Here is a 130,068-nt window from a genome sequence, read left to right as displayed (position 1 = left end):
GCCAGTCAAGTTCATCCACACCAGACTCTGTCTTCCATGTCTTTATGGACCTTGCTTTGTGCACTGGTGCACAGTCATGTTGGAAGAGGAAGGGGCCCGCTCCAAACTGTTCCCACAAGATTGGGAGCATGGAATTGTCCAAAATATTTTGGTATCCTGGAGCATTCAAAGTTCATTTCACTGGAACTAAGGGGCCAAGCCCAACTCCTGAAAAACAACCCCACACCATAATTCCTCCTCCACCAAATTTCAAACACTCGGCACGGTGATTCATCACTCCAGAGAAGGCGTCTCCACTGCTCTAGAGTCCAGTGGCGACGTGCTTTACACCACTGCATCTGACGCTTTGCATTGGACTTGGTGATGTATGGCTTAGATGCAGCTGCTCGGCCATGGAAACCCATTCCATGAAGCTCTCTGCATACTGTATGTGGGCTAATTAGAAGGTCACATGCAGTTTGGAGCTCTGTAGTAACTGACTGTGCAGAAAGTACGCGACCTCTTTGCACTATGCGCTTCAGCATCCGCTGACCCCTCTCTGTCAGTTTACGTGGCCTACCACTTTGTGGCTGAGTTGCTGTTGTTCCCAAACTCTTCCATTTTCTTATAATAAAGCCGACAGCTGACTTTGGAATATTTAGGAGCGAGGAAATTTCACGACTGGATTTGTTGCACAGGTGGCATCCTATGACAGTTCCACGCTGGAAATCAGCGGCCCATTCTTTCACAAATGTTTGTAGAAACAGTCTCCATGCCTAAGTGCTTGATTGTATACACCTGTGGCCAGGCCAAGTGATTAGGACGCCTGATTCTGATCATTTGGATGGCTGGCCAAATACGTTTGGCAATATAGTGTATGTGTTGTCACAAGTGCCCTGAATCGAGCAATCATGACAGAAATATCACAGCGCATATAAGACGGACGAAGGATCATAAAAGCATTTCTTTGCACAGTTTGATGTTGGTGTTTGTTCTAAAGAACATATGACGAACCAGGACGCGCCCCCCTTATAAGCTTCCTTTAACAGTGGTGTTTTGAAACCAAAAAGAATGCAGGGTTCCAGTCTGTCGGGAAAAGTATGTCAAGGTATTTTCTACTGTTGTGTACGAGCCAACATTGACAGGGTCTACCTCCAAGTCCTGCAGCTTCACGCTGCAACGATGCAAAGGAGGGACAGTGTATCATCGTACTAATGTTTACACATGAATGTAACCTGAACACATTTTAACCAAACAAATTTACTAAAGCATACTAACTGCATTTTGTGATTACTGTGGTAGATGATTTGCAAGGGTTTTATTTGGATGGTTTGTATTTTTGTTTTGTTTATTAGTGTTTTTGTTATACTTGTTGACCCTTACAATACATGTGTATTGTTTGCCTTGTTACCAATAAAACGCATGATAATCATTTAAGTGTATCTGTAATACGCAGCACAGGCCTAACATACTGAACTTTATGGACCATAGGGCGCACCGGATTATAAGGCGCACTGCCGATGAGCGGGTCTATATCATTTTCAGGACTTACGCAGATCTCAAATACACATCAGCAGGTACCAGAAGGTAAGAAAAGTTGGGTTTTGCATAATATTGCGAAACAAAACGCCAGATAATATGTCTGCTAATGGGTGCCATTTTGCGGTCCTTATACACACACCATAGTAATACTTGTATGTCTGACTACAGTAGCCGTAATGGGCTGACAATCAATCAAGCGGTGCGGCTTTAAAGTCGTACTAAAACATTTTGACAGATTTTTGAGTGCCGTGTGTAATGTTCTTTATTTTCAATGGAACATTTAAAGTTTTGGTGTTTACTGGCATTATATTGCAGTCTACACGTATCTCTTATGTGTGACTACATCTACTGGTCACACTTGTCATTTCACCATGTACAAAATAAAATTGCTTCGAGGTCGGTAAGCACAACCAGAATTATTCTGTACATTAGGCATACCAGGTTATAAGACGCATTGTCGATTTTTGACAAAATGAAAGGATTTTAAGTGTGCCTTATAGTCCAAATGTGACGTGGGAGCTCGAGCAGACATATTTATGAGAATGTCCATTTTGTTTTTAAAAGACCCGTAGTGTCCAGATTAACGTAACAGTTCTCTTGATGTATTTTTTGCTCCTGAAAATGAATCCGGCTGTACTTGGAATGTCCCTTTTCTATTGCCAGACTCGACGTGACTTGGTGCGACGTCATCTACAGAAGTGGAACCTATTTCCCCACAGAGACAGTGTGGATAAAATGCATGTAAAACTATTTTTGATCCCTTAATTCAGGGGTGTCCAAACTTTTTCCACTGAGGGCCGCACACTGAAAAATCAAAGCATGCGGGGGCCATTTTGATATTTTTTATTTTAAAAACCAATACAAGATATGTATAAAAAAAGATACATTTAGGCCTCCACTCAAAAGGTTTTGGTCAAAAAAAATATTACAAATGTGTCATTATTTAGTATTATTATTATTATTATTATTCAAGGTTTAAATCTCTAGATCAACATTAGGTCTATCTGTCAATATAACGCTTTTAAAGATTTAAGTTGTATGCCATTTTTGTCAAGGAAAACCGTGTTTTTTTATGGAAAAAAACACAAAATATGCAATATTTTCCCCCGATAAAATTTTAAAGTGGAATATTTGAGATTATATAATAATTGGAGTCTTAAAAAGGTCAATAACTCATAACAACATTGATTTTAATTCATTATTTTTTGAGCAATGACACTTAAAAAAAAAAAAAGTCCCACTAAAATTATTGGGGATCCAAAAGGGTACTGCTCAGTAAAGTTTAAAAAAATTAATCCAACATTTTTTTTAACTTTTACCACAATAGTCTCAAGATCAACTTCAGATCTATCCGTCAATTATAAGTTGTATTGTTGTTTATGTTTTTTGTTTGTTCGTTTTAGGCCCTTCTTTAAAAAAAACTTTGTTTTTTAAATGGCAACCAAAAAATATGCAACATTTTCGCCCCAAAATATCTCAAAGTGGAATATTTAATATGAAGTAAATGGAGCCTTGAATAGGTCAATAATTCATAATGACGTTGATTTTGATTCATTATTATTTTTTAAAGAAAGAAACAGCCTGCATGGCAGCTTTGTGTTATTAATGTAAATAATGCAACATTTTCTTGTTACATTTCACCTGTTTGCTCTTTTATACCACTTTTTATGTTTTTTGTTTTTTTTTCATCGTTTTTTTAGAATGTGCCGTGGGGCCGTTGAAAAATTACCTGCGGGCCGCAAATGGTCCCCGGGCCGCACTTTGGACACCACTGCCTTAATTGCATGTTTTTTTGTCGCCCTGGTCTATGATTACTTCAAATGGTCAAAAAAGAATCGCTAGTTTCATACTTCCCTGTTCTTCCATCTCCTCTTCGATAGTAACCATGGCCTGTGTTTCCTCAAGCATCTCAATAAAAACATCAGTAGAAGAGGATGCAAAATACAATACTAGCGGTATACCTTATTTTTGTTTTGTTTTTGTGCACCGGATCTGATTTTCTTTCTAAGTTTTTCCGCATATTCTGACACACTGCTTGGCACTCAGCATCAAGGGTTGGAATTGGGGGTTGAATCACCAAAAATTATTCCTGGGCGTGGCCACCACTGCTGCCCACTGCTCCCCTCACCTCCCAAGGGGTGATCAAGGGTGATGGGTCAAATGCAGAGAATAATTTCGCCACACCTAGTGTGTGTGTGACAATCATTGGTACTTTAACTTTAACTTAACAATGGTTGAGTCTTTAAGATTTTTCCCATGCAAACTGACCAAAACTTTTTTTATTTAAAGTCTGAGTAATAACAAGGAATTCAATTACACTCCTCCCACCTGGTCCGTCCCATTTTGCACCAGTCAGTTTGACTGGAGAGGTCTATACATTCCTCGTATGCCCATCATTTGGAAATGTATGCGGGCTGACCTTCTTTAGTTGTATTGCTTCAATCTGCAACGATGCATCTATAGACATATTTGATCATTCCTTCAAATTCTGTGCTTAAAGACCTACTGAAACCCACTACTACCGACCACGCAGTCTGATAGTTTATATATCAATGATGAAATCTTAACATTGCAACACATGCCAATACGGCCGTGTTAGATTAGTAAAGTGCAATTTTAAATTGCCCGCGAAATATCCTGCTGAAAACGTCTCGGTATGATGACGTTTGCGCGTGACGTCACGGATTGTAGCGGACATTTTGGGACACCATTGTGGCCAGCTATTAAGTCGTCTGTTTTCATCGCAAAATTCCACAGTATTCTGGACATCTGTGTTGGTGAATCTTTTGCAATTTGTTTAAAGAACAATGAAGACAGCATATTTTCGCCTCGGTTTTATACAGAAGTCGAGGCAGAAATAAGTGTAACCTTTGAGGGGGGAAATCTGCGAAACAAAACTGGACACACAATCTGCCGCCTTCTCTATGAAAACGATGCCAAAAAGACAGGCATGGTAGGATGGTGTTCAGTATAGGGTCTGAAGAGGCTTGGGGGAGGGCGAGGGCTAGACGGATCCCAGGTCAGTGAGGTCACACAACACTAACTGCTTCCAAATAAATTGTATTTCCTTCCAAAATGTAAAAAAGACCCATATGCCTACAGTACATGCAATCAATTGGGTTATGTGAAAAATTAAAATTAAAACAAAAGTCTGGGCAGGCATCTACGTGACTCGCATATGTGACGCCAGAAGGCGCCAAGGGATGGTTCACCCAGGGCATTAATCTAGCCAAGACCTCTAGTCATCATTTATAGGTACAGAACTGTGAAATAACTGCCAATGTTGTCAGAATTAGAGGGGCCCTTTTAAATTAGTGGTATTGAATGTATTTTATTGCAAAGACCTTGCAATTCTAGTCCTTACACTGCATTTGGCTTCTGTTTGAGGGTTAGCTGTAGTTGCTGAGCAAAATAGCTCCAAAGTGTCCCACAGTTAAAGGGGTCCTATCATGCGAAACCAACTTTTTTGGTACTTGTTTTTGTATAATTGGGGTCCCCATAACTCCTGAAAATGTGAAATCAAACCATGGAGGCATGGCGGATTGATTATAAAACAATTTTGCCTTCTTCCAAACAAGCCGTTTGGAATTTGAGACTTAAGTGACACATTTTGTTACGTCAGCAGATATCTCCATACAAGGTAGAGGTTTACCTGAGGGAGCCTTGCGTGAGCCCGCCATTTTATCCAGTTCTAATCTTGTATGTTTGATGGTCGTGTGATGGGTGATGAGCCAAGGAGACGCCAACGAGCAATCGTCGAACAAAAAGCTTTATTTGTTTCAGCGAGCCTCGGACTGGAGCTGCAGTCTCCAGGAGAAGGAGTGGGCCGAATCTCTTCTGCCGTCTTCTCGGACCACTGTGCTTAAATACCTTTTACACGAAGACCCCCACTCTTTCTAACTCTAGCCTTGGAGGCGGCCAGTTTGTTTGTACAAATGCAGACAACAATTGGGCGTTGTCACTTTGCTCAATAGAGTCGGTTGACCTCCAACCCCTGATCTCTACTCCTATTGGGGGGGCTCTTACCAGATGTCGTTATTGTATTTGCACTTCCTCCTAAAATCCAACTGCTGCTGTCCTTTAAATTCCTCAACGTCCTGGGAGAAACGGCCCCCACTCTCTGGAGCGCCTGTGATGGACATGTGCACTTTTGACCTTAATAGAATAATCCTCTAAAGGATTCTGTGACCAAATACAAACATATGCTAGTTAACAATCATATAGGAAAATTGTATAGGGTATTATTTACCTCACTAGTCAATAAGTTCCTTGTTTTTCCTCTATCCTCTTGTGGGGCAAACTGGCTCGTAAATACACATGCATGCTTAAATCCTCTCCTGTTGCCATTTCTAATAAAATTAGCGTATAGTCCTAACCAGTGACGTGCTGTCAGGGGAGGCAAGTGAGGCAGTGCCTCACCTTGCCACCAGGGGGGTAAAAGGCTTAACCATGCGATGTTCAAAAACGAAGTAATAAAAATAAAATAAGTTTGAATATTTCTCTTTTGGTCTATGCTTTCTATGTGATTTTGGTGTGGTTCCTGTATATTTTGATAATTTTCATGGTCAAATTTGCGGAAATTCCGTGTTTCCTGATGAAAATAACGCGGCAGAGGAGAAGTGAGGCAGACACAGGTGGTGCCTCCACGGCTACACACAAAGTGTATTGAGCGTGTGCGTGAGAGGGCGCTTGCTTGTTGCCGCGGGGGAAAAGGCAGGCCATGAGGCAGCAAGTACCTCTGCCTCAAGGTAGGGGGCGATATATTGTCAACTTGCACGTCAATGCCTCAGCAGTACTCTGACTCGCCACACTGGGAGAAGTGGGGGCGCTCAAGCTAGCAGACACATGTCTCTCCAGCGGAAGCCAGCCTTTTTTTTTCTTTTTTCTTTTAAACTGTATTTATATCAAACATGGCATTTTTATTAGAGTAAGCTATCGTTTGTGGGTGTTTTTTATCAGATGCAAAAATATTGTTTTATTGCTTAGAATGAAATTTAATTAAATGAATATGTCTGCCAATATGGAGGACTATATACTGTATCCAAGAATAAATACTCCTCTAAACTGGACTTTAAGATAAAATGAATGTGATCATACAAAGTACGTTTTCATGGAGGATAGCTATTGCTGCTTCAGGTACAAATACAGAAAGGTAAGATACACTCACAATACTTGATTTATTTTGTTAAAAGCGAATGGGACCAAAAAGTATTTAATAACAACTTTATCAAATACTTTTTGGACCCATTTATCATATCAAAATGTCATTATGATAACGTTTTTATGAAAGCGAATAACTCCCTTCTTTTTCCTGTTACTCTAATGTGCAACCTAAATCAACAATGATTGGAGCTGCACATATGAATTTAAGTTAAAAAAAGAAGAAAAAAAAGTCCAAAAGTATCTATGCCTCACCTGGTGTTTAGTTCACCGCTCGTCACTGGTCCTAACTTATAAATGTCAGTAGACTCAATATGGAAGTGCTAAACTCTCCAACATGGCTGACGGGGAAAAGACACAGTCTAAGGGGGGCTTGGTTTGGAGGAGGGCTTTGGCACGTTCTGTAAATAAGACCGCCCACTAGGGTTGTACGGTATACCGGTATTAGTATAGTACCGCGATACTAATGACTCATTTTTGGTACTATACGTCTCTGAAACGTACCGGTCCCGCATGAGAAAGTCAGCAGATACTAACAGTAAATGAACAAGTAGATTAATAATTCATTTTCTACCACTTGTCCTTAATAATGTTGACAAAATAATAGAATGGAAAATGACTCAATATGTTACTGCATACGTCAGCAGACTAAATTAGGAGCCTTTTTTTGTTTACTCACTAATAAAAGACAAGTTGTCTCATATGTTCACTATTTTATTTAAGGACTTAACTGCAATAAGAAACATGTTTAATGTACCGTAAGTTTTTTTGTTAAAATAAAGCCAAACAATTTCTTTGTGGTCCCCTTTATTTAGAAAAGTACCGAAAAGTATCGAAATAATTTTAGTACCGGTATCGGTACCAAAATATTGGTATCGTTTCAACATTACCGCCCACAAAACGGCGCATTCTGAAGAGACCGTCAGAAAGCGGCTTGAATATGGTCTGTAAAACACAATCTATAGACCAAAGCACTACTATTACATGTTATGAAAACCACAAAAAAGTGTTTTAAATGTAGGAAACAAATCATAATATGACCCCTTTGAGTGTTATGTTCACGTTACCGTGTAAAAAAGGTACACCAGAAAGTCTAAAATGTTTTCTTTTAATTGATCATGGAATAAATAATAATTAAAGCATTTATCACACAGAAATATTAGCCATGTTAACATGTGTGCATTTTTCTTTCTCAACATGCATTTTGACCCTTTAATACGGTTTGCTCTTATCCAGATACGCATTTTGTCGTCGTTCGCTGCAAACCTTGACATGCACCTTCAAAATAATCTCACCTCACATAGTTTGAACAGCATAGACAAAGTCTCTTGCACCAGAGGTTGCTGCAAAGGTCGGACACAATAAAACAGATTAGTTTACTTATTTTCTTAAAGATCTTGAGGATTATGAAACAACAGCAGAAAGCGAGTTCAAAGCTAGAGGATCTGAAGGGCTTGTCTGTGAAAACATGGGCAGATCCATACTGATGGCTGACCACAGCCCCTTAGCCATAAGACAACATCTGCCAGACAAGAGCTTACACAAGGAGCTTCGGGATAAGTCACGGGCGGCTGGCTATGTGGCAGTGGTGTGCCGTCAAGGCCAGCAAGGCCTTCTCTGCTGGCCTAACATAAATCCCGATCGTAAATTAATAAAAGTTAATTTTATTTTTTATTTAATTTTCATAAATATATAAAAGTACCGTAATTTCCGGACTATAAGCCGCTACTTTTTCTCCTCGTTCTGGTCCCTGCGGCTTATACAAGGGTGCGGCTTATTTACGGCCTGTTCTTCTCCGACACCGACGAAGAGGATTTCGGTGGTTTTAGTACGCAGGAGGAAGACGATGACACAATGATTAAAGACTGACTTTTCATATACCGGTAGGCTGGTTATTTTGATAACGTACAGGCGAGCACTTTGTATTACTTTGCACCGTTGTATTATTTGTACTCTGCACAAATGCTGTTCGCCATGTCAAAGATGTGAAAGTTTGATTGAATTATTGAAAGATTTATTATTAATAAATGGGACGCTTTCGGTTCCCAAACAGTCATCTCTGTCCCGACAATCCCCTCCGTGGTAGCAGGAACCCCTATTTACTACGGTAATTACACATCAAAACCCTGCGGCTTATAGTCGGGTGCGGCTTATATATGGAGCAATCTGTATTTCCCCTAAATTTAGCTGTTGCGGCTTATAGTCAGGTGCGGCTTATAGTCCGGAAATTACGGTATTCATCATATTCTCTTCATGTCATATTAGGCTCCAGTGTTGCTTTTTTTAAATTAGTACTTTTATCCAATCAAAATTCAGCGAGCTAGTTGCCAGGGCTGTGTGAATTCTGCCGGATGCCTTCTAAACCAACATTAGCGGCGGCTGTGCAGTTTAACGAACGGAGGACATTCAGTTAACAGACAGTTGCGATAGCTGTTGTAGACAGTAGCCTTACGTTGAACGTGACTGTGATAGGATACTCACCTGTCACACCCAAGTATCTAATCACAAGTTAGGATTTACGAAAGCAGAAAGTGGCACTGGAGCCATACCCGGCCAGCGGAGAAATCAGCGGTACTCACAACGCAAAACGTTGATTAGGTGGCAGATATGTATTTGCAAGGGCATTTCCAAGAAGGATATTTAGAGAGAAACTACATCTTGTGAGACGATGTCGGCCAACCCCGGAAACGAGTTAAGCTGTCCTGGCGGTGAAATGGTTTGCCCGCCACTTCCACTCGAATAAACCAACTACGAGCGGTACCAATGGCGTTACGAATTGTGAGTTCAAATATATTCATTCACATTCAATATGTTTTTTACAATTATTTTAGTTTTTATGGTACCACGTCCGATGCGGGTTTATTGATTTTTAAATGCGCCAAAAAATAGCCACTTTTGTACACTAGTGACAAATTGAGGTGCGCATGTGTGTTTCTGTATAGTATTTTTCAAGTAGTGGTCATTTGGCAACATAAGTAATGGAATTTTGAGAGGTATTTATTGAAGTCGGACTAAGTAGGATATCACTGAAGGCCTAGGTCAGTGGTTCTTAACCTTGTTGGAGGTACCGAACCCCACCAGTTTCATATGCACATTCACCGAACCCTTCTTTAGTGAATAATAAAATGTTTTATTTTGTTTTGTTCAAATTCAAGACAAAGTTATGTTTTTTTTACTAGTGCACAAAATGAACCGTGCATGAACATCACCTTGTTCAAAGAACAAAACCAACACAGTGCATGAACTCACAACAAATTACACACTTGCAAATCAGATGGAAAATTAGAGGGAACATTGTTTGGGGGTATCCATAATACTTAGACTTGGACTTCCTTTTTATTGTCATTCAAATGTTAACTTTACAGTACAGATACGCCGATAGGGAGAAGTTTTTATTTACACGATTGATTAATTGAATGAAACTTGTATTAGTAGATTGCACAGTACAGTACATATTCCGTACAATTGACCACTAAATGGTAACACCCGAATACGTTTTTCAACTTGTTTAAGTCGGGGTCCACGTTAATCAATTCATGAGTCTGGTGTGTCTTGACCGCTGGGGCGGAGGCTCTGCCGAACCCCTGAGGCCGACTCACCGAACCCCTAGGGTTCGATCGAACCCAGGTTAAGAACCACTGGCCTAGGTGGAAAACGCATGGCCCGCCACTGCTATGTGGGAATATTCTATTACGACGTGCATCTCTTTGACTGAGGGCCCCACTTTTCCGAGATTGCTGTGTCTGGCACAGCCTCTGTCAGTCTCTGCCGTGGCAAGAAGGCCTCCAATAATAGGCCTTCATACCAGTTACCTCCAAGCCAGGCTGAAAAACCAATAGGTTTTTAGAGAAAATATTGTCAGAGCTACATTACTACTAACTCCAAACTGTATGACAACACTTCCTTCCACATCAAAACAATATATTGTATTGTATGTATTTATTTTACTGACAAATTCACCGGAATGCGTACATAGTTTGTAAAAGAAACCCCACCAAAGGTGGCAAAAGGCTGGATTTTACAACAGTTGTAAACAGAATGTTAGAAATAAATATTTATTTGTTACGTTCTCTGGTTTGGACCCCAGAATGCAGAGCTAGGAAGGTGATGTGAAGGCAAGAAGTCTATTCCTCATAAAACTTTATTTTATTTTAAAAAATTGCACTTTTGTATCACTACCCACTCTTATTTAACTGTTTTAATGACATTCAGACTTTACTTAAACCAACAACGGAGCAACATCTCCTCATCCGTGGCTCACTAGTGCAACAACAATGCCGGAAATGTGTCCCGTGAAAAACCGTCCGACCGGAACTCTCTAATAACTAAAGTTCCGTGGGTGAATAATGTAAACCCACTACACTGGTAGTTTTTAGCGCTTCCATAGCGAGCTATAAGTTAGACATTTACGCTACTTTATATTAGAAATGGCAACAGCAGAGGGTGAATGCCCCATAACAAGAAGATAGTCAAAAAGAAGAAGTTTATCAACTACGGTGTCGCCACGGACTACAGTGGCGGATGTGTGCAAATTTTCAGGACCTATGCAGATCTCAAATACACATCAGCAGGTACCAGAAGGTAAGAAAAGTTGGTTTTGCATAATATTGAGAAACAAAACGCCCGATAATATGTCTGCTAATGGGTGCCATTTTGCAGTCCTTATACACACACCATAGTAATACTTATATCTTTGACTATGGTAGTCGTAATGGGCCGACAATCCATCAAGCGGTGCGGCTTCAAAGTCACACTAAAACATTTTGACAGATTTTTGAGCGCCGTGTGTAATGTTCTATAGTTTCAATGGAACATTTAAAGTGTTGGTGTTGTTTACTGGCGTCATATTGCAGTCTACTTGATCTCTTATGTGTGACTGCCATCTACTGGCGCACTGTCGAGTTTTGAGAAAATGAAAGGAATTTAAGTGCGCCTTGCAGTCCGAAATATACGGTAGGTAGGTAACACAGTATTGTATTAGTTAACAGAAGCTAACAGTATTGTTAGCTAAAATACGCATGCACACATACAAACTCGCACTTTGTACCTGACCTAGCTAACTCAAAAGTAGGCTACTGTTATATTGGCTTTTTTTTATGACTTATAGTTTTCTATGCATTTCAAACATTTTCCTTTTCTAAGCTTTGTTTTATTTATCTGAAGTAACATGGCTGCTAGCATTCCTGTGGATCTTGCCCGACAAATGATCTAGAACGGATAGGATGAGGAGCCCATTGGAGGCATTGACTCAGAATCTGCAGTCTCAGTTGTAGAGGACCCAGACTAGTGCCCCCCCCCCCCCCCCATTGAACAAGGCCAGTCAGACACAGAGGAGTCCTCTGATGAGTCTGAGAGGATATTCTATCCAACAGAATGAGCCGCAAGGGCTCTTACTGGGCAGACTTACCTCCAAGCCAGGCTGAATTACCAAGCCACAATATTCTAATTAGTTGGCCAGGGCCTTCACCTGGGTTTAGTACTGTCTCCCCAATAGATGCATGAAAGCTGTGTATGTCTGTTCATGTCTGATAATATAATAGAAGAAGTGCTGACATGCACAAACACCTACTTACATGTATGTTGCTGAGTAAAAACGACCTCCAAGGTGGTGAGACTGCGCACATCAGTTTAAGTGGGACAGTATTGACAGTCAAAGTTGCATCAGATGTGAGAGATGACATCAGCTGTGTAAGTGGAGACAGTCCGAGTTGCTTTGAATTAAAGGTTCATAGAAGATTCTATAGAAACTGCTTCGGGTCATTTTTGACCCCACTTGTGGAAGAGTGTAGGTTGTGCATCCAAGGGTTAATTAAAACACATGTATTGCAAAACAAATCTAGTGCAGCTTGAAAGTGCACCGTAGACAAAACACTCGTTAAGGTACAAAGCACAATGATCGAGCACCAGTGAGGAGCAGCGGACGAAAGTAAATAGGCTCGATTAACTAATGGAAAACAGGTGTGCAGGCAGGAAACAGAACAGAAAGTGAAGGTGACATAAAAACCAGGAATCCGACAGAAAGTAAAACCAACATAAGTGCACCAGGACAGGAAATAATACAAAACAGGAAAATAGAGAACAAAGTAAAAATTGTCCATTCTTCATTTGTGGTTGAAAAGTGCATATCAATTGTCGACTTTCAACGCAGTGCAGATAGTAGACTTTCTGAAAGTGCTGTATATTGGAGAACTGTTGATTTCTGTTGCTAAATGAGCAACTTTATCACATATGTCGGAATCTTTGTCAATGTAAACAAGGAAATGAGGACGGGTGGACACGTTTGATTGGTTAAACCGTTCAATACTCACATACACACCGTTATTCATGCATACATACATACATGCATACATACAGTACATACATAGGTACTTACGCTCCCACATACATACACAAGTACAGTACATACCTACATACTCAAAGTTTGTACATCCACACGCACATTCACGGTACAAACATACATATACACATACTGTACACATACATTCACTGTACAAACATACATATACACATACTGTACACATACATTCACTGTACAACCATGAAGGAGCGTGCCAGGCGCGTATCAGTCTGGCAGCAAGCGGCTGCAAACAATCACCAGCAATTAGCGCACCTTTGGCTGATCAGAGGACCTGCCTTCATAAGCCTGCACAACCTGCTATCCCGCGCCAGAATGTAGTCATCTGTTCCAGTACAGTAAGCCGACTAAACAAGCTCCATGCATTCTCTCTCTGTGTTTCTCCACCGTCGTGTTGAATTGTCTCGTGTCCTTCCTTGTCGTCCTCCCTGCAGCCTGCCTTTGTTCCCACGTTACCAGCTGCGTGTCTCGTCGTCCCGCGTTCCCTCTGCTTCCCTGGCTTGGATCTCGACCACCCGCCTGGACACGGACCTTCTGCGCCTCGCTATAGCCCCCCGACTTCCTGCCTGCTCACGGTTCTACGAGCCTGCTCTGCCCCTATTGGACTTCCGCCTCTCTCGCTCAACACTCACGGTAACACTCAGCAGTTCATTCTCACACATAGTCGCACGCACACACACCCTTTTGGCTTAGTCACACTCCATACCCTTATTTTTTATTTATTTATTTATATATATATATATATATATATATATATATATATATATATATATATATATATATATATATATATATATATATATATATATATATATATATGTGTGTGTAAATAAATAGAGCTTATACGCCATCCCTCCTGTCTGTGCCGTCTCTTCCTCCTGTACACTCATAACAAAAACTGCATTTAACATGTCTACTTTTATGTCCGCTGTGCATACAGTGCACTAAAGACTTTTTGCACGAGCACCTTTTTGTAGCCATGAATTATGCAAGCTGCAACAATCTCCAATCTTCCTCGGCAGGCGTCTCTCCCGACAGGGTTTCTTGGGGTGACGACGACTCGGTCTAATGTTGCTGCAGCACACTACTCTGTTTGAGTAAATTAGATTTCATATTGTGTGCAATTCATTGAGTCTCTAATATTCCTATCTCACCTTGTTATTATGCAGTTTCTGCAAGTACAGCATCTCCTGTTGCTTTTTCATCTTGTCCAGGGAGTGTTTGGCAGAGACCAACTGCATACCCCTCCCATCCCGCCTTGTAGACCAACTAGATATATATATACACACACACACACACACACAGGCAGACACAGACAGGCCCTCCCTCACAAGTCCGAGGGAGTGAAAAGAGGCGTTGGTGCTCTGGCCACAAACAGAGCACGGGGAATGGAGCAGCCTGCAAGTCAGACGTCTGAGAGAAAGGATGACTTGTGGCTGATTCAGCACTGAATGACAGCTAGAAAAAAAGCCAAGGAGGACAGGAGTGACAGTATTCCCGCCTGTGTCAGACAGCCTGTGGCCCTGCAGGGCCCAGACGCAGACACACAGGGCCATCCATGGAAGTGTCACATGATCCAAGGGCGAGGGGGCATCAGGAGGTTCCCCCAGGTCTCCTGCCTGATTTGTCCCACGTGAAAAACAGCGGCTTTAGTGCTGCTCAGCAACAGGGTTACTCTGCCACCATCTTTCTGCGCCGCAAAGACAAACTAGAAAAGGTAAGGATAACACTTTAATGTACTTTTTTTTTTTTTTGCCAGGGACATTTAATGGTTTGATCGTTAGCACTTTCATACAAGCCTGTAAGATGAGAGGAAAGCGTCTATTCAGTGTAGAAGTGTGACATGGAGGCAGGTTTTCGTGCAGTGCACGGGGTTCGCACGGGTGCTTAAAAACCTTGAGAATGCTTGGATTTTAATGTTGTGTTTTCGAGGTTTGAAAAATGCTTGAATTTTGGATGAATTGCTTGTAAATGCTTGGAAATGTTCACCATATTTCTCGGTAGTCTGACTCAATAGGCTCCTCAAATAGGTTTCCTTAAAGGCCTACTGAAACCCACTACTACTGACCACGCAGTCTGATAGTTTATATATCAATGATGAAATCTTAACATTGCAACACATGCCAATACGGCCGGGTTAACTTATAAAGTGCAATTTTAAATTTCCCGCTAAACTTCCGGTTGAAAACGTCTATGTATGATGACGTATGCACGTGACGTCAGTCGTTGAAACGGAAGTATTGGTACCCCATTGAATCCAATACAAGAAAGCTCTGTTTTCATCTCAAAATTCCACAGTATTCTGGACATCTGTGTTGGTGAATCTTTTGCAATTTGTTTAATGAACAATGGAGACTGCAAAGAAGAAAGTTGTAGGTGGGATCGGTGTATTAGCGGCTGGCTGCAGCAACACAACCAGGAGGACTTTGACTTGGATAGCAGACGCGCTAGCCGACGCTAGCCGATGCTAGCCGCCGACCGCACGGACGATCGGGTGAAGTCCTTCGTCCTTCCGTCGATCGCTGGAACGCAGGTGAGCACGGGTGTTGATGAGCAGATGAGGGCTGGCTGGCGTGGGTGGAGCGCTAATGTTTTTATCATAGCTCTGTGAGGTCCTGTTGCTAAGTTAGCTTCAATGGCGTCGTTAGCAACAGCATTTTTAAGCTTCGCCAAGCTGGGAATTATTAACCGTGTATTTACATGTCCATGGTTTAATAGTATTGTTGATCTTCTGTCTATCCTTCCAGTCGGGGATTTATTTATTTTGTTTCCATCTGCATTTGAGCCCGATGCTATCACGTTAGCTCAGTAGCTAAAGAGCTTCGCCGATGTATTGTCGTGGGGATAAAAGTCACTGTGAATGTTCATTTCGCGTTCTCGACTCTCATTTTCAAGAGGATATAGTATCTGAGGTGGTTTAAAATACAAATCCGTGATCCACAATAGAAAAAGGAGAAAGTGTGGAATCCAATGAACCCTTGTACCTAAGTTACGGTCAGAGCGAAAAAAGATACGTCCTGCACTGCACTGTAGTCCTTCACTCTCACTTTCCTCATCCACGAATCTTTCATCCTCGCTCAAATTAATGGGGTAATCGTCGCTTTCTCGGTCCGAATCTCTCTCGCTGCATTGTAAACAATGGGAAAATGTGAGGAGTCCTTCCTCCGGTGACGTCACGCTACTTCCTGTATAGGCAAGGCTTTTTTTAATCAGCGACCAAAAGTTGCGACCTTTATCGTCGTTGTTCTCTACTAAATCCTTTCAGCAAAAATATGGCAATATCGCGAAATGATCAACTATGACACAGAATGGATCTGATATCCCCGTTTAAATAAAAAAATTTCATTTCAGTAGGCCTTTAAAAATGAAAGCTACATGCTTGATCTGTTGGCTTTGCACGAGCCCTTACATTAGGTTGTTGTCATGTGTGTCGCCACCAAGAGGACAGTGGTGCATCGGTCCATCATGCCGGGAGGTTGTCATTTTAATGAGCATGATGTATGCATGAATTATGATACAAACAAACAAGTAAACAATAATAATGTTATTTCTTGTAAGGAATGATGTATACATGAATGATGATGATACAAACAAACAAGTAAACAACGTTTGCAAACACCAATGACATTGAATAGTCTATAGAAACACTGCTTCATTTTCTATGCCCCATTCAGTTAATGATAACTGCTGGTTCAATGTTAGGCTTAGGCTTTAGCAGATTCCCCGTATTTTTCCTACAGACAGCATTTGGTGACCTTAAACAACAAGGCTATGGATTGAGTCACACTGGTTTTCGCCTTTTGAAGGGTACTGGAAAAACTGGGAAATTGATCTTGAAAGTCCTTAAAAAGTGCTTGAATTTGGCCATGGAAAAGGTGTACGAAGCCTGAGTGCATCAGGTGCAGCACAATACATGTGGCTGAGCTCTGTTGTCTCAGAGCAATATTGATCACCACTTCCCTCTTTGCTACCGCACACAATTCGACCACCTATTTTTTGTCATTTACTGGGTATTTAAAAATACATTTTAATATTACAATCAGCACATAATCAGGACTTTATTAATGTACCGTATTTTCCGGACTATAAGGCGCACTTAAAATAATTTGTTTCCCCCTCAAAACTCGACAGTGCGCCTTATAACCCTAATGTACGGTATAATTTGGGTTTTGCTTACCAACCTCGAAGCTATTTTATTTGGTACATGGTGGAATGATAAGTGTGACCAGTAGATGGCAGTAAAACATAAGAGATTCCATATAGACTGCAATATGACTCAAGTACTCCGCACTCCATCCAGCTGTATAATCACTCAGCATACAGCAATAGATGATATCTGTCTATTACCTGACTGCTTCTATGTTAGCTACCTCTCTTTGTTTACAATGTATATTTTCTGCTGGATCTACTCTCTATTTTATGCTGTAGCTGTTACATATACTGTAGTATTGTACATGGTAATTGTTATATATTGTATAAAATATACAAAAATATAATATATCAGTATATATTATATAATGTACATATAATATATAAATATTACATATGTTATATTTTATATTGCTACTACGGTACATTTTTAGTATACTTTATACCGGCATTATCCTTTCCATCCTTACACTTTCCATCCTTTGTAACTGAGCTACTGGGGCGGCGTGGCGAAGTTGGTAGAGTGGCAGTGCCAGCAATCGGAGGGTTGCTGGTTACTGGGGTTCAATCCCCACCTTCTACCATCCTAGTCATGTCCGTTGTGTCCTTGGGCAAGACACTTCACCCTTGCTCCTGATGGGTGCTGGTTAGCACCTTGCATGGCAGCTCCTGCCATCAGTGTGTGAATGTGTGTGTGAATGGGTGAATGTGGGAATACTGCCAAAGCGCTTTGAGTACCTTGAAGGTAGAAAAGCGCTATACAAGTATAACCCATTTATTTATCATACTAATATTATTATGGTGTGTGTATAAGGTAAGACATAATATCTGGCGTTTTGTTTCGCAATACTATGCAAAAGCAACTTTTCTTACCTTCTGGTACCTGCTGATCTGCATTTGGGATCTGCATAAGTCTTGAAAAATTGTGCGCTTCTGCCTTTGTAGTCCTTGGCGACACCTTAGTTGATAAGCTTCTTCTTTTTCTCTATCTTCTTGTTATGTGACATTCATCCTCCACTGTTGCCATTTCTAATATAAAGTTGTGTAAATTTATTACTTATATCTGTCAGTAAACTCGCCATTAAAGTGCTAAAACATACCGGTATAGTGAGTTTACATTAATCACCCGAGGAACTTTAAGTTATTAGAGAACTCCGGTCGGACGGTTTTTCACGGGACACATTTTCGGCAGATGAGGAGATCCTGCTACGTTATTGATTTAAATGACATTCAGACTTTAGTCTGAATGTCATTAAAACAGTTAGCTCCATCTTTTAACACTTCTTCCACTCCCGTCCTTGCACGCTACACCGCTACAACAAAGATGACGGGGAGAAGACGCTGTCGAAGGTGAGCCACGTAAATAAGACCGCCCACAAAACGGCGCATCCTGAAGCGACTGTCAGAAAGCGGCTTGAAGATGATCTGTAAAACATAATCTATGCAACATTTTGACCAAAGAACTACCATTACATGTTATGTAGACCACAAGGAAGTGTTTCACATTTAGAAAAAAAAAATAATAATATGACCCTTTTAATGGGCCCTATAATCCGGTGCGCTTTATATATGAAAAAAGATCGAAAATAGACCATTCATCGGCAGTGCGCCTTATAATCCGGTGCGTCCTATGGTCCGGAAAATACGGTATTTATTGATTTACCTTTTTAGTTGTATTTTTCATTTTAATACAGTAATGTTCACACAACAAACATTTCAGTAGGTGTAAAAATTGTGTTGGTGATATATTTTTGGAATAATATAAAATCAAACAAATATTACCAAGCTTATGTGCCACTGTGACTGTTGTTGTTATTGTTTTATTAACGGCTGTTACGGTGATGGAAATGATAAATGATTGCAATATAAATTATGCATATTGTTTCTTTTCTTATAATGAATTGTCTTTGTTGGTGTTTAATGTTTTTTAATCAGTATTATTGATATTTTTATCGGTGTTTGTCATCTTACTTGAAAAAAGTAATTAGTAATAGTTAGTAACTCGGTTACCTCATTGTAAGAGTAATTAGTTAGTCAGCAAAGTAACTGGGACATTATTTTTTATAACAGATACATCGCAGTGTGCCATATTAGATGCATAGAAATAAAAATGTATAAAAATACTGATATTCCATAAAGTAACAAGATTAAATATTGAAAGTACAAAACACAATACGGTACCAAAATGTAAACTTAGGTAAAAAGACACAAAGGACCATTTGGCCTTCAAATAGTGCAATTCTCTCCACCTGTATACCAAAATAAACCCTGAAAGAACTTTGGATAAAATTGTTCACAAGTTTCAGGCAAATCTAGTTAATAGTGTGAGAGTCCAGTCCATAGTGGGGCCAGCAGGGGATCATCTTGAGTGGAGACAAGTCAGCAGCGCAGAGACGTCCCCAACTGATGCACAGATGAGTGGTCCACCCCGGGTCCCGACTTTGAACAGCTAACGCCTCATCTGTGGTCACATGATAACCTTTCCACGCAGGAGAGGGGGGCAGAGCAGAAAAGAGATGGCAGATCAACTGGTCTAAAAGGGGGGTCTATTTAAAGGCTAGAGTATACAAATGACTTTTAAGATGGGACTTAAATGCTTCTACTGAGGTAGCATCTCTAACTGTTACCGGGAGGGCATTCCAGAGTACTGGAGCCCGAATAATAACAATAACAATATCTCAATAACAAGATCTGATAGCTCAGTTACAGCTCATGTTATTCTATTTTGTGTTATATGTGTTTTATGTTAGTAAAATTCCTATTTTGTGAACACGTTCTCAAACAATGGCAATAAAAAAACTATTCTGAATAGACAACGCTCTATAGCCCGCAGACTTTTTTGGGGCTCTGGGAATCACTAATAAGCCGGAGTTCTTAGAACGCAGATTTCGTATTGGATTGTGCTAGACCGTGTAGTATTTTATACTTGAGTAGTAAAACTTTAAAGTCACATCTTAAGTGCACAGGAAGCCAGTACTGGTGAGCCAGTATAGGCGTAATATGATCAAACTTTCTTGTTCTTGTCAAAAGTCTAGCAGCCGCATTTTGTACCAACTGTAATATTTTAATGCTAGACCCCGAAAGGGACAAGTGGTAGAAAATGGATGGATGGATAGGGTGGCTCGAAAATAATACGTTACAGTAATCGAGACGAGACGTAGCGAACGCATGAATAATGATCTCAGCGTCGCTAGTGGACAAAATACAACGAATTTTAGCGATATTACGGAGATGAAAGAAGGCCGTTTTAGTAACACTCTTGATGTGTGACTCAAACGAGAGAGTTGGGTCGAAGATAATACCCAAATTCTTTACCGAGTCGCCTTGTGTAAATGTTTGGTTGTCAAACGTTAAGGTGGTATTATTAAATAGGTGTCGGAGTCTAGCAGGACCGATAATCAGCATTTCCGTTTTCTTGTAGATTGAAATGTAGATTAAAATCATCATAGGTCCTCTTGAATGGATTCTTATGACTGATGAATGGTTACTTTTATATTATCAGTATACTTAAAAAGCCAAGCGAAAATAAATAATGTATGTTCAATGCAGTGTGTGACAGTGTGTGCAAAACCCTTCAAGCCTATGAGGTTGCTAACAGAATGTATTGCTGCTCCCGGTGGGTTTAATGTGAGGCAGTATTGTGAAGCTCTATGGAGGCTTAATGCATCCTTTTAAGCCTCCCACCTCCAGTACTAATATTAATCATTCAGCATGACTGAATACAGTCTCGTTATTCTAATTCATTTCCCGCCCCCCAGAGGGGAGTTGTTGTCCAAATATGACACATTGCCCTTTGGTTCATTGTCATCATATTGCTACCTTGGTGTTTGTTAGTAATATGTTTCTAAAGTTCAGACCAAAACTGAATTGTGCCAAAACCAAAACAGTTTTTTAATAAGAGATACTGCAAATCCAATTAATCTGTCCCATACACATTAAACACGTTTTAAAAGAGAATGGTTATTGCCTTACATGCACAAAACAATGTCAAATACACTATGTTGCCAAAAGTATTTGGCCACCCAAATGATGAGAATCAGATGTCCTAATCACTTGGCCCGGCCACAGGTGTATAAAATCAAGCACTTAGGCATGGAGACTGTTTCTACAAACATTTGTGAAAGAATGGGCCGCTCTCAGGAGCTCAGTGATTTCCAGCGTGGAACTGTCATAGGATGCCACCCACCTGTGCAACAAATCCAGTCGTGAAATGTCCTCGCTCCTAAATATTCCAAAGTCAACTGTCGGCGTTATTATAAGAAAATAGAAGAGTTTGGGAACAACAGCAACTCGGGCACGAAGTGGTAGGCCACGTAAACTGACAGAGAGGGGTCAGCGGAGGAATTATGGTGTGGGGTTGTTTTTCAGGAGTTGGGCTTGGCCCCTTAGTTCATGTGAAAGGAACTTTGAATGCTCCAGGATACCAAAACATTTTGGACAATTCCATGCTCCCAACCTTGTGGAAAAAGTTTGGAATGGGCTCCTTCCTCTTCCAACATGACTGTGCACCAGTGCACAAAGCAAGGTCCATAAAGACATGGATGACAGAGTCTGGTGTAGATGAACTTGACTGGCCTGCACAGAGTCCTGACCTGAACCCGATAGAACACCTTTAGGATGAATTTGAACGGAGACTGAGAGACAGTCTGCAACCTTGTGGACAGCCTTCCCAGAAGAGTTGAAGCTGTAATAGCTGCAAAAGGTGGACCAACATCATATTGAACCCTATGGGTTAGGAATGGGATGGCACTTCAAGTTCATATGTGAGTCAAGGCAAGTGGCCAAATACTTTTGGCAATATAGTGTACATTCAGCATCAAGGTAGGAGGGGGCCCTCTACAAGTTTGCGATCAGTTCTTTCTTGAATTCAATAGTGTTTCTCAACTTCTCTATCAAAGTGCTGTCACTCAAAACTTTCTTTAGCCCCATGGTGGCTGATTTTGCAATCATACGCAATTAAAGAAATCACAGAGAGGGATTCGACAATGCGCGAGATAGTTTTCTGAACAATGGATTGGATACATGCATATACAATAACCAATGCGTTAGACCAGGGGTCCCCAAACTTTTGGACTCGGTTACTAAGAAGCAGTAATTCTGAGGTTATTAAGGGAAGACTCTTAGTTAATGGCTTACTGGTTGTATAATAAGACCATGCAGAATAAGGCATTAATAAGTACTTAATAATGACTAATCAAGAGCCAATATGTTACTAATTTGCATGTTAATAAGCAACTAATTAATGGTGAATATGTTCCCCATACTAAAGTGTTGCCATATATATATATATATATATATATATATATATATATATATATATATATATATATATATATATATATATATATATATATATATATATATATATATATATATACATAACGTTAGGTCAGGAAAAAACATAGAAACTATTTCATCCCTACAAGCGTGTTTCGCAGGTTTCCCTGCTCTTCAGGGGATTAAAAAAAACCTGATAGGGAAACCTGTAAAACAGGCTTGTAGGGATGAAATAGCCTTTGTGTTTTTTCCTGACCTATACATACATCCGTATATTCCGCTCTACCCCGGTATTGAGCACTGTATAACGGATAAACCATAGTACCCTCGACTATATATACATATATATATATATATATATATATATATATATATATATATATATATATATATATATATATATATATATATATATATATATATATATATACTTGCTGATGATGTCGCGTTATTGATGGGAAAATGCATTTTTAGACAATAAGATTTGCCTGAGCGGCTAAGAGACACCGAGAGTAACAAGCGGTAGAATATGGATTAGAAAGGACAGATTAACATTTTTTTATAATAATTTAAAAAAAAATATGTATATATATATTTTTTTTTTTTTAATTTTTTAATTTTTTAATTTTGAACTTCCCACGGGCCGGATTTTGGACTCTGGCGTGCCCTAACAGGCCCGCAGGCTGTAGTTTGGGGACCACTGCGTTGGACAAAATCGGGGGGAAATATTGGGGAAAATGTTCGTTAAAAAACCAAATCATATAAAAAGTAGGACTTTACTTCCTTGGCTCCCTACTCATTTTTCAATTATAATGCCTCAAATGTAAATTCCTATCCTCCTTGAGTGGACGTCGATGCCTTCCATCAGTAAATTAACTCATCATAATCAGCTAAAAATGTATTAATGAAATGAAAAAGTAGTACTCTGCAACTGTCCAGACACTGTTGTGGCTTTTTCACGTAAACAGACTGGATCCCAGTCTGCAGCGTTTGGCATGTGGCCCGGCTGTAGTCCATCAGAGCATCCTGCCCAGTCAGCCTTCACTTAGCAAATATCCCCTTGACTTTGAAGCCAAAGTAATAAAGAAAACAATAACAAAAACTAAAAAAAAAAAAAGCATGCTCTGCAGCCTACCGCTGAGCCTCTGGTGTGAAGGTGAGAAACCAGCGAGAGGCGTCCTTCACTAAGGTGTTTTTGGATGAGAGGAACAGAATTAGGTGTAAGGGTCATCTTGAATCACTACATCGCCCGGTGATGTAAGTGTTCATGGCCGGTGAGGCACTCACTTTAAGATAACAAGAAAAAAGAGAGAATAATTCACTTTGGGAAAAATAAAAAATACCTCTTAATTAACTTTTTGTTATTTCTATGAAAAAGAAACCCATTTGTGGACTCACCTTAATTCATATAAGTATGGCATTTCATGATTTTGGTTGAAATCAACTTTTGAAAACACAAGTAAAAACCTTGATTATGTTTTAGACTTTTTAAAGATGGGATTAATATATCTAGAATATACCTAGATAAACCCCTTAAATAAAAAGGGATAAACGGTATAAAATGGACAAATGGACAAAAAATCGATGGGATGTGGCCGGAAAATGAATTTAAATAATGATTATAACCCAGGGGTGTCAAACGTATGGCCCGCGGGGCGGATTGGGCCCCCGAAGAGGTTTTATCTGGCCCGCGGGATGAGTTTGTTAAGTATAAAAATGAGCCGAAATTTTTGAATGGAAGAAACTGCTGTTCTAAATTTGTCCACTAGATGTCTCAATAGCAATTATTTGTATCTTTGCAGATGATGCTACATATGTAAAAAAAAATAAACCACATGATGTTAGTGCACCAGTCGAGGAAAATGAGCAAATTACATGAATAACATCCTGTAATTTGATTTTGATATTGTTTTTATCTTAATAGATTGAAAAATAACACCAATGAGTTGACTGATGAACATTATCACATAATGTTATTCAGAAAGTATAAATAACGGCAAATAAAGATAGAATACTATTAACCGCAACATGTAAGTGTAAAAAAAAAAAAAAACATTATGATTTGTACATTTTCAGAATGTGCTTGTTCTATTTTTAAACAAAGTAAACAATCTGAAGTTGTCATTACTTTTAAGTTATCGTGCCGTGATTTTACCAGTTCGGCCCGCTTGTGAGTAGATTTTTCTCCATGTGGCCCCCGATCTAAAATGAGTTTGACACCCGTGATATAACTTGTCATTATTCACTGAAATGGTATTATAAATCTGTTGAGTTTTCCTTTGCTTCAGAGTGCAAAGCAGAGATGAGCTGATACACATATACTTTTCATCAGTGAATAGTATAAATCAAAATAAAACATTGTATTATTATGATTAGATTTATGTTATTACTGCATATCCTGGGGGTTAAACCATGCCCTGTCTTTAAAAACTAGTGACGCTTGTGTTACTAACTTTAATCAAGAGTCCTTGAATGCACCACAGTTATACGCCATGAGATGCAAAAGTGAAACTTTAAACATAGCGTGTTCCTGTGCTGCCACCGACAGATTTATTATATTTTTATATTTCTTCTATCACCCTAGGTCGGGGGTCAGCAAACCGCGGCTCTAGAGCCACATGCGGCTCTTGGTACCATACTATATATATCTATATCTATCCCTATCTATTTATCTATATATATATATATATATATATATATATATATATATATATATATATATATATATATATATATATATATACAGTATATATATAATCTATGATATTAATGTAACATTACAAAATAAAAGTAAGGGAACTTGTCACACTTAAGAACAAATAGGCCACCCTAAGAGTGCTCTGGAGCACTCGTAGATTTTGTTCTTACCTACGAACAAATCCCAGCTAAGAAAACATTGGTGGATTGGTGGATGTCGTTGTGGCTTGTGCAGCCCTTTGAGACACTCGTGATTTAGGGCTTTATAAGTAAACATTGATTGATCGATTGATTGATTGAATACAAAAATCTCCTTAAAAACTTCATAAGTGGGCCTAAGAACAAAATTTGTTCTTAAGAACGGTTGCTGAATGTGGCCCATTGAGATGAACATGAAATGTTTTACAACCTCAGCGTCTTCACTCCTAAAAAGGCTTTTACGCATGTCAAGGTTATAAATGACGTCCCATCATGTTTTTACTGAAATAAAGGAGAGGGCCAGCATGCGTGCCGGGGCTGCCAACAAGATTTATAAAGTGACTTAGAAAGCCACAAACTTCTCTCAAAGGTGATCCCTCACATCCACCCTATGACTCTGCAGCATCTATTTACTGCAGACCTTGGCAAATTAAGGCCCTGGGGCCACATGCGGCTGGTTAAGCTTTTCAATCTGGCCCACCGGACAGTCCCAAATAATTATTTTAGATCTTTAAGATGGAAACTGTAGCTGCCATTATGATGTGCAGTGATGTTTTCAAATGACTGTAAGTCTTGAACTATACAAAGTATTTCAATGGTTGGAATCTGTGCTTTTGCATGCTATACTAGTTACTAGGGTAATCTAATTAGTTACTATGGTCATCTAATTAGTTACTATGGTCATCTAAGTCACAGCAGCTCAGACGAGGCACCAAGCAGTGTGGGCGGGGAGCGTTTCCACAGAGTGTTTCTAGAGCCAGCCTGAAATGCGGGTGTCAGGGACAAACGTGGAAGGACATTTTTCGAATAAGTTTTTCAACTTGTTTAAGTCGTGGTCCACGTAAATCAATTCATGGTAAAGTTACATTGTTTAATGCATCCAGCGGGGCATCACGACAAAATTAGGCATAATAATGTGTTGATTCCGCGACTGTATTTATCGGTATCGGTTGATATCGTAATCGGTAATTAAGAGTTGGACAATATCGGAATATCGGATATCGGCAAAAAAGCCATTATCGGACATCTCTAATTGTAATACTTTCTATAGTTCAAGACTTACGGTCATTTAAAAACAGCACTGCACATCATAATGGCGGCTACAGTTTTGGTATTAAAGGTCTTAAAAAATTATGTAGAACGTCCGGGAACATTGTGGCCCACGGGCTGTATTTTTCCCAGGTCTGGGCTAGGGGGACCTTTTGTTTGTCAAAAAGCCCACATTTAGTTTACATGTACTTATAATAACAATATCGCTAATACTTGGTTAATATTCAGGTCACGAAACGTAAACAGGGTTATTGTTGGCGCTTTACGGATGGTTATTAATTGGATTTTATGGACAAAATAAACGCAATAGTTCTCATTGGCTCCATTGTAAGCAGACTTTTATTTACAATTTAGAGTGCAAAAGGATTGGAAATTATAGGCCACATTCCAAAAAAAGTGCACTTCTCCTTTAAGTTGAACTGCTTTATTCAGTTGAACAATGTTGGTATATAATATATATATACACTACCGTTCAAAAGTTTGGGGTCACATTGAAATGTCCTTATTTTTGAAGGAAAAGCACTGTACTTTTCAATGAAGATAACTTTAAACTAGTCTTAACTTTAAAGAAATATACTCTATACATTGCTAATGTGGTAAATGACTATTCTAGCTGCAAATGTCTGGTTTTTGGTGCAATATCTACATAGGTGTATAGAGGCCCATTTCCAGCAACTATCACTCCAGTGTTCTAATGGTACAATGTGTTTGCTCATTGGCTCAGAAGGCTAATTGATGATTAGAAATCCCTTGTGCAATCATGTTCACACATCTGAAAACAGTTTAGCTCATTACAGAAGCTACAAAACTGACCTTCCTTTGAGCAGATTGAGTTTCTGGAGCATCACATTTGTGGGGTCAAATAAACGCTCTAAATGGCCAGAAAAAGAGAACTTTCATCTGAAACTCGACAGTCTATTCTTGTTCTTAGAAATGAAGGCTATTCCACAAAATTGTTTGGGTGACCCCAAACTTTTGAACGGTAGTGTATATATATAATAACAATATCGCTAATACTTGGTTAATATTCAGGTCACGAAACGTAAACAGGGTTATTGTTGCCGCTTTACGGATGGTTATTAATTGGATTTTATGGACAAAATAAACGCAATAGTTCTTATTGGCTCCATTGTAAGCAGACTTTTATTTACAATTTAGAGTGCATAAGGATTGGAAATTATTGGCCACATTCCAAAAAAAGTGCACTTCTCCTTTAAGTTGAAATGCTTTATTGAGTTGAACAATGTTGTTATATAATATATATATATATATATATATATATATATATATATATATATATATATATATATATATATATATATATATATATATATATATATATATATATATATATATATAATATTTTTTTTTTTTTTTTTTTTAAAGTACATGATTTGGCAATATTTGTGTATTTCAAGCGAATTAAATTTACTTTGTAATTAAGGGAAACGTGTCTAATTATATTTTTCAACAAGAACATTACGCCTTTGTATTTACACATTCCGCAACGTCAAACACCCTCACTCTGTTTTCAAGCCTCTAAGAAATCTAAACAGAGCCGTTGGCAGCATATGTTGTTTTCTGCAACTATTGATTGAGGTGAATAAAAGTGCGGAAGAAAGTGTTTCCATGTTTTGTGTTGCTCCACCAAGGCTCTTTCATAAGAGACGGGGGACATGATGCTGCAGTAAAACACAAATGAGTGCACTTTTATTGGCTCGTCCATACAAAAGCTAAGTGATTTAAAGCAGACAGTATTGCATGGTTACAGTAACTAGGTGTGTAAATGCATCCCGTCTCTTACAGTTTATCATTTGAAGATGTGACAGGTTAATGCATTGTTCTTTTCAGGGCGACCAATTTAGGTTTGATCACAAGGTAGCTGTAGGATTTGTTACCATAGGAGGGAGGAGGGGTGGTCTGCTGGGATTTCGGAACAACCGCTTTGCATTGGTGGTTAGAACAGGGGGGGGTTGGTGTGTCTCCATCCCCTCCAACAGCTTCTGATGTGTCACTGTGGAGCTGCACACATCACATACTGGACTGCTCACACACACACACACACCTCAAACTGCAGGTAACATCAGGACATTGGGTGCACACACACACACACATATAAAGAAACAGACGCATGCTGAGACATGAAAGTATAGAGAATGGCTGGCTGGGAGGCACAAACGGACCGGTGAAGATTATGCAAATGAGCTACTGTCACAGAAGTTTGAAGCGGTGCAGTTCTCATGGCGGGACCGACCACGCAGGAACCCGTAAAGGTGATGTGTCCCCACGCTTTCATATGTTTCACGTGTGCAATTTGTGTGTAACATCCCAACTTCATCACATTGTAGTTGCATGTATGAACTCTTTATGTTGAAATGTCAGGAAAATGGTGTTCCTATATTCAGTCCCATATTTGCAATGCAATATATTGGACGACTAACATTTTTCATTTCCATAATTGATTTCTTTGAGGTGAGTTTTAGATGAATCAGCACAAAAAAAAAAAAAACTTTCCAAGAAGTAGTGTGCATATCTGCAAGTCAAGCATGATGTTTGCCTCGGGTCAGACTAATGAAGACTTCAGGGTCTCAGTGGATATAAGAGGAGAGAACAACACTGCCTTGTTAGCGAGATGGAAGACAGGGTGGATTAGAGATCCTGCAAGACTTTTCTGGTAGTTGCAATAACAAAAACCTTTCTAAAGAACGTTTATCATACCATTAAATCAATACCTATCCAACAGTTTCAGTTAAAATGGTCACTGAAATAACTTAAAATTGACAAAAGTAATAACAATATGTGCCTTTTTTTAGCTGATGAGCTGCCGAGCCCTGCTGATCATTACCTCAGCTGTAATTTCACCACACCTAGTGTGCGTGTGACTATCAGTGGTAATTTTTACCTTTAAGATAGACATGGAGTCTCCCCTCCAGGACAGAGCTATCACTTGTGTATTCCGAAGTCTGACTTTATTGCCTGTTCTTGTGAGAGAGTTAACCCTGTCCATACGCGAATATCCAACTAAGGCTCCTTAATTTATTATCGACTCAACCATTATTTACTTAAACCTGGTGGTTTGCTTTCTCCAAGTTGAATATAAACATTCACCTTATGTTGAACATAATATGAGTCAAATAATTCACTTCACACACATGCAGGAGTTGCATGACTTCTAGGAGGGTGTGTGTCTTGCCAGGAAACAGGCTCAAATTTGAATGTGTCGTCCATCAACAGTGCGACGCCGCTTCTAAGATACTAATTCTCACCACTATGGCGGCAAAAAAAAATGTTTTTCCCCAAGTACAATTATCACTGGAGGACTACAGAAATATGAATTGCTAAGCATACTACACACACAGGACAACACAAGAAGCTAACTGCTAAAGGCCTACTGAAACCCACTACTACCAACCACGCAGTCTGATAGTTTATACATGTATATCAATGATGAAATCTTAACATGCCAATACGGCCGGGTTAACTTATAAAGTGCAATTTTAAATTTCCCGGGAAACTTCCGGCTGAAAACGTTTCGGTATGATGACGTTTGCGTGTGACGTCACGGGTTGAAGCAGACATTTTGGAATAGCACGGTGGCCAGCTTAAATCGTCTGTTTTCACCACATAATTCCACAGTATTCTGGACATCTGTGTTGGTGAATCTTTTGCAATTTGTTCAATTAACAATGGAGACTGCAAAGAAGAAAGCTGTAGGTGGGATCGGTGTATAAGTGGCTGGCTACAGCAACACAACCAGGAGGACTTTGAGTTGGATAGCAGACGCGCTACTGTGAGTACAGCTTTGGCTTCCAAACATTTGATCGCTTGCCTGTCCGTGCGTGCCGCTATGTGCATGTCACGTACGTAACTTTGGGGAAATATATGTTTCTTGCCGACTCTGATGGCGGCCGGGGTGTCGTAGAAAGCTACAACGCCGTAGATAAAAGTCACTGTGAATGTCCATTTCGCGTTCTCGACTCTCATTTTCAAGAGGATATAGTATCCGAGGTGGTTTAAAATACAAATCCGTGATCCACAATAGAAAAAGGAGAGAGTGTGGAATCCAATGAGCCAGCTTGTACCTAAGTTACGGTCAGAGCGAAAAAAGATACGTCCTGCACTGCACTCTAATCCTTCACTCTCACTTTCCTCATCCACAAATCTTTCATCCTGGCTCAAATTAATGGGGTAATCGTCGCTTTCTCGGTCCGAATCGCTCTCGCTGCTGGTGTAAACAATGTGCAAATGTGAGGAGCCCTTCAACCTGTGACGTCGCGTTACTTCCGGTATACAGGCAAGGCTTTTTTATCAGCGACCAAAAGTTGCGAACTTTATCGTCGATGTTCTCTACTAAATCCTTTCAGCAAAAATATGGCAATATCGCGAAAATATGAAGTATGACACATAGAATGGATCTGCTATCCCCATTTAAATAAGAAAATTTCATTTCAGTAGGCCTTAATGCTTCAATGTAAAGTAGGAGTGATCGATCCAGATGTCGATACTATCAACTAGTACAGTATCAGTATATAATTGAAGTGATTAGATCGATTTTTTTCTGTTGTTATTATTACAAAATCTTTTTTTTTTTTTTTTTTTTTATAGTTTACAAAGTCAGGGAGTAAGTCTCTGAACAGAGGATGGCTTTGAGGGCAAAACCCTAATGATTTAAATGGGAGCCAATAGTTGTTTTTGCTTTTTGTTTAGTTATTGTGCACTAGTTACTTTATTTTGTAAAAAGGATCAACTTTATAAAAATGTGTTAATGTGTTTACTTTAGTTGCTTGCTGTAAAACATTTGCAGTTCAATAATATTTAGTCAATGTGTCAAATTGAGACTTGAGATCGGATCAGAGCAGAGGTGAAAAATGTTGATTGGGACATCCCTAGTAATGACAAAAAATATAAACTAGAATTTGTCAAAATGCATATTGACAAGCCTTTTGCCAATTTGCATCTGCTCTAAACAAAGCATACAGGGGAAAAGACCAGGGACTGTTCTAAGACTGCTATGCTGCATCCTACCCATGGACTTTGCGATTGTGTACAATCAATTCACAAAACTATCAAGTTGTTCTGGAGACAAATGGGTTGTTCAGTGTCAGAATGCTTGGTCTCAGTCGCATGTCATAAGCATACTTGCCAACCTTGAGACCTCCGAATTCGGGAGATGTGGGGGGTGAGCGGGGTTGGGGGCGGGGCGGGGCCGGGGGGCAGGGTTAAGGGGGACGGGTATATTTATAGCTAGGATTCACTGAAATTGAAGTATTTCTTATATATATATATATATAGTACAGTACACAGTATTGAAAACACAGTTGTTCTACTAACTGTACTGTATTTGCTGCTTACTTTAAAAAAAAAATAACACTTACCTTTCACTATTTGAGTAGCCTTTGTTCTGCCATTTGAGTACTGGCGAGCGATCTCTGAATCCGGGAACATATCCTTCACGGATTTGTTGAAAACATCCGCAAATGAGAACGGGATGTTGCTTGCAAGGTGGCCCATAATACTGCGTTGCCGCCGCCTTGTGCTTCTCTGACCTTTCATGAGTGACTATATCCATTCGGCCCCCGTGTTATGGGTTATAGATAAACCTATGGATAACGGAGACATATATAATAGTCTCCTTTTCAGGTGAGAGGACGCTAAAGGCAGTGCCTTTAAGGCACGCCCCCAATATTGTTTGTCCGGCTGGAAATTTTGGATATAACAACTTGCTGTAGTTTTGAAGCAATGCATGATGGGAATCCGGATGTTGTGTGTCAGTGTATTAACGTGCCGGCTGGTATGAACACAAGCTGAGAAATAGCTTTGTGCCTGCCTACTTTATGGGTTATAGATAAACCTATGCATAACGGTGGATAACGGAGACATACACTACCGTTCAAAAGTTTGGGGTCACATTGAAATGTCCTTATTTTTGAAGGAAAAGCACTGTACTTTTCAATGAAGATAACTTTAAACTAGTCTTAACTTTAAAGGAATATACTCTATACATTGCTAATGTGGTAAATGACTATTCTAGCTGCAAATGTCTGGTTTTTGGTGCAATATCTACATAGGTGTATAGAGGCCCATTTCCAGCAACTATCACTCCAGTATTCTAATGGTACAATGCGTTTGCCAATTGGCTCAGAAGGCTAATTGATGATTAGAAAACCCTTGTGCAATCATGTTCACACATCTGAAAACAGTTTAGCTCGTTACAGAAGCTACAAAACTGACCTTCCTTTGAGCAGATTGAGTTTCTGGAGCATCACATTTGTGGGGTCAATTAAACGCTCAAAATGGCCAGAAAAAGAGAACTTTCATCTGAAACTCGACAGTCTATTCTTGTTCTTAGAAATGAAGGCTATTCCACAAAATTGTTTGGGTGACCCCAAACTTTTGAACGGTAGTGTATATAATAGTCTCCTTTTCAGGTGAGAGACGACGCTAAGGCAGTGCCTTTAAGGCACGCCCCCAATATAGTTTTCCGGCTGGAAATCGGGTGAAATTCAGGGGAATGGTTGTCCCGGGAGATTTTGGGGAGAGGCACTGAAATTCGTGAGTCTCCCGGAAAATTTGTGAGGGTTGGCATGTATGGTTATAAGTCCTTCAACGGGTCTATGACCCAACACACAGACCAACCCCAGAAACATAAAGCCTGGTGAAGACTGAAAGAGCTTCAGCAGTTTGCTGAAAATACCTGTCGACAGTTCCAGGAGTCTCGTTGAGAGTCACCGGAGTCGCAGTGTTTTGGCTCCATAGTACACTACCATCCTTGTTGTCCTGGCCAGTTCTCTTGAACCAAAATTCAAAAGCCATATCTGTTTTACATGTGTTATTTGTGTGTATCTTAAAGGGGACCGATGAGGAATGTTGCATTTTCTGATATATAAATGTTGTTATAATGTTGGATATTCAAATGACAAAGCATCAACAATTAAGGTTCATTCATATTGGCTTTAGCTTTAGCTTTAGCTGCCTGCGGGATTTTGCAGTCTGGCTACGTTGTGATGTTACAGTGGGGTGGCCATACTTATTTGGACATTGAGTAAAGCTATCAGCCAGAGTCCCCCTCTGACATCTATGTGACAACTGAGTTTGAGGACACACAATATAAGGTTGGATAAATTCATTTTAATTCAGTCTTGGCATGTGCACAATAACACTGACGTGCAACATACAGTGACATAAATGCTGCTAAAAGCATCTTGTTTTATGCAACTCCGTATCAATCATTTATTTTCAACTGTTTCTAGAAAAAAAATGTGGGGACGTTCTTCTTCAAAATATATAAAAAACAGTGTGCATTTTCAAAAGATACATTGTGATACTTTTGCAGAAGGTGGGGTGTGGTTTCATTTGCAATCTGGGAACGCCTCCAGAAATGAACATCTTGCAGACATACGCCAAAAGTAGGTTATAAATGTGACTGAGTAGTGAGGTGAATTATACCATGTAGCATTTTCTTATATGATTGTTAACTAGCATATGTTTGTATTTGGTCACAGAATCCTTTAGAGGATTAATCTATTAAGGTCAAAAGTGAATACAGTATGTCCATCACAAGCACTCCAGAGAGTGGTGGCTCTTGCCCCCAGGAAATTGGGATCCTACAGAAATGTAGATTTGGAGTTTAGGAGGAAGAGTAAAGACATTAGCAACATCTGGTAGGAAGCTCTCACAAGTAGCAGTAGAGGATAGGGTTCGGAGGTTAACCGACTCAAACCGATCATCGGAAATAGGCTGACTGGCCAAGCAACAAACTGGGTGTTGTCCAGACTGGCCGGCCCCAAGGCTAGAACAATAAAGAGTAACAGTCTTGGTGTAAAAGATATTTAAGGACAGTGGTCCGAGGTATGTGGGCTTGTATTAAGTCTCAGGGAGTTGAACGCCCCTGCCTTACATAGTTCCGGGTCACCCTTGGGCAAGGTGTAGTACCCGAATGCCCCCCCCCATCAGGGTTACGATACCCCCCATGAACTACACTATAAGAGGATGCGTTACCCGGCCCGGAGGAAGCCCGGGGCCCTCCTCCGGAGCTAGGCCCGGAGGTAGGGCTCGTCAGCGAGCGCCTGGTGGCCGGGCTTGCCACGGAGCCCGGCCGGGCACAGCCCGAAGAAGCTACGTGGACACACCATCTTCTCTGCCACGTGGGCCCACCACCCGCGGTCGGAACCAGTGGGGTCGGGTGCGCTGCCAAGTGGATGGCAGTGAAAGTGGAGGCTCCGGACGGACCAATTCGGGGCGGCAGAGGCTGACTTTCGGGACGTGGAACGTCTCTACGCTGGTGGGGAAGGAGCCTGAGCTGGTGCGAGAGGTGGAGCGCTACCGGTTGGATCTGGTGGGGCTTACCTCTACGCATAGCAAGGGCTCTGAAACCACACTCCTGGACAAGGGATGGACCTTGTTCACTTCTGGAGTTGCTCAGGGCGTGAGGGCACAGGCGGGTGTGGGGATACTCACGAGTCCCCGGCTGAGTGCCTGTACGTTGGAGTTCACCCCAGTGGACAAGAGGGTCGCCTCCCTTCGCCTTAGGGTTGGAGGGGGGAAAACTCTGACTGTTGTTTGTGCATACGCACCAAACAGGAGTTCAGAGTATTCAGCCTTCTTGGATACCTTGCATGGGGTCCTGTATGGGGCACCGGCAGGGGATTCCATAGTCTTGCTGGGGGACTTCAACGCGCACGTGGGCAATGACAGTGATACTTGGACTGGCGTGATTGGGAGGAACGGTCTCCCTGATCTGAACCTGAGTGGTGGATTGTTATTGGACTTCTGTGCTAGTCACGGACTTGCGATAACAAACACCATGTTCAAGCATAAGGATGCTCATAGGTGTACCTGGTACCAGAGCACCCTAGGCCAAAGATCAATGATCGATTTTGTAATCGTATCAGCTGATCTGAGGCCGTATGTTTTGGACACTCGGGTGAAGAGAGGGGCTGAACTGTCAACTGATCACCATCTGGTGGTGAGTTGGGTTAGATGGCGGGGGAAACCTCTGGACAGACCTGGCAAACCCAAGCGTGTAGTGCGGGTGAACTGGGAACGTTTGGAGGAGTCCTCTGTCCGGAAGGACTTCAACTCCCACCTCCGGCGGGACTTCTCTGCCATCCCTGTGGAGGTTGGGGACATTGAACAGGAATGGGCAGTGTTCAAAGCCTCTATTGCTAAAGCTGCAGCTGCGAGCTGTGGCCAGAAGGTCTTAGGTGCCTCAAGGGGCGGTAACCCTCGAACACCCTGGTGGACAGTGGTGGTCAGGGAAGCCGTCCGACTGAAGAAGGAGTCCTACCGGGGTATGTTATCCCAGGGGACTCCGGAGGCAGTTGCAAGGTACCGACGGGCCCGAAGGGCAGCGGCCGTGGCTGTGGACGAGGCTAAGCAGAGGGTGTGGGAGCAGTTCGGGGAATCCATGGAGAAGGACTATCGGGCGGCACCAAAGCTGTTCTGGAAGACCATACGGCACCTCAGGAGGGGGAAGCAGGGAACCATCCAAGCTGTGTACGGCAAGGATGGGACTCTGCTGACTTCAAGTGAGGAAGTCGTAGGGCGTTGGAAAGAGCACTTTGAGGAACTCCTGAACCCAAATACATCAGACACACCCTCCCTGATAGGAGCAGGGCCTGAGGATGATGGGGGATCGACGTCGATCTCTCGGGGTGAAGTCACTGAGGTAGTTAGACAACTCCACAGTGGCAAAGCTCCGGGGGTTGACGAGATCCGTCCAGAAATGCTGAAGGCTCTGGGTGTTGATGGGCTGTCTTGGTTGATACGCCTTTTCAACATTGCGTGGAAGTCTGGGACAGTGCCGAGGGAGTGGCAGACTGGGGTGGTGGTTCCCCTTTTCAAAAAGGGGGACCAGAGGGTGTGTGCTAATTACAGGGGTATCACACTACTCAGCCTCCCTGGGAAAGTTTACGCCAAGGTACTGGAAAGGAGGGTCCGGCCGATAGTCGAACCTCAGATTCAAGAGGAGCAATGTGGATTCCGTCCTGGTCGTGGAACAACTGACCAACTCTTTACGCTTGCGGGAATCCTGGAGAGGGCCTGGGAGTATGCCTATCCAGTCTACATGTGTTTTGTGGATTTGGAGAAGGCGTATGACCGCGTCCCTCGGGAGATCTTGTGGGAGGTGCTGAGGGAGTACGGAGTGAGGAGAACCCTGCTGAGGGCAATCCAATCTCTGTACAACCAAAGCGAGAGTTGTGTCCGGGTGCTTGGATGTAAGTCGGATCCGTTTCCAGTGGGGGTTGGTCTCCGCCAGGGCTGCGCTCTGTCACCTATCCTGTTTGTGATTTTCATGGACAGGATTTCTAGGCGGAGTCGTGGCCATGGCGGAGAGGGTATACGTCTCGGGGGGCTAAAGGTTGCGTCACTGCTGTTTGCAGATGATGTGGTCCTGATGGCACCTTCGGTTCGTGACCTTCAGCTCTCACTGGATCGGTTCGCAGCCGAGTGTTCAGCGGCTGGAATGAGGATCAGCATCTCCAAATCTGAGGCCATGGTTCTCAGCAGGAAACCGATGGTTTGTACAGTCCGGGTAGGGGACAGGACTCTGTCCCAGGTGGAGGAGTTTAAGTATCTCGGGGTCTTGTTCACGAGTGAGGGAAAGATGGAGAAGGAAATCAGCCGGAGAATCGGAGCAGCTGGGGCAGTATTGCAGTCTCTCTGCCGCACTGTTGTGACGAAACGGGAGCTGAGTCAGAAGGCAAAGCTCTCGGTCTACCGAGCTATCTACATTCCTACTCTCACCTATGGTCATGAAGTGTGGGTAATGACCGAAAGAATAAGATCGCGGATACAAGCGGCCGAAATGAGTTTCCTCAGAAGGGTGGCTGGCATCTCCCTTAGAGATAGGGTGAGAAGTGCAGTCACCCGAGAGAGACTCGGAGTAGAGCCGCTGCTCCTTCGCTTGGAAAGGAGCCAGCTTAGGTGGTTCGGGCATCTCGTGCGGATGCCTCACGAGCGTCTCCCTAGGGAGGTCCTTGTTGCACGTCCCACTGGGAGGAGGCCCCCCGGCAGGCCAAGGACCAGATGGGGGGATTACATCTCCTCTCTGGCCTGGGAACGCTTCGGGATTCCCCAGGAGGAAGTCGCAAATGTTGCTCTGGAGAGGGAAGTCTGGGGTCGTCTTTGCTGGAGCTGCTGTCCCCGCGACCCGATTCCGGATAAGCGGTTGAAGATGGATGGATGGATGGTCCGAGAAGACAGCAGAAGAGAGTAATCAGGCCCTCTCTTTTTCCTGGAGCTGCATCTCCAGTCTGAGGCTCGCTGAAACAAATAAAACTTTTTGTTCTACGATTCCTCGTTGGCGTCTCCTTGGCTCATCACCCATCACACGACCATCAAATATACAACAGTAGCAAAATATACACAGAATGTACACCAGAGCATATCTAATACATTTGATCTAGACCACAAGGAACAGTGATACATGTAGATTAAAATCATCACAGTTCCTGTTTAATGGAATGATTTAAATGATTTCACTGATTCCTGTGTGTGTTTCCTTCTGTGATGTTTAGTACTAACATTTTTTTACCAGGTGTGTGTGAGGCAATAGTATGTACCACTGAACTACCAGTGCTGTGATTGAGTTCTTATGTCTTGTTGCCAGCTCACAAAACCAACAATGTCACATAGGACATAAAAAGAAATGTTAAAAAGACAAGTCTAGGCTTGATGCACCACTCTATCTATATTGCAACCCCAATATAGACTTGTGCACACAAATATCTCCGATAATATTACAAGACATTGGCCCGCTCCAACCTGGGCCAGAGGTGATAAAATCCCGTCCATTTGGGACGTTATTTTGTGTTATATACAACAACAAAAAATGTATAATTCTGAGCCTTACATTAACCATATCATTTTCTCTGTTTCTGTTGCCGTATTATTGCACAAAGGCAGTGAGAGTTGTTTATTGATCACAAACCGTCCTTCCTCAGTTCAATCGATTGAGGAAATTAACATTAATGGCGTCATTAGTTCCCTTTTTCCCAAGGCCTTAAAATAAATTGCCATTCTGTTTTCTGTCGACACAGTTTCCTTACTGATTATTAGGCATTGGGTAACACTTTAGTATGAGGAACATATTCACCATTAATTAGCTGCTTATTAACATGCAAATTAGTCACATATTGGCTCTTAATTAGTCATTATTAAGTATTTATTAATGCCTTATTCTGCATGGCCTTAAGCCATTAACTAAGAGTCAATTGGTTGCTTATTAACATGCTGGCTCTTAATTAGTTATTATTATGTACTTATTAATGCCTTATTCTGTATGGCCTTATTATACAACCAGTAAGCCATTAACTAAGACTCAATTAGTTGCTTATTAACATGCGAATTAGTAACATATTGGCTCTTAATTAGTCATTATTAAGTACGTATTAATGCCTTATTCTGCATGGCCTTAAGCCATTTACTAAGAGTCAATTAGTTGCTTATTAACATGCAAATTAGTAACATATTGGCTCTTAATTAGTCATTATTAAGTACTTATTAATGCCTTATTCTGTATGGCCTTATTATACAACCAGTAAGCCATTAACTAAGACTCAATTAGTTGCTTATTAACATGCAAATTAGTAACATATTGGCTCTTAATTAGTCATTATTAAGTATTTATTAATGCCTTATCCTGCATGGCCTTATTATACAACCAGTAAGCCATTAACTAAGACTCAATTAGTTGCTTATTAACATGCAAATTAGTAACATGTTGGCTCTTAATTAGTCATTATTAAGTACTTATTAATGCCTTATTCTGCATGGCCTTAAGCCATTAACTAAGAGTCAATTAGTTGCTAATTAACATGCAAATTAGTAACATATTGGCTCTTAATTAGTCATTATTAAGTACTTATTAATGCCTTATTCTGCATGGCCTTATTATACAACCAGTAAGCCATTAACTAAGAGTCAGTTAGTTGCTAATTAACATGCAAATTAGTAATATATTGGCTCTTAATTAGTCATTATTAAGTACTTATTAATGCCTTATTCTGCATGGCCTTATTATACAACCAGTAAGCCATTAACTAAGAGTCAATTAGTTGCTTATTAACATGCAAATTAGTAACATATAGGCTCTTAATTAGTTATTATTAAGTATTTATTAATGCCTTATCCTGCATGGCCTTATTATACAACCAGTAAGCCATTAACTAAGAGTCAATTAGTTGCTTATTAACATGCAAATTAGTAACATATTGGCTCTTAATTAGTCATTATTAAGTATTTATTAATGCCTTATCCTGCATGGCCTTATTATACAACCAGTAAGCCATTAACTAAGAGTCAATTAGTTGCTTATTAACATGCAAATTAGTAACATATTGGCTCTTAATTAGTCATCATTAAGTACTTATTAATGCCTTATTCTGCATGGCCTTAAACCATTAACTAAGAGGCAATTAGTTGCTTATTAACATGCAAATTAGTAATATATTGGCTCTTAATTAGTCATTATTAAGTATTTATTAATGCCTTATTCTGCATGGCCTTATTATACAACCAGTAAGCCATTAACTAAGAGTCAATCAGTTGCTTATTAACATGCAAATTAGTAACATATTGGCTCTTAATTAGTCATTATTAAGAACTTATGAATGCCTTATTCTGCATGGCCTTATTATACAACCAGTAAGCCATAAACTAAGAGTATTCCCTCAATAACCTCAGAATTATTGCTTATTAGTAACCCTAACCCTAACCCTAACCCTTATATGATCCCCAAGTGTCTAAATAACTGTAAATTAGGTCTTTGTTATTTAGAATATGTAAATCTTTGTTACTTAGAATATGTTCCCCATACTAAAGTGTTACCAGGCATTGTTTCTAATTTAGGTTGTGTGTGTTTGTGTGTCTCTGACCTGTCAGACGCAGCAGAAGTGCATCGCCATCTTTGCCCTGCTATGCTGCTTTGCTGTGCTGTTGGTGCTGATCTTCTCCTCCGTGGACATCTGGGGGGATGGCGAGGACGGAATCACAGAGGAGAACTGCCGCACTGACTGTCGGTGAGATGCTCCGCACAAGAGAACCGTGAAAACATAAGAAGGTTGTTTCCAGTCCCATTTAAGATCAGGTATTTGTCCATTCCAGCATTGTCCTCATGGAGACAATCCCAGCAGATCTCAATCAACGCATGGTTAGCAGACCCCACCTGCTACTCTCTGATGGCTTTAACACCCTGCTGGACCTAGCAAAGCACTCGGTCCAGGTGGTGTCACCGGTCTGGAACTTGAGTCCCTGGGACCTAGAAACTATGCCAAGCACAGCCAGACAGGTACAAGTCGAGTCTGAATGCATGACTAAAGGCATTTTTCTCCCATGTGCGTGCCTTCTTCCAACACTTGGATGTATTTCCTGTCAAATCGGTCTTTCACATATTCCCCCATCGACTTAGGTACTTTTGTTTTTACATGCCTCTGAGGCTGCAATAAGTCCAGTAATATTGCACTTAAGGAGAATTGCACTTTTTTCGGAAGTTTGCCTATCGTTCACAAGTATTATGAAAGACATGCATGAGTCGGATGGATTTTTTTTTTAAACTGCATAGACATTATTTAAATTCGATCAAAAGTCTGTTTACAACAGAGCCTATGAAAGCTGTTCGATTCTGTCTATGGAGCCCCTAAAAAAAACATCCAAACACCTCCATTAGGGTTTTATATACATGATGTAATTATGTATGTAATGTAGGAACAGGCACATTTATAACAATATTTAATATTTACATATTTTAATCATTTTAAAGGCCTACTGAAATGAATTTTTTTTATTCAAACTGGGATAACAGATCCATTCTATGTGTCATACTTGATCATTTCGCGATATTGCCATATTTTTGCTGAAAGGATTTAGTAGAGAACATCGACGATAAAGTTCGCAACTTTTGGTCGCTGATAAAAAAAAAGCCTTGCCTGTACCGGAAGTAGCGTGACGTCACAGGTTGAAGGGCTCCTCACATTTCCCCATTGTTTACAATGCAGCGAGAGCGATTCGGACCGAGAAAGCGACGATTACCCCATTAATTTGAGCGAGGAAGAAAGATTTGTGGATGAGGAACGTGAGAGTGAAGGACTAGAGTGCAGTGCAGGATGTATCTTTTTTCGCTCTGACCGTAACTTAGGTACAAGCTGGATCATTGGATTCCACACTTTCTCCTTTTTCTATTGTGGATCACGGATTTGTATTTTAAACCACCTCGGATACTATATCCTCTTGAAAATGAGAGTCGAGAACGCGAAATGGACATTCAGAGTGACTTTTATCTCTACGACAATACATCGGCGAAGCACTTTAGCTACGGAGCTAACGTGATAGCATCGGGCTTAACTGCAGATAGAAACAAAAGAAATAAACCCCTGACTGGAAGGATAGACAGAAAATCAACAATACTATTAAACCATGGACCTGTAACTACACGGTTAATGTTTTCCAGCCTGGCGAAGCTTAACAATGCTGTTGCTAATGACGCCATTGAAGCTAACTTAGCTACGGGACCTCACAGAGCTATGCTAAAAACATTAGCTATCCACCTACGCCAGCCAGCCCTCATCTGCTCATCAACACCCGTGCTCACCTGCGTTCCAGCGATCGACGGCGCGATGAAGGACTTCACCCACTCATCGATGCGGTCGGCGGCTAGCGTCGGATAGCGCGTCTGCTATCCAAGTCAAAGTCCTCCTGGTTGTGTTGCTGCAGCCAGCCGCTAATGCACCGATCCCACCTACAACTTTCTTCTTTGCAGTCTTCATTGTTCATAAAACAAATTGCAAAAGATTCACCAACACAGATGTCCAGTATACTGTGGAATTTTGCGATGAAAACAGAGCTTTTCGTATTGGATTCAATGGTGTCCGAATACTTCCGTTTCAACCATTGACGTCACGCGCATACGTCATCATACATAGACGTTTTCAACCGGAAGTTTCCCGGGAAATTTAAAATTGCACTTTATAAGTTAACCCGGCCGTATTGGCATGTGTTGCAATGTTAAGATTTCATCATTGATATATAAACTATCAGACTGCGTGGTCGGTAGTAGTGGCTTTCAGTAGGCCTTTAAGCATACGTTCATTTTTAAAAACGCATCACGACATTTGCTTTTTTTTCATCACTGATTATTACACACTGCAGACTTTATGAGAGCCAACAAGCATAATACAACATCACTTACTGTGCAAGGTCTGCTGTCATTAAGTTAAAGTGAAAGTTAAAATTAAACTACCAGATGTTGTCACACACACACTAGGTGTGATGAAATTTGTCCTCTGCATTCGACCCATCCCCTTGTTCACCCCCTGGGAGGTGAGGGGAGCAGTGAGCAGCAGTGGTGGCCGCGCCCGGGAATCATTGTGGTGATTTAACCCCCAATTCTAACCCTTGATGCTGAGTGCCAAGCAGGGAGGTAATGGATCACATTGTTATAGTCTTTGGTATGACTTGGCTGGTCTGAACTCACGACCTACCGATCTCAGGGCGGACACTCTAACCACAAGGCCACTGAGCAGGATTAAGGGGCCGGGTCTAAATTAGACGTCAAAGTGTACCAACTTGTTGGATTACGTCGTCATCCTTCTACTGTCTGGGTGAGAGGCATGATTTATGATCTACAACAAAGGCTCCTGAGCAAGGAAACAAGAAAGCAGCTCATTAGTTGATCATGTCAACATTTGCACCCAAGCTGGTGATCATGGCGCCGCTATAAATAGGTCGTCTTCGTTAGCGCTTATAATAACAATATCATTAATACTTGGTTAATATTCAAGTGACGGAATGTAAATGAAGTACTGTGCTCACAGACAGCTCAGATTTATCAGGACAGTGTCTTTTTTTTTTGGCGCCCAATAGGCGAGGGCACCACTCGCCATACTTGCCAACCTTGAGACCTCCGATTTCGGGAGATTGGGGGGGCGGGGTTTGTTGGTAGCGGGGGTGTATATTGTAGCCCGGAAGAGTTAAGGATGCAAGGGGTTCTGGTTATTTGTTCTGTTGTGTTTATGTTGTGTTACGTTACGGTGTGGATGTTCTCCCGAAATGTGTTTGTCATTCTTGTTTGTTGTGGGTTCACAGTGTGGCGCATATTTGTAACAGTGTTAAACTTGTTTATACGGGCACTCTCAGTGTGACCTGTATGGCTGTTGATCAAATATGTCTTGCAGTCACTTACGTGTGACCGGGCCGGCAGGCTGTTTGTATGGAGAAAAAGCGGACGCGTCGACAGGTTGTAGAGGACGCCAAAGACAGTGCCATCACGGCACGCCCTTAATATTGTTGTCCGGGTGAAAATGGGGAGAAGTTCGGGAGAATGGTTGCCCCGGGAGATTTTCGGGAGGGGCACTGAAATTCGGGAGTCTCCCGGAAAAATCGGGAGGGTTGGCAAGTATGCCACTCGCTCAGTGACTTCATCAAAGTTACTCATTATTGATGATTTCATTTAGCAGCACGTGAAAACCGGGGTTAGTGCGTGTGCCTCACAATAAGAAAGTCCTGGGTTCGAGCCCCTGGCTCGGGGTCTTTGCATGTTCTCCCTATGGCTGCGTGGGTTCTCTCCGGGTACTCCCGGCTTCCTCCCACCTCCAACTTATTTGTGCCTACTGTGTGAATGTGAGTGTGAATGTTGTCTGTCTATCTGTGTTGGCCCTGTGATGAGGCGGCGACTTGTCCAGGGTGTACCCGCTCGAATGCAGCTGGGATAGGCTCCAGCCACCCCGGCAACCCCAAGCGGGACATGCGCTAGAAAATGGATGGATGGATGGACAATCACGTCAAAAATGACACGCAGTGAGTGAACATGAGCGCTGATGCCAGATCCATCCATCCATTTTCTACAGCTTGTCCCTTTCAGGGTCGCGGGGGGTGCTAGAGTGTATCTCAGCTGCACTCGGGCGCAAGTCCCGATGACGCCATCAAATTCCGATGCACTGTTTGGTCCTGATGGATTTGTTTGTTTGTGCCACAAAGACAACACGGCGCTTGTCGCTTTCTGAAGTAATATCAACTATCAATCAATCAGTCAATCAAAGTTTATTTATATAGCCCTAAATCACAAGTGTCTCAAAGGGCTGCACAAGCCACAACGACATCCTCGGCTCAGATCCCACATCAGGGCAAGAAAAAACTCAACCCAATGGGATACAATGAGAAACCTTGGGGGGGAACGCAGATGTGGGGACCCCCCCATCCCCTGGGCGACCGGTGCAATGGACGTCGAGTGGATCTAGTTAATAGTGTGAGAGTCCAGTCCATAGTGGATCAAGTTAATAGTGTGAGAGTCCAGTCCATAGTGGATCTAGTTAATAGTGTGAGAGTCCAGTCCATGGTGGCTCTAGTTAATAGTGTGAGAGTCCAGTCCATAGTGGATCTAGTTAATAGTGTGAGAGTCCAGTCCATAGTGGATGTAGTTAATAGTGTGAGAGTCCAGTCCATAGTGGATGTAGTTAACAGTGTGAGAGTCCAGTCCATAGTGGATCTAGTTAATAGTGTGAGAGTCCAGTCCATAGTGGATCTAGTTAATAGTGTGAGAGTCCAGTCCATAGTGGATCTAGTTAATAGTGTGACAGTCCAGTCCATAGTGGATGTAGTTAATAGTGTGAGAGTCCAGTCCATAGTGGATCTAGTTAATAGTGTGACAGTCCAGTCCATGGTGGCTCTAGTTAATAGTGTGAGAGTCCAGTCCATAGTGGATCTAGTTAATAGTGTGAGAGTCCAGTCCATAGTGGATCTAGTTAATAGTGTGAGAGTCCAGTCCATGGTGGCTCTAGTTAATAGTGTGAGAGTCCAGTCCATAGTGGATGTAGTTAATAGTGTGAGAGTCCAGTCCATAGTGGATCTAGTTAATAGTGTGACAGTCCAGTCCATAGTGGATGTAGTTAATAGTGTGAGAGTCCAGTCCATAGTGGATCTAGTTAATAGTGTGACAGTCCAGTCGTTAGTGGATCTAGTTAATAATGTGAGAGTCCAGTCCATAGTGGATCTAGTTAATAGTGTGAGAGTCCAGTCCATAGTGGATCTAGCATAATAGTGTGAGAGTCCAGTCCTTAGTGGATCTAGTTAATAGTGTGAGAGTCCAGTCCTTAGTGGATGTAGTTAATAGTGTGAGAGTCCAGTCCATAGTGGATCTAGTTAATAGTGTGACAGTCCAGTCGTTAGTGGATCTAGTTAATAGTGTGAGAGTCCAGTCCATAGTGGATCTAGTTAATAGTGTGAGAGTCCAGTCCATAGTGGATCTAGCATAATAGTGTGAGAGTCCAGTCCTTAGTGGATCTAGTTAATAGTGTGAGAGTCCAGTCCATAGTGGATGTAGTTAATAGTGTGAGAGTCCAGTCCATAGTGGATGTAGTTAACAGTGTGAGAGTCCAGTCCATAGTGGATCTAGTTAATAGTGTGAGAGTCCAGTCCATAGTGGATCTAGTTAATAGTGTGAGAGTCCAGTCCATAGTGGATCTAGCATAATAGTGTGAGAGTCCAGTCCTTAGTGGATCTAGTTAATAGTGTGAGAGTCCAGTCCATAGTGGATCTAGTTAATAGTGTGAGAGTCCAGTCCATAGTGGATCTAGTTAACAGTGTGAGAGTCCAGTCCATAGTGGCTCTAGTTAATAGTGTGAGAGTCCAGTCCATAGTGGCTCTAGTTAATAGTGTGCGAGTCCAGTCCATAGTGGATCTAGTTAACAGTGTGAGAGTCCAGTCCATAGTGGATCTAGTTAATAGTGTGAGAGTCCAGTCCATAGTGGGGCCAGCAGGGGATCATTTTGAGTGGAGACAAGTCAGCAGCGCAGAGACGTCCCCAAGTGATGCACAGATGAGTGGTCCACCCCGGGTCCCGACTTTGAACAGCTAGCGCATCATAGGTGGTCACCTAATAACCTCTCCACGCAGGAGAGGGGGGCAGAGCAGAAAAGAGACGGCAGATCAACTGGTCTAAAAGAGGGGTCTATTTAAAGGCTAGCGTGTACAAATGAGTTTTAAGATGGGACTTAAATGCTTCTACGGAATATTCAACAGTGAAATGAGTAAGATAAGTTGCTTTTGCAAACAATTGTATTTGACCTCCTGGCAGAGAATGGTGTAACCCACCCATCAAACCATCCATTTGCCACCGCTTGTCCCTCTATCTGTGGTGGCCCTGCGATGAGGTGGCGACTTGTCCAGGGTGTATCCCGCCCACCGCCCGAATGCAGCTGGTGTAAACCAGTGGTTCTCAAACTTTTTAACCAAGTTCTACCATAATGATCAACATTAAAAAACAGCAGCATAGCACACCTAAGTATTCATTAAAAAACAAAGCTGATGTTATATTTAACAAGTGTATTTTTGGCCACAGTTTGAACAGTAACACTGTGTTTGAATGTGGGAAAATAAAACACTGTACTTTACTGTAATGAAGCGATTCAACTAGATGGCGCCTGCGTACCACTACACAGTGGTGTAAACTTTTTAGTGGTACTCCCAGCTCAAAATCTGCAGAATGGCTTTTATCGTATTTTTGCGCATGAACTCCTCATATGTCAACCTGCATTTCCCGAGGGGTCCACAAGAGAAAACTTTAATTATTTTCCAGTAAAGATTATGTGTCACCTCTTAATGAGTTTAGACCTTTCAATACGTTGTGTGTCAAACGTTAAGTGTGTGCAATGTACAAACACTCAATTGCAGAACATTGCTTCCTTTCCACAGGGTCAACTTTTATTTCAGAGATTGCTCAGCCTGAAATCTCGTGGGGTGAAACTAAAGATTGCCAGCAGCCTGAGCAACTCTGCAGAACAGACGAATTTGGCAGCGCATGGTAAGTGAAACTAATATTCATTCAAACGTGTCACTTTCACATTCCACTATCTCTCGCTGCTCAGATGCGGAGGTCCATTTAGTTAACATGACAGCTTTCACAAGAGGGGGACTCCATTCCTCATTCTGGATCGTGGATCGAACTCACTTTTACATCGGGAGTGCTGACATGGACTGGAGGTCATTCTCCAAGGTAAACATCAATATTTTGAATGGGTTTCGCAACAAGGTAAACCATTCTAATTAGTGTCGATTGTGGCGTCTCCGAGTTAATGGAACTGACAAGCACAAATGCAATTGGAGGGTACAGCATCTGACCAATTGGCACTTATTTAAGTTCCGGTTGTTTGCAGCACAGTACATGACTTGTGTGTGTGTTCCCCACAAAGTCAAACCCAAAGAGTGTCTGCTGTGTAGTTAAAACAGGGGTGTCCAAACTTTTTCCACTGAGGGCCGCACACGGAAAAATTAAAGCATGTGGAGGACATTTTGATATTTTTAATTTTCAAACCATAACAAAATATATGGATTTTGTTTGTTTTTTACCTTTAGGGCTCCCGGGGACCATAAAGGGTCTAAGTCTTTAAAATGTTAAAAACAAGTCAAATTATTATTTTTTATTCATATAACGATTACAGTAAATCTGTACAGTATATCAACTTCAGGTTGATATAAATTTTAAAAAAACAAAAAGGTTTTATGCCTTTTCTGTCAAAGACAACTTAGTTTTTTATAATAAAACTGAAATATGCAGTATTTCCCCCACTGCCCAAAATATTCAGATGTGAAGTAATTAGAGCCTTAAAAATATCAATAATGCATGACACCATTGATTTTAATTCATTATTATTTTTGAGTAATCACAGTGAAAAGATAAATAAAATCCCATTAATTATATTTGGGATCCAAAAGGTGCCCCACTCAGAAAGTGATACATTTTTATACGTTTTTTTTTTACTTTCAACACTTAAGTTACGAGCTCAACTTCAGATATATCTGTCGATTTTACGTTTGAACTATGTTTTTGTTTGTTTTATGCTCTTTTGTCAAATAAAATGTTGATGTTTTTGTATGGCAACCACACAATATATGCAATATTTCCCACATAAAACATTTTAAAGTGAAATATTTGAAATAATTGGAGCCTTGAATAGGTCAATAATTCATTATAACATTGATTTTTTTTTATTTTTTTTTGGAGCAATGGCAAAAAAAGAAAAAAGAAAGATAGACAAAAGAAGATTAAAAAAAAAGCCTGCATGGTAGCTTTGTGTCAACATTGCGACTTTTTCTAGTTAGATTTCACCTCATTCCACTTTTTTAAATGTTTTTTTAATTTTTGCAATAGCATTTCCAGAATGTGTGGGGGGCCGGTAAACAATTAGCTGTGGGCCGCAAATGGCCCCCGGGCCGCACTTTGGACACCCCTGAGTTAAAAGGACCTCATCTTACATGTGTACTGGTACTTGTTCAACATCAGGGTGGTCCAACTCAATCTCACAACAGGCCAAAAAGGATTAAATGACACCTCCCACCCCAAATACGAAATATTTTCGTTACTTTTGTGGGTGTTCAAATATGTTAGAACATTTCAATAGTTTAGAAAAAATAATAATAATTTAAAGGGGTAATAATTAAGTTTTTTTCTGCATTTGAAAACAGTACAGAGTACACTGATAGAAAAGCGCTATATACAAAACCCAAAACCAGTGAAGTTGGCACGTTGTGTAATTCGTAAATAAAAACTGAATACAATGATTTGCAAATCCTTTTCAACTTATATTCAATTGAATAGACTGATGTTCGAACTGAGAAACCTTTTTTTTTTTTTTTGCAAATAATCATTTTCTTAGAATTAAAGGCAGCAACACATTGCAAAGACGTTGGCACAGGGGCATTTTTACCACTGTGTTACGGAATTCTTCCCCATTCTTGCTTGATGTACAGCTTAAGTTGTTCAGCAGTCCTAGGTCTCCATTGTGGTATTTTAGGCTTCATAATGAGCCACATATTTTCAATGGGACACAGGTCTGGAGTACAGGCAGGCCAGTCTAGTACCCGCACTCTTTTACTATGAAGCCACACTGTTGTAACACGTGCCTTGGCATTGTCTTGCTGAAATAAGCAGGGGCGTCCATGATACCGTTGCTTGGATGGCAACATATGTTGCTCCAAAACCTGTATGTACCTTTCAGCATTAATGGGGCCTTCACAGATGTGTAAGTTACCCATGCCTTGGGCACTAATACACCCCCACACCATCACAGATGCTGGCTTTTGAACTTTGCGCCTAGAACAATCCAGATGGTTCTTTTCCTCTTTGTTCCGGAGGACACGATGTCCACAGTTTCCAAAAACAATTTGAAATGTGGACTCGTTAGAGCACAGAACACGTTTCCACTTTGCATCAGTCCATCTTAGATGAACTCGGGCCCAGCGAAGCCGGTGGCGTTTCTGGGTGTTGTTGATAAATGCAGGCTTTTACTTTGCATAGAAGTGAATTGAAGTGAATTATATTCATAAAGCACTTTTCTCTAGTGACTCAACGTGCTTTACATAGTGAAACCCAATATCTAAGTTACTTTTAAACCAGTGTGGATGGCACTGGAAGCAGGTGGGTAAAGTGTCTTGCCCAAGGACACAACGGCAGTGACTAGGATGGCAGAAGCTGGGATCGAACCTGGAACCCTTAAGTTGCTGGCACGGCCACTCTACCAACCGAGCTATACCGCCCCATAGTACAGTTTTAACTTGCACTTACAGATGTAGCAACCAACTGTAGTTACTGACAGTGGTTTTCTGAAATGTTCCTGAGCCCATGTGGTGATATCCTTTACACACTGATGTCACTTTTTGATGCAGTACGCCTGAGGGATTGAAGTTCACGGGCATTCAATGTTGGTTTTCAGCCTTGCTGCTTACGTGCAGTGATTTCTCCAGATTCTCTGAACCTTTTGATGATATTACGAACCGTATATGGTGAAATCCCTAAATTCCTTGCAATACCTGGTTGAGAAATGTTGTTCATAACAATTTGCTCACGCATTTGTTCACAAAGTGGTGACCCTCACCACATCCTTGTTTGTGAATGACTGAGCATTTCATGGAAGCTGCTTTTATACCCAATCATGGCACCCACCCGTTCCCAATTAGCCTGTTCACCTGTGGGATAAATGCTTAATTAGCATTCCTCATCTGTCTCAGTCTTTTTTTCCACTTGTGCCAGCTTTTTTGAAAAATGTTGCAGGCATCAAAAATTCAAATGAGCTAATATTTGCAAAAAACAACAAAGTTTTCCAGTTAGAACATTAAATATCTTGTCTTTGCAGTCTATTCAATTTAATATAGGTTGAAAAGGATTTGCAAATCATTGTATTCTGTTTTTATTTACCATTTACACAATGTACCAACTTCTCTGATTTGGGGTTTGTAAATCTAATCTATTATTATTATTACTTCCCTGTGGTCTACATAACACGTAATTGTGGCTCTTTGTTCAAAATGTGGCAAAGTGGATGTTTTACAGACCATCTTCAAGCCTCTTTCTGACCACCTCTTCAGGATGCGCCGTTTTGTTGGCAGTCTTATTTACATGCCTCCACTTAACTGCGTCTTCTTGCCCGTCATTAATGTTATAGATTTTAGCGCTTCCATATGGAGTCTACAAACAGTTATTCAGATTCAGATTCAGAAGTACGTTATTAATCCCCGAGGGGAAATACATTTGAACTACACGCTACTTTGTCTTAAAAATCGCAACAGCAGACGATGCATGTGCATATGCGAGCCAGTCTGCCCCACAACAAGAAGATAGCAAAAAAAGGAGCTTATTCTCTACAGCGTCGGACTACAATGACGGACTCCCGCAAAGCTCTTTGGTTAAAACTTTACCATATCTGGAGTCTCACTTGGGAAAAACATCACCAATTGTGTAAATTCCAAAAGGCTTGTATGGAGGAAGTATAAAGGAAGGCAAGAATGTTTCATAAATATGTCCGCCATGCCTCCATGGTTTGAATAAAACATTTTGTGACTTATGCAGATCCCCAATACACGAAAACAGGTAAGAAAAGTTGGTTTTGCTTAACAGGTCCCCTTTAAGACTGAGCTGTGCTGTCCATACGAGTCTCATTTGCAAGTATTGTACTGTACTGTATCATGTAGTGGACAAGATGTTAGACTACGGTGTGTTGCTTTGGCTAGGCAGTAGTCTTTTCTATTAAGTTGAATGTTCCAGTCTTTTCTTTTGTTGAGTGCTACAAAGTGTCACGGTTTGGCTTGGGTTTTGTTGATCTGGACCCCAGGATGCAGAGACAGCAGGTGAAGTGCAAATATAATCTATTTATTGACCTAAATGAATAAATAGTGCCCAAGGGAAAAGCACAGAAGCCCGCTTAGGTACAAAGCAAAGCAAAAATGTTCCTGCTCAGTCCATAGGATAGGGCTGTGTGAGAAGCAGCCTGATTGGCAACCAGGGACACATGTGTGCTGTGTGCCAATCAAGGACAGGTGAGGGAGCCAGGGCTGAGACTAAAGTGGTGGCAAATGGAGGAAAACAGGAAATAGAAACCAAAATAAGAGCGCTGGACAGGCAATAAAACAAAATACAAGAAACTAATAATAAATGTTGTGAGAGTTTATTGCGGAAATAATTCAAACTGTATTTAATACATGCCAGCTATTTGATTGTAAAGTGCATCTTCGTTGTTTTGATTTACAAATTAGGAGGTGTTGAAATCGCCATGTAAAATTGCCAATGCCAATCAGCAGTATGTCTAAGGCAAATCCAATATACATTAGCAACAAGCTATCTTATTTTAAAAAGTGGAGCCTCACTGTGTTCGTTCCTGCTCGAAGAGTTCTATTTTCCGAGTTTGAGAGTCCCTAAATGCATTTGGACTGGTGAGCACAGAGGAAACCGAGGAGGAGATACTATGAGAGGGAGACGCTATGTGTGCTAGCTCGTTTTCGGCTCATTTTCATAAAGGGATTGTTGAACGAAGCAGCGTTTAATGCTGAACATTCTCCAATATTCATAACATATATGCAATATCGATTTCTTCTTTTCTGGGGTGAGTAAAAAGAAAAGTCTGAGGCCAAGGGGGAAAAAAACCTCATAGTCATAGCACACACAAACGTGTGGAAGAGGGAAACATCAAAGAACACAAAGGACATTTAAGACATTAAAAGAGCAGAGCTGATGCAACCAGCTGCCACTCCAGCAGTGCCATTTCTACATACAGCTACAAAAGTAAAACAACAACAAAAAAAGAGCAGACCCAACAAAGCAACCAAGAGAGCCGACTCCACCCTCGGCCGCCCACCAACTCTCGGCCAGTGTCCAGTCCGCATGGATGAGCGAGGATACGTCCAAGGAGGCCGAGGTGTCCGATACCTGCTCATTCAGCCAAGACACTGTGAAGCTCCGCAGCCCTGTCTCTTCATCCGCATCAACTCCAGTCTCTCCAAACGGACTCTGGTGTGGCAGAGACCCAGCAGCTGGTCTCCATGGCTAAAAGGCTCCCGGGTTTGCAGATCCAGAAGTTCACAAAAAAGCACCGCAGAAGTCACGAAAGTGGCACCTCTTGTCGCACAGTCCCAAAGGGTCCTGAACCAAAAGGCTAAAATAAACAAGAGGGAAGCATCAGGAACACAAAAGGATGACACAGGAGCACAGAGCTCCTGCCACCAGCAGCCACTACAGCGGCGCAATCTTGGGAAAAAAATAAAAATAAAATCCAATATAATTTTAAAACCTGGAATTTAGTCGAATAAGACTCGTTTAAAGACCTGCCTACAGTACTGAATATTCATGACAGTTAATTTTTTTCCTGACTCACTTGTTATCCTTAAATTATTAAGGACTGTTTAAGCATTTTGTGTCTTTAACACCTGCGATGAGGTGGCGACTTGTCCAGGGTGCACCCCGCCTGCCGCCCGAATGCAGCTGGAATAGGCTCCAGCACCCACCGCGACCCCGAAATGGACAAGCGGTAGAAAATGCATGGATGTATGGTGTCTTTAACACATTTTTATTCTCTCTCCAGGCAAAAGTCACCTTATTTACACTCTTGCTGCAAACTGTCTGCTGTTTCTAATGATGTGTCTTCCTACCACAGAGGAAGGAGCTGGGTTTGATGGTTTATAACTGCAGCTGTCTGGCGCTGGACCTCCACAGAGTCTTCTCTTTCTACTGGCAGCTCCATGAGAGAGATTACATCCCCTCCATCTGGTCTAAGAGAGTTACCGCCCTCTATGGAAGACACCAGGCCCTGGAACTACAACTCAATAACACACCTGCAGCTGCATATATGTCCGTATGTTGTCTTTTAATATTTGATGTTTTTTACCCTGGGGCAACTGACAAACAGATGCAGTTTAGGAACATACATTAGGCAAATGTGTGACCTGCTTGGTATTCCATGTTCTCCTTGTAATGAACCAGGTTTTCCTTAATGAGCGTTGCACTGCTGGGGTTCTTTCTGTCATAATACTACAAATGTACACAATATTAATCGTATCCACTCGGCATCCATTGCATCCCCACATCTGCGGTCCCTTCCAAGGTTTCTTGTTGTTCCCATTGGGTGGAGTTTTTTTCTTGCCCTGATGTGGGAACTGATGTAGTTGTGGCTTGTGCAGCCCTTTGAGACATTTGTGATTAAGGGCTATATAAGTAAACTTTTGATTGATTGATTGGTTGATTGAATTGTTGAGGTTAGAATTTATATGAAGAATAATGCAAAACATTTCCTTTGCAAAATATATACACTACCGTTCAAAAGTTTGGGGTCACCCAAACAATTTTGTGGAATAGCCGTCATTTCTAAGAACAAGAATAGACTGTCGAGTTTCAGATGAAAGTTCTCTTTTTCTGGCCATTTTGAGCATTTAATTGACCCCACAAATGTGATGCTCCAGAAACTCAATCTGCTCAAAGGAAGGTCAGTTTTGTAGCTTCTGTAACGAGCTAAACTGTTTTCAGATGTGTGAACATGATTGCACAAGGGTTTTCTAATCATCAATTAGCCTTCTGAGCCAATGAGCAAACACATTGTACCATTAGAACACTGGAGTGATAGTTTCTGGAAATGGGCCTCTATACACCTATGTAGATATTGCATCAAAAACCAGACATTTGCAGCTAGAATAGTCATTTACCACATTAGCAATGTAAAGAGTGTATTTCTTTAAAGTTAAGACTAGTTTAAAGTTATCTTCATTGAAAATAAGGACATTTCAATGTGACCCCAAACTTTTGAACGGTAGTGTATATTACATAATAGTAAGTTCACACAAACACATTAACACTTTTTGTCAATTTTGCACAAAATTTAAATACACGTAGAAACTAGTAGAGTCAAACAATTTAAACCTTTAATCTAATTAATCTAATGGTTGCTGTGGATTAATTTTAAGTAATCAAGAGTAAATATACTTCATTTTGAATTTATATGGATGTTGTTCGTGCACGAGAGTGAAGAAAGAACGGATTATATATGCACTTAATGTGTGTATTAGGGTTGTACGGGTTACCGGTATTAGTATAGTACCGCGATACTAATGAATCATTTTCGATACGATACCGTCTCTGAAACGTACCGGTCCCGCGCCCACGTCGTGACATTGCTGGGTTTACTAGCAGAGGAGCGCACAATCACGGAGTACTTGCAAGCAGACACAGTGTGTAGACAGAAAAGGGAGAACGAACGCATTTTGGCTTAAAAACTAAAGATAAAGGTGAAGTTATAAAACTGAAACACCCTCAGGAAGAGGTGCTTTAAGACATGGCTAGCTAGCTAGCGGCTAACGTCCATCCGCCGTCGGCAGTGTTTTAACTACTTCTAAATCACTAATCCTGGTCTCCATGGTGACAAATAAAGTATCATCCCTGCAGTAGGAGGAATAGCTAAACATGCTTCACTACACACCGTAGCTCACCGGCGTCAAAATGTAAACAAACGCAATTGGTGGATCTACACCTGACATCCACTGTAATGATACCGAGTACAAGCACGTATCGAGTCAATACTACTATGATTATGTCGATATTTTTTGGCATCACAACATCTTCTTTTGTTTAAAAAAAAATATATATTATGTTTATAAACTCAGGAAGTATGTCCCTGGACACATGAGGACTTTGAATATGACCAATGTATGATACTGTAACTACTTGGTATCGGATTGATACCCAAATTTGTGGTATCATCCACAACTAATGTAAAGTATCAAACAACAGAAGAATAAGTGATTATTACATTTTAACAGAAGTGTAGATAGAACATGTTAAAAGAGAAAGTAAGCAGATATTAACAGTAAATAAACAAGAAGATTAATAATTAATTTTCTACCACTTGTCCTTAATTATGTTGACAAAATAATAGAATGATAAATGACACAATATGTTGCTGCATATGTCAGCAGACTAATTAGGAGCCTTTGTTTGCTTACTTACTACTAAAAGACAAGTTGTCTTATATGTTCACTATTTTGTTTAAGGCCTTAACTGCAATAAGAAACATGTGTTTAATGTACCCTAAGATTTTTTGTTAAAATAAAGCCAATAATGCAATTTTTTTTTGTTGTCCCCTTTATTTAGAAAAGTACCAAAAAAATGTTAGTTCCGGTACCAAAATATTGCTATCGTTACAACACTCATGTTTATTAAACACTTTTAAAGGGGAACTGCACTTGTTTGGGAATTTTGCCTATCAATCATAATCATTATGAAAGACATATTTTTTTGCATTCTAAATATTAAATAAATGCAATCAAAAGTTTGCTTTCAATGGAGCTTATGGGAGCTGCGCAATTCCGTCTATAAAGCCCTTAAAAAAAAACATCCAAGCACCTCCATTGGGGTTTTATATACATTATGTAAGTATGTAGTAACAGGCACATTTATAAGAACATTAATAATTACCTATTTTGATCATTTTAAGCATTCCAAAAACGCATCACAGCGTTTGCTTTTTTTTTTCTTCATTACTGATTTTTACTCACTGCAGAGTAAACAAACAATAATAAAACATCACTTACTGTGCGAGGTCTGCTGTCTTTAGGATGCCGACTGCTGGGATGTTCATAAATTCCCATTTCGGTGAAGAAAATTTCATAATCCTCACAAAGAAAGGAGTGGGGGAAAAAGTGTATTTTTGTGTCACGTGAGAGGCATGATTTATGATCTAGAATACGTTTACAGGGAGCAAAGAAGCGAGAAAGCAGCAGACCACTCGATGATGTAAACATAGGGACACACGGTAGTGATCACGTCGCCACTATAAATAGTTTGTCTGCGTTAGCGCTTATAATAACAATATCACTAATACTTGGTCAATATTCAAGTCACAAAATGTAAATGTCGTAGAGGAGTGGTCTACCCTGGGTCACGATTAAGAACAGCTAGCGCTTCATTTAGACTGTTACCTCTCCAAATATTATCGGTGGCCTCCTGGCAATAATTGGTACTTTAACTTTTTAACTTAACCTCTTCATGCAGGAGAGGGGGGCAGAAAAGAATGTGATTACTCATTTTGTGCTTTTTTAAGATGGAAGTGTTTCAGTGTAAAGAAAACACTTTCCTGCTGAGTGTGTATAACACTTTGTGTCGGTCGACTGTTTATTTTTTTTAAATGTAAATTTCCCTTTGTGAGATGCTGTTTAGCGTCCTTTTGCAGCCTGTCTCTAACACAGGGGTGGCAAACTCATTTTAGATCGGGGGCCACATGGAGAAAAATCTACTCCTAAGTGGGTAAAATCCCGGCAAGGTAACTTAAAAATAAAGACAACTTCAGATTGTTTTCTTTGTTTAAAAATAGAACAAGCACATTCTGAAAATGTACAAATCATAATGTTGTTGGGGGTTTTTTTTGCACTTACATATTGCGGTTAATAATATTCTATCTTTATTTATCATTATTTATATTTTCTGAATAAATTAACTCTTTGGTGTTAATTTTCAATCTATCAAAATAAAAAATGTTACATCAAAATCAAATTACAGGATGTTATTTATGTAGTTTGATCATTTTCCTCGACTGGTGCACTAACATTATGTGGTTTATTTTGTACATATCAATCATATGTATGATTTAATAGCATCATCTACAAAGATACAAAGAATTGCTATTGCAACATCCAGTGGACACATTTAGAACAGCAGTTTATTTCATTCAAAAATTTCAGGTAAATTTTTATACTTGGCAAACTCATCCCGCGGGCCGGATAAAACCTTTTCGCGGGCCTGATCCCTCGGGCCGTACGTTTGACACCACTGCTCTAACGCATCAAACTTCTCGAAATGCCTTGTCAGAGACGTTTTAGGGATTCTGAGTCATTCCGCGTGGAAGGGTTAATTGCATTTATATGTTTATTCAGATTAGTAATGATGCTGCATTAAAGTGCTCATATTGAAAAGATGAACACAACATAACATGTTTGAATAATTTGACATAAATATGTGGTGCTTATGCTAAGCATAAATCATTGATCTCCATTTCCTCTCTGAGCATGTTTGGGGCAGTTCAGTCATCAAAAGACTGACAAACCATAAAGTACATTACATAAATCCATGGTTTGACTTTGGGTTACCACTTGTCCTACCGCCCATAAATTATGTGGATGGCGTGCCTCGGGTGGTAGAGGACATTGAGCAACTTGAGGGTTCCTGGTTCGATCCCGGTTTCCGCCATCCTAGTCACGTACGTGGTGTCCTTGAGCAAGACACTTCACCCTTGCTCCTGATGGGTCGTGGATAGGGCCTTGCGTGGCAGCTCCCGCCATCACTGTGTGAATGTGTGTGTGTGAATGTGTGAATAGTGACAAAGCGCTTTGCGTACCTTGAAGGTAGAAAAGCGCTATACAAGTATAACCCATTTACCATTATTCCTTTGAAGTGAATTGTATTGCATCATATTGTGGACATATTTGAAATATTTTACACAGGTTGAGATTAATCATGTCACATTATCCATCCATCCATCCATTTTCTACCGCTTGTCTCTTTTGGGGTTGCGGGGATTCGCTGGAGCCTATCTCAGCTGCATTCGGGCGGTAGGCGGGGTACACCCTGGACAAGTCGCCACCTCATCACAGGTAGACAGACAACAGTCACACTCACATTCACACTGGGGTGAGTTTTTCCTTGCCCGTATGTGGGCCCTGTACCGAGGATGTCGTTGTGGCTTGTGCAGCCCTTTGAGACACTTGTGATTTAGGGCTATATAAATAAACATTGATTGATTGATTGATTGATTCACACACTAGGGCCAATTTAGTGTTGCCAATCAACCTATCCCCAGGTGCATGTTTTTGGAGGTGGGAGGAAGCCGGAGTACCCGGAGGGAACCCACGCAGTCACGGGGAGAACATGCAAACTCCCTACAGAAAGATCCCGAGCCCGGGATTGAACTCAGGACTACTCAGGACCTTCATATTGTGAGGCGGATGCACTAACCCCTCTTCCACCGTGCTGCCATGTACTGCCATGTACTGCCATTATCTTGTACAAATTAGTCAGTACACAAACATAATTTGACAATAATGCATCTTCCCGTGCACTAAATGACAAATTGTTAATGAGTTACATTTAAACCATTTATCACTTGTAACCTTTCTTACTCTCTTAATGTCATGATCTGTGGTCTAGATCATGTTTTGTTTAGTTATGTTCTATTTGTTTAAAACGTCATTAGTTCCTGTTTTTACGCTCCCTTGTTTGGTCACCATGACAACTGATTAGTTTCACCTGTCCTCATGTGACTCACTGCACCTGTTTCAATAATGACATTATTATTTAAGCCTGTTTTGCCAGTGAGTCGTTCTGGCGACATTACTCTGTCCTTGCTCTTTTCAGGATAGTTCCATGCTTGTATTCTTGTTCATAGTTCATGCTGCTCTGCTCATGTCACAGTAGGTGTTGTTTGTTTTTCATAGTTTACGTCAAAGTGATAGTTTTGTTTCCTTAGCCAAGTTGTGCCTCCGCTGTGAGCGCTTTTTGTTTGTACCCCTTTTTGAGTGAATAATTAAATCATGTTTTTACCTGCAAGCCTTGTCCGGTCAAGTCCGTTTGCGTCTCGGGAAAACAATCCTCGCAGTAAGCTGCGTAAGGGTCCACGTCTTTACACGTATTAGCACAACAAACAAGCATGCGTTGAGGCGGTAATTGTTATTGCTTCAGAAGTTATCTAAGCCCTAATACTACAGTACTGTATTTGCCAGGCCATAGAGCGCACAGGTTTATAAGGCGCACTGCCGATGGGCTGGTCTAGTTAGGTCTATTTTCATACAAAAGGCGCACCGGATTACAGGGCGCATTAATAGGGTCATTTTTAATAGTTTTTTCTAAATGGTAAACACTTTCTTGTGGTCTACATAACATATAATGGTGGTTCTTTGGTCAAAATGTTGCATAGATTATGTTTTACAGATCATCTTCAACCCGCTTTCTGACAGTCGCTTCAGAATGTGCCGTTTTGTGGGCAGTCTTATTTACGTGGCTCACCTTCAACAGCGTCTTTTCTTCGTAATTTTTGTTGTACCAATGTACAACCAAAAGATGGAGCTAACTGTTTTAATGACATTCAGACTGTACTTAAATCAGTAACAGAGCAGCATCTCCTCATCCGTGGCTCACTAGTGCAATAACAGAAATGTGTCCCGTGAAAAACCGTCCTACCGTAACTCTCTAATAACTACGGTTCCTTGGGTGAATAATGTTAACTCACCACACCGGTATGTTTTAGCGCTTTCATGGCGAGTTTACTGACAGATATAAGTAAGAACTTTATACTACTTTATATTAGAAATGGCATCAGCGGAGGATAAGTGTCCCATAACAAGAAGATAGAGAAAAAGAAGAAGCTTATCGACTACGGTGTCACAACGGACTACAAAGGCGGACACGCGCAAATTTTCAGGATTTATGCAGATCCCAAATATAGATCAGTAAGTACCAGAAGGTAAGAAAAGTTGCTTTTGCATAATATTGCGAAACAAAACACCAGATAATATGTCTTACCTTATACACACACCATAATAATACTCGCATGTTGAAGCACAGTACAATCCATCCATCAAGTCGTACTAAACATTTTGATGGATTTTTGAGCGCCGTGTGTAATGTTCTATATTTTCAATGGAACGTATAAAATGTTAGTGTTTACTTGAGTCATATTGCAGTCTACATGTATCTCTTTTTAAAATTAAAATACCACTGATAGTCGCACAGCATCAAGGGTTGGAATTAGGGGTTAAATCACCAAAATGATTCTCGAGCGCAGCCACTGCTGCTGCTCACTGCTCCCCTCACCTCCCAGGAGGTGGAACAAGGGGATGGGTCACATGCAGAGGTTAATTTCACCACACCTAGTGTGTGTTATGTGTGACTGCCATCATATTGCAGTCTACACGTATCTCTTATGTGTGACTGCCATCTGCTGGTCACACTTATCATTTAACCATGTACCAAATAAAAGAGATTTGAGGTCGGCAAGCACAACCAAAAGTATTCCGTACATTAGGCGCACCGGGTTATACGGCACACTGTCGAGTTTTGAGAAAATGAAAGGATTTTAGGTGCGCCTTATAATCCGAAAAATGCGGTACATTTCTTGGTTCCACCTGTGTCTTTGTGCAAACTCACCCTCACCTGAGTGATGTTTGCTTTCCGCAGACATCCCCCGATCTCTTCTGTGCCAAAGATCGCACCAGAGACGTGGATGCCATTAATCATGTCATACAGACCGCCAAGACATTTGTCTTCATATCGGTGACGGACTACCTCCCTCTGGTGAGCAGGCGCTTCAGAGGAACCTTGATCACCAGGTACTGACCTCTGACTGATTTTTTATTTTTATTTTTTAACATATGCTTTCTGTCATGTGACATTCTATAAGCCATGTCTGTGGGACTCACTTTGGGTTTGTGCAAAATGAGCAATTATTGCCTTCATCTGGCAGTGAATTATTCATCTAATTAAAATGTGTCATTAATGAGGTACTGGTCGCACCTTGATGAGATGATCAGAGAGGCTGTGGTTCTGAGAGGGGTCAAAGTTCGCCTGCTCTTAAGCTTCTGGAAGAACACTCACCCGCTGACCTTTAACTTTGCGACCTCCCTCAAGTCGCTGTGCATGCATCTGTACAACTGTTCCCTGGATGTGGTACGTGCATAAAATGTTCTTAGTATGGTTTTTAGATGCATTCACATATTCATTTAAATATATGCTTTTCAGAGGTTTTTCAGTCAAAAGCAGCAAAACGATGACATTCAACATGGACTTAATCACAACAAGTACATGGTGACCGACAATGCTCTTTACGTTGGTAAGCCAATCCATTTTGAGTATGTACTACACTTTTGCAGACCGCCTGATAGGTTGTATAATAATGTATTGATTTTGGATGACATACATATAGGGATTGGTACCGTGATAGGGTACCAATTCCCGGTACCTGGTAATTACTTCTGTACTCAACTGTACCGATTTTCAGTACCGTATTTTCCGGACCATAGGGTGCACCGGATTATAAGGCGCACTGCCGATGAATGGTTTATTTTTGATATTTCATATATAAGGCGCACCGGATTATAGGGCGCATTAAAGGGGTCATATTATTTTTTTTTTTTTTCTAAATGTAAAACACTTCCTTGTGGTCTACATAACATGTAATGGTGGTTCTTTGGTCAAAATGTTGCATAGATTATGTTTTACAGATCATCTTCAAGCCGCTTTCTGACAGTCGCTTCGGGATGCGCCGTTTTGTGGGCGGTCTTATTTACGTGGCTCACCTTCGACAGCGTCTTCTCCCCGTCATCTTTGTTGTAGCGGTGTAGCGTGCAAGGACGGGAGTGGAAGAAGTGTCAAAAGATGGAGCTAACTGTTTTAATGACATTCAGACTTTACTTAAATCAATAACGGAGATGCATCTCCTCATCCGGAAACAACAACATGATTGTGGAAGAACCGTCCGACCGGAACTCTCTAATATGTAAAGTTCCTTGGGTGAATAATATAAACTCACTACACCGGTATGTTTTGGCTCTTTAATGGAGAGTTTACTGACAGATATAAGTAAGAACTTTACACTACTTTATATCAGAAATGGCAACATTAGAGGATGAATGTCATATAACAAGATAGAGAAAAAGAAGAAGCTTATCGTCTACGGTGTCGCCACGGACTACAAAGGCGGATCCGCGCAATTTTTCAGGATTTATGCAGATCCCAAATACAGATCAGCAGGTACCAGAAGGTAAGAAAAGTTTTGCATAATATTGCGTAACAAAACACCAAATAATATGTCTTACCTTATACACAGACCATAATAATACTCGCATATTGAAGCACATCAAGCGGTGCAGCTTCATAGCTTATCAAACTCGCACTAAAACATTTTGATAGATTTTTGAGCACCGTGTATAATGTTCTATATTTTCAATGGAACATATAAAATGTTGGTGTTGTTTACTTGAGTCATATTGCCATCATAGTGCAACCTACACTTATCTCTTATGTTTGACTGTCATTTGTAAATCGATAGATATCGCTATCCAATAATGTATATAGTATTTTTTTTTCAACGGAGCAGCTCATTTCGACAGAACACTGGCTGAATCGGCAACCGGGTGCGACGTCATGAACAAGCAAGTTACTGTAACATGGCACCGTTAGATTTTACGTGAATCGGTGCCCTGTAGGACCGTCAGGATTCGGTCAGTGCCAAAAAAAGTACCGGATTCGGTACCAATCCCAAACTAAGTATAAAGTATATTAGTTAACTCCCACAATGTTTAAAAGCGTGTTTACATGTCCTTATCAATGTTAGATCTAAATGAACATGCATATTTAACACGAGGATGGGTAACAGCTAACCTAATAATTAAAACCTAATACATTTATAGTAACTGTAGTACCTTTGTTTTTGTACGCCCCACTTTTCGATGTTTGAAGAAAATGTTAACGCTAAAAGTTCGCCCCGGTTCTTCGGACACTGTCTCGGCTGAACAAGATAGTCTGTTTGCAATGCAATATCATCCCATGCTGCAGTGCGCAAACAAAGGATCCCATAAGTTGATGATTCAGTTTCTATGTGTTTTTATTGAGTACAACCAGAGGTGGGTAGTAACATGTTTTTACCTTAAATATTTTTGTAAAGAAGAAACACTACTTCTACCTCGTTACATTGAGTTTCATTCCGATCAGTCAATTTTCATAGTATTACTTTATACTCTATTGATGACAAACACATTTTGACTTATTAAAGAGACCTTTTCTTGTCACATGACTCTGTTTCACCAATCCAATGTAAGCACTAGTTTGTCCCGATATCAATGTATTTCGATACTTTTCGGTACTTTTCTAAATAAAGGGGACCACAAAATATCATTATTGGCCTTATTTGAACAAAAACGGTACACTAAACATGTTTGTTATTGCAATGTTGTCCTTAAATAAAATAGTGAACATACAAGACAACTTTTATTTTATTAGTAAGTAAACAAACAAAGGCTCCTAATTAATTTGCTGACATATGCAGTAACATATTGTCATTTATCATTCTATTATTGTGTCAACATTATAAATATACATATTATAAATGTATTATTAATCTACTTCTTTATTTACTGTTAATATCTGGTTATTTTCTCTTTTAACATGTTCTATATACGCTTCTGTTAAAATTGTATAATCACTTATTCTTCTGTTGTTTGATACTTTTAGTTCTGGATGATACCACAAATTTGGGTATCAATCCGATACCAAGTAGTTACAGGATCATACATTGGTCATATTCAATGTCCTCGTGTGTCCAGGGACATATTTCCTGAGTTTATAAACATAATATGATTTTTTTTTTAAACTAAAAAAGATTTTGTGATGCAAAAAAATATTGTTGTTATCATAGTGGTATCAACGAGATACGCAACTATACTTGGTATCATTACAGTGGATGTCAGGTGTAGATCCACCCATGGCGTTTGTTTACATTGAGGAACGTCGTCATTAGCTTTTAAGCCAGAATGCATCCGTTCTCCCTTTTTTGTCTACACACTGTGTCAGCTTGTAAGTACTCCATGATTGTGCGCTGCCGAACATGCTCCTCTGCTCGTAACTCCAGCAATGTCATGACGTGACGACAACGACGAGGTGGGGAGGTGTGGGACCAGTACTTTTTAGAGGCGATATAGTACCGCATATGATTAGTTAGTATTGCCGTACTATACTAGTGCCGGTATACCGTACAACCCTAGTAAACACTAGTGAGTTTTGACTCCATGTCGCCAATCATAAGCAGACTGGTGGTCACATGACCACACTACACACTGTAAAAAGTGGCATGACTCTCTTCAGTGTTTACTTACAAACCATGAAAAAAAATGTATAGCATGCCCTGTCATCTATGTTAGTAGAAATGCTCACATTTTAGCCTACAAAAATTTCACTTCCAACTAGAGAAAACATTTTTTTGATAAGTTATACATTTGATTTTTTAAATGCAAACATTAACCCTTTTATAACGTCATTAGTGACTGTACAATGTGCATCTTTTGTGGTACATGCTGTACACAAGCTTACATGCCAAATATGGTTGTAATGCAAGTACCATTAAAAATAGCTATTAAATAAATCAAATCAAACCAGTTACTCACCAGTTACTCAGTACTTGAGTACTATTTTTTTTTTTTGCTGAATACTTACTATTACCTAAATAAGTATGTGGATGACTACTTTTTACTTTTATTTGAGTCATATAACTTTAAAGCAGGGGTGTCCAAATCACGCCCGCCGGCATCCTCGATTAGGCCCATGGGATGACAGCACAAGTTTAATAAGAAGCAACCTGGCTATGCGGGTGTTTTTGCCAGCGGTCTGACAGTTGATAATTTGTCGCCATGTCATGGAGAATGTGCAAAACTCAGGTCAGTGACCACAATGAGAACTTTCTAGATCCCACAAGCACAGCATTTACTTAAATGACCCAATCCAAACAACCTTTCCTAGTCATAGTGCAGAAAAAAAAAATCAACAAGCACAAAAAGTCAACACACGTGGTTATAAATAACATAACCTGCTCATTGAACTTTGTGGATATTATATAAAAAAATGTCCCATCACCGTAAAACATTCGAAATCTACTACACATATATTAATATGCAGTAGATGTATTATTTGAGGTAAGGTTGTACGGTATACCGGTATTAGTATAGTACCGTGATACTAATGAATCATATTCGGTACTATACCGCCTCTGAAAAGTATACCGGTCTGCTACACATGTTTCACTACACACTGTAGCTCACCGGCGTCAAAATGTAAACAAACGCCATTGGTGGATCTACACCTAACATCCACTGTAATGATACCAAGTACAGTAGCGTATCTAGTCGATACAACTATGATTACGTCGATATTTTTTGGCATCACAACATCTTCTTTTGTTTTTTTAAAATGTATATTATGTTTATAAACTCAGGAAATATGTCCCTGGACACATGAGGACTTTGAATATGACCAATGTATGATCCTGTAACGACTTGGTATCGGATTGATACCCAAATTTGTGGTATCATCCACAACTAATGTAAAGTATCAAACAACAGAAGAATAAGTGATTATTACATTTTAACAGAAGTGTAGATAAAACATGTTAAAAGAGAAAGAAAGCAGATATTAACAGTAAATGAACAAGTAGATTAATAATTAATTTTCTACCACTTGTCCTTAATAATTTTGACAAAATAATAGAATGATAAATGACACAATATGTTACTGCTTACGTTAGCAGCTAAATTAGGAGCCTTTCTTTGTTTACTTATGTATAAAAGACAGGTTGTCTCGTATGTTCATTATTATATTTAAGGACAAGCTTTCAATAAGAAACATATGTTTAATGTACCGTAAGATTTTTTGTTAAAATAAAGCCAATATAGCAACTTTTTTGTGGTCCCCTTTATTAAGAAAAGTACCGAAAAGTATCAAAATAATGTTGGTACCTGTACCGGTACCAAAATATTGGTATCGGGATAACACTAATTTGAGGTATACTGTAATTGTAATTAACAAGTATAGTTGTATATTAGCAGATTGCATTATAAAATGTATGTGAAAAATCTCAGTTTGCTTTTTTAAATGTATTCTTGGTTTGGCCCCCACAGGGAACCACGACTGGGTCGGGAATGATTTTTCCGATAATGCCGGCGTTGGGCTGGTGGTCCAGATGAAAAACGGGGGCGGAAAGATTGTGAAACAAGTCAAAGCTGCCTTTGAAAGGGACTGGATGTCACCTTATTCTAAACGCCTGCCAGGAAACAAAGATCAAGACGGCAAATACAGAAATTTACACCAAGGGGACACTCAGAAGGAACATGAATGGAATGACCTTTTATCTTTATGAACAAAGACTGCTTTTATATTACTTATATTTATTGTGCTCATTATTAGAGTTTACATATCTTCACTATGCACTACTATGAATGGATTGCACTTGACTTTAATATTCTAATGTTAACTACGGTAAAGTGTAATCATCCACTGTACTTGTTATATAAGAATGCAATGCTGCATGAATATCGATACATGGTATATATCATGTCAATATTCAAACCAATATATGAAATGTTCAACCTAAAGTATATGCAACTAAACTAGTTAACTCTTTTTTGTATGTGACTATTTGGATTAATAGAAGAAACATCCAATAAAACTTAGTTCACACTTGTCATGTTTGGTTTAGTTAAAACAAACTCTAGTGCGTTTTGTTCTGCTCGTATGAAGAGAAATGTGTCTTTTATGCAACTAAACACACACACAAATATTTGGAACCCCAAAAAAATATTTTGAATATTTGGAACCTTCCTTGTGTTGGAGTATACATAGTTGGGGTTTAGGCACTAGCTCCTAGACTAGTTCTAAACAATGTATGTCTGAGGCTAAATCTGACCAATGTAAGTCTATGAGCATGAACTGACTAAGCCTTCTTTGATGAGAATTGAAACGTCTTTTAAGACAAACCGAACAAATGACTTGCAAATTTCTAAATCAATTTTTATTTTAAAACATTTTTTGGTTACAAAAAACTATTTCAAACCCCCAAAAAATATTTGAAAACAAAAAATTGTATTTTACATTAATAAATAAGGCAATATTAACAAGACAACAACAACAAATGTTATGGTTTCAAAACATTTTGGGTTTACAAATGTTTTTTTGTAACCAAAAAATGTTGTTGAAATTAAAAATGAAATTATTTTGAAAAAAACCTAAATGTATCTTTTGTAAGTAATTTTTTTAGGCGAGGCCTCCCCTGAACAATATCGAAACCCTTTTGTTGGTCAGTTTCACTACTTCCGCCCTCAAAACATTTGGATGGAAAATACCAAAGACCATGGGTGGGCGAGACTGACCAATAAAAAGGCTTCCTAATCATCTTCTTCCGCTTATCCGAAGTCTGGTCACAGGGGCAGCAGCCCAAGCAGAGAAGCCCAGACTTCCCTCTCCCCAGACACTTCGTCCAGCTCCTCCCGGGGGATCCCGAGGCGTTCCCAGGCCAGCTGGGAGACACAGTCTCTCCACCGTATCCTGGGTCTTCCCTGTGGTCTCATACCGGTCGGAGGCGCCCTAAACACCTCCCCAAGGAGAAGTTCGGGGGCCTCATCTGGCTCCTCTGAATGTGGAGGAGCAGCGGCTTTACCCTGAGCTCCTCCCGGATGACAGAGCTTCTCACCTGATCTCTAAGAGAGAGCCCCGCCACCCGACAGAGGAAACTCATTTTGGACGCTTGACCCGTGATCTTGTAATTTCGGTCATAACCCAAAGCTTATGACCTTGGTAAGGATGGGGACATAGATCAACCTGTAAATTGAGAGCTTTGCCTTTCAGTTTGACTCTTTCTTCACCACGACGGACCAATACAGGGTCTGCATCACTGCAGACGCTGCACCGAGCTGCCTGTCGATCTCACAATCCACTTTTCTTTCACTCGTGGACAAGACTCTGAGGTATTTGAACTCCTCCATTTGGGGCAGGATCTCCTCCCCAACCCGGAGATGGCCTTCCACCCTTTTTCGGGCGAGAACCATTGACTTGGAATTGGAGGTGCTGATTTTCATTGCAGTTGCTTCACACTCAGCTTACCATCAACCGTTCCAGCGAGAGCTGGGGATCCTGGTCAGATGAAGCCAGCAGGACACACATCATCCGCAAAAAGCAAAGATCTACTCCTGCAGCCACCAAACCGGATCCGCTCAACGCCTTGACTGCACCTAGAAATTCTGTCCATAAAAGTTGTAAACAGAATCACTGACAAAGGGCAGCCCTGGCGCAGTCCAATCCTCACTGGAAATGGGTCCAAGCTCTGACACTGATCTTACAGGGAGCCCATACTCTCTGAGCACTCTCCACAGGACTTCCCGATTGACACGGTCAAATACCTTCCTCAAGTCTACAAAACACATGAAGACTGGTTGGGCAAACTCCCATGCACCCTTAAGGATCCTGCCGAGAGTATAGAGTTGGTCCACAGTTCCACGACTAGGACGAACCACACTGCTCCTCCTGAATCCGAGGTTCGACTTTCCGACATAGCATTCTCTCCTATGCACCTGAATAGACTGTACAACATGTAAAGTACAGAATATCAGAAACATTTAATCATGTAGAAAAATTATCACATAACATCTTTGACGATCACAGGATGATCGTAACAATCCCCATTTTGTGTTATTAATGCGTGTATATACATATTTATATACACATATAAATATACATATACATGTATACACATATATACATACATATCTGTTTATGCATTTATACCTACATTTATATGTACACATACTGTATATATATATATATACACTACCGTTCAAAAGTTTGGGGTCACCCAAACAATTTTGTGGAATAGCCGTCATTTCTAAGAACAAGAATATACTGTCGAGTTTCAGATGAAAGTTCTCTTTTTCTGGCCATTTTGAGCGTTTAATTGACCCCACAAATGTGATGCTCCAGAAACTCAATCTGCTCAAAGGAAGGTCAGTTTTGTAGCGTCTGTAACGAGCCAAACTGTTTTCAGATGTGTGAACATGATTGCACAAGAGTTTTCTAATCATCAATTAGCCTTCTGAGCCAATGAGCAAACACATTGTACCATTAGAACACTGGAGTGATAGTTGCTGGAAATGGGCCTCTATACACCTATGTAAATATTGCACCAAAAACCAGACATTTGCAGCTAGAATAGTCATTTACCACATTAGCAATGTATAGAGTGTACTTCTTTAAAGTTAAGACTAGTTTCAAGTTATCTTTATTGAAAAATAAGGACATTTTAATGTGACCCCAAACTTTTGAACGGTAGTGTATATATATATATATATATATATATATATATATATATATATATATATATATATATATATATATATATATATATATATATATATATATATATATATATATATATATATATATATATATATATATATATATATATATATATATATATATGTATATATATATATATATATGTATGTATATATCTTTATATAGATATATATAGATATATATATACATATATATATATATATATATATATAGATATATATAGATATACATATATATATATATCTATATATATCTATATATAGATATATATATATAATGTATATGAATATACATATATACCTACATATATATGTATTTATGTGTATATATGTATATAAATGTGTATATGTATGTATACATCCATCATTGCAAAGTAACATAAGTAATATATACACAAATACATAAGTAATCATTTAAAAATACCATTACACAATAGTTGGTTAGAACAGCATGTAAAGTATATCAGAAACATTTAATCATGTGGAAAAAATATCACCTAACATCTTTAACGATCACAAGATGATCGTAACAATCCCTATTTTGTGTTATTAATGCGTGTATATACATATATATATATGTATGTACATGTATAAATATACACATATATATATACACATACATATACATACATATATACATACATAACTATATATACATACAGTATATACCTACATATATATGTAGGTATATATGTATAAATACATATATATGTATATACAGTATGTGTATGTATGTATTTATGTGTATATATGTATGTATATATATGTATGTATGCATCCCTAATTTTTAATCGTATTATGTATCATTGCAAAGTAACATAAGTAATATATACACAAATACATAAGTAATCATTTAAAAATAGCATTAAACAAAAGTTGGTTACAATTATTAAAAGAAATTCAGATGTAGTTGCAAAATTTAGCACAAGATGGTAGTGTTAAACCACAGTTGGAGATTAAAGCTTGGCATATTGTTGTTCTGTTTATTACTGTAATATTAAGCAATATTAAGCCCCACTGACCTCAATTGTAAACCCTTTTATGACTTTTCAAATATTTGAGAGAAAGGTGTCATGAACATGTTTTCAAAATTATGTTTTTCTACATGTTAACGCAAAAATATGTGCTAATGAAGCATAATATTGAGTATAATATGATAGTTTATGAGTGGGGGATGAGTCGCCATGGTTACAGTCAGATTATAGAAAAAAATATTCCAGATTGCACTGCATTTCTGCAGCTGCTGCACTAACAGCATGTTCGACATAAACTAATACCATAGCAATAACCATGCTGATAGGAATTACGGCCCTTTTAACAGAGTAGGGTCTTTTGGCCGACTCTTCAACTCCCAGATGGCTTCTTAGACATGTTTTGTTGCTTCAAAAGATTTATTACCAAAATATATGTAAAAATGTATAATGCGATCAATCAAATGTATCTTATTCACATGCCTTTATTTAATTTATTATAATGGAACAGCTTGCTACAAAAAATTTATAAATAGATACAAAAACAAGTCAAGTACGAAAAAAGGTCCAATGTGTGTATGTTTATTGTAAATTTCCAACTGTTTACAGTAAAAATCTATAAAATACTGCACTATAAAATATTAATGAAGATGTTGCCCGGATCATGTTTTGTTTAGTTTTGACTCCCCCAGTTCTGTTTTCAGCACCCTTGAGTTTGAGTCTTTTGGTTACCATGGGTGCTGACTAGTTTCACCTGCCTCTGATTAGTGTCCGGGATGCTCACCTGCTGCCGGGCACTAATCAGAGAGCTACTTATTCCCGTTTTTCGCCAAGCTCAGTCTGGCTTTCTTGTTTGCGCTATGCAACAGTTACGTTGGATGATTTCTTGCTTTTTTGCTTGTGATTCCTGTGCTAAGTTTTGCCTTAGCTCCCTGTGCGATCGGCACACTTCTCTTTATTTCCTGCCTGATTTATGAGAATAAATCATTGTCTTACCTGTATGTTGCCTCCGCAGTTTCCGTCTGCATCCTGAGAGAACGACCCACGCAGTAAAATGCGACCCTGATGTGATAGAAAACACGGAAGTAGGAAGGAAGGCAAGATTATTTTATAAATATATCTGTAATTCCTCCACGGTTTGATTTCAAATTTTTTAGGATTAATGCAGATCCCAAATATACATAAGCAGGGACCATCCCATCTGCAACTATAATACTTATTATACTATTTAGTACCTGTTTAGTTATGTCTATAATGCAACCATGACTTACTGATGGTGACTGTATTAGTCCAAGACATGTATTTACAGGTTACAGGTTACAGGTAAATGTTACATCGTTGGTCTCACTCCTGCAGAAGTTTGTCAATTGTGTACGTAAGCGGGTGCCTCTACAAGGCAAGCCTCTGGCAAAGTGAGCCCCGATCAATAATTCCTCAGTCACTTTATAGACAGAAGAGCAGACAAGTCCAATGGGTCAGAGAGTCCATGAAGGTGCGGGCAAGTCCAAGTAAAAGAAACAACAACAGTTCGTGAAGATGTGGGCCAGTCCAAGGCTATCGAGAGCTTGAGTGGTTCCATCGATCGATGAGGGGGAATTGTGTCAAAAGGATGTGTAACTTATTGAGATTTTAGTGTACCCTGCCTTCCGCCCCAGTGCAGCTAGGATAGGCTCCAGCCTAACCTGTCTGTTACTTTCGCGTTTTCTTGCTCCCAGGAAGTGTATTCTTGATCATAAATCATGCATCTCAACTGGACAGATAAGTCTGAGTAGGTATTCCGACAAGTTGGGACACATTGACAGCCTTTTAGGACTCGGAAATGGCCATAACGACACAAAGTTCTCCCTCCCACCCCATTTCTTCATGAGGATTATTAGACATTCTTCACCTAAATGGGAATATATGAAGATCCCATCAATCGGCATCCTAATGACAGCAGACATTATACAGTTAGTGATGTTTTATTATGTTTGTTGGCTCTCATTATGTCTGCATTGAGTAATTAAAGAAAAAAATGTTGTAATGCGTTTTTGGAATGAATGTGCCACAAATGCTTAAAAAGATAAAAATAGGTAAATATTAAATGTTATTATAAATGTTCCCATTACATATATACGAATGTACATCATGTATATAAAACCTCAATGGAGGTGTTTGGATGGTTTTTTTAAAGGCTTTTTAGGCGGAATTGCGCGGGCCCCACAGGCTCCACTGTGAGCAAACTTTTGATCGCATTTATTTAATATTAAGAATGCAACAAAACCAAAAAAAACATCCATTGTTATGTCTCTCATAGTGATTGTGAACAATAGGCAAAATTCCCCCCAAAAAAGTGCAGTTCCTCTTTAAGTCAACCCAAAATCGGGACAACCCTGATGGCCGATTAAAGGGATTGTAACAAAACCAACTTTTAAACTTTTGAAGTCTGACGTTGTATTAATTAGTTGTTCCATGTTCTCGCTCCTCTTATTGTGGAGCAGACTGGCTGGCACATGCACATGCATCCTCGATGTTGTCATTTCTAATAGAAACTAGCATATCGTTCAAACTTACAGTATATCTGTCAGGAGTCCCGATATGGAAGAGCTATATTGGACCAAAAATACAAAAATCAAATCTGTATGGAGCCGCAAAAAATGAAAAGCCTTATAATGAAGGCAACACATGATGTAAGTGTCTATATTAGCTATAATAGCCTACTATCAAAATGACTGTGTCGCAGGCTGAAGCAAATCTTTGTTGACAGAAATGTTGAAATGTAATATTTATTCTACACATTTTTACAACATTAGAAACCATTAGTAAATCAGAGGCTACTCAGAAGGTGAGATAACTCCTGGAAATTACTGCCTTTTAATGACCAAAGGTATAGATGTGTGTGTCCAAGTTAAATGACTTATTTTAATAGATGTATTACAATATTTGGCAAGCTATGTAATGTTTGCTGTAGTCTGGAACAACATGGCACACCAACTATCTGAAATTCAGCCAATATTACATACAGATAATGTGTCATGAGACATGCAATACTAAATTATATGCAAAGAGGATACAAGTAAAGGATAATAAATTAGCACAAATATACGAAGATCCAGTGCCGGAACACAGTTCACTCCAAGTAGTAAGCATCCCGTCTCTGGCTTCCCTCCTCATACCTGCTCTCTGTGCTTTTCCCTCTGCCCATGTCTCATGTGCCCTGTGTTCCCCGCTGTGTTCCCTCCGTCTCCACCGATCGAGCTGTGCGCCTCGCTTCTGTGGACTTCCCACCGGACTCTGGACTGCTTCCCTCGATCCTCGACCCCCGCTCGGACACGGACCTTGACGCCTCTCTCCAGCCCCCGACCTCTCGCTTGCCCACGGACTTCCTTCTTGCCTAGCCCCTCTGGACTTCTGGACGATTCATCCAACACGCCCTCTGGTAACATTTACATTGTTAATTCTTCACATCGTCTTGCAACACACACTCTTAATAGCATACACACCCCAGTAGATCATCAGTTTCAATAAACCTATTGAACTGATTTCTGCCCTTGTATCAATCAATCAAATCAATCAATCAATCAAAATGTATTTATACAGCCATAAATCACGAGTGTCTCAAAGGGCTGTACAAGCCACAACGACATCCTCGGCTAAGATCCCACCTCAGGGCAAGAAATAACTCAACCCAATGGGATACAATGAGAAACCTTGGAGGGGACCGCAGATGTGGGTACCTCCCCCTGGCGACCGGTGCAATGGACGTCGGGTGGATCTAGAATCAGAATCAGAATCACAATAGTTTTTTATTGCCATTGTTTGAGAACGGGTTCACAAACTAGGAATTTTACTTGGTGCAATCGTGTAACATAAAACACATATAACACAGAATAGAATAACATGAGCTGTAACTGAGCTATCAGATGTGCCTGATGGCCGAGGGGAAAAAACTGTTCAGGTGGCGGGATGTGTGAGTCTGGATGGACCGTAGTCTCCTGCCTGAGGGGAGAATAGTTTGTGTCCAGGGTGAGAACAGTCAGCTGTGATCCGACCCACACGCCTCCTGGTCCTAGAGGAGAACAGGTCCTGGAGGGGTGGGAGTTTGCAGCCAGTAACCTTCCCATCTAGTTGATAATGTGAGAGTCCAGTCCATAGTGCATACTTGCCAACCTTGAGACCTCCGAATTCGGGAGATAGGGGGGGGGTTAGTGCTGCAAGGGATTCTGGGTATTTGTTCTGTTGTGTTTATGTTGTGTTACGGTGCGGCTGTTCTCCCGAAATGTGTTTGTCATTCTTGTTTGGTGTGGGTTCACAGTGTGGCGCATATTTGTAACAGTGTTAAAGTTGTTTATACGGCCACCCTCAGTGTGACCTGTATGGCTGTTGATCAAGTATGCCTTGCATTCACTCATGTATGTGAAAAACCGCATATATTATGTGACCGGGTCGGCACGCTGTTTGAATGGAGGAAAAGCAATCGTGACGACAGGTTGTAGAGGATGCTAAAGACAGTGTCTTTAAGGCATTGTTGTCCGGGTGGCAATTGGGACAAATTCGGGAGAATGGTTCTCCCGGGAAAATCGGGAGGGTTGGCAAGTATGCCATAGTGCGGCCAGCAGGGGATCATCTTGAGTGGAGACAAGTCTTCAGCTGATGCACAGATGAGTGGTCCACCCCGGGTACCGAATTTGAACAACTAGCGCTTCATCTGTGGTCACCTAATCTGTGCCTGCCCCCCCCCCCCATCCATGCAGGAGAGGGGGGCAGAGCAGAAAAGAGACGGCAGATCAACTGGTCTAAAAGGGGGGGGTCTAAAAAGTTTGTGTCATGTTTGTCCTCAAACAAAAAACATACTAAAACAAAACAATTATTTCCCCCCTATCTTTTTCCATTTTCAATCTTTCTTTAAAAAAAATACTCCAGGGAGCCACTAGGGTGGCACTAAAGAGAGCCGCGGGTTGCTGACCCCCGGATCTAACAGAACAGACATAACGGCTCACTTGAAAGAGCGAAGCCTCCGTCGGTAACTTCAAAGAGCACGCTCCGTAAGAACCAGGTCGTTCACGAACGACCCATTACTCCTTCATGAATCAACACGTTGTGAGAGACGAGAGAGGAGGAGGAGGAGGAAGAAGAGGAGGAGAGTCCTGTTCGTTGGCCGCATTTGGATCCGTGTAGGATGCTGGAGTGGACGTTGCGTGTCAAACTAAACTAAACGGAGATTAATGGGAGCACTTTTTTTAGGGCAGCTGGAAGATTTTGCTTCTGCGAACATGGCCGCGGGTGAGGGCAATGCGCTATAGACTAGTTCCAACAAAATAGAAGAGTTTACATTTTAAAGTGGATAAACGTTAAAACTTGCGGTGAGGATGGAAACGTGTGTTGTTCTAACCTCCCGGGATCAGTTCATGCTGAGCCCACTTGTCACTTGGGTAAGTAAGAACACTTAAGAACAATGTTTTGGTGGACTTGGTTGATCACGTGATTGTTCTCTGCAGGTGAAGACCTTTGTTACTAAACATGATGAAGACTTGGACTTTTCTGAACTGTTGGATGGAGTCATATTGAATGATGTTATGAGTCAAATGTAAGTCATGCCTTACAGTAGGTTTCCAGTCAACATAAAGTACTGAAAAGCAGTGTTTTTCAACCTTTTCTGAGCCAAGGCAACAATCCAAAGGCACAACACCAGCAGAAATCATTGAAAAATGAAACTCAGCAGCCGATATTGACAATAAAAAGTCGTTCTCGCAATTGTTGGATATCAATTCAAACCATAACCAAGCATGCATCACTATAGCTCTTGTCTCAAAGTACTGTCACGACCTGTCACATCACGCCGTGACTTATTTGGAGTTTGTTGGTGTTTTCCTGTGTAGTGTTTTAGTTCTTGTCTTGCGCTCCTATTTTGGTGGCTTTTCCTCTTTTGTTGGTGTTTTCCTCAGCGTTGGCGCTAGGAATTTTCAAAATGGGGTCCCAGGGACCCCATCAAATCATATGAACGGGGCCCACAGTAAATTTTTGGGGTCCCACTTTTTTGTAACCGTTTTGAAAACAAACGATAACTGTATGCATTATCCTGTTATATCTCACATTCTATATTGTGTTTTGGAAAAGGGTTGTCATAAACATTATTTAATTCATAAAAAAAATAATACAAAAGAAAACTTTTTTTTTAATCTATATGTAAATGTATTCAGTTATAAACATTCATCAACTTCAGATTTTTTATTTATTTCAGGCAATGACATACAAAAGTTGAACACACATAATAATATAAATTAATATAGTGCAAAAGGTAAAGTATAGTATGTAATTCATGATTGTCCAGTTTTGCCTGAAAGGGAGTGGGAAGAAGATCATTTATTTAATCCCACCCCCCTCTATCCGTCAATTATTTTGTTTTTATGTTGTTTTTTTGTTTGTTCGTTTTCTGCCCTTTTTGTCAAAGAAAACTATGTGTTTTTATGGCAAACACAAATTATGCTAAATCTTCCACAAAAAATATTTTTCAAAGTGGAATATTTGATGTGAAGTAACCGGAGCCTTGGATAGGTCAATAATTCATAAAAACATTGGTTTAGATTAAATATTATGTTTTGAGCAATGACAGCTTTAAAGAAAAAAAAATAGCTTTGTTTTATTAGTCAACATTGCAACTTTTTCTAAATTACATTTTACCTGTAAGGTTTTTTATTCCACTTTTTTTGTTTTGTTTATTTTAGTAGTATTTTTAGAATGTGCCATGGGCCGCAAATGGCCTCCGGGCCACACTTTCGACACCCCTTTCAAAAATAAAATCTGATAAGTCTAACGATAAAAAGTAGAGCCTGGCGATGCATGCGCGTTTATCATAACGCACAGTCAGCATCTCTGCTTCAGTAAACAATGACGGTGATGACGTCACTCTCAGCGATGCGAGCGACACTTGATAATAGTTCCTGTTTTTGTACATTCTTGTTTGTTTTAGTTTCCATGGCGACTGATTAGTTTCACCTGCCTCATGTGTTCGGGACACGCACTTGCTCTAATCAAGAAACCAGTATTTAAGCCTGTCTTTGCCTGTCAGTCGGCCTGGCGTCATTGCTTGTGTCATGCGATTGCTTGTTTCATGCTTAGTTCATGCTGCTCGTTAAAGTTAAAGTACCAATGATTGTCACAGACACACCAGGTGTGGTGAAATTTGTCCTCTGCATTTGACCCATCCCCTTGATCACCCCCTGGGAGGTGAGGGAAGCAGTGGGCAGCAGCAGTTTTCATGTCCAATCATAAATTTTTTGCTAGTTATTTGTTTTTGGTCAAGTAAGTTTTGTTTGTTCATGCCACAGTTAGTGAGTTTTTGCCCTGTCCATAGTTTATGATAAGTGTTAGCTTTTGTTTCCTGCGCTAAGTTGTGCCTTCGCCTTGTGCGCCTTTTTTCTTTGTACCTGTTTGAGAGTCAAGATTAAATCATGTTCCTACCTGCAAGCCTTGTCCGGAATTGTCCGTTTGCATCCCGGGAGAACAAACCTCGCAGTAAGCTGCGACCCCCCCGTTAGGACAAGTAGGGGTACAACATTTGTTTGAACACAATTTTGTTTGCCGATACAATTCAGGGATGATGTGATTTTCTTTTAGAATGATACGATCCGAAACGATTCAGTAAGTTAAAATCGATTCCGTAACTTTTTAGAGAAAAAAAAAATCAACTGAAATAAATACTCAATACTGGACACCGCAGGTGAAGAGTCCTATATTTCTGTTATTTCTTGTAAGGTAATTATGTATGAATGAATTGTGGATACAAACAAACACCTTATTTGAACTAGATGAGGCAATTCCTGAAGGAATTGCATGTGAATGCTCCAATGCTGAGGTTGAACTGAAAACCTGGATTTTTTTTTAGAATTGTTGAAGTGGAGCACACAATTTCTAGAACAGGCAGCATATTTTGAAGTTGGAACAGTTTGAATCAGATGAAAAATGTGGGAATGGTGAAACTTTGAAGAATGTCCCATTGATTTAAATGGGAATTTCCCCAAAATTTGGGAATTTCCGGAAAAGCGAGAATTAAAAAAAAAAAGTTAAACAACTTGAATGGTCTGAATGATTTGAAATGGTTGGTGTTGGAATATTTCAAATCGGTCTAGAAATGTTGTAGTAGTAACATGTTGAATTGAGAAATGTTATTACGGAATTTCGGGAATACCGGGAACTTTTCCAGTTCAAAAAATAACTTAGTTTTTTTGTCCTAATTAATAGGAATGTTTTGATGGTGGAATGGTTGAAGTGGGTTGAAAAATGTGGAAGGAGTAGTCGCCAGAAAAAAGGGTGGAAATAGGGCTTTCGAAAGTTAAAGTTAAAGTACCACTGATAGTCACAGGTCACAAAACCATAGTCACAAAACTAGGAATTCTGGAAAATCCTGGAATTATTTTGAACTTGGAAAAAGGGTAGTTTGAATTTCCAGAATGGTGGAATGTGTTGAAGGTGGAATGGTTTGAATTGGTTGAAAAATGTGAAAATGGTGGAAGTTTGAAAAATGGCTAGTTCATTTTGAATGGGAAAAATGTCCCGGAAAACCTGGAATTCTGGGAATTTTTGGAATGTGTTAAGGGAAAGCTCGCGATTCCTGAATAGGCTGAACAGTTTGAAGTGGGAACGATTTGAATCGGATGAAAAATGTGGAAGGTAGAGTGCGCCAAAATCTGGAGAAGAAGAAGAAGTTGTTGAATAATAAATACATGCATTTTGATGTAAAAAAACCCCATAATAAAGTACAACCAACACTTTAGGTTGAATCAACAATAAGAAACCTTTCCTGCTCACATTTTAAACATTCATGACATTTTCAATAAAAGTACAGGAACCAACATTTTAACAGTAGATTTACCTGCTACTTTTGCTGCTGTTTTTTGACGTGATACAAATACAAAAGAGATCAATACAAAAAATTCAGCGAAACCAAATCTTTTTAGGTTAAATGAGCAGTGGTTTTACCTGCTACTACTCTTATTTTACTAAAAAGTCACAATAAATGAAAACGCCACAACACAACACCATAAAGCCACAACACAACAATATAAAGACCAAACTTACTTCTCCAATTTCGTTTATTACATTGTTTTCCACCTTCCACCTCAGGAAGTTGGTCCGTCGCCGTAACTTGCTCCGCTGTCACTTCCGCTGTGTCCATTGCATCCTTTATTTTTTTGTGGCGTTTGTATTTGTTGTGGGTTTTGCAATTGTGCTGTTGCCGAAAGTTGTTGTGTTGTGGCTTTATGATATTGGCTTGTGGTGTTTGTATTTGTTATGACCTTTCTTAGCCAATGTAGGCGACTGATGGCGATGGCGTCATATAAAGGCAGACAGACTTGAGTGACGTTTGACGTCTTTATAATTAAAAGTGCTAAACTTCATATGAAGTCTGCGTTCTTGAATCCAAAGTTTTCCTTTTTCTCGTATCAATAAAATCAATCAATTGCCTTTTAAAACGATGTTGGATTGATATCCATCTTCCAGATGGAAAACTTGCCAAGTAGCTGAATCTAAGTAATACAAATCGATATATTGCTATATCGATTAATCATTACACCACCAGCCAGCAGCCTAGAAGGGCTTTTGTAACCAGTTTTGAAAAGGTTTATTATGATTTTTATACCAAATATTGTATTGCGAGAATTGGTTTGAATGGAGAATCATGTTGAATCAGAGATCTATTCTGAATCGAATCAAATGGTGGGTTGTTGTAAGAGTTACATCCCTAAAAAATACACTTTCTCACTCATAAAGGCTAGGTAAAATGTAAGCTTTTTGGAACCACTTCCAATTAAGTACTTTTCTACCATATATAGGCTATCCTGTTACAATATGGTTCCTTTGCAACATACATCTCAAAGAAGTTACACTGAGGAACATCGCGTTTACATTTACACAATTCAAAATGAATTTATATCCTTCAGCAATTGCTTTTTTTTTTTTTTTACATATTTGCCTTGCTCCTTATCCTAAGTATACTTTACATTGAAAAAACTGTTTTGTTGAAGGGCACCTATGAAGATTTAAATCTACAATTCCTTGTGGTCTATGTACCGTAATTTCCGGACTATAATCCGCTACTTTTTCCCCTCGTTCTGGTCCCTGCGGCTTATACAAGGGTGCGGCTTATTTACGGCCTGTTCTTCTCTGACACCGACGAAGAGGATTTCGGTGGTTTTAGTACGCAGGAGGAAGACGATGACACAATGATTAAAGACTGACTTTTCATATACCGGTAGGCTGGTTATTTTGATAACGTACAGGCGAGCACTTTGTATTACTTTGCACCGTTGTATTATTTGTACTCTGCACGAATGCTGTTCGCCATGTCAAAGATGTGAAAGTTTGATTGAATGATTGAAAGATTTATTGTTAATAAATGGGACGCTTTGCGTTCCCAAACAGTCATCTCTGTCCCGACAATCCCCTCCGTGGTAGCAGGAACCCCTATATACTACGGTAATTACACATCAAAACCCTGCGGCTTATAGTCGGGTGCGGCTTATATATGGAGCAATCTGTATTTTCCCCTAAATTTAGCTGGTGTGGCTTATAGTCAGGTGCGGCTTATAGTCCGGAAATTACGGTAGTATGTATTGTATACGCTTTGGTGTAATTTTTGCGTACATTTTGCTCCACAGTCACTTTTGTAACCTACTTTCTGCACTTGTGGAGGCGCTTCTTTTAGATTGAAAATGAAACCCTCCACACCACTGTTATTTATATTTTGAAAATGTACACTGTAATATATATCTTAAAAAACAAATATTTTTAACAGGCCACCTGTGATACAGAAAAAAAATAGTACTTCATCCTAAGAAAATCTTTTTGGTATGAAATGTGTATAAATTCAAGTGAAGTAACGTGGAAGAAAACTGCAAAGATGGAGATTTCATAAAATCTGTCAAGATGCTATTTAGGAGATTATGATTTGTGCACCGTATGTTCTTAGAGAATTAGCACCACCCTTAGCAAGCTGATGGTCTGATAGAAGTTTTTGGTTTTAGAAATGCTCTTATTCTGAGAATTGGCAATCCTGGTATACTTTAATTCTATCTGGTCAGCCTAAATCAATAGTATACATTCATTTATTTTATCAACCACGGTCACAATAACAGGTTTTGAAATGAGAAACAATGATGTGGAGTGAGGAGAGGGGAGGGGAAAAAGGCAGGATTATCTCATGGATTGTGAGACCATGCAGGATTAAAGCCGTGTTGCTGGTGTTTAGTAGCACTAGGACACAGATGGGAGACAGGAGGGAGGGGCAGACAGAAGTGGGGCGATCAAAAAAAAGAGAGGAAGACTAAACAGTATGATGGACAGGAAGGGTAGCAGCCTTTGATTGAATGCTAAATGCACTGCTCAATTTGGCCGATGCAAGTGGACTATAACAACGAAAAGTGAAAATAATGTATTTCTTGCTTGTTTTTATGTAGATCCTCACCAAAAGGTATTGGGTTCTAGATCAGCATTTGTGGCATCCATACACAAGTTGTTTGCTAACAGAATAACTGCAATACAATCGTGCAGTTCTGTTGTCATTTGTAAGCAACCGTAATATCTCGCCAAAAAATTTCCGATTGCTCAATGTCATCCAAAGTCAGCTGTTTTGGTCACTCGTCACCCTGCCAATGTAGTTTGGAGGCTAAAAAAAATTACATTGCATGTACCAAATAACTCAGGCAGACACCGTTATCATTCAGGACCCCACACACCCTCTGCACCTATTATTCAAACTGCTACCATTAGACCACCGCTTTAAAGTCCTGTTTGCCTGAAAGGAGATACCCGCGAGATGAGTTTGCTAAGTATGAAAATTAACCTGAAATTTTTGAATGAGAGAAACGGCTGTTCTAAATGTGTCCACTAGATGTCGCAATAGCAATTCTTTGTATCTTTGTAGATGATGCTACATATTTAAAAAATAAACCACGTGATGTTAGTGCACCAGTCGAGCAAACTGATAAAACTACATAAAAAACACCCTGTAATTTGATTTTGATAGAATTTTTTTATCTTCATAGATTGAAAATTAACAGCAACATTATCACATCATTTATCACATAATTTATTCAGAAAGTATAAGTAAAGGTTGAATACTATTAACCGCAACATGCAAGTGTAAAAAAACACCAACAACATTATGATTTGTACAATTTCAGAATGTGCTTGTTCTATTTTTAAACAAAGAAAACAATCTGAAGTTGTCTTTATTTTTTATTTATCGTGCCGTGATTTTACTTGGGAGTAGATTTTTCTCCGCTTGGCCCCCGATCTAAAATGAGTTTGACACCCCTGCCGTAGATAATACATCTTTAGTTTCCATTGCCATCATCACTTTAAACAAAAATAAATGATAAATATCATCATGATCATCGTGAATATCATCATGATCATCGTGAAAACGTATGTGAACGGTCACTACTAATTAATGCTTTTCAACAGTGATCACGCATCAACCAATGGCGATCAATACACATCACAGGTAACTGTGTATCTCCATGCACAGTGTAGAGCTGCTCCCATTAATTAATAGTAGTGACCCCATTGTAGCAAATAAAAGGCTTTTCTAAGAATCTAAAGTATTACAGTAATTTATGATTATCACTAGAGGACGAGGCTGAACATGTTTACACAGTGCGAGAGCCGCTAAACTAGCTTGAAACGACACAAAAAATAAGTGCTTTTAGAAGTCTAGATTTTTTTCAAATTGTCGTTTTTGTTAATGTTTACAAAGTTAGGGAATAATTCCCTGGACACAGGAGGACTTTGAGGGCAAAAATCAAATAATTAATATGAGAAATAGATAGTTTTTTGTTTTGTTTTTTAAGTTATTGTGTACTATTGACCTATTTTTTCTCAAACAATTGTTTGTAATAAAAGTTAATGAGGAATTAGTATAAATATTGTGTTGATATTGTTAAACCGTCAACAGCACTCACCATAAATACATTAAAACAGTTACAGTTAATACATGTGATCGGTATCGATATCGGCCGATCACACTCATGGAAGATTGCAATTGGCAGCATAAAACCCTAATCACTGCTGCATTAGTAACATAAATCAATCAAGATTTGCTTCATTAGTCATTACATTCACTAACTGGCAGCTTCCACTCACAGTTTGCAAAACCACCATGTTTGTTTTGGCAATTGACTAAACTGTTCTACTTGCAGAAATCCTCCAACTGTACCTCAAACTGCAAATAAATTCATCAAGGATCCAAGTCAGAGGGTCCGGAACTTGACTTTCCTTGTTCAGCAAATCAAGACATATTATCTGGTGAGTTATCCTGCATCCCTCCATGCTACATGCTGCTAAGCCCTCGCTCAACATCGGATTATGTTATTGGAACCTTTGCTTTGCATTTTTCAATTTCACCTCAACTTTGCACATGTAGGCACGCAAGGGCTGGATCGCACATACGCAAAACCGATATTTGGTCACACTTGTGCCGCTGCTGATAATCTAGCTCTGTCTTAAGACACATGCCCTAAATATCAGCCATCTTATCGTCTGCTTGAGTTGGAGTGCAGCAGTACAGCTGGAGTCAAGAGTTTTAAAAGGGCACATTTTAAACACACATCACTGCTGAAGAGGCTTGGATTTTCCTCTTCTGTCAAATTAATTAACTGCAGTTTGAGATAAGCTGTTTTGTGCTGAGATCCAATAAGATTACAAGAAAGTCATTTCAAGGAGGATGTAGTGTTTAAATTCTGGAAATAATCAAGATGCAGAAAGGATTTTTCCAGCTGCATCCTTGTACAAAAAACTGCATGTTGAATTACTGATTTGGCTAATTCAAACTCACACTTGAAAGAGGCAAATTCCAATCTTTCTAATAATTTTAAAGGAAACAAATGCAGTCATACCTGTAATTAGTATATTGTAAACATCAGTGGCGGGCCGTGTGTTTCCCACCTAGGCCTTCAGTGATCTTCGCCTTTAATGATTACCTCTCAAAATACTATAATTTATGTCCCCACATGACCATTGCTGGAGATATACTATACAGAAACACATTTACGCTATGTCTTTTCTTAATGGTAAAATATGTTAATGTCTCTTGTTTTCATGTTAGCCTTTAAGCGATAATTTTTTTTATGCGTTAACACATTAAATTTGATAGCCCTAATTTGTTTGAATGTTTTTTGTTTTTCTTTCTAAACTGCTGCTATTCTTCCAATCCATGTTAATTGGGGGGTTGGGGGGAATCAACTTATATGCATCAGCAGAGATGCATTAACTCTTTATTGGCTGAAACATTTTAGTCATTTAAAAAAAGAAAAGAAAAGGACTATTTGTAAAAATGACTTAAAATGGTTTAATGTAGGTGTTATAAAGTGTGAGGAATGGCAGCAGTTTAAGAAAATTTAAGAAAACATCCTTTTTTAAATCCGCTATGCGAACTTTATCTTTTCACTTTGACACTGTAAAAACCCCAGGTCTAATAAATTAATATATTCTTCTGAAAACTAGCGTCCTGTACAGTGGACATTTATGTTTTGCATTACATAGCTATATTTTCCCTGAAATTGTTAACTCTGATAAAAGAAAACAAATGTCCACTTTTGCGGGATGTTTATAGTGTTTTGACATTGTAACGTATGGAAAAAAGCTTTATCTAAATCTTCCTTTTTTGTCACATAATATTCTGCAGGAACACCTGAGACAGTTGATTCTGATTCCTGTTCCAAATGTTCTGCTACTTGCTAGGATTCCCCACACAGGTAAGTTGTTTGACAGCCCTTCCAGGATTTTATGGACTTTCTTTGTGATTGTTGCAGCCTAAAAAGCCTGAATTTGCCACAGTTTTTTCAGAACGTTGCGGAAAAAGTTTGGGTGGTGTGGAGGCTAGGTTTGTACGGTATACCGGTACTAATAAAGTACAGCGATACTAATTAATTGAAATCGGCACTATACTGCCTTTGAAAAATACCGGTACTGTTCTTTCATCTGTGCGGCGGTGACTACAGAGCCAAGGCACATGATGTTGAGTATGTCAAAACGCACACACAAAGCGCATTCAAACAATAACATCTTGGAGAGGAAGAATGGCAGAGAACCTCATTTCTACTGTTTAATAAAGAGGGTGCGTTAAGTGCAATATGGAGTTATCTGGGCTTCAAAACTAACGATAAAGGTGACGCTTTAAATAAGGAGGCGCCGCGCTGCAAGTGCTGCTTTAAAACAAGCCTCGCTAAATGTGGCGATTAGTATTATCACCTTTGCTTCAAACTTAGGTAAACATTTAAATAATACGCATTCAGATCTGCACAAGGAGTTATAAAGAATGACAGGTAATAATGTAGTCGTTACACCTTTCCTGCTGTTCGGCTCCCAAGCCGTTATCGAGGAGCACAGGGCAGATGTGTCTCCAGGCCGGATGTTTTTGTCGGGGGTAAAAGCCTTCACTTTTGAGTCTGCTAAACTCCGCTTTCGGGATAGAATGATGAGGCCGCCGATTCGTGACAACCTGGTTGCTTTATTATTAGTTTTACAGGACACAACCGGACCCTTTCATCACTCTACTGTGCAGTGTACACGCTACCTCTCTCTCTACTGACGTCACTCAGCAAACACGTTGCCATTCTCGCAAACACACATACGCTACTCTCATAAGTTAACTAGTTCCTCTGCTGTACACATGTAGATACGTAGATGCGCACACAGCTGCTTGGCTTAATGCTAAATATTAGGGGAGTCAAAATTGTCCATCTAGCGTCATCTAATGCAAGGGAATTGACTGAATTTTGTAACAAATTCCAACAATTTGTGTTTTATTTTTAACAAATGTGTGTTTTACCTGCCACATGGTTTATCTGTGTACATTTATCCAACGTTTTGTTTTTAGTACTTACTAATAATTTCATTTTTTTTAAAGCACAGACCAGGAGTGGCAACCATAAATAATGAAGCATCTAATATAATGTCAATAAAGCTTTTTATTAAATTCTAACCTAATCCTTGATTATGGCAGACTATATGTAATATGGAGAATTGTAAATTGTTCTTTGAGTGCAACAAGAAAAGAACAATGTGTTTAAAGCCCTTTAATTTATTTTTAACCTTGTAAAATTGTTATTTGAATGCAATAGGAAACATATGTTTATTTTATTGTAGGATATTCTGTTAAAATAAAGCCAATATTGAAATGTTTCATGTAAGACAAAAACACATGTTTTGTTTTTTTTATGCACTACAAATCGTGAGTAAACGCAAGCAAAAGTTGGCTAACAAGGGGACGGCGTGGCGAAGTTGGTAGAGTGGCCGTGCCAGCAATCGGAGGGTTGCTGGTTACTGGGGTTCAATCCCCACCTTCTACCATCCTAGTCACGTCCATTGTGTCCTTGGGCAAGACACTTCGCCCTTGCTCCTGATGGGTGCTGGTTAGCGCCTTTCATGGCAGCTCCCTCCATCAGTGTGTGAATGTGTGTGTGAATGTGGAAATACTGTCAAAGCGCTTTGAGTACCTTGAAGGTAGAAAAGCGCTATACAAGTATAACCCATTTATTATAACATTGGAACCAATGGGATTCGCTCTATTCCACCTATTAAGCACAAGCAAAAAACATCCAAAAAACTCCATCGTCGCTTTATATACATGATATAAGTATATATCTAATGTAATAACAGGCATATTCATAATAACATGAAATATTTACATAGTTTTCTCAGTTTTAGGCATATGACATCACAAAGTTTGCTTTTCCCTTCTACGCTAACAACACTACTAATCATGACAGACTTCATGAGAGTCAACAAAGACTACTTTGAGACAAATGATGATCCAGACCCTATCTTTTTGAGCCTGAATATATGGAGGATGAGCTACAGGTTTTAGAAGCTGTATGCTAAACAGATGAAGCTTTACGGACACACTAAGCATCATGTACTACTATTACTAAGTGCTAAACAATAAATACAAACTACGAACATAATAAAAAAAATTGCTTACTGTATAATGTCTGCTCTCACTGGGATGCCAACTGACGAATGTTTAATATCTTCCCCTTTAGATACAATAATCATGATCCTCACTAAGGGTTAAAAATGTGCCGCTAACAAGCGTCTTTTCATGTCTTTCTCACCTTCTCCGGGTCTGAGTTAAATGTCAAAGTTTACCAACTCCTCGGTTTATGGCCACAACCTTATACTATCCAGGTGAGAGGCATGATTTAGTTTAGTTTAGCTAGTTAGCGCTCTGTGGTCACAGCGCTGCTGAAAATAGTTTGTCTGCGTTAGCCCCTATAATAACAGTATTGCTAATACTTAGTTAATATTTAGATCACGAGATGTAAATGGAATGTTGTTGGCAGTTTTTAGATGTTTTTTTAGAGGGCTTTATGGGCGCAATATTGTACTCCCATTAGCTTTATTGTTAGCCACCTTGGATTTTGCGTATATTACAAATTAAAATGCATAAAATAAAGAACAACATATGTGTGCTTGTCTTACATAGGACTTTGTAAATGATAGGCAAAATTCCCAAAAAAGTTAAGTTCCACTTTAAGCAAAACAAACCTAACATCAACATTATGAGTGAAATGTGTTGTCATTACCTCCACCAGGAGGTTATGTAATCGTTGCCGTTGTTTTTTCTAAATGCTTAGGAATAAAAATGAATTGATTGATTGATTAATTTGCACTCCATCAGTCTGAAGTTCACTTGATGGTGATAGAACATGTTTTTTCACACATTCCATGGCAACTCTTAGAAGTTAGTGGCAGTTATGTTCACTTTTAAGGTATTTTCTTTCTCATTACTCTTGGCAGGACAAACTCTGGAGGAAATGAAAAAATTGTTGTTGCTGCTGCTAGGATGTGCAGTCCAGGTAAACATTTACTGTCTGGTAATCAATGTACTGTACAGTATGCACACAGTATTTCACATAGATGAGAACATCTCTCACAAGTCAACAATCATTTTATTATATCATCTTAAAAGACAATAGTGTAGAATTTGAAGCTGGATATATCTTAAAGTAGTCAGTGTAATGTTTGAAAAAATATATATTGTAGATTTACTGTCTTCCTATTGACAGAATAATTGGAAAGACAAGTGAGTACACCTCACATGTCAACATGTTTCTCAAAATCTAAATATTTTCTGCAAGCACCTTTGTTGCCAATCATGTCAAAAAACTGCAATGAGGCCTCAGAATCATGGTCTACTCCAGAATGTCAGTGTTGGAATGCAATAACTGCATCTCCCGAGTAGACCATGATGGTACCATCGCTACGCTTGACTGTAGGCTTATTCGGGGGTTACCATTTAGTGGTCAATTGTACGGAATATGTACTTCACTGTGCAATCTACTAATAAAAGTTTCAATCAATCAAAAAAGGCAAGACACATCTTTGTAGTCCCTTTGGGTTGCCTATGCTACCAAACTATATCAAGGTTTTTCATACATACAAATAAATTCAGACCGCCAATAACATATTTGCTGTTACCTCTTAGGTGGCGGTATGCATCGTGACTTCTTAACTTCTTAACACAGCCGATACGCACTTGATCTGCCAAAAAACAGGAAGGCGTAGCAGGAGGTATCAGTGTTGCCAGCTTAGCGAGTATTCTACCCCCTTTGCAATACTAGGTTGTGTAACGGTAAATATATTCATATTCTGATTTTTTTGGTACGGAGCCTTCGATTCGTTACGGGAGAACACAAAACGGCCTGATTTACTCAAGGTTTGCGTGTACTAAAACACATGCAAACCTGATAGCACACGCAAAGCTGATCTACTAAACATGTGCAAAGTGGATTGTGTCTGTTAAGTGAGCAGAATAAAGCGTGCAATCCATTTTGTGTCTCTGTCTTCAATAATATGCTAAATAGATCCTGATCGTCAAAACGTTCACAATACTGGGAGAAGGATGCAGGATTAGCGCTCATGTTCAAATGGACAGTGAGAATCCTCCGTCCTACGTCTGTGTGTCAGCATTTTGGACAGTCAGAAATAAAAAAATATTAGAAATATTGTCTATTCAGCAACATCATTTTATCATGGGGCTGATTTAAACAAAGTCAATTGATGCATTTTGGTGTCCTTTAGTATTCTTGTAATGACTTTCGTTTTTTTCACATAGAATATATATTAATAAAATGTTTCTTACATGAAAGGAAAAACTTCTTTAAGTATGCATGTTTTGCATCTTGAGCGGAGTAAAGTGCAGCCTCACCCCAATGAGCGTACCTTCCGCTGTAAAAAAAAAGAAAAAAGTGGTGTCATTGTAGATGCACTGCTTCTAAAATGGCCATAAAAAGTGGTAAATGTCTCATGCTTGTTTTAAAACATAAACGCCACAGGAAGTAGCATACTAACATGAATTTGCCATAAATGAGAGTGTCTCTGTGGTGATGCCTCGTATAGTACACGCAAAATTCTGATTTGAATAAGTCGGTCTGCACCACTTTACAATTGCACAGGCAATGTTAGTAGATCACACGCAACACGCCCATTCATAGATTTTGAAGACCGCACATGCTGTATTGCGCGTGATGTTTGGATCTTGGTAAATCAGGCTGAAAGTGTTTCTTGCACCATGCATTTACTATGTAATCATACACAAGCGGTCACAAAATATTTGTAAATATTGTAGAAATAAAATAGACAAAGAAACAGGAAAAATGTAGGCAAAAGACAATATAAAACGTGAAAAAGCTGAAATGGCACTTGGAACCAATGCTAACGATTTGTTTTTGAATATGTATAATGTCTTTTTTTAACCCTTTCAAAAAAATTACGTGCACATGCGTCACGGCCAATTATACAAAACAGAAAATGCTGTCATCTAGAACCCCTCCCACACCCTGCAACTCACTAACACATTGTATTGCAGTCTTGTTGGAAACACTGTATACATACACTAACTAGTCTACAGTAAATCCAGACTTCATTGCTTCTGTAATCTTTTAAATCTTCAATATTTATCATGAACAGCCTCTATGAGCAATTTGTTGTTTCATTTTCAGTGTGAGAAAAAGCAGGAGTACATTGAGAGAATCCAGACACTGGACTTCGACACAAAGGCAGCTATCGCACTACATATTCAAGAGGTATCTATCTATGTTTCATGGTCCGACAAGTCACTCAACCATATTTCTACAATATGTAAGGCAGCTTTTTATGGAATGTGTAAATAAAAATGGCATTTATAATACAGGTATATCAATTACAGACATAGAAACGATATGGCATCACAATTCGGCCATCAGTCCTTGGTCTTAAAATTAATAACCATTTAACAATGATCAAGACAATGTACCGGTAGCTCTATATATTAAAACAAATCATCAATAGGATGAATGTACACTGTTTCGGTAAAAATGTTCTACTTGCAGAAGTTATGAGTCAAATGAAAGAGAGTCCAATGATTTTGTGTATCCACATTGGTAGCTAACCCACTGTCCGGACAAGCTACTAGACCTCCACTGGTTGGAGTCCAGTGGGCTGCCCACAGACGAGCTGGAGGTCCTGTCAAAGAATATGGCCATACATCTTCAACGCCTTCTCGACCAGAGGGACACCCATCTGGAAGTAGGATGTATATATTTTTCACCAAATATAATCAACATTGTAACCTGTTTTATATGTCTTTGTTTTTGTAGACTATTGCAGAGCTAACACAGGAAAGGGAAGGTGTGGTGAGCATGCTGTCAATCCCATCCAGTTCGCCATGCACCGTGTACCCATCCTGTATGCAACAGCAGCAGCAGACTGGTGCTCAGCAGCACTTAGTAGTGGAACTTGCCGATTCTAAGGCCAAGATCAGACGACTTAGACAAGAGCTGTGAGTATCTAGCGGATGAAGATCAAACCCTTTTTATCCGGACTTATAATACAAGAATGCTCTTAAGAGTTGAGTTGGGCTTCAAATAGTTCTCCAACGGATAGCATATATTGTCACCCGTTTGACTTCTATATATAGTATATTTAAAAAAACTGATACAATTTTAAAAGTAGTAACTATTATATTCTTTGAGTATGATGTTATTAAGTGTGCATGGAGATGAACATGTGGGGCCTGATTTATTAAGATCCAAATACCACGCACTAAAAAGCTAGTGCTAACAATGAAATAGTGTGTACTATTAGTGGCCGGGTTGCGTGCGATTTACTAACACAGCGAGTGCAATTGATAAGTGATGATGTTTAAATGAGGATTTTGCGTGCACTATATGGGGCATCACCACAGAGCCACTTTCATTTACTGCAAATTCATGTTATCATGCTCCTACTTGCGGTGTTTTGCCATGTTTTCAAACAAGCAGGAGACATCTACCCCTTTTTATGGCATTTTAGAAGCAGTCGTGTAATGTATCTACATTGGCACCAAATTTTTTTTCTTATCTTTTTTTCATGCTGATTAGATGTGAATAAAAACGGACGTCATTTTTTTTTAAATACTAAAGGACACCAAAATGCATCAACTGAATTCGTTTTAATCAGCCCCTTAAAGGGGAACTGCACTATTTTTGGAATGTTGCCTGTCGTTCACACTCATTTTGAAAGACATACATGCGGACGAATTGGATTTTTTTTTAATGCAATCTAAATATTAGCCAATGGGAGCTCCACTATTTCACTCATAAATCCAATAAATAACCATTCAAAAACCGCCAACAAAACTCCATTTATATTTCCTGACTTAAATATTAACCAAGTATTAGTGATATTGTTATTATAAGCGCTGACAGAGACAAATTATTTATAGTGGCGCCGTGATCACAAGCTTGTGTGCCTATGTTTACATCATCGAGTGGTCTGCTGCTTCCTCGCTTCCATGCTCTCTGTAAGTTTAATGTAGATCATAAATCATGCATCTCACCTGCAAAGAAGACGTCTGAGTAGGTAATCCGACAAGTTGGGACACTGTGACAGCCATGTAGGACCTGGAACTGGCTAGAAAGACACGAAAAGTGCACCCACCCCGTTTCTTCGCGAGGATTATGACACATTCTTCATCAAAATGGGAATATATGAACATTGCAGCAGTCGGCATCCTAATGACAGCAGACATTGCACAGTAAGTGATACTTTATTATGTTTGTTGTCTCTCATAAATTTTGTAGTGACTAATGTTCAGTGATGAAGAGAAAAAAAAAGCAAACGTTGTGATGCGTTTTTGGAAATCCATGTGTTGCAAATGCTTAAAATGATCAAAATATGTAAATATGAAATGTTATTATACATGTGCCTGTTACTACATTACATATGTACTTACATAATGTGTATAAAACTCTAATGGTATCCTCACGAAGAAAAAGGGGGCATGGACCTAAGCGTCTTTTCGTGTTTTTCTCGCCAAACGAACTTGTCGGCTTATGTCCCCATCCTTCTACTATCAAGGTGAGAGGCATTATTTATGATCTAGAATAAACTTTTTTATAGTTCATGACATCAATATAGCAGCAACAAGCTTGCTGGATCTCTGTGATAATATGCCACTAAAAATAGTTAATCTGCGTTAGCGCTTATAATAACAATATCACTTATGTTTGGTTAAATTCTCAGGTCACGAAATGTAAATGGGGTGTTGTTGGTGCTTTTTGGATGGTTATTTAGAGGGCTTAATGGCCGGAATAGAGGACCTCCTTATAACTCTATTGTAAGCAGACTTTTATTTCCAAGTTATATTACATTAAATACATCTGTCTTCTTGTTTCTCATAACGATTGTGAACAAAAGGGCCAAATTCCAAAAAAAGTTCAGTTTCCCTTTAGCTGTTGACTTCTTTTCTGCCTTCCTCACCACGAACGTCAGACAGCGAGGTTACAGTACAGCGACATATTGTAAGCGAAGGTGCGGAAGTTGTCCTTAAATTACAATTGACCCAAAACATGACTTTAAAAAAAGAAAAAAATGTAATCGATATCACGATAATAAAAATCAATACATCTTTAGAAAAAAGTATTATGATGTATTGCCGTAAGGATATATTTTACCATCCCTATTGCCTATATACCATGCCTATTATTTGGCATGTATAACTCTTGTTGTTGTGGCTATTTTGTTTTGTTTGTCAATGGCTGACTTTTTGGGGGTTGATTGTTGTGTCTTTGTAGGAAAAAAAATGCCAATCATAGCAGCTCCACTGATTACTCGTGATGCCAGTCAGCATGTACAGTTGTGCCACTTTCCTTTTTTGTGGGTTTTCAACCCAAATTCTGCCCTGGCTTTTGTATGCTGTGTCGGTTATCATACAGCCAAATATTGTGCATAACAAACTAGTCAGTTTGCCCACTTATCAATCTGTGGAATCAAGTGCCCAAACAAAGAATCCCTCGTGAGGAACAAGCACTCAAAATTAAGGTGCAATAAGCATCTTACTGAGCCATACAGGTCCTAAGGAACAAATTAAAAGCGCTGTGAAGGAAATGTGACCAAAGCTAAGAAATTACAAAACATAAGTCTGTGTCATGTGAAACATGACATACATTTTATTTATTTTTTTTAATATATTTTTGGGTTTCTGGAATGGATTAATTTTAATTTGTTTTTATCGCCTATGGACTTTTTTTCGGTTTTCGTACAGTTTGGTCTTGGGCTGACCTTTTGGAATGGCGTACTAACAAAAAACTTAAGTATTTTAATTCATTAGACCAGGAGTTTTTAATGTACGGCAAATTGAGACCTCCTAAGAGAAATTAATACATTAAATAACTAAAGTTAGACGAGCAGTTTGGAAAGGAGGTGTGCCACCCTCAATATGTACAAATATCTTGGCTTTACACTAACACCTTTTACTGGATCCATTACTTCGAAAAAGTCATTTTGTCCACAGGTTTATTGACCGTAAAAAAGGGTAAAACCGAGAACATGCAAGCAGAAAGGATGCTTAAAAGAAAGACATACACAACAGATAATTACACACACAAGTATGTGTATTATGTTGTGTAATAAAATTAAATGAATTATAAAAACACCACAAAATGGGTATGATGAACAATCTACTGTAAACTATCTTACTAAGCTAACACTAATTTCACATCGGAAAATTGTATATTGTCCATAAAGCGTCCAAAATTGTGAAACTTTTATTGTTTTTGTTTTTTAATTATGCTATATAAATAAAGTGGATTGATTAGATTCAAAATGATATCACAGTCAACAAATAACAAACCATAATCAATGCAACAGCAATATATATTCTTAAAACATTTGACAAAACAAGACGGAACAGAAGGGTTTACTTTATATTTCTTCAACGGCTGTGCCTCCCTGGGCAGGCCGCATTTTAATGAACTAAGAGGTTCCAGCCAATGTAGAGTGAAAGTATCCTTACAGATCATACAGGGTAAAAACACACACGTTTAACTTGAATTAGAAAGATGGCAGCAGTTAAAAATTCTAAGAAACCAATGAAACAAATACACCTCTGTGTACAGTACACAAGTAGCAAGAATGACTACATTTGTTTCCTATAAAGTTATTCGAAAGATTGAAACTTTCCTCTGTAAAACCGAGGTACCACTTTACATGTTAAGCACATAGTCCCTTTTATAGCAACATAGCATTTTTTTTCATTCTACAAAATACATCTGGTGGAATTATGCCATTGCAAAGCAACCTAGAAAATATTTAGAAAAATATTATACATAGAAAATGTCTCATGTGGTGGACATGGGTGGCTGGTACTTAAGCGGTCCCTTCTCTGGAGACCTTCCAGTAGAGGCTACATGAGAGAGACACTACAGGATAAAATATGTCCCCGGGGAGTTTGACCCACATTAATGCCTGCCTGGCAAGTTCCATGGCGGTGCTACTATACCACTGACCCACATTGGTTCTGTTCCCCGACTAGAGTGCATGCACGTGCACACTAACCTTGATCTCAAGATCTCTTCTGAGGCTGCTGTCCATAATCTCCCTCTCATCATTGTATTATCCTCACTTGTAGGGACAGTCAGACACAAATATGTCACAGTGTCTTTGATCTGATCATTTCATTTATATTAAGGGCCTAAAATATTTTTTTCAAATTATTTGTGCTTTTGACTTGGAAATTCCATGCTTCTAAACAAGTCTCTTGTTAAGCAAAGGGGCTGTTTTTTGAACTTCACACAAGTATATTAATCTATTTCAAAGAAAATACATTAGAATTGAATTGTTATCACAGTAAATAGGTGAGAAGTGCATCTTATTGTTTGTGTCTCTGCACTATGTGTCCATCCTGCAGAGAAGAGAAGAGTGAACAGATGTTAGACAGCCGACACGAGCTAGAGAACATGGAGGGAGAGCTGAAGAGGATGCAGCAGGAGGTTTGAAGTCCAAAGTCTTCTTCTAACACACGCTCTAACTTTCTGACCCTCACTGCAGATTACACAGCTTAATACACACCGCACTCAGATTGCAGAACTGTGTTTACCGGTTGCAATTTAAATCACTTATTCAGTGCAGATTAACGTTGGCATTTGAACAGGAGATCAAGCTTTTGTTTAATCAAGCTTTGCAGCCTAGTTTGGCAGCATGAGTTAGCAATGTAAGTATTAGTGTTAATCTTGTTAATTTAGTTTAGTCAAGGGCGGCAGCTATCGATTAGTTTGTTCCATTAAACGAGTAATCGGATAAAACACACTTTATGGCATTAATGCGTATTTTAGAAAAAAATTGTTGAAATGCACAATGTTTTTTTTACTTGGAAATTTAAAAAAATTCAAGTAAATTGACATCATAAACCGTAAAATTGCACTATAAAAATGTTTTATATTTATTTTTTATTTTTTCCTGTCCAGCTACACAGGCAAATCATATTGTTGTAGATGCGATATCGGCTGTACTTTACAAAAGAGAAGTGTGGGATACTTCTCTTGTTGCTTTATTTGTATTTGACTTTATTAAATGGATTTATATTATTATTTGGTACATCTCTAGAAAGAGAAAAAAAGGAAAATTGCACTTTTAACATGTATGCATTGATAAAATAAAATAAAACAGCCTTTTTGCTGCCACACAGATCATGTGCGCTCTATTGCAGTGGCCGAAACTGTGTCCAGGTATTTACAGTTCCAGGTACTCCGTGAGGTGCAGATTTTACAATGTTTTATTTGTTACACTTAATAAACAATTAATCGAAGTAACAGAAATAATGATTGTTGCACCCGTATTTTAGACAAAGCAAAACATGACATAAATTCAACATAAACTTGTTCATGCCCCAAAACTACTTATGGAGAATGTGTATTTTAAACAATCCGCAGACACACTGGGATCTGGCAGAAGTTTTATTTCTATTAATCTATCCATGTTCTACCGCTTGTCCCTTTCGGGTTTGCGGGGGGGGCTGGAGCCTATTCCAGCTACACTTGTTGTAGATCCTATAAATTTACCAATATAAGTGAAATTTTCATCATTGTATCTGTTTCATTTTGAAATCAATTGTTCTATCATTCATCAGAATCTGCAGCTGCTCGTGGACGCCCGGGCAGCCCGTACCTACCGCGACGAGCTGGACGCTCTGAGAGAGCAAGCAATCAAAGCAGACAAGTTGGAGAGCGAGGTTGGACGGTACAGGGAGCAACTGCACAAGATAGAGTTCTACAAGGCCAAAGTGGAGGTTCATTCACTATAAATATACGGATCCTACTTTTCCATTTCCCTTAGATTGAAGTAAACTTTAGAAAAAGACAGAAAGCTTGATAATCATTAGCAATAGGGTTGTGGGTGAGCTGGAGCCTATACCAGCTGACTTGGTGCCAAAACACTGTACCATAATGGTGGTAACCGGTAGTAACAGTGGTTTTGGATTTCAGCGCCACTTAAACATAAATTGTCGAATATTTATCAACTCTCATGAAGTGTTTCATATGACACTGTGTTTTTTGACAAGTATTTAGCTAAGATGCTCAGGCTGAAATGCTCGAAAGTTTGGTTGTACCTACCTCAAAAAATGCAAACTCACCAACCTGCAACAAGTGCTTAAAGGTGATATTGTGTAAGTAACATCTTGTTAGTAACTTTATTTTGTTCAAATAACACACGACTCTTGCGTGTAGGACTAAATAAAAAACACTGTTGTAACGGTAGACTAAACCCACCACAATTAAATATCATTCATTTCCTGCCTGAATTGTGCAAAATGCACAAAAAGTACTGTAAAGTATTGCTGCTGGTTTTGCTTTGATAACAATGACACTTTGTTGTAATTTTTATTTCACATTGTTAAACTTTTATTTTTATTTTTGAAATATTGAAATTACTATTCTATACTATTCTGTTCATGTTTTTCTTTTTAGGCACAAGTTCGGGTACCATTTCAAAAATCCCGATTTGGCATAGGTATTGGATAATCTGTAACTTAAAATGCTCAGTAGCGATAAAAACATGATTATTCACAGTAAAAGACATGTGCAAGTTCTTTAAAGATTAAACAGTGTTCAGAAGCACTGAACTAACTTCATATTGAAGTATTTTATGATAAAATAATATAATTTGATATGCCCTCATTGTGTAGTTAACTGCATATTTGCCTATATGCTCTTAAACTATAAGATGGGGAAAAAATGCTACATTACATTCATAATATTCTATTATAGTGTGCGCACTATGCATAAATATTTGTGAAGTGAATTTGAGAGAAATAATATTTAGTATATGCTCTTTTACATGCATGTAAATAGCAAATTGGAACTAAAAAAGCATTGAAACTGTGATTATTTATGACTTTCACTGATGACCTTTTATAGTGAATGTTAAAAGTTAAACTTGAATATAATTTTGTATTATTATTTTTTTGGACCTGCGGTATCCCCAGGAACTCAAAGAGGACAACAGAGTGCTCCATGAGACAAAGGAGATGTTGGAGGATCAGCTGGCAGGCTGGCGGGTACGCTCAGATAAAATCCACCAGCTAGAAAAACATGGTCTTCTCTTCAAGGCCCGGCTTCACGACATGGAACAAGTTAGTAATCGTCACAAAATAGGATGTAACTAATGTCGATATGAAATAAGCTTCTTCTACACAATTGCATTATGGTTAAATGTTTGGAAATCCACTTGGTGTCTTGACTTTAGGAAAGAGAAGCAGATCTTAAGCGCATCGAGGAGCTGCAGGACGAAAACTTGACACTGTGTTTGGCACAGAGAAGGAGCATGGATGAGTCCCAACACCTGGGATGGGAGTTAGAGCAGCTTTCCAAGACCACTGATAATTCTCATGGTAAGAGCAGCCATTTGGATGAAATGATCAGATAATTGGATATACCCACCTTTCAAGGTGATAAAAAAATACATTCCTTAACTTTCATCACTCGTCACTTTCGGTCAACGGTTGAGGACACAAAGAAAGAAGCTCTGCTTTTGCTACCGGGTTTAAAAAAAATATTTGTTAGGTTTTCCTCACCGCTGATTGTGATTACAGCTATAGGAAAGTGTGCTGACATTTTCAAGCTGCTTTTGGTCCAGTGGGAGGCACGGATTTGCTGAAAAAAGTGCTGTTAGCTCCACTGCAACTCAAAGCAGTTGGCTTGCAACCTGTAGCCATGCGGAGGTCAAGCTGCGGGAGTTTGGGACAGTTTTAAAATGTTTCTGACCACACAGATTGATCTCAGTAGTCGGGTTGACACCTCCAATTAAGCTGTGATTGGCGCAAGATACGGAGTTGTTGAAATATGCAAATTAAACGCTCTGCAAGTCGCCATAGAACATCTAGAGCAGGGATGTCAAACATGCGGCCAGTGGGCCGGATCAGGCCTGCGAACAAGTTCAATGCAGCCCGCGAGACGAGTTTGCTAAGTGTAAAATTGAGCTGCATTTTTAAATTTAAGAAACTGCTGTTCTAATTGTCTCCACTGGATGTCGCAATAGTAATTCTGTTAGGCAAGCAAATAGTTCATACCGGGGCGAGCAAGTATACCAAACAAGAGGTACACGCTAAAGTGGGGCTGCGACTCCTCCCCTCGACCCATCGTAAAACAAACAGAAGTAAAATAAACACTTGGTAACCCTAATTAAAATGCAGCATGAGACATTGCACATTGATATAGAAAATGAATGTTTTCTGTGCAAATTTAAAGAAAGTGAACAATGTGTGATTTACTGCAATACTTTCTGTCTTTTAAGTTTTTATTGTTGAAATTGTTCACACATTGCACAGCTTTTATTTTTCTATCGATACACAGTGATGCCTAGAAGGCAGGGAGTAACTCAACCCTCTTGAATAGTTTCTACCTCAGTTTGTATGGTTTGTTGAGTTAGCACAGGATTAATATGTGGAAATGACAAATGAGGTAGTTGATATATAGAAGAGTTTTTCTTTATGCTTTATTTCGTTTTTTGTTCAATCCTAGATGGGCTGCGACTTAGAGTTTATTTGCTTCGGAGATACACTGAGATTAAGTTCATTGTGTTATTCATGGTGTTTTTGACACGGCACCATTTTTTCCCCGCAGAATTTTCAACTAACTTGAAAGGTTTTGTCAAGAGGATTATTTTCAGAATATGCTTGTTCTATTTTGGGCCGAAGTAAAACAAAGACAACAATCTGAAGTTGTCATAGTTGTATTTTTAGTTATGATGCCATGATTTTACACGTCCGGCCCACGTGGGAATAGATTTTCCTCCATGTGGCCCCTGAGCTAAAATGAGTTTGACATCCCTCATCTAGAGAGACAGGGCAAAAGAGAGAGGAGAAGGCACGGCAACCAGGCAGTGTGACAGAACACAGAGTGTAACTGATATTTTAGAACCATATAACCATTAAAATATGTCATGAAAAAAGCAAAAACTTATTTATCAGCTGTATATATAGAACACCTAAGTCATGTATTGAAATGTTTGAAAACTGGATTAATGCAACCTTTACTGAAATTAATCAAAAAGTAATTTCCTTATGTGGTGACTTTAACATTGACCTCTTGAACCCTAATACGCAAAAGACTATGACTTCATAGATACAATGTATAGCATGAGTTTATATCCTAAAATCACAAGGCCAAGCACAATCACAGGACACTTTGCCACGCATATTGATAATATTTTTACTAATGATTTTGATAATAATACTACAAGTGGTCTGCTAATAATTGATCATCTACCAGTTTTCACAATCTATGACAGAAAAAAACAGGAAGAGGAACATGGATGACAAAAACAGGCTAATTCTTAAACAAAATGAAAATAGCATAAGTTGTACCAATTTACAAGGCTCGTTACAAACACCAGTGTACAAACTATAGACCCTATTTCCTAATGCATTTAACATTCTTTCCACACTTTTCTACAATTATTGTAAAACTATTCAACAACAGATTGGATATATTCAATAATGAAACTGGAACACTTGCGGAGAACCAATAAAAAGGTACAAACAGAGTAGGCATCTCAACATCAAGGCATTAATCGAAACAACGGTAGAGATTATCAATGCCATAGATGGTAAACAGTGTGCAGTTTCAGTGTCAAAAGCATTTGGCACAATTAATCACAATGTCTTAATTAACAAATTAGAACGGTATGACATCATAGGGTTGATGTGGAATTGGTAAGAAGCTACTTAATCAACAGGAAGCAATGTGTATGGGGGAATAACTATAAAAGTACAGTTCAATCACTGACTGTGTTACAAAAGAGGTTAGTTAGAATAATAAGTCAAACAAAGTACTAATATGATCCAGTATAAGAAACTGTTCAAAATTCAAGTAGAAAGAAAATAATTCAGAAAACATTTTAAACTTAATTGAAAAATTAGATAATATATTTATCTCATTATATGAATTACAATTTATGTATCTATTTATTGGGAACATTGTTATTCATAAATTTTAATTATGTACACATTAAGAACAGGAAGTGAACAAATGTGTTAGTAATAGCTATAAGTAGAAAAAGTGTAGGATTATATCAGCTCTGCTTCTTCCTACTCCTTTTCGGACATGTTGTTATGAGAAACTGTATATATGTGACATATCATATTGTAACCGTATGCATGTTTGAAATAAACGTGTACTACTTAAACCATATCGCTTAATTTGAGAGAAATAAAATCATTATTTGAATGCAAATGATAATCAGTGGTTCCAAAGTACTCTTCATTTTTTTAACTTGGCAATTGCATGCATGAAAAAGTGCACAATAAGCACAGCCCCACCCTTCCGCCTGCAAATAGACACATAATTTGATTGCAAACTATGACCGCAACATTAGATATACAGTACCTATAGAAATCATATATTGCAGGCAAAATTGTGGAACTAATATTACAACAAAATAAAATTTGAGACTTTTTAAAAAGTTTACTTTGTATGACCATAGCGTACATCCAGGGTTGACTTAGCTTAGGCTGAGGGGATTTTGCCCAAAGCCTTTATTGTACATAAAAGCTCACAAAAGATGAAATGGTTGTGTTTATATTTTTGTAATATATCGTATTAAATGTTTAATTCAACCATGTCAAACTTTAACATGAGACATTATGTGTTTGTCTAAAGGGCAGCAGACTTTAGGTGAGGAAGTGAGTGAGCGTATCCGCAGTCGGCTGCTAAAATTGGAGAAAGAGAACAAACATCTCCTGAAAACTGTTGAGGAGCTCAGAAGTAAAACACAGTCCAGGAAACACATCCACCACAATGACAAGGACCGTGTCCATCAGAAGGTCTGCAGCACAGACAAGTGGGCCTCATCAACAAAAGAAAACACTAGGTTAATGATTCCCTGCTCAGTTGAACAGAACAGCAGCCTAGGTCTGCTAAATCAGAAGATAGTTATAATAGATTCAAAATACCAGCTAGAAGAACCAGAGGGAGTTCATGCAGACCTCCGTTCAGCTATTGCGGCTCCCAATGTTCAAGGGAACGAACAGTTCAAGGATGATGAGAGCGGAGAACATTTTAAAGCAGTTTTGCCTGGCCTGGAAATCTATGAAAACTGTGCCAATTCTTCTGTGGGAGCACACGATCCCTCGCCTGGCTCAAGAAGCAGCCTCTCTAGCTATGACGGCACCTTCACAAGTCTGCCAGCCCGCTTCACTTATGCCAACAAGCAAACAGAGCGACTGGAGGGCAAGTGCAGGATGCTGGACTCCATTAATCAACAACTACAAACATCTCTTGCTAACATTGGTAGGTTTTGTTCAAACAGTTTGATTGAAGAAACCCCTTGAATGTCCACATTTTGTCTCTTATTTTAAATTCCTTTTAGAGCGAAAAGTGCAGCGATTGGAGGCTGAGGTTCAGGAGCTGGAGGCAAACAATCATAGCCTCCGGGCCGCTTTAGAAGAACTCAGGATTACTGCGCGCCATCTGGATCAGATGGAAGCAGAGAAGCAGAGTTTGGAACAAGAAACCACAACTCTAGAGAAGGAAAAAAGAAAGCTGGAGAAGGAAAATCGACGACTTCGCCAGCAGGTAAGTCGACCCCTCTGTTAACTGCAATCTGCTATATTTTGAGTAGGGTAGAACGGGGTTAGTTGTAACAGGAGTCAAACTTTCACATACTTTTAATATCCAATTATATTAATTATATCTCCTTTATATTATTTTAATATGCACATACATATATATATATATATATATATATATATATATATATATATATATATATATATATATATATATATATATATATATATATATATATATATATATATATATATATATATATATATATATATATAACTTTGGGCCCTGGCCAAATTTTTTTAGCCCAATACGGCCCCCGGGTCAAAAAGTTTGGACGACGGAGAACGGGGTTAGTTGTCACAGGGGTTGGTTGTCGCACACATTATATCTCACCACCAGAATTAAAGTTAAAGTACCAATGATTGTCACACACTAAATGTAGCGAAATTATTCTCTGCATTTGACCCATCACCCTTGATCACCCCCTGGGGGGTCAGGGGAGCAGTGAGCAGCAGCGGTGGCCGTGCCTGGGAATCATTTTTGGTGATTTAACCCCCAATTCCAACCCTTGATGCTGAGTGCCAAGCAGGGAGGTAATAGGTCCCATTTTTATAGTTTTTGGTATGACTCGGCCAGGGTTTGAACTCACAACCTACCATCCATTTTCTACCGTTTGTCCCTTTTTGGGGTCGCGGGGCAGTCACGGGGAGAACATGCAAACTCCACACAGAAAGATCCTGAGCCCGGGATTGAACTCAGGACTACTCAGGACCTTGAGTTGGAATCCAAACTCACCTAAATAGTCTTCTCTAGGTAAATCAGTTGAACTTCAGGTGAGAGGACTATGGATTTGCTGATCAATCAGCCACCAATCAGTATCGCAATTATGTGATTGCTATATTTGGCCAAAATAATTGATTTCATTGAATATGGATCGATATATTTTAATTTTTAGCAATGTCGATTCACAAGGCATAATATCGATTATCCCCCCCGCCCCTCACTCTTGTGTGTGGAGCCGCATCAGCAGCGTCATGCTTGCTATGCTAACATTAGCTGCCAACAACAAGGGGGAAACTTCGAATAGTCTTAGAAACAGCCCAGCTCTGTTTAGCCCATCAGCGTTCAGCAGCACTACCCGCCCCTCTAAAGTTTCTGGGAACTCCTCAAAGTTCCACCTCGCTACTAGGAACTAAAATAATTAATGTAGAACTAAATCTACCCAGGTAGTTTTTGGTTGAAACATAGGGGGTACCTTATCTTCCCAGGTATATGGGAAAGTTCATGTAAATTGATTGATTGATTGAGACTTTTATTAGTAGGTTGCACAGTGAAGTACATATTCCGTACAATTGACCACTAAATGGTAACACCTGAATAAGTTTTTGAACTTGTTTAAGTCGGGGTCCACTTAAATTGATTCATGATACAGATATATACTATCAGATATATACTATCATCATAGTACAGTCATCACACAAGATAATCACATTGAATTATTTACATTATTTACAATCCGGGGTGTGGAGGGGAGGGGGTTAGGTTTGGTTGTTATCATCAGTCATCAACAATTGAGAACAGAGAAATGGATATTGGAACAGTGTAGGTCTGACTTGGTAGGATATGTACAGCAAGTAGTGGACATAGAGAGAGAGAGAGAGAGAGAGAGAGAGAGAGAGAGAGAGAGAGAGAGAGAGAGAGAGAGAGAGAGAGAGAGAGAGAGAGAGATCAGAAGGCATAAGAAAAAGTATCTGGATTTGATTGTTTACATTTGATTATTAACAATACGGGGAGGGTGTTAGTTTAAGGTTGTAGCTGCCTTGAGGTGTACTTTTATTGCGGTTTTGAAGAAGGATAGAGATGCCCTTTCTTTTATACCTGTTGGGAGCGCATTCCACATTGATGTGGCATAGAAAGAGAATGAGTTAAGACCTTTGTTAGATCGGGATCTGATAGATCGGTAAAGTTTCCCGCATGTGTCAGAGTGTCTTTGATAGTTAATTATCTCTTTGATACAAATAGTTATAAAATGAGAGAGATATATCTCAAGCCAACACCAAGCTTTAATTTAATGTAATAATGGGATAGGCTCCAGCCCCCCCCTGAATATTTCAGAATACATGTAAAAAGTGTGACAACTAAACCCATTCTCCCCTATTTCTAATGGAAAAAATGATATCTTCTGCTCACAGAGTGAAATCCAAGAAGCCAATTTAGACAACAGCAATGTCTGCATGGCGAGCCTGGAAAGGGAGCTGCGCTGCCTGGCAAAGGAGGTGGAGGAGTTGAGGGACACAGCAGAAAGAGTGAAAGGCCTGGAGAGAGACAACAGAGAACTGACCAAGCAAGCAGCTATTGACCAGAAGACCCTCACCACTCTTAGAGAGGTAATAAGGAGACTCTACTGCACAGTGGAAGTTTAAACAAGAAGAGTATATTACATTACTTAACATAGGTCTAAGATAAAAGTGCCTGATAAGAAAAAAATACATAAATTGTTAGTAAAAAAATAACAATCTTTGACCTTATGCTTAAAAATGAGATCTTGCTGAGATTTCCACTTTCTACAGTGTTTTTACAGTACTAATCAAATTTGCCAATGCCAGGGGGCGCGTGTGACCTTGAGGAACATGCTTTTTTTTCCTTACTAAAATATGACGAAGCGTATGTAGCACTTGGTTTCACTGTAACCACGGTGGGAGATTTGCACAGTGTAATTACAATAAATCTAATACAAGATCCTTGTGTTCAGGGCCGCCTCTCCCACAATCCGCGAGAGGCCCATTTTGCGTGAATAAGTGCATGTAAAATGTCATTTCATGAATAGTAGTGCGCTTCATATGAAATTTTATCACACACATATTCCTATCCCTTCTCAATTACTGATAAGAATATAATGGAAGATTTCCCTGAAAACGTACATTGTACCCAGAGTTTCGCAGCGCTAGTCTTGGGCTGGTAAACAATCGCTTTTGGGATCAAAATCTGGCCAGTGATGTGTCAGGAAAGATATGCAAATTAATGTTTTAATTTTATTACATTTTTAATTTTGCACAAAAACTTTTTATTATTGAACAACTTATTTCATATGAATTAGTTTTAGTACAAACCATGCATCAAATAAAATCAAGTTTGATTTAAAAAGTATAAACATTGTTTCATACGAATAAAAAAAGCGTGAACATTTTTGTAACGAGGATTGGGTTAAAAAAAAAAATATGCTTAGTGTCCCAATTATCCAATGGGGAGGACATGCTTGTGATTATCAGTGTATTTTTTAAATCTCTTAGCATGCAGTATCCACTATGTCAGGGGTGTCCAAACTACGACCCACGAGACGACATGAGTTATGTTTTCAATTTCGACGATGAGACGTCATTAGTTCAATAAATCATCACACCACGGAGTGCTTTCAAATAAATCTTAAATACCAGGCGGGCTCTGAATTCTACAGATTTGCTGCCATTTTGTGGACTAGGGAGAAGCGGTACAAAATGGATGGATGAATGGATGGATGTGAGTAAATCAGATCAATGACCTTTGAATGTATTTTTAAATAATATCACAACATTTACTTGTATAACACAATCCAAACAACCTTCCCTAGTCATGGTGCAAAAAAAAATGCAACTAACAGAAAGGCCAACACACATGGTCACACATAACACAACCAGCTCACTGAACTTTGTGGATATTGTGAAAAAAGTCCAAACACCATAAAGAAATTCTAACCAATTAAAAATAAATTTTTTTTTTTTTTTTACAAAAAAAATGTTTCCAATTATTTTCTTTACATTTTAAAGAAACTATAAACTGCATCTTGCTCTTAGCAAAATTGTAATCTTTATACAGTTGTTTCTTTTTAGGACCAACTTCAATTGGACTTTGTATAATAAAAAAAATAAACAGATTACAGATTAAACAAATTTAGCTATTACAGCTAAATCTGGCATATTTACTGTGATGCTTTTGCTCATATGTTGATCAATTTGTATTGTCCTAATCAAATAAAGTTATTCAATATAGAGCTTCCTATAGAAAGCAACATTTCTGTATTGAATTAAATAATTCTGTAAACAAAAACGTAGCATATCATTGCATGCAAATAAATAAACATCACAATTGGAGATCGATAAAGTACAACATTCAAATCTTCTGCCTTGAATAAAACAATTCTGTAGATTGAAATGTGATATTGACATGTCTCTGAAATGTAGTAAGTGGATAAACCAGGCTTTTTGACTGTTTTGGCACCACATCTTTAGAGACGTCCAGAACGACCGCTTTAGTGATTGTTCTCAACTGTGCTTCTTTTTCATCATACATGGTACCATTTGTAAATTATTCTACAACAATAAGCTGCTTCTTAGCAGGAGTTTGTTTGTTGTTGTGTTCGTGTTTGCCTTGTAAATAGTTGCATTTCCAACTTTCGACTGGATGCTTTTGTTTCAGATGTTGGAAAAAGTTTTCTCTGCTGCTTTCTTTTTTAAACAAACTTTGCAGCGTGCAGTCATTTGTTCTATGGCTGTTGCCACAAAACCAAACCACTGACAACATTGTTTTTTTCTATGAAACAAACGTCTCGCTCTCCTTTGCGTTAGCATTAGCCATCTACTTCTTCTTCTCAGCATTGTTCTTCACACTCACTTTCTTTCATGGTTGGAAAACAAAGCTATGTCCATCTTTGGCTATAAGCTAATGCTAGCGAGTAAGACCAGATCTTACTGGGTTCAATGTGACATTTGCTACCGCAAGTAATGGTGGGGATGGTTGGCACTCAAAACTTAAACCATAACAATTAGCCGAGAGACAGCGCTTATCTCAAAACACTCTTAAGTTGAGGTACCACTGTATAGTAAAGTATCTGAATATATTCTTTGAAACACTTTGAGGACAAAAATAATCTTGTATTATGGCTTGTGCAGCCCTTTGAGACACTTGTGATTAAGAGCTATATAAATAAACTTTGATTGATGAATGATGATATGATATTGTGAATACAGCTGTTAAAAGATAAACAAAAATGACATATGATTTTAGACATTTTTTTCACTATTTCTAAATAACTTTTGTAGGAGCTTGTTGGTGAAAAACTGAAGACTCAGCAGAGAGATACAGAACTCGAGAGGCTGGCCCATGAGCAGGAGTTAAAGTTTCTCAACCAAGAGAGTAAACAACAAATGGAACTCAACTCAGCGGACAGGTGCCATGTGTTGCTAATATTTAAAATTAAATGAGAAACATATGACTCCCAACTTTCAAGTGGTAATATGTGTTATTGTCCATGCAGCAGGTTCAAGATGCTGGAGTCAGAGTTGCAGTTGTCCGTGAAAAGGTCTTTTCAAATTAAAGAAGAGAAAATGGCTGTCCTAGAGGCCCGTTTGCAAGAATTCGCCTCACTCAATCAGCAGCTTCGCCATGAGCTCAAAACTGTAAGTCGCATTGTGACAAAACTATGCTGACATGGTTTTTTCCAGGTTCCAGTGTTTCATCTACGTTCCACAACACAGGTGAAGCTGCGCAATGAAGCCTTGCAACAGAAGCAGGAGGAGGCATCAACTGCATCAAGCTCTACGCCACCAAGCGAGAACGGCAAGGCAGTGAGTGAATGGCTGCGGGAAAGTCAAGAAACAACCAAAGAACTGCTGAAGCTCAAAGACCGTCTGATTGAAGTGGAGAGGAATGTAAGATAAAGTTTGTCATTGGACATTTTTCAAACGTGGACAATATTTTATCCTGCGTGTCATTGGTAGAGGTTCACACTTGCTTGTTGCAGCCAAATGAACCAGATGGATCAGTTTTGTCCTAAAGACTCCACCAACTTTTCTCCGGCAATTGCACTTAACTAAAGCCAGTTCGTGTCATCACCTCTTTCCTCTCTGATGTAGAATGCAACGCTGGGGACAGAGCGTCAGGCTACGCAGGCCCAGCTGAAGCAGCTGGAGAGTCAGTCCGACAGTCAACAGGCTCAGATCCTTGCCCTGCAGAGGCAAGCAGCCTCCCTGCAAGAGAACAACACTGCTTTGCAGACACACAATGCTAACCTGCAGGTAGGAGAAAAACGCACTATGTTCTCTGAAAATATTGCCAGAAAAACCATATGCGCTGAAATAAACTGAGCGTTTTGCTTTTGTCAGGTGGAAAAATCCACACTGAACTCGCAGAGCGCCTCCCTGTTGGCCCAAAACGCTCAGCTGCAGCATCAGCAAGCAGGGACAGAAAGTGAGAAAGACAGCGCTGTGCGGGAACTCAAAGGGTTGCGTGGCGCTAATGAGCAGCTATTACGCGACCATGAACGGCTAGCGGCTCTTCATGAGCGGCAAGCTACGGAGTACGAGGTCCTGATGGGGAAACATGGCTGTTTGAAAAATGCCCATCGCACACTGGAGCTGGAGCATCGTACACTGCAGGACAGGTAAGGGAAGCAGAGGAAGGTTCACAATTAAGTAGACATTTTTTTCGAAAAGCATGCAATGTCAGCTATTTGGACACTCCAAATTGTCTGTAGGTGTGAATGTTACTGTGAGTATTTGTTTGTTTGTATGTGCCCTGTGATGACCAGCCCAAAGTAAAATTTGCCATCCTAATGTGGACAAGCAGTGTATACAATGTATAAATTAAATTTAGCAGATGTATTTACAAATAAATCAAATCTATTTCATATTTATGTATTTAATATTTATTCATATAGCTGACAAAGTTTATCTCCAAGCATAGGTCCAGGACCACGTTCGTCACACTTTTTTTTTAAACAAGAAAAAATGATGGTCGTTTACCATTTTAGATCATCTGTTTTGGATTGTACATCTGACAGTGATATTACTTTTTCACCTACTCTGTTTGGCACCTATACATGTAGTATAGATGAACTGTATGTTATTATTTGCCAGAATATATTTTGGTGAGTCTGGTATACTATATACAGACTCCTATATTGAATTCACCCCTATAAATGCTCTTCCTCTTCAAGTGTTATTGATGTTTAATTTTAAGCTACCAAACAGTAAATGGTTTAAGAGGAGACAGATAAAATAGGAAAGAAAGAAAACAGTGACAGTCACATGAACATTCACTGGGGTTAGAGTGGGGGTAAAATTCAGCAACTGTTGTTGAAAGTGTCCATTTTATAAACGCCCGGTGCATGAGTAGCAGGGATTCATTGAATTTTATTGGAGAATCCGTCTGTGTGGGACTCATTCAGTCCAATACTCATCTGATGCTGGTATCGAGTCAATTTCACTTTAATTTCTAATTGGGCCTGTGCAAAGTACAAGTTCTAGATCTGGATTTAGCAACAACAAAAAAAGGCTAGCCCTTATTTATTTTTCCATTGACAAATATGTACATAACTTCAAAGCATAATGGTGTTTCATACATGTGTGCATATAATGGGCATATGTATTTTAGATACAACAGCGTGTTACAACAGCGGACCAAACTGGAGGATCTGGAGAAAGCGCTGAAGGAGGAGCAGATGAGGATAGGTCTGGAGAAGGAGCATCATAGCAGCATTGCTGCTGAATGTTGCAGGCTGCGGGATGAGAAAGATTGGTAAGCAAAGGGGCAAATCTTTACTGACGTGCATAGACCAGAACACACACCTGCAATGAAGAGGCATTAATGGACAGATCTTTGTGTACATTAAAACATACTCAAAGAAAGGGTATGTGTGTATTTTTCAGGCTGAACCAAACGTATCGGCAGCTCCTGAACGACAATGAGCAGCTGACAGCAGATCACAAGCAGCTTAAAAGCCAATTAAATGAGACTAAGCTGGAGCACACCTGGCTGGAGGCTGATTTTTCCAAGCTCAAAAAGGAGTATCAGCAGCTTGACATCACCTCTACAAAGCTCAGTAACCAGTGCGAGGTGTGGTTTTACACACACTCTAATTGATTGTCAGGGCAACTGATTAATGAAATTATTATTTGACTTTCACTCTTTATATATATATATTTATACATATATATGTATATAACATATATACACATATATAGTTGCTGAGTCAGTTAAAGGGAAACCTGGAGGAGGAGAACCACCATCTTCTCGGTCAGATCGACACACTGATGCTGCAGAACCGCACCTTGTTGGAGCAGACTATTGAGAGCAAGGATCTGTTTCACATAGAAGAACGGCAGTATATGTAAGTAGAGATAGACATAGTAACACATTGTACATAGACTTGATAAACATAATTGAAGATTGTCTAGAATGCAGCTCTATAATCTCTTAAATCTGTCTTCCAGCTGAAAATGGTTGTAACTGGTCAATAAAAGAGCTATGATGTTGTTTTAATATCACATCATCATAATTATTTCAAAGTTTCCCACAGGATTTCGATACATCAGTGGAGCTGGGTTGTGTCTAATTTAATTTAATTATAAATTACAATAATATGATTTGCATAATTGGCCATGACACATGTGCACCTAACTTTTATGGCAATTGTGGGAAACAAAAAGTCAGCAAAAAACATGAGAAGCAAAACATCCATCCATCCAATTTCTACCGCTTGTTCCAAAATGTAACTTTTTTCTGTTGCTTCTTTTTGTGCTTTTGTCACAAACAAGACATGATTTTAGATTCAGGGGAGGGATGGGCTAGTGCACAGCAACAAATGCTGTGGGAGTCTCCCAAAGTCTCCAATAAAACCAGAAAATGTCACTAGTCTTGTCACTGGTAGCTATTTTGTAAAACACAATTTAAAGAGTTTTGGGACAAGCGGTAGAAAATTGAGGGATGAGTTGATGAAGAATATATTGCTGCGTTGTCAACACTGATCCCTCCAGCTACCTGTTGCTATTCTCTGTCTTATGAGGTGTGTTACAAAGCGGAGTTACGATGCCATCTACTGTGCCGCGTTGGAACAAAAGGCTGCATTCGCAGACATCCATCCATCCATCCATCCACTTTCTACCGCTTGTCCCTCTCGGGGTCTGGAGCCTTTCCCAGCTGAATTCAGGCAGAACGCGGGGTACACCCTGGACAAGTCGCCACCTCATCGCAGGGCCAACACAGATAGACAACATTCACACCCCCATGATAATGTGTCCATGAGCGAAGTAGCGGCAATTCTGTTTGTGGCACTTCAAATGTACAGTATTAGTGGCAAGCTCCACGTCCCAAGAGCTAGCTTCTGTAGCCGAGGATCGGACCGCCAAGGGCCATGCCTTCGGCTGCCGCCGAGCTCACAATGCTCCCGACCTCTATGCCCCCTCCTATGACTTCAACGCTCACATTGGAAACGACAATGAAACCTGAAGAGGCGTGTTTTGTTATTGAACTTTTGTGCTCATCACAGACTGTCCATAACGAACACCATGTTCAAACATAAGGATGTCCATATGTGCACTTGGCACCAGGACACACTAGGCCGCAGTTCGATGATCGACTTTGTAGTTTTGTCATCGGATTTGCGGTCTCATGTTTTGGACACCTGGTTGAAGAGAGGGGCGGAAGTTTCTGCCGATCACCACTTGTTGGTGAGTTGACTCCGATAGTGGGGGAGGATGACGATCAGACATGGCAGGCCCAAACGCAATTGTGAGGGTCTGCTGGGAACGTCTGGCAGAGTCTCCCCTCGGAGAGAGTTTCAATTCCCACCTCCGAGAAGAACTTTGAACAGGCAGGGTCCTTGAGGGTGCATGGGAGTTTGCCCAACCAGTCTACATGTCCTTTGTGGACTTGGAGAAGGCCTTCGACCTGGATGTCCTATGGGGAGTGCTCAGACAATCTGATTGTGGCAGTCCACTCCCTGTATGATCGGTGTCAGAGCATAGTCCGCATTGTCGGCAGTAAGTCGGATCCATTTCCAGTGAGGGTTGGACTATTGCAGGGCTGCCCTTTGTCACCAATTCTGTTCATGACTTTTATGGACAGAATTTCTAGGCGCAGTCAGGGCATTAAGGGGATCCGGTTTGGTAGCTGTAGGACTAGGTCTCTGCTTTTTGCAGATGATGTGGTCCTAATGGCTTCATCTGGCCAGGATCTTCAGCTCTAGATCAGTTTGCAGCCGAGCGTGAAGCAATTGGGATGAGAATCAGCACCTCCAAGTCCGAGTACATGGTTCTCGCCCGGAAAGGAATAAAGTGACATCTCCGGGTTGGGGAGGAGATCTTGTCCCAAGTGGAGGAGTTCAAGTACCTCGGAGTCTTGTTCACGAGTGAAGGAAGAATGGATCGTGAGATTGACAGGCATCTGTGCGGCGTCTGCAGTGATGCGGACTCTGCATTGGTCCATCGTGGTGAAGAAGGAGCTGAGCCGGAAGGCGAAGTTTTAAATTTACTGGTCGATCTACGTTCCCATCCTCACCTATGGTCATGAGCTTTAGGTTATGACCGAAAGGAGAAAATCACGGGTACAAGCGGCCGAAATGACAATGTCTCCCGGCTGGCCTGGTGGGAACGCCTCCGGATCCCCTGGGAGGACGTGGACAAAAGTGGCTGGGGAAAGGGAATTCTGGGCTTCCCTGCTTAGGAATATAACAACAGTTCATTATGTACCAGCTAAGTCAGGACTTTGGGCGGCGTACTGAAAAGTCAAACAATGTGGGGGCCATTTTGATGTATTTTTATTTGGGGAAAAAAAGTTCTAACAATATATTTATTTAAAGACAAATTTGATTTATTATTTACCAGTGTTTTCTTAAATTCCGATTAGTCTTACCACTTTTTTTTGCACATTCACGATATTGTGATAATAATGATAATTGTGATAATTTTTGGTCACAATAACTGTGATATTACATTTTCATATTGTTACATCCCTAAAAGATAAAACTTTGTGTCAACTTTGTGTTATAGGTCAAAATAGGGTGTATTATTAATATTACAATCAACATTTTAGCTTTTTTCTCAATACATTACATCTTTTTGCTTTTTTTCTTACATTTTTGTTGTGGTTTTTAATTTTATTTAATTTTATTATATTTTTTGACAACAAAACTTGGGCTGCGGACCGCAAATGGACACCACTGAACTACGCATCATTGACATTCTAATGTGAAACGAACACCATTTTTTCTCTCTTTGTGTTTGTTAAGTGACAAACTTAACGATTTGAGGAGGCAAAAGGAGAAGCTGGAGGAGAAGATAATGGACCAGTATAGGTTTTATGAGCCCTCACCTCCTCGTAGGTAAGTAGCTTGATATTTTGACTGAAACACTTGGGGGAGTGCAGGTTAGCTATTTATTAACATGTTTATATCTTGATGATAGATGACGCTCCTGTATCCTTGTAGTTCCTTTTGTCATATATGATGTCCCTGAAATGTTTAAACGCACATTTCCCTTGTGTCAGGGAAGAAAGTTTGCAGAACTTCTTTCAACTTCTGAAATGTTCTCCTCTGCAGGCGAGGCAACTGGATCTCTCTGAAGTGGAAGAAGTTGATCAAATCTAACAGCCGTGAACATGGACTAGATCAACCTCTTAAACCAACACTCTCAGAGCCGACTGAGGCACAACTCTCACGTCATGACAGCGGCTCCATCATCAGTTCAGATGGCTCTGGAGGCTCGGTTTCCACATCAGCAGGTGACACTATCTCACCTCAGCGGAATAACAGTGAGAATTTGTGCATTCATTTAATGACGTCACTACCCAGGCACGTGCAAAGATAGAGATCTACTGGTGCTCAAGCACCTTACCTTTTGCCCAGCGTGAGAAAAGTGCCCTTTCTATTACAGTGCTTTTTTTTTAATTCATTTTGGAATATAAATTACTCTCCGTCATCAATTCCTCCCAAATATCTTTTGAAATCCGAGGAAGCATTTATATTTATCAGTCCCTCCGGAATTTGCGATGTCCCGATTGTGCTAATTAAATTAAATCAAATTCAACTAATCTCTGTATATTATGTGCGGCCTAGCAACCTTGTCCAATGACCGCAGCTTCTCCGCACATTTTGGCCAATCAGCGTCATTTTGCCAATAAAATTGGCGCGATGTCATCAACTGTCTAATCAAGATTAATGTCTGTTTCTTGTGTAGACAAAGCAGGAATAACAACATCTAACAATATATCAACAGTTTGTTGCTCAAACGGCACAGTTGTCTTCTCGCATAGCTCAAACCTCCTTCCTGTTCCTGTCTACAGCACTAAGCCTTTTGGGTAATGTAATATATAAACATTTACTTTCTAGTTTACATGTATTTATATATTTATCTACGTTTTATTCATCCAGGATAAGGCAATTAAGAACAAATTCTTATATGGCAGCATTGATGTTGAAGTATGATAATAATCTCTTACTCTTTAAATGCTAGCTCTTTAAGATAATTTTGCACGTATAAACTACAGTCATTAGGTACTTGATGCATGCTAACTGTTGACATGCTAATGTTAACATGTTAGCATGCCAGTGTATTACCGGTAGCTAATTTAGCAGATGCACACCTAAAAGTCATATATTTTACTTGACGCTATCTGGCTAGTGTGCATTTTGTAGTTACTACTACTAGTTATAATTAGAGCTGTCAGAGTTAACGTGATAATAACGCGTTGACTTTAAATTTCAATAACGGCATACATTTTACGCGTCCTGTTTGACCCTCGGGCAATGCCGTAGCAGAGGAACTTGACTGCAATTCAAAAGCAAGCAGAGATGGACAAAGGAGAGGCTACCTTATGGGAATATCAGGTTCAAAGCAGTTCAGTTCAGTTCAGTTTATTTATTTATATAGCACATTTAAAAACAACCCCAATTGGCCAAAGTGCTGTACAGACATGAGAAAAGGTGCACGTAGTGTCACATTTACATTGTAACACGAAAGGATGATAAAACAATAGTAAAATATACCTTAAAAGAAGTGCAGAATATATCACCTAAAATACTAAAAAGGATGAAACAACAAACATAAACAACCAAGAAATAAAAACTACCAAGATATCTTGTCTAACTGGATTTGAACTCCAGGGAGTAAAAATATGTTTTTAATCTAGATTTATAATGGCTCAGAGGACTATTTTTCGCCGTGAGATAAGGCGACATCCCTTCGGTGGATGGTGCTTCACTTCCGTGTTCAGATTACGTTTATGGTACAGTGATAACATAACATTTAGATTGTTACTGTGACTGATTTAGTAAGTAAGATGACATAAAAGCTCAACATAAATAAAAGACGAAAGCAGAAAGTCAAAAAGAGCAGGACGTCTAAAGGAGACTTTTTTTTATTGCAAACTGTCTATCCGACATCAAAACATGTCAAGACACTTGCTCAAACCAATCACGTTTTTTGCATTTTAAGGTTGAGGTTACAAGTAACACTTAATAAAACATTTATAACAAATTCATAAAATCCCAAGTTGATTTAATGTTTTTGAAAAAGAAAAAAAGCCTCAGAACATCACAATTTTTGCATTGCAAATTCAGGCCTAGGGCAGCACGGTGGAACAGGGGTTAGTGCATATGCCTCACAATACGAAGGTCCTGAGTAGTCCTGAGTTCAATCCCAGGCTCAGGATCTTTCTGTGTGGAGTTTGCATGTTCTCCCTGTGACAGAGGGGCTTCCTTCCGGGTACTCCGGCTTCCTCCCACCGCCAAAAACATGCACCTGGGGATAGGTTGATTAGCAACACTAAATTGGCCCTCGTGTGTGAATGTGAGTGTGAATGTTGTCTGTCTATCTGTGTTGGCCCTGCGATGAGGTGGCGACTTGTCCAGGGTGTACACCGCCTTCCGCCCAATTGCAGCTGAGATAGGCTCCAGCAACCCCCGCGACCCCAAAAGGACAAGCGGTAGAAAATGGATGGATGGATGGAAATTCAGCCCTATTAGTTTGTAACAATCCCAAACCTGGAGGGACTGATATTTATTCTACCATACGTCTCTTCAGACACGCAGCATTGGACAGACCGACAATAACATTGTTTGTGAAATCCGCTGACGTTATTTGGTGCAAAATGAGCCACAACTGTAGCGTCGCTAAAAACATCACGTTGCTACTGGTCTGATGTTTTCTTTAACAAAGTAGAAATACAAGTCAAAGCCTTTTCCTGTTGTTTACAGATGCTTATATGTTTAATGAAGAAAGTGAGGGCATACCTGTCATTATTTGCATTTCTATTAATGAAAATGTTACTGTTTGACAAATTACAAAAATTCACTATAGTTTTGTGTCATGGGAGATTGTAATTATTGAGATGAAAGGTGTGTCTTAAGTTGAGCTATGACATTCTGTTGAGGTACATCGTGTATATTATTATTGTAATGTTGCTTTTAAAAATAATTTGTATGCAGTATACAGTACACTTGTTTTATTATTAAATATGATCATTTGAGTTTGTATTGGTTACTATATAAGTTGAATATATTATGTTGTATTTTTTATCCTAATTATAATAATGATTTTATGAATATTTTTTATGATGGGTGCCCTTTTTTGGCTTGAGCACCTGCCCCCCAAATAGTCCACGCACGTGCCTGCCACTCACACTTAGGAACAGTTCTTTGTGTGTCATGTCCAAAGCTTCATTCTTCGTTATGCATTCACCAACATGTCTCTCATTTTGTCTTGTTTCTCTTCACATCCTCTTCCCTATTCATACACCCATCTTTTACCATCTCCCATGCATTACCTCCGTTTACCTCCCATGTGGTTTACTATTAAACAGCCGTACTGAAACGGTTTCCCCATATGAGGAACAGACTGAAGAGCAAAGAAAAAGTCAAGTCCCTCATCAGGCGTTCTTTGTGTAAGACAGTCTGCTATATTTTTTTATTTGAATACACTTTAGTCTTTATTGTAACCATTAAGTGTTAGTCAGGAATGATGATGTATTGTTACTCATGCTACCTCATCACATTATCAGAGCTTATGAATTAATAAGTCATAATACTAGTGATAATCCATACTGTAATTTCTACAGTCCAATTCAGAACATATCACTTGGCACTATGCATCGCCCTAAAACATTTACAGTACAGTGGTACTTTATGTATCATTCGGTTTTTGCCAAAATGTTGCCCCGGTTTCCGTATACCATCTTGATTATCGTTATTGCACATAAAAAACTAGTCATTTTGCCTGCATAACATTCAGCAGACTCAAAACTAAGGCTTGTCACAAAAACCGGGTCCATAGAAACGCTAGTGCCGACTTTAAGCGAGAACAATTCAATTAAGCTATCGATGCTTCATTTTGGTGCTAAATGAATGCAACCTGCAGCGAGTGCTTGGTGATATTGTACAAACCCAGTGAACCAGTGAAGTTGGCACGTTGTGTAATTTGTAAATACAAACAGAATACAATGATTTGCAAATCCTTTTCAATGTATATTCAATTGAATAGACTGCAAAGACAAGATATTTAATGTTCGAACTGAGAAACTTAATTTTTTTTTTTGCAAGTAATCATTAACTTAGAATTTAATAGCAGCAACACATTGCAAAAAAAGTTGGCACAGGGGCATTTTTACCACTGTGTTACATGGCCTTTACAACACTCAGTAAACCTTTGGGAACTGAAGGGACCAATTTTTTTAAGCTTTTCAGGTGGAATTCTTTCCCATTCTTGCTTGATGTACAGCTTAAGTTGTTCAACAGTCTCCATATTTTAGGCTTTGTATTGCGCCACACATTTTCAATAGGAGACAGGTCTGGACTGCAGGCAGGCCAGTCTAGTACCCGAACTCTTTTACTATAAAGCCACGCTGTTGTAACACGTGGTTTGACATTGTCTTGCTGAAATAAGCAGGGGCGTCCATGATAACGTTGCTTGGATGGGAACATATGTTGCTCCAAAACCTGTATGTACCTTTCAGCATTAATGGTGCCTTTTTGCCACATGTGTCAGCTTTTTTTAAACATGTTGCAGGCATCAAATTCCAAATGAGCTAATATTTGCAAAAAATAACAAAGTTTTCCAGTTCGAACGTTAAGTATCTTGTCTTTGCTGTCTATTCAATTGAAAAGGATTTGGAAATCATTGTATTCTGTTTTTATTTACGATTTACACAATGTGCCAATTTCACTGGTTTTAGGTTTTGTACAAGTAACGTCTTGTAAGTAATGTAGCGTCCCAATGCTCCTTTTAAACGTATTACTACCCTTAACATGCCAACAGCAGCCCTCATAACAGTGCTAGCACCGCAGTGATAGGCTAGCTAGTAGCCACAACAACAACAAAGCCTTTCCCAATTATGGTTACAGCCAGCAAGGTTGCGCTCATGGACCTTGGAATTATGAGCATCAATATTACAAAAGTCGCTTTGTGCACGTTCCCTATTTTCTATATTGCTACTGTAATTATGACAGTTTGTTGTGGATTTTATTATTTATTTTAAATGTATTACTTAGTTATCATTGAATTTATATAATTGAAGTATTTCAATTACTATCGGAGTCTGTTTTACTGTCACAAAATACCATATAATGAAAAGGGTTTGTTTTTTTTTACAAAAAATTGCACATTTTTATGTTATAAGTACAGGTTCAGGTACAATTTAAGTAAGCACTGCCACCATTTTTTAAGTGCTGATTTGCTACTAGCATAGATTGAAATGTAATGGATAGCCACCCCTACTCAAAATCTAAAAAAGGAAGCCCACTCTTTGATGACTCAGTCGCTGTGATTTTCTTTAATAAGTACGAATGCAAAATAACCAACAATGGGGCCAAATAAATTTGCAAGTCACAGAACTTTGATAAATGAGGTGAGAAACACTTGATTTCAAGAAATACCTCGTAACAAAGTACAAAGGTGGCATCCACTTAGCTCCGCCCTCCCCTCCTCCATCTGTTATTAAAAAAAATGTGTTGATTACCCTATTTCTATACAACTACACAGCTCTAAACTGCACTACCATTTAAGCTGCACCCAACACATTTTAGAAGAAAACATATTTTTACGTATATTGACAGCAGTAGGAAATATTTTGTATATGTTTATTTGCATACCTTAATTGTTTCCAAGCGGTGCCTGTCACACGGCAGTAAAATGGCTGATCAAACAAAACAGAATTTACCGTCATGGACCCCCTAGCTGCGGACAACACAGACACTTGTAATTGTGTTAGCATATTAGCTAATGCTAACAACGCTAGCTTTATTACATTACAACAGCACATACAAATATGTATGAAAACACTCCCACAGACATCACACATGGGACAGTTTAGTCAGTATGAATTGTTTTAGTTGTATTGTAAAACTTACAAACGTTGCTTGGAGTGATAAATGAATAATCATTTTGAGCAGAAACGCCTGTGGACGGTTATACGTCCGGTTGAAAGCCATTTACAACCTGCAGTTAGCAAACTCGTCCAAAAGATGGCGTCATAGCACAAACAATAAAGCACCTTTTCAGTGTCTCTGACGGTGTAATATGAAAACTGATTGTTGAATACAAAACATTACCAGAAAAATCCATATATTAGCCGCAGGGTTTAAAGCGATGGAAAAAAGTCGCAGAAATTCAAAAATATTTTCCGTCCAAATAAAGAATGCCTCAATTTCTATAACCAGTTCATTTGTTCATCCTCATCCGTTGCCCCAATGTCCCGTCCTCCGTTCCAACAACGCAGCTCTGAGCAGCTTGGTGTACCCTTCTGCCATGTTGGAGGAGACTCAATGGGCAGAGAGCTCTGAGGAGATGGAAGGGTACCAAGCTGACATGCAGGACAGGAAACAAGCATTGACCTCATTCCTTAGCTCATCCATCTTGTCCATCCTCCACCTGCATCCCACCACTGAACCATCCATCCAACGCCACCCTACTGAGACTGGCGTTCCAGATGTGTCACAACTGACAGGTAGAAACATTCATTCACCAATCATTGACACCATCATCAGTATTTAACATGCATTTTATCAGGACAAAACTTTCCAGTGAATAGAAATATGTGTATTTTATAATTATGTGTATGTATTCACATACAGACAAGGATCTCAATGACAGTGCTGTGCCATCTGGTTTTGAGGACAACGACGAGCTGCAGCATCACGGTAAAGCTTTGCGGATAGCCGTTTAGAGGATTCCGCAAATACAGATGTATTACCCTCGCAGGAATTACAGTAAATCCATCAAATCGCTATCATGACCTTGTTTTATTTCAATCTGCATGCTGACCACAGAAGCAAAAAAAAAATAGGACCCAGGAAAACGTGGATCTGCTGCCCCCTTTCTGTCACTAACAATACAATGTGTTTGTTTTATTTGATTCATTCTTTCAATCACCAGTCAAAACAGTATGCACCCCTGCACAAAGCAACCAAATTGAACAAAGAGTCTACTAAGTTAAATTCCCTGTGTGGTGAACATACTTGGCCATTAAATCTGATTCTGATTTGTACATTATAGTTGTTGTAGTTCCTAATAGTGTAATGCAATGCAATCATACTGATAGCTATATTAGCAGCTTATCATTGTAACCCTTTTGGAGTCCAGGATAGGATTCAGTGGTTTTACGTACCGGGTACTTGTGTTTACTTTTATTTAACCTGAACAACTTAATCTTGCCTCAATTGGTTTACTTGTTTGTGTGTGCATCCTCACATATGTTACTAGACATTCTCTTTGTTTTCTTTTTGACTTAGGACTGTCAAAATTAACGTGTTAACACATGCAATTAATCACAAAAAAATATTGCATTAATCATTTATAAACACAGATTAATCACACAATTTACTGCACATGCTCCTTTCCCTTATGCCAGTAGTTCTGGAACTTTTTTCACCAAGTGAATGTACATATTGTACACAATAAATATTGTTTCCCATTCCAAAAAAAAACTTTATTTGCTTCTCCACATCAGTTGTCCACTTGATGACAATGTTTGCTTACCATTCCCTCTCTTTATCTGCATTATGACATAAAATTATGTATGCAAGTAATTTACAAATTGTGATTAATCCAAATCAATGTGTGGTTAATTTGATTTTAAAAAGAATCATTGACAACATTAGTATTAACACAGTGGGCTTAAAATCTAAATCTACTGTATGTACACAAAAAATACTGTGTCCCGTTCAAAAGAATAATAGTTTAGCTTCTCCACATCCCTTGACGGCAGTGTTGGCTTACCTTTCCTCTTTTACCTCTGCAACCAAATGGCCTCTAATGCAGTGGTGTCAAACTCAAGGCCCGGGGGCCAGATGTGGCCCGCCACTTCATTTTATTTGGCCCTCGAAATAATATGTATCAATAAAGTACTGTAACTTTTCTTATTAAATGTATTCTTTCTTTCTATTTTGGGAGACAAAAAAATATATTTACTCCATGTAATCGCAAATTATGTTAACTTAAATATTGTCTAATTATGCAAAAATATATTATCAAACATTCAAACCATTTTTTTAAAGAAATAAATACTAATATTAATGATTTCAAAGCAAGTTATCCATCAAATTGTGCAATGTAAAAGTAGCAATAGATTACATGGTAAAATTGTGAAAAATACTGTGGTTTTTACAGCATTTTTCTCTAAATTAAAAAAACCTAACTTTTTTTACTGTAATAAACTATGGTGCCGTTTTGGCATTTACAGTAATATACCGAAAAATCTACAGTTGTTGATTTGCGGTAAAAAAACAAAACAAACTGGCAGCTCAGGTGCCAAAATTTTACTGTAAAATTGCAGTGTTTTTTATTTACAGTAACAAAAACAAATATAATTTTTACAGTAAAATTCTGGCAACCGAGCTGCCTTTTTTTACCCTACAAACAGCAGTACTGTTTTTCCATTTACAGTAATATACACTACATTTTGAGGTGAAATTATTGTAACTCACCATATGTTTTGTACATTTTAGTTTTTAAAAAAATCCACAAATAAAATGCATAAGAAAAATTGTGTAATAATAGTATTCACTGCTAGAAGCTGCCCTCTGGGGCCAAACATAACTGCGATGTGGCCCTCAGTGAAAACGACTTTGACACCTCTGCTCTAATGCTTTGCTTACATAATGAAAATATTTTTCTCCCACTAATAGGAAGGTAGTGTCATGTTTCTTTGTCTACTTATTTTTAATTTCAAAGCAAGTCCCTTCCTGCACCAAAAGATTATACCAATTAACACAACAAATATCATTGATCATGAATCTGTTTTTACTTGACTGATTCAAACCCTTTTAAAGACTCATTTGCAGTGTGAAGTCTGCACGTTTGATCATCTGTGTGTCTGCGTCATCATGACTCACTGGAATTTTTCACAGATACAAGTTAACCTCTACCGTCCCTCAATACAATGCAGTATTCACAGCGCTTAACTTTTTCCACATGTTGTTATGTTACAGCCTTATTCCAAAATGGAATTAATTCATTTTTTTCTTTAAAATTCTTTAAATTTGTACACATTCCCCATAGTGACAATGTGAAAAAAATGTTTATGAAAGATGTTGCTAATTTATTCAAATCTAAAAAAAATACATGTACATACGTATTCACAGCTTTTGGTCAATAATTTGTTATTGAACTTTTGGGAGCAATTACAGCCTCCAGTCTTTTTGAATACAATTCCACAAGCTTGGCACACCTAACTTTGGGCAGTTTCGCCCTTACCTCTTTGCAGCACCTTTCAAGCTCCATGAGGTTAAATGCAAAGTGTTGGTTTTCACCCAGGATGTCTCTGTATATTGCTGCATTCATCTTTCTGTCTATCCTGCCTAGTCTCCCAGTTCCTGCCGCTAAAAACCATCCCCACAGCATGATGCTGCCACCACCATGCTTCACTGTAGGGATGGTATTGGCCTTGTGATGAGCGGTGCCAAGCTTGTGGTATCGTATTTATAAAGACTTGAGTCTGTAATTGCTGCCAAGTAAAAATAGCAAAATGGAGGCTTATCACAAGATGAGATAACTTCTGGAAATTACTGGCTCAGAATGGCCAAAGGTATAGATATGTGTGTCCAAGTTTAAGGAAACGGCAGGGTGTCTTCTTCTAATGGACTTATTACAATCTCTGGGTAACGTTTGCTGTGGTCTGGAACAACATGGCACACAAACAACTATGAGAAATGCAGCCAATATTACTTACAAATAATGTGTAAGTAATTTAATTCATATTCGTAAATATGAATTAAATACACAAAGGACATAAATAAAGGAAATTAAATGAGCTCAAATATACCTACAAATGAGGCATAATGATGCAATATGTACATACAGCTAGCCTAAATAGCATGTTAGCATCGATTAGCTTGCCTGATAAGCACTCCAGCAAATCAATAAAATCCACAAAGCTCACCTTTATGCATTCACGCACAGCATAAAACGTTTGGTGGACAAAATGAGACAAAGAAAGAGTGGCATAAAACACGTCTTTCTGTGGCAGCGTCGGAGAAAGTTGTACGTAAACAAACTACGGTCCGTTCAAGGATCGCTGAAATTAGTAGGACAAAACGGGGCTTGCCAAATACTCTCATCAGTGAAGCATGTATAACATAAACAATGGGATTTCGAACAATTAGGAAGGTTTGTGTTATGTTTGTTCTCCTACAGAAAATATATTAAAACAAAAACATTTTCACACATCTCTGAAAGAGGTCCAGGGAGCCACTAGGGCGGCGCTAAAGAGCCACATGCGGCTATAGAGCCGCGGGTTGCTGACCCCCGAACTAGGCCATTGGGAAGTACAACCACAATAGTGTTCAACAACACCTTGTTCGTAGTGACACTGACGAAGCATCATCATTTTAGTAAAGATTTTGATACAGCTCTGTATGGAGCTCAAGGGATTGTGCGATGAGTGTATGAAAAAGCTTTTCTTTTCTCCTTCCTAGAGCGTAATGCGGCCCCGAATCGAGCTCAAAGCGAGAGCAGTGGTGAGTTCAGCATGAGTCTGGATAATGAGCCCTGGTCAAATGGCAGCAGCCCTGTCCAACAGACGCTATCTCGCCGCTCATCTTCGTTATACCAACCACCCCGTGACGCCTCCACGCCTCAGCACGACCAGAAGGCCTCCTCCGCAGCACACAAGGAGAAAGCATCGACCATGCCCATGACAAAGAGCCACGATTCAGATCTCAAGCTTATACTTAAACAAAAAGAGTACACTCCGACCCAAGACTTGTGGCTCACGCGGGGAACACGGAGCATCAGAAGGGGATCAAAGAGAAAAGAAACACGTCGCTCATCCGATTTCGGGGGCATGGTCAGCACAAATGTCAGATCTAGCTCCAGTAATACTGAATGTACCAAGGCCTCAGCTTCTGCACCAATTACAGTCTTCTGTGTTCAGGGTAAGTCGTCCTCAATGTCTGGCTGCCTCAATTGCTTCTCCAATCCTTTGGGAAAAGAAGGGCGGGTAAAGGGATTCAGGTCTCCCAAAAGTCTACCTCGTGCCAGCGCTGTGATTACCACAGCTGATGGCCCGTCCAGGTGCCCCAGCGTCAACGGCGACTGCAGGGCGCCTGTCAAGACTGAGACACTTCCTGCAGGAAAGTGCAATAACAACAATCATCAAGAAATAACAATCAAAGCCAGTCAACAACCAGAGCCTGAGCCCATTCCTCCGGTCAAACCTCCCAGAGACCCAGCGGTTATTGTTACCGAAGACCACTCAAAGTCTCCTGTACAGGAGTCTGATTTCAACTCTCAGTTCACACTCAGCTCTGTCTTTTCTAACACGATCTTCAGTGATTGTGCAGGGACTTTGACAACGCCAGACCCTTTTCTCTCAGAGTCCACTTGTAAAGCCACCAGCGAGCCAGGAGTCTACTCGTAACCATGTAGTTCCACAAGGGTAAATAACGTCAAATCAACGGTTACATTATTGAGTAACATAACACATTAGTGTGTTTTACATGACATTGGGTCGTACTGCACAGACTAGGGGTGTGGGAAAAAATCGATTCGAATTCAAATCGCCATTCTCACGTTGTACGGTTCAGTATCGATTCTCATTTTTCAAAAATCGATTTTCTTTTTTTTCTTCTTTTTTTAAATTTTCTTTTTCTTTTTCTTTTTCTTTTCTTTTTTTTATTAATCAATCCAACAAAACAATACACAGCAATACCATAACAATGCAATCCAATTCCAAAACCAAACCCGACCCAGCAACACTCAGAACTGCAATAAACAGAGCAATTGAGAGGAGACACAAACACGACACAGAACAATCCAAAAGTAGTGAAACAAAAATGAATATTATCAACAACAGTATCAATATTAGTAACAATTTCAACATAGCAGTGATTAAAAATCCCTCATTGACATTATCATTAGACTTTTTTTTTAAAAATAAAATAAAAGAACAATAGTGTCACAGTGGCTTACACTTGCATCGCATCTCATAAGCTTGACAACACACTGTGTCCAATATTTTCACAAAGATAAAATAAATCATATTTTTGGTTCATTTAATAGTTAAAACAAATTTACATTATTGCAATCAGTTGATAAAACATTGTCCTTTACAATTATAAAAGCTTTTTACAAAAATCTACTACTCAGCTTGCATGTCAGCAGACTGGGGTAGATCCTGCTGAAATCCTATGTATTGAATGAATAGAGAATTGTTTTGAATCGTAAAAATATAGTTTTTGAAACGAGAATCGCGTTGAATCGAAAAAATCGATTTATAATCGAATCGTGACCCCAAGAATCGATATTGAATCGAATCGTGGGACACCCAAAGATTCGCAGCCCTAGCACAGACTGTATATTTTCGGTTGGGTTTCTGTTCCTGTCTGTTAGATTGTAAAACATATATAGCAGCTTTTATCCTGGTAGTGTGATAGTACACAAATGGAGGCTTAAAGTAGGGAAGGGATTCATACCCCACCAAGTCACACCAAATACTATACAAATGGGACTCACTACCTCCCTGCTTGGCACTCAGCATCAAGGGTTGGAATTGGGGGTTAAATCACCAAAATGATTCCCAGGCGCGGCCACCGCTGCTGCTCACTGCTCCCCTCACCTGCCACGGGGTGCGGGTGATGGGTCAAATGCAGAGGATAATCTCACCACACCTACTGTGTGTGTGACAATCATTGGTACTTTAACTTTAAAAATATGGCCCCGTAATCATTTTGCAATGCTGTTTGCTGAAAATGATGGAAAGTGCCACTCTAAAGTTGAAATTGCCACCAAACACATTTTTTAATATTCAACACTCTACTGCCATCTAGCGGCTGAAGTAGATAGTGCGCACCCCCCACCCACCCCCTATTCGTTGCGTTTCATGTGTCAGGCAAACTGCGACGAAAGGGGCCATAACATTTCCATCCCCTTCCTACTATATGTCAGAAACGACATATAGAGCTTAAAAACTAGGGCAAAAATATAATTGACTTGCTGTGCATAGTGACCCCTGATAGGAAATACTAAAATAGAGGGGGGAGGGGGGGAATTACTTCTGCTACATCAAATATGATACACTCAAGATTTGTGTCCCCACTCCTGTGGTTTGTCTATCATTTGGGGATTTTTTTGTACATTTTATGTCCGAATGCTTTACTAGTATTTTTGGATTGATCATATTCTGAGTTTTATGACATTAGAACGTGAACCTGAGGAACTGTGACATTCACATGTAACATGTAAATCTTATCCTGTGTGTTTTATCCATTTTAATAGAGAAACTATTTAAGCAAAATAGAAAAAAACGTTGTCCTTGTTGGAATTGTTGTTTACTGTTCTTATTGGATGTAGTGTTGCCAGACATGATCATTATTGTATTCTACAATAATTTCACACTTTGTACGATGTAATAACCACAAAAATGTCATAAAGCATGTAGGTTTGAGTCCTTCAATTTCAATTTATGGTTAGTAGCAAACAAATTATGGAGATAAATCTGTCTTTCATGCAACCAAATATGAAATAAAATCACTTACAAACAAAAACGTTCTGGTTGCAAATCTCTTTTTTTTTTTTTTTTTTTGATTCCTAATCCTTTTTTTTTTGGTTATGATCAACTTCAACCTTGTGGGCGGGGCCTCTCCTGATCAAAATAATAATTTTGGTTGCAAATCTTTTTTTCGTTGTCCATAAGGTGTCAAACATTTTTTGTTCAAGGGTGTGAATCTTTGGGCACCTAACTATTGGATCCAATTCCTAAGGTGACAATTCGATTCAGCACGATTCCCAATTTTCGTAATGTAATATTTGGTATAATAATTATACTCAAACTTTTTCAAAACAGGTTAGAGGTTAGAAAAGCTCCTTCTGATGTTTTGATTTAGCTTTTACCTAATATTAATTATTTTATTGAAGTCATTTGTATTTTACTTTTTATCCTATTAGTTATGCTAGATTGTATTTAGTTATATTTATTTATTTACTGTATATATATAGCCATCCATACATTTTCTACCGCTTATCCCTTTTGGGGTCGCGGGGGTGCTGGAGCCTATCTCAGCTACAATCGGGCGGAAGGCGGGGTACACCCTGGACAAGTCGCCACCTCATATATATTTATTTATTTATTTTCTATTGATCTTCATATGTCTAACTTGTATTTTATTCTTTATCTCTCCACATGGTTCTTACTATTTTACAAGTTTTATTATTTTTATTTTCCACCGTTCCTCAGATGAGCCATCTGCCTCAGGGGTTATCGGCCGTGCTTGTGGGGGCGCTTTGTGTTAGCGTCCTGGTGGCCATGGTCTGATGCCCTCCTAGTGCAGATGGCTCCTGTGATAGTGTTTACTCACATGTCGCCTCTGTACTCAGCCATGTAATCATTGGTCCATATAGTTGCATATGTGTGTATATTGTGTGTGTTTGTGTTTGGTATCTGCGTCCGTGCGTATGTATGTGATAATGGGGCATATGGTCACCGGGGTATTGTTTTTAACTTTATGAAGCACTTTGCGTTGCATTTCTTTTATGTATGAAAAGCGCTTTATAAATAAAGCTTGATTTGATTTGATTGATTCTGGTTACATGGAGTTTGTCTAAAAACATATTTAAAACATGTATTGTTATTAAAATTATGTATTATTTTGTTTAGATTTTTTTTTTTAATTATGACCCGATCTACAATCGGGATGAATAAGAATCATGATTCGGGTGTGAATCGATTTTTTTGTGCACCTCTAATAGTGTTCAGAAACGCCACGCCCACAAGATTGAAGCTGATTATAACAAAAACATTTGAAAGTATTTTTTGTTTGCATAAAAATGTTTGCAAATCATTTTATTGGTTGCAAATAAAAAAAATGATTGCATAAAAAGAATACAAATAAAACACAAACAGGATATATATATATATATATATATATATATATATATATATATATATATATATATATATATATATATATATATATATATATATATATATATATATATATATATATATATATATATATATATATATATATATATATATATATATTTATTTTTTTTAAATATTTGTATATAGTATACTATTTACTTCCTGCAACACATTATGATCCCTTCCAAGGTTTCTCATTGTATCCCATTGGGTTGAGTTTTTTCTTGCCCTGATGTGGGATCTGAGCCGAGGATGTCGTTGTGGCTTGTGCAGCCCTTTGAGACACTCGTGATTTAGGGCTATATAAATAAACTTTGATTGATTGGTTGATTGACCATAAATCGTTCTCAGGACTGGACTGTGCAACTTTCCTCCTTTTGCACTATTTTTCTTTTTCTTTTCTTCCTATGTTTTTGCATAGTTTGTAGACTGTCGCACTGATACTGGAGTTGCTTTGAATCTCATTGTGCCTGTGTATAGTGACCAAAGGCATTCTATTATATCCTATTCTATTCTATAATTCTGCACTGCGCCTGCTGTGCCTCCTTACAGCCAGGTGAGGGCGCTGTTCTGCCAGTAACAACTTTCCCCCCAACAACGTTAGTTTATTTCAAGGTAAAAAGGCATTATAAAAACATACTATACTCGCAATCCCGAGCGACGTCACGTCAACGTTACGATCATTTCTCTCAGATTACGGTAATATCTCGTTTCCTATTTGGCCAACACTGATTGGATGTGACTACTCACGTGACACTGGACAATACGGAAGTTGAGGGGTTTTTCTAGCAACAACAAAAAAACAAGCGGAGCTTCACTCCCGGTTCCGGTGAACATTGTGTCCTGGCGTGGCTTCGAGCTTTTAAACGCATTACCCGACCTTTGTACCCGGGGTTTAACAAGATGCTGAACGCCGCCGCCGCAGAGAGAAACAAGGAGCCTATCCTGGCGGTGCTCCGGGGCTGCGTGAACACCGACAGGCGGCTGTACGCGCTGGAGATATCCT

General features: G+C 39.4%; 3 protein-coding genes across 8 annotated transcripts in view; all 3 read left to right on the top strand.

Annotated features, from left to right (window-relative positions):
* Positions 1-14,425: 14,425 nt before the first annotated feature.
* On the top strand, positions 14,426-66,879 carry pld5 (phospholipase D family member 5). 3 transcript variants are annotated; one of them, XM_062032350.1, is made up of 10 exons: positions 14,426-14,753; positions 40,292-40,428; positions 40,514-40,697; positions 47,093-47,201; positions 47,266-47,393; positions 53,320-53,517; positions 60,876-61,027; positions 61,199-61,364; positions 61,437-61,527; positions 66,362-66,879. In XM_062032350.1, the coding sequence occupies exons 1-10, from the start codon at positions 14,595-14,597 to the stop codon at positions 66,598-66,600; spliced, it is 1,563 nt and encodes a 520-aa protein (XP_061888334.1). In that variant the 5' UTR covers positions 14,426-14,594; the 3' UTR covers positions 66,601-66,879. The 3 variants fall into 3 exon arrangements, with proteins under 3 accessions (XP_061888334.1, XP_061888336.1, XP_061888335.1); XM_062032352.1 differs by lacking the exon at positions 14,426-14,753 and adding an exon at positions 28,479-28,680 and having other exon boundaries at positions 40,301-40,428; XM_062032351.1 differs by lacking the exon at positions 14,426-14,753 and adding an exon at positions 28,479-28,680.
* Positions 66,880-75,537: 8,658 nt separating this feature from the next.
* On the top strand, positions 75,538-128,763 carry LOC133639773 (girdin-like). 3 transcript variants are annotated; one of them, XM_062033369.1, is made up of 28 exons: positions 75,538-75,968; positions 76,035-76,123; positions 83,736-83,841; positions 85,220-85,289; positions 88,336-88,394; positions 90,540-90,623; positions 90,964-91,104; positions 91,176-91,357; positions 95,747-95,828; positions 96,965-97,123; positions 98,321-98,467; positions 98,581-98,725; positions 101,994-102,623; positions 102,703-102,908; positions 105,095-105,289; positions 107,978-108,105; positions 108,193-108,334; positions 108,413-108,586; positions 108,791-108,952; positions 109,040-109,317; positions 110,310-110,453; positions 110,585-110,771; positions 110,900-111,045; positions 113,944-114,036; positions 114,253-114,434; positions 120,423-120,650; positions 120,778-120,843; positions 124,618-128,763. In XM_062033369.1, exons 1-28 carry the CDS (start codon positions 75,906-75,908, stop codon positions 125,559-125,561), a joined length of 5,232 nt encoding a protein of 1,743 aa, XP_061889353.1. In that variant the 5' UTR covers positions 75,538-75,905; the 3' UTR covers positions 125,562-128,763. The 3 variants fall into 3 exon arrangements, with proteins under 3 accessions (XP_061889353.1, XP_061889354.1, XP_061889355.1); XM_062033370.1 differs by lacking the exon at positions 120,423-120,650 and having other exon boundaries at positions 75,539-75,968; positions 114,253-114,464; XM_062033371.1 differs by lacking the exon at positions 120,423-120,650 and having other exon boundaries at positions 75,539-75,968; positions 124,618-128,762.
* A 1,038-nt stretch (positions 128,764-129,801) lies between these two features.
* Positions 129,802-130,068, top strand: part of mettl26 (methyltransferase like 26) — an 11,809-nt gene continuing 11,542 nt past the window's right edge. The window contains exon 1 of one of the 2 annotated variants that reach the window (XM_062033513.1): positions 129,802-130,068. This exon is cut by the window's right edge and continues 91 nt beyond it. In XM_062033513.1, coding sequence (XP_061889497.1) covers positions 129,966-130,068 — 103 coding nt within the window. In that variant the 5' untranslated portion in view covers positions 129,802-129,965. The other variant, XM_062033514.1, reaches the window with a different exon arrangement.

Source organism: Entelurus aequoreus, linkage group LG22 (assembly GCF_033978785.1).
Source record: "Entelurus aequoreus isolate RoL-2023_Sb linkage group LG22, RoL_Eaeq_v1.1, whole genome shotgun sequence".
NCBI lineage: Eukaryota > Metazoa > Chordata > Actinopteri > Syngnathiformes > Syngnathidae > Entelurus > Entelurus aequoreus.
This window is presented reverse-complemented; position numbering and strand designations above follow the sequence as displayed.

Bases quoted from the DNA above. Each gene is read 5' to 3' on its own strand.
- pld5 (XM_062032350.1), top strand. From the start codon at position 14,595: ATGGAAGTGTCACATGATCCAAGGGCGAGGGGGCATCAGGAGGTTCCC. The intron at 40,429-40,513 runs GTGAGATGCTCC...TGTCCATTCCAG, and splicing joins AACTGCCGCACTGACTGTCG to CATTGTCCTCATGGAGACAA. The intron at 61,528-66,361 runs GTAAGCCAATCC...TGGCCCCCACAG, and splicing joins CGACAATGCTCTTTACGTTG to GGAACCACGACTGGGTCGGG.
- LOC133639773 (XM_062033369.1), top strand. From the start codon at position 75,906: ATGGAAACGTGTGTTGTTCTAACCTCCCGGGATCAGTTCATGCTGAGC. The intron at 108,587-108,790 runs GTAAGATAAAGT...TCTCTGATGTAG, and splicing joins TGATTGAAGTGGAGAGGAAT to AATGCAACGCTGGGGACAGA. The intron at 120,844-124,617 runs GTAAAGCTTTGC...TCTCCTTCCTAG, and splicing joins CGACGAGCTGCAGCATCACG to AGCGTAATGCGGCCCCGAAT.